This window comes from Pteronotus mesoamericanus, unplaced genomic scaffold (assembly GCF_021234165.1).
Source record: "Pteronotus mesoamericanus isolate MK-2021 breed Mesoamerican mustached bat unplaced genomic scaffold, CSHL_Meso_final contig_171, whole genome shotgun sequence".
In the NCBI taxonomy this organism is placed as follows: domain Eukaryota; kingdom Metazoa; phylum Chordata; class Mammalia; order Chiroptera; family Mormoopidae; genus Pteronotus; species Pteronotus mesoamericanus.
In genome coordinates, this window is record NW_026555070.1 from 1,892,755 (window position 1) to 2,036,933 (window position 144,179).

A 144,179-nucleotide genomic window follows, 5' to 3' on the forward strand; every position below is an offset into this window, starting at 1 on the left:
GATCTTCTGTCCTTGGAGATCAGGAGTTTGGGGGTTGGAACAGAAATAGCTGCCAAGTCTGGGCATCCCTAGGGCTGATTTCCCAGAGCTCCTCGTTAGCAGCTTGCACGTCACTGTCTGTGTTCCAGAGTCTGTAGAGACCAGTGACTCAGAGTAAGGAGAACTCACCTTGTGCTTGGACTTGTTACTTGTCACCGCCTCAAGAACATCTCATTCCCATGTCACAGTCCCAATGTGGCTGGGCCCCGGCTCTGTGCCCTGAATTGATCTAAGAAAAAATTGGGAAGCCCTTGAAGACATTGGCCTGCAGAGGTTTATCGCAGCTGTCTTCTGTGTACCCTGCTGCTGGCGCCGATTCCCATGTGTACCATGCTAAAGCTGTCAAAAACCTGAGCTGTTTCTTCTTTCAAATGCAAGGTTTAAAAAAAGAACCAAAAAAAAAAAAAAAGCAAAAGAATCAAATACAAGGTTTGATTTGTTAATTTATACAACGAAGTCAGGACTAACAGCAGAACTACATTTCTGGGTTTTAATCTCTGTAATAGTTACTGTCTCCCTGACGTAGGAAACCAGAGGCACTGCCTGGAGGTGCGGGCCTGTGGACAGGCGTAGGGAATTCTGGGTGTGGGTGTGCATGTGGTTATCTAAATACACCGTATCTGTGGGTGGGCTCCTGGGAGTTGGGTGTGTATTAATATCTACTTGTGTGTCATATTCAAAGCATAGTTTTTAGAAGATGAGTTTAAAAAACCCACATTTTAAAATCACACAAATATGAAATTGGGCAAAGATGTATTAGGTAAAGGCAGATATTAGAGAAAAATGGTAGCATTAATATTTACAGATAAAGCAGCAATTAAGCCAAATATAAGCATAAATCACAAAATGGGACTATTTTATGATAATAGAAAAATTTGTAGATCTTAACGGTTAGAAAACATTAAAAACAATGTAAAAGTAGTTTGTATAATAAGACTCATAAAAACTTTTAAAGAAGTGAAATAAATCAATATCTTAATAGTCTTTAATATACACTTTCTAGAATTTGATAAAATAGTTAATAAAAGTATATGACAGATTTTGTTTAAATCCATAACTTTAAAATATATATATATAAAATATACACTTTACATATGTAAATAGAGAATATGCATTTTTGTTTTAAGCCCAGAGAACATTTATAATTATTGTCCATATCCTTGGCTACAAAACAAAAACTTCAATAGAGTCCGCAGACATAGATTTCAGAGGACACTTTCTTTTTCAGGTGAAAACTAGAAACCACAAATCAAAAGGTAAATATAAATTTCCGATTAGTAAAATTTAAAACAATCCTCTTCATAATTCTTATATCAAAGAGAAAATAAAACCAAGTGGTTTATAAATGAGAGAAAAAGAATAGAAAATCCTGCGGGAGGAGCGGTGTCTGCGTCATGACCACGGGAGAAGGCCTCTTGGCTTCTCTCTTAAAGTTACAGCAAGTCAGGCAACCACAGTTCAACACTAACAGGTCTGAGAGATCCACACAACAGGACATGTGAAGGTGGGCATATTGGGATAAGCAGGGTAGACAAGCTGTGGGGAGGACAGGGACAGTGGCTATAGGTGCAGTCCAGCACCTGCCCTGGCCCAGGTGAAGCAATAGTGGTAGAGTTGGGCTACAGCCTCACAAGGTGGCCAGGAGAGAAGGAGGGGCAGAAGCAACGTTCCAGCCTGAGTAGCCAGGACCCACTGTAGCTAAACCTGGTGACAAGGCTGGAGACGGGCAGGGCATTGTGGCGGTTATAGACTAGCAGCTGTCATTGCTAGCAAAAAAGCAAAGCTAAAGACTCCCAAAGCCTTGCCTTGCTCCGTCTCGCCCCCTCCCTTGCCCACACACTCATGGCAGAACCTGGAAGAGGCAGAACTCAGTAGAGACATCACAGATACACGTACTTCAGGTAGCACAGTGCAGCTGCCAACCTCAAGAGCCCGTAGTTGCCAGCATGCAAGCAAGGAGAAACTAAAGTGTGTTCTAGGGAGCCGTCTAACAAAAACAAAAAACTCCACTACATGTCAACCTGATAAATTTTTAAGAGCAAAAGAGTACTTAAAAAAAAGTGTTCACTATCTCAAGTCCCCAGGCAGAGATCCAATCCATCAAGCACCATGAATAACAAAGACAACAGGGCAGCTCAGAAAGAAAAATGTCTCCAGGAACCAAACTCAAAGACATAAAAGATGGTGATTTAAGTGACAGAGAATTCAAGATGGCAGTCATGAAATAAGTTAATGAGATACAAGAAAACTCAGAAATGCAGTTCAGTGAGCTTAGGGATAAAATCAAACCAAAAAAAAGGAGTACTTCATTAAAATTATTGCAACTATAAAAAAGAACAAAACAAGTTCCGGAGCTGAAGAGCTCAGTAAATAAGGTAAAGAATGTATTAGAAAGCATTGGAAACAGAGAGAATTGGCAAGCTCAAAAATATAAATCTAGAAATTACTCAGGATGAAGAAAAGAGAGAATTGAGAATTTTTAAAAATAAAATAGATCTATTTGTTTATTTTATGGTTTGATGCACTATCTGATTCCATTAGGAAAAGCAACATAATAATAGGAGTTTTCAGTCAAGATGGCAAAATAAATGTGGTACTTGTATCCTACTACAACCACCCCAAAATTGCAACTAAACTACAGAACAATTATTGTTGAGAACTACCTGAAATCTAGATGAATAGAAGTCCTATAACTAAGGATATAAAGAAGAAACCATGGTGTGACTGGTGGAAGGAACAGAGATACAGGATGGGCTGATCCCACCCCCACATGTGGCAGTTGAAAATTGGGAGGGACATCTCAGCTGTGGAGGTCCTTCCTGAGGAGCAAGGAGTCCCAGCTCCACACTAGGACTCTCAGTCCAGGGTTCCAGTGCCAGGAAGAGAAGTCCTTATAGCTTTTGGCTGCGAAAACCAGTAGGGATTGTGGCTGAGTGAGACAGAGGGTTTCTGGAGCCCCAGGCAGTTCCTCTTAAAGAGCCAATGCACGACTAACCTGGACTCACCGGCTCTGAGCTCCAGCACTAGAACAGCAGCTTGAAAGGTAGATCAGGGACATATGGGGAGGAACTGAATTGTCCGGCTTTGGGCTAAGGGCTGAAAGGGCCAGCTCTCCCCAAGGTAGGAGTGCTGGCAGAGGCCATTGTTCCTTTGCTGAGCTCCCACACACACACGCCTGGGTCACCACACTGCACCACATCTGTCTCCATCCACCTGACTAACACTCTTTCCCCACCCTGTGATGCCCAGAGACCCCACACAACCCAACTTTTGGGGCCACCCTGGCCTATCCAATGGCTTTTCCATACAAATGGCCTATTGTGGCTCATGCTGTGAATTTTTCTGAACTCAAAAATTTACAAACCCCCAACAAGCAGCATCTGACCTCAGCATGCCTTGTACACTGGCATAGTGGCCCCAGGCTCTGCACTAGTGGTAACCAGCCTCAGTTTGCGCCTTGGCCTCTCCAGGGTACCTCCAAGCCCGGCACAAATAGAAGCAATCTGCTAATAGCTTTACAGCTTATGCTGGGTGGCCCTGGGCAAGGCACAGGTGGCAGCTGATCATGGCCTGCACCTTCTGGGAGACCCCAGAGCTATAGCACATGGTGGCCAACTTCAGGCCACACTAGAGCACCACCCAACCACCTCCACGAGTGACACACTCAAAAGGCGGACTCATTGATCATTAGAGTCGCTGAAGTGAGTCCTGCTTCATGGGGTGGGCCCCTGCACAGCAGCTCCTCTGCTGTGGCTGTAGCCAGTCCCTGCAGCCAATGGGCCTAGGGGAAAACGCCTCCCACTGATGTGCCAACAGCTTCAAGGCTCAATGACAACAGGAGGCTGCACACAGCCCACACAAGGGAAACACCTGGAATGCCGACTCAGGTGATTCAGGAGGCTGCACCATGGACACCAACTATATGAAGCCACTCTACCAAGCCTAGGAGGCATAGCAGCGCCACCGAATATGTAGAAACAAACACAGGGAGGCAGCAAAAATGAAGAGACATGTCCCAAATGAAAGAACAGAAAAAATTCCGTAAAAAGAACTAAACAAATAGGAATCTACTATATGCAGAGTTCAAAACACTGCTTATAAGGGTGCTCAATGAACTCAGGAGAAGAGTAGAGGGACTCAGTGGGAACTTCAACAAAGAGCTAGGGAACATAAAAACAGAGGTAGAAAACACAAAGAACGATCAGTCAGAAATGAAGAATATACTAACTGAAATAAAGAATACATCATATGGTCTCTTTATTCATTTGCTTGTTTGTTTCATTCATTATATTACAGATATAAGTGAAATACGGTATCTGTCTTTCTCTGACTGACTTATTTAATTTAGCATGATACCCTCTGGGTCCATCTATGTTGTCATGAAAGGTAAGATTTCCTTCTTTTTTTATGGCTGAGTAGTATTTCATTATGTAAATATACCACAGCTTTTTTATTCACTTATCTACTGAAAATTATTCAGTTAACTACTGTAATCCCAATATATTCAATTAAAAATGAAATTAAATTTTAAAAAAGAATACATTGCAGGGAATCAACGGTAGAGTAGATGAAGCAGAAAATCAAACCAGTTATTTGGAAGATAAGGAAGCAGAAAACACCCAATCAGAAAGAAAAAATAATCCAAAAAAATGAGAATAGTGTAAGAAGCCCCAGGGACAACTTCATGTGTACTAACATTCACATTACGGGGGTGCCAGAAAGAGAGGAGAGAGAGCAAAAAATTGAAAACCTACCTGAAAATATAATAATGGGAACTTCCCTAACCTGGTGAAGGAATAAACACACAGGTCCAGGAAGCAAGTCCGAGGAAGACAAATGCCAGACAATTTTACTTATATGTGGATTCTAAAACAAAACAAAATAAACAAACAAGCAGAACAGAAAGAGACTCATAGGTACAGCAAACATTTTGATGATTGCAGGTAGAAGGGTGGTTGGAGGTGGGTGAAGAAGATGAAAGGATTAAGAAGTACAAATTGGTAGCTACAGAACAGTCATGGGGATGTAAAGTACCATATATGGAATAGAGTCAGTAATATTGTAGTGACTACAGATGTTGTCTCGTTAGAACTACATTAAACAGGGTGATCAATGCAGAAGTTATATAAATGCCTGATCATGGGATTATACACCTGAAATAATATAATATTGTACATCAACTGCAACTGAAAAATAAAAAAACTATTTTTTTAAAATCCCCACTTCCCATTATGAAAGAGAAACATCATCGCAAAGTCCACTTCTTTCCTTGTGCTCACTGAGGTAGAATGGAAAGCACTGGAAGAGCAAGTAAATCAGGGAAAAAGAACGATGGGAAGTAAGGTGTTTCACTCAGCAGCACAGCCCCAGTCTTCCCGTTGGATCAAGGTATTCTTCTGTGCCCAGAAGTGAAGTTACTGTGGGAATAGGGTATACCCCTGCCTAGGATGTGTGACCCTTAGCAGAGGACGCTTAACAAAGTCCCCTGAAGGAGAGCCGATGCTACATGTCCTCTGTAGAAGACTGCACTCATGTTCCCCAACACCAATGCTATCCTCCCTATTTACTGATTGAACAGCCATTGTTAGCTACCCACCTCGCTGCTCAGAATAAAACTTATATTTCCCAGCCTCCCTTGCATCTTCACACAGCCTTAAGTTCTAGCCAATCAGATCGATGAGAAAGTATTGTGTGGGAATTCTGGGAAGCCTCCCAAAGGGGGTAAACTCAGTTTTGAGGACCCTAGTTTTAGCTCTTCTGCTTTCCTTCTCGCTCCGCCTGCAGTGTGCAAAGGATAACTGCACCTCCAGCTGGTGTTCTGAGCCACAATGTGAGGATGTGGACCTTGCACTAGGATAGTGGAATAGAAATATCTGAGCCCAGAAGTGTGATAACAGTTTAGACTCACTTTACCAGCCTTGGGATGCCTGCTTCTGAACTTATTTTATGTGTGACAGGAAAACTATCTTGTCTAAGCCACAACTTTTGCTGTCATAGACAGTAGAACCTGATCTTAACTGACACACAGCCATCGGTTTTGAGTGTCTCTAGCCCCACCCTACCACTTTCAGGCTATTTTAATAGAAATGAATAAGCAATAAATAGTTTGCAAACTGGAGCTTTGAGAAAAGCCAACAAGTCTCAGACAGTTTGAGAATGGAGTCCAGAAAAATTCCTTCATGCTATATTTAGGATGAGTAGATGGCCTAAATTCAAGTGTTTTAAAAATGAAAGTTAGCAAAAACGAAAATGAGTGGCAACTCTGGAAAGATAACACAACTCTCCTCCTGCCCAGACACACAGAACCACAGGAAGGAATGATAGTGCCAGTCCTGCAGGAAAAAAGTAACGTCCTGAGCAAGTACATTATGCTTTTGAGGATTGGAAAAAGAGTAAGAAATCAGTAAGAAAAGAAATCTAAGGCAACAGAATGTGATAATATGGAGACTACAAAGATACAGAAACAAATGGAGAACCGAAACAATACAATTGTAGAAGTATGAATACATTCACAAGATTAAGGAACTACAAGGCCAAAAACAGAAGTAGTGACTTAGAGAAAAAAGTCTAGTTAACGCCACTGAATACAATGGAAAGACAAAAGCAAAATAGAGAAAAAATAAGCTAAAAGAATCATTTTTGTCCCTGAGGTAGAGAATTCAAGAAATGGGATGGAAAATGTAACCTAATCAGAAAAACTCTTGGATAAAAGGGATAATTCAATTCAATTATTTTTAGAAATTGTGGTAAAATAACATAAAATTTGCCATCTTAACCATTTTTAAGTGTGCGGTTCAGTGGCATTAAATGCACTCACACAGCTGTGCAGCCACCGCCACCATCGTCGCCAGAACTTTTTGTTCATCTCCCCAAATCCACTCTCCCCAGGCCCTGGCAACTGCCATCTACTTTCTACCACTTGAATCTGACTGCTCTGGGAACCTTATATAAGTGGAAAATACAGTATTTATGTGTGTGTGTGTGTGTGTGTGTGTGTGTGTGTGTGTGTGTGTGACTGGCTTATTTCACTTAGCAGGCTTTCAAGGTCCATCCATATTCATTTATTTGCTGATGGACGTTTGAGCTGTTTCCACCTTGTATCTATTTGTGAAAAATGCTGCTATGAATATTGTTGTACAAAAACCTGTTCGAGTCTCTTTCAGTTTTTGCAGGTATATGAGTAGAAGTGGAATCTCTGGTTCATTGGGCAATTCTGTTTTAATTTTTTGAGGAACCATCACACTGTTCTCCACAGTGGCTGCACCACTTTACATTCCCACCAGGAACACACAGGGTTCTAGTTTCTCAATATTCTCACCAACACTTGTTATTTTATGTTTTGGAAAAAAAAAAAGACACTAGCCATCTTAACGGTTGTATGTGGTATCTCACTGTGATTTTGATTTGCATTTCTCTAATAACTAATGATGTACTTTTTGTCATGCTGTATTAGCCATTTGTATATCTTCTTTGGAGAAATGTCTATTTAAGTCCTTTGCCATTTTTTAGGTTGGTTTATTTATTTTTTTGGTTGTTGAGTTGTAGTTGTCTATATAATCTGGATATTAAATTTTTATCAGATAAATGATTTGCAAGTATTTTCTCCCATTCTGTGAGTTGTCTTTTCACTCTCTTGATATTGTCTTTCATGCACAAAAGGTTTCCATTTTGATAAAGTCCAATTTAGCTGTCTTTTTTTCCTTTTGTTGCTTGTGCTTTTGGTGTTATATCCAGGAAATGATTGCCAAATCCAATATAATGGAGCATTCCTCTTATATTTCCAGCTAGAAATTTTATAGTTTTAACACTTTTCTTAAGGGTCCAAGAGGCAAGATACGAAATGATTAGTGACGATGGAAGCACCTGCTCTGAGCCAAGCGCCAACCTGCACGTCCGACGTGCCCTGCCCGGTTGCCTCAGGGGCTTCCTGCAGCAAAGCCCCGCGAGTCAGGGCCCCAGCACAAAGGCGCCCCAGAGACCGCGGGTGAAGAGTACAGGAGGGGAGCCTGCTATCGCCTGTGGAGGGGCTGGGGGCAGCACACTGCAGGGCAATTTGAATTTCCAGACTAGGTAAGAGGGAAACAGTGTCCAAGGCAGGATCTCTGGAGCCCGGGGCAAGGGGTGGGGGACCGGAGAGGCAAAACGCAGCGGCTGGGACCCGATGGCCGGTTTCTCTCTCCCACCTCTTCCCGGCCTCCCTCCCGGAGGAGGCCCGGGCTGACCCCAGTGCAGTGAGCCCGCGAGTGGGGGCCCTCGACAAGGGCGCTCGTGCAGCAGCTTGTTTCCCTGCGGGCAGGCCCCGCGCTTCGAGAACATTCACCTCGACAACGCAGGCTGGTCTGGGAATGCGGGGTGGGGGGGGCGGTGAAGACTGGCGCCTGCCCGCTCAATTTCCATTCCGTCCTATCCTGCATGTTTGCACTTGGACTCGGATGGACACTGGGCCCTGGTTTCTGCGAGAGAACTTCTCGTGCTTCTGTGCACGAGGGAGGCCGCGGCTGCAGCTGGGGCGGGAGCTGCAGGTGGCGCGGCCAAAGGCTGCTGGCACCGTCCTGGGGGCGGGTGCGGGGCCCTGGTAGGAGCGTCTGCAGGAAGAGCAGGCACCATGCGGATGGGGCAAGTGGGTGACGGGCTGTCGGAGCGACCACCGAGACCAGGGCAGTCAGACCACTGGCGCCGTCAGGGGGGGTGGGCAAAACTGGTACTGCGAACACACTCTGTCTGGACCGGAGGCCGCACTGCGGGGGGCCAGGGCGCCGAGATATGATTTTAACTTTTAAATTTAAGCCTACAATCCATATTTGATCAGTTTTTGTGTATCATGTAAGGTAAGGATAAAACTTCATTCTTTTGCATGTTTCCCAGAACCAGTTGTTTAAAAAACTGTCCATTCCCCGTAGAATGGTCTTGGCACCATTTCTGAAAATCATTGTCTCTACACGTGAGAATTTATTTCTGGGCTCTCTACGCTGTTCAGTTGGCTTACATGCCGGTGTCACAGTTTGATTGCTGTAGCTTTCAATAAGTTTCAAAACCAGGAAGTGTGAACCCTCCATCTTCAATAATTTTGTAAAAATATATTTGTGCATCACTGGGTGTCTTTACTTGTTATCTGGTGAGTCTGATGGGGGAACGAGGATGCCTTATCTTTGCACAGATGCCACTCTTGCCCTTTCCCATTATGTTCATTTTAAGACGGTGTAGATAATATTTGCATTCCAGTATAGTGTGAGAAATCAGCAGATCAAATTTCAGGGGAAAATTATGCGGAAATAGGACTCTGGAAATAGGGTGGTTAACTATTGGACTTTAAGGAAAAAGAAGACACATGACTCCACTCCAGGAAGACCAACAACCCAATTAAAAAATAGGCAAAGAACCTGAACAGACACTTCTCCAAGGAGGACATACACAGGGCCCAGAGATATATGAAAGGATACTCAGCATCACTAGCCATCAGAGAAATGTGCATTCAAATCACAATGAGATACCCCCTCACACTGGTCAGAATGGCCATCATAAACAAATCAACAAACAACAAGTGCTGGCGAGGTTATGGAGAAAAGGGAACCCCAGTGCACTGTTGGTGGGAATGCAGACTGTTGCAGCCAATGTGTAAAACAGTTTGGAATTTCCTCAAAAAGCTAGAAATGGAAATGCCTTTTGATCTAGCAATTCCACTGCTGGGATTATACCCTAAGAATCCCAAAACACCAATTCAAATGAACTGATGCACCCCAATATTTGTAGGAGCACAATTTACAATAGCCAGGTGCTGGGAGCAACTTAAGTGCCCATCAATACATGAGGGGATCAAAAAACTCTGGTACATTTACACAATGGAATACTCCACAGCAGAAAGAAAGAGCTACTACCCTTCGCGACAGCATGGATGGAACTGGAGAGCATTATGCTAAATGAAATAATAAGCCAGGGGGTGAAAAAAGAATACCATATGATCTCACCTATAAGTAAAACTAATCAACAAAACAAACAAGGAAGAAAATTATAATCGGCAACATTTAAAGAAAAAAACTACAGTAACAAGAAGGAAGAGGGGAGGGGGGTAACGGGGAAAAGAAGGGAAAGGGTCAAATCAAGGAACACGTAAAAAGGACCCATGGATAACGCCAAAGTGGGGAAGGATTGAGGGTGGGAGGTGGGGGGTGGGTGAGGCAGGGGAAAGTGGTGGCAGGAAAATGGAGACAAATATATCTGAACAATAAAACAATAAAACAAAAAAAAATTAAAAAATTAAAAGAAAATCTTCAAGAAAAAGCCAGGTATTTATAAGGCCAAAAACCAAGGTGGCCACAAAAACATTTCAAAACAGAAGAAATATTCCTGAAGGAAAGTATGGCTCAAAGGTTATTTCCTTGAGATTTTTAAGTATAAAGGCAAAAGATAAACATGTGCTTCTTTAGTCCTTGCATCTACTAATGGACTCCGGAAACTCGGGAACAACCTGCTCTTCGAAGCCTACCCAGATACAGAGCCTTTTCTTGCACCATTAGACTCACCCTATTTGACAATAAACAAACATTTATTTAAAAAAAAATTCTTTAGCACATCGAGTCAGTGTAATGTCAATCAAAGTCCCAGCATATTTTTATGGAGTTTAGCAAGCTGGTTGTAAAATCCATATGGAAATACCAAGGGCCAAGATTAATCAAGATACTCAGGCCAAAGGAAAACAAGGTGATAAGACTGCTCTACCTGATACAAAAACTTACGAAGTTACAGTGACTAAGACAAGTGGTTCTGGTGTGAGCATAAACAGAAAGAATAATGGAACAAAATAGAGAACTCAGATCTGTGCCTAAGTCTGTAATTTATGACAAAAGTGACACTTCGGAGCAGTGAGGAAAGGAGAACATTTTCAATAAATATCACTCAGACCAATCTGTGTCACTTCAGGCCCAAGGTAAGGAGGATGTTTGACTATTTTTTTTGTAGAAGCTTTGTTAAAGGATGAGCCACCTTGACCCAGCCCATAGAGCCCCAAATGTACTCTGTGCTCTCCAACGTCAATGCTAAGTTTCCCAGTTCAAAGGCCTCAACCTAAGACTGGCTTCTGACCCCAGTCTTGAGACTGGTTCTATTTATTATCCTGAGACCAGGCCCTCATCTGGACCGGACATGTGTTGTTTTTGCCAGCCCAGAACGCCAAAGGAATGTTCTAGCATTCATTTTACAAAAGAGGAAGGTGAAGCTTAAAGTGTTTTAAAAACTTGCTCATGGTCACATGCAAGGGTTGGTTCCAGAATCTGCACTCAGACTATCAACCCACGGAGTGTTCTTCTAGGATCAGAGCATCCTTAAAGGATGGAATTTATTGGACGTTTAGTATACTTTGTATAATCAGTGTTTTCTGCAAGGTCACAGTGGACCCAGTGGCAGAAATTACGCAGCTGGGCTGTCCTGAGGAGTCAGGTGTGCTGTGTGCTGGGGGCCGAAGCAGCTGGGGATGGCTAGAGTGCCCTGGGAGTCGGAGTGTCCTGGGACATCAAGACGTCCTTCCCTCTAAGGTTGAATAGTCCTAGAAGGCAGCGTGTTCATAGGCTCGAAGTAATGTAGGGTTTACATCATACAGGGGAATTTATGAGTCCTTACAGGGACCTTATTCTCTAGGACCTCAGGGAGTCCTTGCGTAATCAGAGTACTGTCCTGTGGGTTCACCTGGTCTCAGGGTGGAAAGCACACTTGTGTGGCTTCCAAGTGTTTCGCAGGATTAAGACATTCAAAACAGAATGCCCTGAAGGGGCAGGGGGTGGTGTTCAGAGGACTCCAAGAGATCCTATAGGATCAAATGCCTGGAAGGTAAAAGCCACAGAGTGGGCAACTTGGAGAGTCTTGGGAAGGCAGAGGTTATGGAGAGACAGGACGTCGTGGGCGGGAGGGTGTTCTGGCCTCAGGATTTTTATCACGTCAGAACATTCTTGAAGTGTCCTTACAACACTGACTTTGAGGTCAGAGCGTGCTGGATGATCAAACTGCTTTCACAGAATCGGGTTGTCTTGGGGGCGGGGCTGCGGTGCTTCAGAGACTCCTGGAGAGTCTGGGTGCCCCGAGCTGGTGGAGTTTCCAGGTAGGTCAGCGCATCCTGCTGGTGTCTGCATGTGCAAATCAGCTATTCTCAGGAGATCTAAGTTATCCAGAGAACTGGGGGTCCTTGCGCGTTTGAAGAGACTTGAGTGGACCTGTCATGGAGTAGAATGTGACAGGTCCTTGTACAGTCAGAGGAACCTCGGGAATGAGAGGGTCATGGAGGAGAAGAGGATGCCAGGCAGGAGGGATGGTGTCCAGGAAGTCAAGATGTTTGGGCAGTTTGGGGAACATCGTGGCATCAGTGTTTGGCAGGGAAAGGTTTCCTTGAACATCCAGGATTTCTTGAGGATCAAAATAATCACCTTATGGATTCAGGAGGTCCTGGTAGATCAAAGCTGTTCTGGGCTGTCTGTGTTGGGGGTAAGGGGAAGTGGCAGCTTAGGGGACCTGCTGAGAAGTCCAGGGCTGAGGGAGTCAGAGGGCACTGAAAGGTTCAGGTGCCCTGGCATCAGAAGTCCTGACGTGCCAGGGCACATCGGATGGTCAGGATGCCCTGGGAGAGTAGGACATGTCTGTCCCTGGTCCGAGTGTCCTGTGGGTCAGGCTGCATGAGCAGAAGGCCTCCTGGGTGGGGCTTGGGGGATGAGTGGTTTTCAGCGTCAGCACATTCTTAGTAAGATTAGAACCAGCCACGGGTTCTGAATGGACTGAAGGGCGGGATGCTCTTGAGCACCTGGATCCTTGTAGGTCAGAGAATTCCTTGTTATAGGGTCAGGGTTTCCCAAATCTCTACGGGTCTGGATGTCCTAGGGTTGTGGAGTCATTGTGAGTTCAGGCTATCATGCTGCTTATAAGGTGGTAAAGTCAACATTTGTTGGAGGGCCCATGAGTTCTAGGGAGTGAATGTGTCCTTTGCACCCTCGGGAAGCAGACTGATCCTGAGGGCTACAGGCTCCTCAGAGCTCTGGTAACAATAATAATAGTGTAAAAGTGACATCGCTCCCGTGCTTACTACCTCAGGGTGCAATCCTGAATGCTCCCTCGCATTCTCATTCATCAGGTAGGTACAGGCGATCCTCATTATTTGTGGATGCTGTATCTGCAAATTCACCTACTCACTAAAATTTATTTGTAACCCCCAGTCAATACTCTTTTGCAATGCTCTTTGGCACATCTGCGGTTATTTGGAGCCATGTACATGCACCAAGGGGTGAAAAATTTGAGTTGCCACATTCCTAGATAAGGTCAAACAAAGCACTATTCTGCCTTCATGTCTCAGCTCTCATGCTGTATACAGCCATCTTTTTGCTTTCTATTTAGTGCTATTGTTTAGCTCTGGAGATAATTTTGCTGCTTAAAATGCATAAATGCTGAAGTGCTAGGTGGTGTTCCTAAGTACAGCAAGTCCATGACGAACCTTATGGAGAAAATACAAGAGCTTTTGCTCAGGCAGGAGTTACAGAACTGTTGGTTGGTTGCAAGCCCAATGTTGACGAGCTAACGATATATTTTAACTAAGGTGTCTCTAAACAGAAACACACATGCAACAAGGTTATGTATTGCCCAGTTAACAAAAATAGTGTGTCTAGAGACTTACAGGAACCTATTTTCCCTAGGAGCAATGGGTCAACATTCACCAATTCAGTGTTTGTAGTGACTTTATGCAGCATAACTTCAAATAAAGGGAGTCCACTGTGCTAGTCCTCCCGCCTGGCAAAGTGGCAGCACAGAGGCATGAAGTTGTGAGCTCAGGGCCACACAGCCAGAAAGGGACATTGAAGCCATGGCAGCCTGTCTCCGGAACCTCTGCTCTTCCCTCCCGCACCACTCTGCTTCTTATAGGACTAGAGTGTCCTGGGTCAGGCTCCTCGGAGGTCAGTGTTGGGGTGGGAGTTAGGATGCCCTAGAAGAACAATGCCTCTAAATACCCCAGCTGCCTGAGGGATTGTGATATTCTGGGATGTCAGGTCAAAATTATGGCATCTCAGTATCCTCAGGGAGCAGGGGCAGTGGATCGAACTGTCCTGGGAAATTAGGCCTCCTGGACAGTAAGAGTCCCCTGCAGGGTTAGGGTACCTTGAGTCATTAGGGTGTGTTGGATCCCAGTGTTTTCTTGTGGCTCCAAGTTGACTATGGATTACTGGGTCTCTGGAAGTCATGGCTGTCATGGAGCTCAGGCTGCTCTTGGAGGTCACAGGATATCTTGGGGTGGGGGAGGGGTTGGCGCCTTACATCAGTGCTTCTCAACTTTAGTTATCGAGGACTGAATGTTTGTGCTGCCCCCAAGCGGGTGAGTTGAAGCCCTAACTCTGATGGGGTGGTATTTGGGGACGGGATCCTTTGGGAGGTGAGGAGGGTTAGACGAGGTCAGGAGGGTGGGGCCCCATGATGGGATTAGTGTCCTAGTGAGAGGAGGAAGAGACACCAGAGGTAGTTCCCTGTCTGCAGTGTGCAGATGGAAGACGGCTGTCTGCAACTCTGGAGAAGGAAAAGAGGTCTCTGCAGGAACTGAGCCAGCTGACACTTGACTTTGTACTTCACAGCCTCCGGCACTGTGAGAAATAAATGTCTATTGGTTAAGGCATCCAACCTTCGGTTTTGTTTGTTTGGGTTTCTCTTCATTTTCTTTCTTTTCTCTCTCTCTCTCTCTCTCTCTCTTTCTTTTTTTTAATCAGTCTGAGTTGAGAAGACAACTGTACCTTCAGTTCTCTTGGGAATCTGGTGGCCATGCAGATTCTGACTCAGTAGCACTGCAGTGAGGCAGAGGTTCTGCATCCGAAGGAGCTGTCACATGTTTGTGACGCTTTTGGTCCATGGACCACCTTGTAAGCCTAAGATCCAAGAGGAGTATGATGGCTTTCTGCCTTAACTTGTCAGGGTGCTTTTAAACGGTGTGTGGGAAGGTTAGTGTGACCTTGGGATCAGACTGTTGTGTCAGTGCAGTGTGTTCCAAGAACGTTAGGGTGTCCTCCTTGGACCAGTATGTCCTGAGAGCTCAGAATGCCATGGTGAAGGCAGGGATACCTCCCAGTAGAGGTGGAATGTTCTGGGGGTCAGTGTGTCCTGGAGAACCCCAGAGTCCTGGGGCCTAAGGATGTGCCAGGGGTGTCAGTGTGTACTTCCTGGGTGAATGGAACCCCAATAAGCAGAACAGTGTGGGTGTCAGGGTGTCCTGACTGCTCAGGGGTTCTGGGTGTCCCTGGGTTTTCTTAAACAATCAGAGTGTCCGAATGTTGGGGGATCTCAGTCTCCTGCACAGTCCCGAGGCCCAGGGGGCTCAGCGTGCACCCGGAATTCAGATGCTTTTGAGGGTCGGGGTTTTCTGAAAGCCTGGGTGACCTTGGAAGGCCATGGAGTCCTGGGGCTCTGGGTGAATGAGGAGGTGACATTTGGAAGAGGAAAGCTAGGGTGTGCTGGACACTCATCCTACGGTTCATGTTGTCCTAAGACGGTGTCTAGTGTATTCTGAAAACCAAGGTATCTCAAAGGGGCCAGAATGCACTTGTGTCTTCTAGTTTTTTAGCTTTTTGGAAACAGGCCCGTGGGTATCCCCCACAGGCTGAGATGCCAGGCAGGCCCTGCTCCTGGCCCCCATGTGCACCCCCTCCCCCCAGGGGGGGTTCTGAGGAGGGGTCGGAGGAGGAATGCATTTTCTCCTCCTTCCTCTGCCTGCTCCCAGGAGGGGATTTAACCGGACAAAAGAACTTGGTCCTCTGGGAATACGAGCTCTTGGCCCCAGGCCCTGGACCCTCCGACAGAGCGCCTTCCCTCATCCAGCGTGTGATCCTCCCCTGACGAAGGGGCTCTGGTGGTCAGGCGGCGATTGGACGGGCCCACCAGGCGAGGCGGCGGCCACTCCTTCGACTCGGGGAGGCAGTGCGGGTGTGGGGTTGCAGGCTGGGCACTGAGGCAGCTGAGAGCAGAGGGAGAGGGCACCAGGAGAGAAGGGCCGGAGAGGAAAGCAGAGACAAAACCAGAGACACAGGGCGAGGGCGAGACAGAGAGAAAGAGGTGATGCTCCAGAGAAGGAGTGGAGAATTTGAAGAAAAAATTAGAAACAAGGAAAGACAGTGAAAAAGGCAAAGGTGTCTACCTATATCTACGGAGAGACCCAGGAGAGGTATAAACAGCAGCAGAAGCAGCGAGGGAACCGGCAGAGAGGGGAGCAGCAGGACTGAGAAAGACTGGCCCAGGGTTAGAGACCCAGGGACACAGGCTGGACTGTCCTGGGTGTCCGTTCCTGGGCATGGAAGCAGAAGGGACCGAGGAGCAGGGTAAGCCAAAGAAGGGGCGCGTTGGCAGTGGCCTCCGGCCGAGAGCTGCCGGCCGCTGGGACTGGGGCCTCCGCGGCGGGTGAGTGAATTTGGGGGCAGTCCTGAGGAGGCAGCGGGTGTGGGGGCTCCATGCCGAGGCTCCTGTGGGGCAGTGGTTTGCCACAGGAAGGGGAAGAAAAGAAATAAAAAACGGAACCTAGGAATGTTCAAACCACGGGAGCCTTAGCAAGCCTGGGGCACCTCCTTCGGTGTGTGGACGGGCCCTGGGGTGGGCCCTCAGGAGTGGGGACCCGGCACCTCTCTGAGCTGCGGACAGAGGCAGAGCTGCCACTGCCTCCTCACTCCTGGCCTCGCAGTTTGCCCCCTGCCCGGCCCTCTCCGAGGGAGGGAGCGGGAGGGGCTGGGGGTTGGGATCTGGGGCAGGCAGGGGACTGACTGGTGGCTCAGCGCATCTGGGCCCCCAAGGTGGACAGCGAGCGCTGGTGGGGCCTTGCCCCTGGGTCCCCGTGGGCAGGGGGCCCCCTCCAGACAGCTCCTGTCCTCAGTGCGTGCCTTCCAGGTGTTTCTTTTTGCTCCCTGTTCTCTCTTCCCCCACTGGCTCTCAGACTAATTAGTGTGGGGGCTTAGTGAGCCTGTGGGAAGGACAGGCAATCCTTTCCCACGAGCTCAGGTTCCTGCAGCCTAGTGGCCCAGCCAGGGCCGGAAGAGGGGAGAAGGTGAGATGTCCGGCGGGGGTGGGGGGTGTTCTATCCTCCCAGGTGAGGGGTGTAGGAGGGTGGGAGTGGTATAAAGAAGAAGGTAAATGTGAACTGTGAGAGCCGGGACCAGCGGAGGGGTCTTGGACAGAGACCCGGGTAGTTCGTTAGGGTGTCAGCGCAAGTGGAGACCCACAGGCTAGGGGGGCAGCCTGTGTGCTCAGAGAGGTGAGACGCGCATGGCGGGGCAGCGCGTTCCGTGGGGACGTATCTGAGCCGTAGGACGGGGGTGGGCCTGCCCTGGCGGGGCGAGGCCGCTGCAGCAGCAGTTCCCCGGATGTGAAGTGAGTCTGAAGAGCCGGTCCTCTGTGGCCAGGGCGGCCTGGCTCAGGAGGCGCAGGTGGCGCAGGGCCTGGGCTGAGCCGGGCTCAGCTGGCTGCGGAAGCTCAAGGGCCTCTGCATGGGCCAGGCACATATGCGCAGCACGGAGGCGCTGAACAGAACCCGGGGGGACCAGCCGACGGGGCCCGGGAATGGACGGCGGGTCCAGCGGGCAGCAACCTCTCCCTTCCCGCCCGCCCCCAGATGTGAGCGCGCAGCCCTACAGGAGCCTCTCTGATGCAGGAGCGGGGAGACCAAGGCTTTCTCCGCAAGGAGGACAGCGAGGCCACCCGCACTCCCGGCGCCGGCACCGCACCACCTTCAGTCCAGCGCAGCTGGAACAGCTGGAGTCAGCCTTTGGGAGGAACCAGTACCCTGACATTTGGGCCCGAGAGGGCCTTGCCCGGGACACTGGCCTCAGTGAGGCCCGAATCCAGGTGATGCCCCAGGAAGCGCCCCCGGCCCCCGCCCCGTCCACCCCACTTCCTCTGGGAAGAAGTGCAGTTTCGGTGTAAGGAACTACGGGGACACACCTTCTCGCGGGCATTCTAACCCTGCGCCAGCAGCCCCCACGCGCAGCCTAACCGGCAGTCCGCAGAACGCCGCCCGCACTGCGGGCGCCGCGGGGGGGGGCCCACGCGCCCACCGCCTCTGACGTGAACGTCACCCCCTGTCCCCAACCTCCACAGAAATTCAGTCTTAACTTTTCACCTACATATATTTATATATGTATATATGTATTTTTACGTATATACATATATGTATATACGTATATACATATATGTATTTTTATATGTATAAAATATGTGTATATTTAACCATGGCCGCAAAACTCAACCAGTCTGATGCTCCCTCAGTTCTTGCCATGGAGTCAATAAAATTCACGTATAAACCCTATCTTAAATCCAACCCTGTCTATAACAATTAAACTCATCCATTGTCTTAATCTCTAATAACTCTAGGGGCGATTTCCTATTCTCTGGGGAGGGAAAAATGCCATTGTGTCATATTTCTCTCTCCCCCTCTCTCTCTCTCTTTTTTTTTTTGGAAGTTGAGATTTCTTACTCATCCAAAGCAATAGTAGGGCAAATTTAGATACAAGTTGGGGATAATAGTATTTGTCTTGCTTTCTCGATAGGCCTGGCTCAGACCTGCCTCTGGAGAGCCTGACTTCCCGCGATGCTGTGGGAGGGACCCGTGCCTGGCACCTGCACCTTCTGTCCTGAGGGGAAGGGGTGCATGGGACGGTGCCAACTCTTTGAGCGAGGGGCTCTGATGCGGCTCTTCTCCCCCTTCCCCAGGTCTGGTTCCAGAACCGCAGAGCTAAGAAGAGGAAGCAAGAGCGGTCCCTGCTCCAGCCGCTGGCTCATCTGTCTCCTGCCACCTCCTCTGGTTTCTTGCCCCAGGCCCCTGCTTGCCCCTACTCCTACTCAACACCGTCTGCAGCAGGGACCTGCTTTCCTCACCCCTACAACCATGCCCTTCCCGCTCAGCCCTCTACAGGTGGTTCTTTCACTCGACCCCACCAGCCTGAAGACTGGTACCCCACCTTGCACCCGAACCCCGCTGGTCATCTGCCCTGTCCCCCACCCCCACCCGTGCTTCCCCTCAGCCTTGAGCCACCAAAGTCCTGGAACTAAGGTCAAACAAGTGCTCCGGTCTTCAGAAAACACAGAGGAAACCGGGTGGTTCCCATCCCTGCTAAGAGTAAAGTAGAAATATGGTGAGGGGCGGCTCAGAGGCTGGGAATTTACGCGTGGGTGATTGAGAGAATTTAGGGAGGTGAACCGGCTGGAAGGTATACAAAAGCCTCCGTGGAGGTGACTGGAGGAAGCTAATTTTGATGGGAGCTCCTGGTGAATGGAGGTGGGGGAGGGAGATGGAGCGTGCAGGGCTTCGTTTTTTGAGATCACGACTGAAGAGCTCCTCCCGCTGCTCCGAGCTGATTTCAAGAAGCCCTCTGATTTCGTCTGCCCACGCATTTCTTTCCTATCACCTGCCCCACCACCCAAGTCAGTCATTAACTTTCGCTCATTCTGCCCTAGAAATATCTCTTGCATTTATTCTTCTCTTCTCCATTCCAGCAGACACTGCTTTTGCTGGTTCAGTATTTTCTAATTCTCCTCATTGGTTTCCTTGGCTTCAGTCTTTTCCTATTTCCAACAGAACTTGCAGATCCAGTCATCAAAGAACAGCTCTCCAATGTCTTATAAATAATAAATAAGATCAGATTAGCTTGGCCTGTAAGAGTCTTTAACATTCTTTCAACCGAAATTGAAGTTAACTGTATTTTTTTTAGAGTTTATTTATTTGTTTTTAGAGAGAGGGAAAGGCAGGGAGGGAGGGAGAGGGGAGAGAAACATCAACGTGAGAGAGAAACATTGATTGGTTGCCTCTCACATGTGCTCCAACTGGGACTGAAACCACAACCCAAGCCTGTGCCCTGACTGGGAATCAAACCGGTGCCCTTTGGTCGGCTACACGATGCCCAACCAATGGAGCGACACAGATCAGGGCATGTTTGTTTCTTAATTGGAACAAAGGAAGAAGTTTTGTGTGTGTGTGCAGATTCCATAAAGACTCTCCAGAAATGAATATGGTCTAAGCAAAGCAGTTCCATTTACAGCACTGTTTTTTTTTTAATGCAGTTACATGATATAATTATAGCTTTTTAAATTATGAAACCCCTGAGAGATTGTACCTTCTAGCTGAAGTAAAGTATTTATAATAAATTGTGGCTTCAGATGCTATTTGCTGTTTTTTGGACCTTTAAGAAACATTCTTCATGAAATTCATAGAATTCCGAGGACAGGGTTTTTTTTTCTCATTCAGGTTTTACATTGCTTCAGCATGTATAAGAGACCTGGGTACGGCTGTGGCATTTCATATGCTTTCTTAGAGAGAAATGGAGGTTTTTTGGCCACTGACGATGTTTGTCATGTAATCAAACAACAGTTTATATAACTTGACCCTATTCTTTTTTATGTGTTTCTTTGGAGTAAAATGACTATGAGAGCCTCCGGAGAAACAGTCTTCAATCCCGTCTGGGTTAGAGCTGAACATTCCACATAGCAGCACCACTCCTTTCTCTTTTGCTAGTTTCAGTCCTTGTTCCACACACATAGGTTTTTCTTTCATATCAGTCAGTCTTGCTAAAGTCTTGGGGTCATCTCAGAGATCAATCTGAGTTCCTCTTAATGAAAAGGGTACATTTGGTGCATAGCCCTTAGGTTCTGGCACCCACTCCTCTATCATTTTGAAAGGAGGTTGTACTTACCACAGAGAAGCCCCTCAGGAAGCCATCAGTCACTGGATAAGATGAAGGCCACAGATGACCACAGTCCCCCTGTCAGGCCCTGTGACAGAATCAGTCCCAGGAGGCGCTGCTTGCTCCTTCCGGGGGCCGCCGTGACTGCTAGCGGTTGAGGAAGGCAAGCAGGTACTCCTCCCAGAGGGCGTCCCCAGCACAGCTCAGGAGTACGCATGGCCAAACTCCTAATGATGAGAATCCATAGGATTTACTCCCTTCCCAACGCCCCTCCTTACCACAGAGGGGTGTTAGCTATGGTCCTCATTTCATGTTGTACGTTACATCCCTGCCCCCCGCCCTGCGCCCTCCCACCCCCCACTCCACCACCACCTCTGATAACCACAGATCTGGTCTCTTTTTCCATGAATTTGGTTTTTCTTTGGTTTTTAATTAGATTTCACATATAAGTGAGATCATACAGTATTTGTCATCCTTTGCCTGACATCTTACTTAGCATAACATGCTTTCTAAAATCTGCTGCAAGCCACAAACACAATATTTATTAGGACACATTTAGATTGTATTTGTTGGCAAGCACCACAAACTTGAGCATCAGTGCACTTGTCCTGTGAATCACGCTGCCACCGACCGGCCTCCGGTCACGGTCCCTGCCCCACTTTGGTCAGTGCTTTTTCCAGGCATGGCCCTCTGCATGTTTTAACAGATGTGGTTTCTGATAGAGAAGTTTGATTTAGGGCAAACTTTTCCAAGAGCCAATCCCGAATCATGAGGCTCGTAAGAGGTCCCTCCCAGAAAAGAAGAAACTGCTGTGAAGCGCGTCAGTCTTCTTGGACATGGCGAGGACAGCCCCTGTGTCAGACCGGTGGGGTCAGACCGGGCTGCGGCTCAGCGGCCTCTGTGCTTGCGTTCTGGACAGGAAAGAATTCAGAGGTGAGACTCAACTGTAAGAGAAAGCTTATTCAGAAAGTCACAGAGGTAGAGAAAGTGAGTGGTAGAAGAAATGGGCTCAGGAAACAAGTTACAGAGGCAAGAGAAGGGTCCTTGGGGCTCAGGCCAGAGAAAGGTAAAGGTAAGGCACTGAGAGGAAGAGGCGGGGAGGGGAAAGACGCCAGGTGCCCCAAGGAGAGCCTGCTGGGTCCTCCGTCCTACGGGCTCTGAAGGGTGGAGCCTAGGGAAGGCCCCAGGGTGTCGGTACAGCAGTCCTTGGCTTTGCAGGTGTGTCCTTTCGGGGTCCTGGTCTGCAGACTGGTTGGTGCCGGGGCAGGGGGTCTTCAGTCAATGCAGCTGAAACACAGCTGAGGCCTGGACATATTTGATGCAGGTCAGGACCTCACTGTCCTGGGGGCTCCATGCTTAAGGGCTGTTCTCTGACCTCCTTGTTTGTTTCCCCTCTAAGGGAGTCTAACCCACATGACTAGCGACATGCCAGGGGAGGAGAGGTCACCCTGGGGGACAGGCACTTGTTTTCCCAGTGCTAGGCCCCACCTTCTGCACCTGGCCTGTCGTCCTTGTTCTGCTCATGTCGGCCTAAATGCCTGCCACAGGGCGGGCCCTCTCAATGATACCGATCGCTGGGCCAGACTTCAGGAGCAGACCGAGTGCGGGGAACAGGAGGGGTCCGCTGGAGATGGGGAGCTGCCTGAGGCAGCGGGCAGGGCTTCAGTGTCCGGGTAACCCAGCTGGTGTCTTGCAGACACTCTGCCCCTGGTGCAGAATGTCCTGCTCCTGGTGGCAGATCCTCCACCCCTGGGCAAGGTAGCAGCAGGGGGAGGTACTGGACGGAAGAAACCTGTCAGTCTAGCCTGAGGAAAAGAAGGGATTGCTTGGGGGATGGACCTTTCTGGAGTGCTTGGAAGTTTTGGCTGAGAAAGCACCTTGTCTTCCCAACATCGGAAACTAATATAAACTTGGAAAGGAATGGATGGGCTCTTTACCCACCTTGCAAACATAGAGGCTGGTACATGCGCAGGACCTTCTGATCCTGGAAGCCGCAAGGCCAATGGTGGCACTGGACCCTCATGCAGTTCTAGGAGGGAGCCTGAGACCTGACAGGGGCCAGGAGAAAAGCTGAGCTGCCTGGCTGACCACTCAGAGGCCACCTGCAGTTCCCGAACGACGTACCTTAAATGGGAGAAGGAACTCGGGATGCTGCCTTTGGTTTTGGTGTGGCTCAGGATGGCTGGGTTTGCCTCTGGGTTTCTGGAGGTGATGGGCTTTGAGAGGAAAGTCGCCATTCTCTCAGATCATGCAGCATCTGAACAGAAATGTCCTCCCTTCCTCACCATCCTCTGACTCTGGAATTTGCCTGTTGGTGACAACAGGCAGCTGAAACCCATTTTTGATTCAGTAACATGAACAGAAACATGGTGTAGCCAAGTGGATGGCACAATTTATATACCATATTGCTTATAATGTACTTATTTTACTCATAACTTATTTATATGTAGGCCTACCTTACTTACTGACTTGTTCAGAGATTTCTGAGTAAACAAGCCTCTAGGGATTGATGTTCCTGTCATTTGCAGTTGGTTATATATATTATTTTTAAAAGTCTAGAGCCAGCCCTGGCTGGTGTGGCTCAGTGGATTGAGTGCCAGCCGGCAAACCAAAGGGTCTCTGGTTCGATTCCCAGTCAGGGCACATGCCTGGGTTGCAGGCCAGGTCCCCAGTAGGGGGCAAAGTGGGGAAACCTCTGGGATTGCATAAAATGTAAAAGGAACGGACACGTACTTCTTTTGCATTGGCAGGTAAAGACTAGTTAACAGTCAGCAATTCACATGACAACAATAACAGTGAGGAGCTCTGTGGTCTTCTGCTCTTGTGGTAGATTGTGTACTGAGGGGTATGGAAAAAGAAAACGACCCTGACATCCCAAAGGTTGTTATCATAGTTGTAAAAAGACAATAGACAGGCTCCATTAGGATAAAGATTGACCTTAGACAGGGAAGATACCAGTTAGAACATGACTACCTGCCATGGCTTGCTTTTAGGTGGAAACTTTTAATTTCAGACCATCCTATCAGATCTTTTGGTGTCTGAGTTTGTAGGACCACAACACAGGTGTCCCCTGAGCTTGTCAGGTTTAGTATGTAGCCCCTTTTTGTCCACATATGTGTTACAACTATTTTTCACCGTTTGTTGTTTGTGTTTTAGCCTTTCTATGCAAGGGTTACCTGAGAGAATTAAGCCGTAATGCTTAAGTACCTATTGTATATAATGAATTAACTTCTGTTTTTAGCATCTAGAATGGTACCAGTTATATAGAATTGAGGAAAAGTCACTCAATTCATTTTCTGTGTTCTGTGGTTTGGATGAAGAACCTCAGGTGAAATATCTCCCCTTGTTTTTATGGCCTTGTGGTCATCAGCACTTACACAGGCATGAGCAAAGCAAGGACTATAGGCCAGGTACAGGAGGTCACCAAGGCAGAAAGTCTTGGGTGCCTAACAGTGGACAAAACTGGGAAAACAAGGACCTCGCCCCCAGGGTGACCTTTCCTCCCCTGGCATGTCACTGGTCATACGGTTTAGACCCCCTGACCTCTCCTCCCTAGGGATAACACCTAGGCCTCGGTGGTGTTTCAGCTCCAGGACCAGAAAAGCAGCAAAACCAGACAGCTGACATTGAGACCAGCTGCACTGACCAATGACCACCCGCCCTTCACCAGTTAGTGAAGATCATCACCCTGAAAGGACACACCTGGACAGCTGATGAATAATGTATTGAGACCCTTCCCTGGGACCTTCCCTAAGAGCCCAGCCCTTAAAAGCTGTTAGGGCAGAGAACCCAGCAGGACTCTCTTAAAGGAGCAAGAAGGACCTTTCCCCACCATCCTGCTCCCAGGCAGGTTTTCCTTGTCTTTCTCTTGTCTTCTAAGGGCCCTTCTTTTGCCTCTGTTACTTGTTTCCTGAGCCCATTTCTTCTACCACTCACTTCTACCTCTGTGACTTTCTAAATAAAATTTCTCTTATAGTTTGAGTCTTGCCTATGAATTCTTTCCTGGCCAGAACTCAAGTACCGACGTTGGTGAACCAAGGTCGGGTCTGACCCCACCAACATAATACCTGGTGCCGTTCTTGCCCCTGCCAACAGGTCTACCTGACCTACTCTGTTCTCCATTTTAGGATTTTTGATAAATTATTAAATTATTGGAATAATAAAGCCATCATCTTCAAAAAAGCAGATCATTGCACATGGAAAAGCAACTCAGAGAGGAAATTAAATGTCTCCTATGAGGTAACACAGTTTGACATAGACAAATTAATTTGTTAAAGAATGATCAGTTTGTCACGATAAGATCAATTTTCCTTTCTTTTTTCTAAGGTTCTTTCAGATGAAGATTTTCAATGACTTCCTTCCAATGCCCAAAGGACCTTTGGGAAATGTGGGTTTTGATATGTGACCTCTGCCTAAAGAAGGCAGAGACTACCTATCAGAGGCTTGAGATCTAGGATTTTAATACTGTGTCATTTCTTTTTATCCCCCCAAATTTGCCCCTCATCCATTTGTCCTATCTCAGTAAATGCCATCATTATTTGCCCAATGGTTTAAGCCAGAAACCTAGAAGTCATTCTTGAATCTTCATGGTCTATCAATTCTCACACCCACTTTTCAACAAGTTTTAACAGTTCAACTTCTTCAGTGTCCCTAGAAGACACTGGGGTTTTCCCATTCCTATGACCTCGACTGGATTATGAGCTGATCTCTGCGTCTTCATTCTTGTACACTTCCTCTAATTCATCAGGACAACTGTATTTTAAAAAAATAAAGAAACTTAGTGGGTTCTTGAGTAACCATGGTAATGCATTAGTATTTTCAACTTTGATTTAATCTCCAGACTAGTGTTTGGGACATTTAGGGGCACTGATGCTACTTCCTGATACAGGCAAAAGACCCTGGTAACTTAGGTCTGAGCCTCAGACTAAGCACAAGGAAAAGTGACAGTGAGGCCAACATTTACACAGACAGGTGATTCCATTTTTAAAGTAAATGATCTTTTCTTTTTAAGATTTTATTTCTGTGTTTTAGAAATGGGGGAAGGGAGGGAGAAAGAGAGGGAGAGAAACATCAATTGGTTGCGTATTTCATGTGCCCCCACCGGGAACCTGGCCCGCGACCCAGGCATGTGCCCTGACCAGGAAACGAACCCACAACCTTTTGGTTTATCGGATGATGCTCCAAACAACTGTGCCACACCAGTCAGGGCAACAAATGGTCTTTTAATGACAAAAAGTGATTGGAAATTGATGTTTAGAGATCTGCATCAGGGAAGGAAGGTGGATGGGATCTGGCAGATGTGGAGGTGGCAATAGGAGACACAGTCACTTCATGATTTGTACTCCACTGAATTAATTCTATACATTTCATCACATTAGTTAAGAGAAGGGGAAAAGGAGGAATTTGGGGGGAAGTTCAGGGAAAATTTGTTCATATATGACATGCCCTTTAAAATCACAAGTGTTGCATGGAAGGCAATGATTTAAAAATAAAAAGTAAAAATGAGACAGCAGAAACCAGGTACTATGGCCATACTGCTTGGGTTTAAATCTAGGATCACTGTTTTTTCAATGTGTGACCTTGGAAAAGAAACTTAGACTCTGTTCCTTTATTGTCTGATTTTAATAATTGGGAAATCAGTGGTACACACTTCATAGAGTTTTTTGTGAGGATTTATTTAATGGATATATTTAATGTGCTGGCTCATACTAATCACTATACAAATGTGAACCTTCTTTCCTTAATCAAAATTCAGTCAGAAAGTCTTTATTACTTCCTATGTGCCAGACTCTGTTTTAGTTGCTGCAGATACAGCTCTGAGCAAAAAAACCCCTGCCTTTGAGAATTAACAATGAAGATAGACAATATAAAAGCATGCGTGTGAACAAATAAGACAATTCACACAGTGATAAATGCTATAAAGGAAACAAAGCAGGACAATGTCATAGGGAATGGCATGGTTAGGGGTCACAGTGGATATGGAAAGAAAGTGACAGATTTGAGGAACTGACAGGACTGGCTGATGTATTAGAGCAGTGAAGAGAGATCAAGGGGAACTCCTGGAGAGAAATAAGTGGGCATGGTAGGAAAAGTAATGCCCCCCAAACACATCTGTGCCCTATAAGATAGATATCATACAAGTATCTACTTTGACAACAATGAGATGAAGTTAGAAATCAATAACAGAATAAAAACTGGGAAATTCACAAATTTGTGGAAAATGAAACAACATACTCAACCAACCAATGGATCAAAGAAGAAATCATAGGGACTTTAGAAAATATCTTGAAACAAATGAAAATGAAAACACAGCATCCCGAAATGGATGGGCCACAGAGAAAGTGGTGCTATGGAGGAAATTAATAGCTATAAACACATTAACAAGGAAGAAAGATCTACAATTAACAACCTAACTTAAGGAACTTATAAAACCTATCAGGAGGAAGAAAATAATAAAGATTCTAGCAGGGATAAATGAAATAAAGAATAGAAAAATAATTGAGAAAATCAACAAAACCAGAAGTTGATTCTTTGCAAAGATCAATGAAATCAACAAACCTTTAAGCTAGATGGGTTAAGGGGAAATAAAAAGAGACAACTGAAAAATCAGAAATGAACATGGGAACATTACAACTGATGCTACAGAAATAAAGAGGACTATATAAACCTATTGTGAACAACTATATGCTAACAAATTGGATATGAAATGAACAAACTCCTAGAAATATAAAACCTACCAAGACCGAATCACAAAGAAACAGGTATCCTAAATACACCTAATAAATAGTAAAGCAGACTGAATTAGTAATCAAAATATCCCAAGCAAGAAAAGCCCTGGACTTTCTGGCTTCATTTGTAAATTCTACCAAACATCTGAAGAAGAGCTAACACCAGTTCTCAAATTTCCAAAAGCACTGAAGTGGAGGAAAGACTTCCTAACTTTCCATGAGGCCTGCATTTTCCTAAGACCAAAGTCAGACAAAAACTCTACCAAAAAAACAAAAAACAAACAAAAAAAACTCCCACACACAATAAACGAAAAACTACAGACCAATTTCCTTTTTGAACATTGATGTAAAAATCCTTATCAAAATACTAGAAAATCAAGTTTAGGAGCACAAAAAGCATTCAAATCAGAAAGAAACAAGTGAAATCATCTGTGTTCACAGATTATATATCTTATATGTAGAAAAATCTAAAGATTTTTACAAAAAAAACTTACAACTAATTAATTAATAAATCCAGCAAAGTAGCAGGGTATAAAGTCAAAACATAAAAAGCAGTTGCAATGAACAGTCAGAAAATGAAATAAAAAAAGCAATTCTATTTACAATAGCATCAAAAGGAGAAAAAATATGTGGTAATTAACCAAGAGGTGAAAGACTTATACAATAAAAACTAAAAACATCGTTGAAAGAAATTGAAGAAGACATAAATGACAACACATTCCAGGTTCATAGATTGTAAGGCAATATGGTTAAGATGTTAATATTGCCAAAATAACCTAAAAATTCAACCTTATCAAATTCTCAATGGCTTTTTTTTGCAGAAATTTAAAAAAACTACCCTAAAATTCATATGGAATCTTAAATGACTCTAAATCTTGAAAAAGAGGAACAAAATTTATTTCAAAACTTACTAGAAAGCTACACTAATCAAAACAATGTGCTACAGGCATAAAAACAGACATAGACCAATGGAATAGAACACAGACCCCAGAAATAAAGCCTCACCAAATGAATTTTGAAGAAGGCACCAAGATCCTTCAGTGGAGAAAGGACAATCTTTCAGCCAGTGGTGCTACAAAAACAGAGCAACTAACTACCTACAGAAAGATGAAGTGGGACCTTTAGCTAACACTATACACAAAAATTAACTCAAAATGGATCAAAGATCTAAATGTAAGACCTAAAATTATAAAACCCTTAGAAGAAAACAGAAGGCAAAAGCTTCATGACACTAAATTTGGCCGTGATTTCTTGGATATGGCACCAAAAAGACAGATATTTAAAGAAAAGTAGATGAATTGAACTTCATGAAAATTAAAAATAATTGCATATACATAAACTTTTGTGCATCAAAAGACTCTATTAACAGAATAAGAACCCAGAGAAGGAGAGAAAATATATACATGACACTATATGATAAGGGGTTAATATCCAGGACATATACAGAACCCTTAAAACTTATCAACAAAATCAACCTACTTCAAAAATGGGAAAAGGACTAAAATATACAATTTTTACAAAGAATATATGCAAATGGCCAATGAAGACACACAAAGAGATGTTCAACATCTGTAATTATTAGAGAAACACAAATCAAAACCACACTGAGATACCACTTCACACCCACTGAAATGGCTACCACTACGATAAACCGAAAGCAGCAAGCGACGGTGAGGATGCAAAGAACCTGGGCCCCGTGCGCACTGCTGGTGCGGGGGACGACGGTGTCCGGCAGTTTCTCAAAACAATTAAAAATAGAATTGCCATATGTCTCTGCAATTCTCCTCTGGGCACATGCTCAAAGGAATGAAACGCAGGGTCTTGAAGAAAAACTTGTGCGCCCATGTGCACGGCAGCGTTATTCACCACGGCTGAAAAGGGGAGGCAACCCAAGTGTCCACAGATGAAGGGATAGATTAGCAAAACGTGATATATACAAACAATGGAGTATTATTGAGCCTTAAAAATGATGTGAATTCTGACACATGCTATGGCGTGAGTACATTTTGAGGACACCCCTCTAAGGGATCTGAGTGAGTCACAAAAAGGCAGTTATGTATGCTCCCACACACAGAAGTATGCAGAGTGGTAAAATCACAGAGACAGAAAGCACAATGGCGGTTAGCAGGGGATGGGAGGAGGGGAGAATGGGAAGGTATCACTTAATGGGCATAGAGTTTCAGTTTTGCAAGGGAAGAAGGCTTCTGGAGATGGACGGCGTGGTGGTTGCACAACAGAGTGCGTGTGCTCACTGCCAACGAACTGAATACTTGACACAGCTAAGGTGGTAAATTTTATGTGTTTTTACCACAACTGAAAAAAAAATGTTAGTGAAGGGAAAAAAGACATCCATGCCTGAATCCCTGGAACCTAGCACGCTACCTCATATGACTGGCAAACAAACACACACACTTTGCAGCTCTGATTAGGTGAAGGATCTTGAGATGGGGAGATTATCCTGGCCTGTCCAAGCGGGCCTGAAATCAACATGTTGTCTTGTAACAGGTAGGAAGAGAGAGATCTGAACACAGAGATGAGAAGACAGGGACACTAGAGAGGCAGACACGGGAATGCTGTGGTCACAAGCAAAAGAATGCTGGCAGCCACCAGGCGCTAGCAGAGGCAAAGCCCGCATGCTCCCTAGTCTCCCGAGAGAGAAAGACATTGCAGCTGCCTTGAATTTTGGTCCACTGATCAAGCTGATCATGGCCCCCAGAACTGGGAGAGAATATGTTTCCTCTTTGAAACCTATAAGTTTGTGGTAATTTTTACAGAAGTCTTAAACCAGGAATAGGGTGACATTTACCATAGTGGGGAAAACCACAGGAGAAAGAACTTTCGGCACAGAATGGAAATAAAAATGTTGATTCAAACTCATTATTTCTGAGGTGCTTTTTTCTGAGGTGCACAGGAAACACTTGACAATTTGCATCAAATAAACATGGAAAGCCATGCAGGTAGATGCAATTCCCTAGGGAGACAGAACAGCGGGGAGGAGAGCAGGGCCCTGGCCTGAGTCCCCAGTATGAAAACTTTGGGGAACCATGTAGAAGTCAAGAATCCTACAAAAGAGACCAGTAAGGGGCACCCAATGGGGTAGGGGCCTCAGGTCTTAGAAGCCAAAAGAAGAAAGTAGTTAATGAACTGAGGAAAGGTCAACAGTTTTTGATGCTGTTTATAGGTCAAATATCACATGACCATGGGGGTGTCACTACGGAGGGTGTATGCTGACCTCGATCAAGGTGGTTCCTGCAGAGAGGAGGCAGAAACAAGGCTGGGTTGGCTGAAGAGCCTGGGAAGTCAGGAATTAGAGAGCATGAAGATTCCTCTTTTGTAAAACTGGCTTGGATATTTAGTCACATTTTTCAGGTTCTTTAAAACCATAACATGATGTACAGTTTTGTAGAATTTGAGATGACTCCATTTGAAACATCTATATTCCTTTCCAGCTTGGGAAAAAAAACATATTCCCCAGAGTAAGAGCCAAATGTCTACTGTTGAATGAGTATTTTGATAATGTCTGGAGTTTGCAGAGTGACTCCAAAAACTGGGTATTCGAGTTTAATCTGAATTTTGGCACGTGGGATGATTTACTTGCACTTAAAATGCATTTTAAAACCATAAAATGTAAAAACCAATGAAATTTAAATATTAGTAATAACAAACTAATGGATAGGTCATATGACAAAGGATTTATTTTACTGTCCCCTTTCTCAAATCTTCCTACACATAGAAAGTAAACCCTAATTAGAAAAATAACTCAATCCAGGTGTAGACTGTTTTAAATATTGTAGAGTACAAACAATCACATATATTGGATTTTTTGGTCATGTACAACTGTTTCTCTATTGGGATATTACTTCTTATTTGAGAAAGAATAATGAGGACTTTTTTGTTAAGAAAAAAAGGGACATGAAAGCTTTCTTTAAAGATATTATAAATACAATGTTTAAATTTGGGGGGAACATTACGTTTTTTGTCAGACCTAATCACTTTAGGTCTGCCTACCTGTGGTGCCATGACTATAAAATATCACTTCATATGACTTAGTTTCACATTTGAATATACAAAGCAACATGTACTTTGACAATTTAGTGTTTTCTTTCATATATTTAAAAATCATTAATGGCCCTATTTAGCTGATACAATTCTTTCCACAAGCAATAATTAAAAATTTTAAATACTCTCTACATAGGTAGGCAAGAGAGCATTATTTACTATTGAAAGATTAAGGCCTTTTAGCAGGTAGAAATTTTTAAAAGAACCCCACAAGATTTCCTAATTCAAAAATAATCATTACACACACACACACACACACACACACACGCATTTACATATGCAATAAATATAGAAAGAAATGCCAAAGTGTCGATTACTTTGCTATGGTTTTCCCGAAAGAAAAATAAAACAAAGTAATTTATAAGAAACAGTTAAAAATGAACTGCATATTTGAAAACAGAAAATCAATACAAGACGTGCACAGTGGTCTAAGCCCTTGAATCCCAACGGGGTCCCTATCGTGGGACGTTTCATACACGACCAGGCTACAGGCCTCTCCTGTAAGACATTCTGATCTACTGGGTCAGAGATGGGCTTCGGCAGCAGATTTTTCAAAGTTTCCCCGGGGATTCCATGGTGCAGTCCCGGTAGAAAACCTCTAAATCAGCACCTTCCCCCTACAGCAGAGCCTATCTTTCAAAAAGCAACTGCAATAAACTCTTTCTAATCAACATCTTTCTTTCCCATGAAGGGGAAAAAGAGAATATGAACACTGTTCACTAGGAAATACTAATAACACTGAACGGGTATATCAGAATTATTGTGTGTCAAGCATTATTCTAAGAGCTTCTAACACACTGACCTTCTTATTCCTCACCATGGCTCTGGACAGTGGCACGATTTTATGCTGCTCTACAAGGGCAAAAATAGCTACAGTTGCAGAGTGCTTAACACTGCCCGATACCATTCCGATGCTGCCCTGTGCGTTGACTCACTGATCTTCACAAGAATTCTCTGAGGTAAGTACTGTCATTATGTCCATTCGATAGATGAGGGCACTAAGGCACAGAGAAAAGGAACTTGTCTAAGGCCACACAGTTAGTGAATGGCAGAGCTGGGACTTGAAGCCAGGTGGTCCAGCTCCAGGCTTAATTAAAAAACAAAATCCTAGTGCTCTGTGCTGTACAATAGCCACAAAATACATAAATATGCGGTTACGTTACTAAATACGGCTTTCTCCTTCTCCTCTTCAGAAGAGGGAAGATGCCCATTTACAAAAACTGAAGTAAGAATCATTTGATTCTCTTTCCAAGGCAGGTGTCGCTCACTGCTGGATCCAATTGGAGCTTTCATGACTTAAAATGAAAAAATTAAAGATGACAAAGGCAAGAAACCCAATTCTCTATCCGTCATGAAAGCAGGAGACTGGTTAGGAGCCAGACCCCTCCTCCCCTGAGCCCCGTGAGGACAAGCAAGGCCCCTGCGCCTTCGCCTCTGTGAGAAAGTCCTGGGTGAACAGCTGTGAGCAAAGGCAATCAGCTGGCTACATAAGACGTAAGACGGCTGCATCCTAAGGCACACTATTCTCAATGTATTTTATCACTATTTTTTATATTTCAAGTTATTTATGGATATTAAATGTCCTCATTTCATAGAAAATGTATTTCTGTATAATAGAATACTGGATTATTAAAATGTATCACTACGTCAAAATGTTGATCTTTCAATATTTTAATACATACATGCAATTTTACCTTAAATATGTGTATAAAATAAATTTAATAAGTATGTACTTTTTATATAATTTATAGATGCTTATATAATTATTAAGTTTATGAAAACGACATTTCTAATAATCAGCTCAGTAGCTAGGTAACTATATTCCTAACTTGAGACCAACATGTATTTAAAAATTTCTTTTCTTATTTTCCTGCCCTGGCTGGTGTGGCTCCATGGACTGAGTGCTGGCCTGCAAACCGAAAGGTCAGGGGTTCAATTCCCAGTCAGGGCACATGCATGGGTTGCAGGCCAGGTCCCCAGTTGGGGGCATGTGAGAGGCAACCGATCAATGTATCTCTCACACACATCCATGTTTCTCTCCCTCTCTCTCTCTCCCCTCCCATCTCTCTAAAATAAATAAATAAAATCTTTAAAAAAATTTCAATATTTTCATCGATACATCCCCCTAGTGCAAGGGATAAAAGGGAAAGAATAAACAAATGGGACTACATCGAACTAAAAAGCTTCTGCACAGCTAAAAAAAAAATCAGCAAAATGGAAAGGCAACCAACTATATGGGAAAACATATTTTCCAATGATACCTCGGACAAAAGTTTGATCTCCAAAATATATCAAGACTCACATGACTCCACTCAGGAAGACAAACAACCCAGTTGAAAAATGGGCAAAGGACCTGAACAGATAATTCTCCAAGAAGGACATATATGGGGCTCATAGACACATTAAAAATGCTCAACATCACAGGCCATTAGAGAGATGCAAATTAAAACCACAGTGGGATACCACTTCACACCAGACAGAATGACCATCATTAACAAATCAACAAACAAGAGGTACTGGTGAGGCTGTGGAGAAAAGGGAACCCTAGTGCACCGTGGGTAGGAATGCAGACTGGGGCAGCCACTGTGGAAAACAGCATGGAATTTCCTCAAAACACTAAAGACAGAACTTCTTTTCAATCCAGTGATCCTAGTGCTGGCATTACACCCTAAGAATCCTGAAACACCAGTTCAAAAGAACCTATGCACCCCAATGCTCATAGCAGCTATTTACAATACCCAAGTGCTGGAAACAGCCTAAATGCCCATCAATAAATGAATGGATCAAAAACTGTGGCACACTTACACAATGGAATACTATGCAGCAGAAACAAAGAAGGCGCTCCTACTCTTCATGACAGCATGGATGGAACTAGAGAGCATTATGCTTAGTGAAATAAACCAGGAGGTGAAAGACAAATACCATATGATTTCATCTATAAGTGGAACCTAATCAACAAAACAAAAAAAAAGGTGGGAAAACTGTAACTGAAAAACAGTAAAAAAATTTAAAAATCAGAAATAAAAAAATTTCTTATTTTCCTATACATTTTCCCCTTATTTCTTCACATTTTAACTTTATTTTATTGTACATTACTTTTATTAATATGTATATTTATTTAAACATCTCTTTTTGAGGTACTAGTACTCTATAAATAAATACTTCTACAAAAAAATAAATAAATCTGAAAGGGATTATGAAAAGTTTATATACCATTGACTAAAGAACAAGGGGTATAACTTTCAAAATTATAAATGGTAAGATTTTACAAGCTCAAAAAAATTAAGACATCCATTTCATTTATTAATTAGTCCAATAGTGCCTGCTGAATTGTTTTTAAATGTATTTTTGATTTAGTTAATTTAGAAACTTGGAACATACTTACTGTACTATAAATGCCCAACACCTTTGAGAGAAAGGGTCGCGTTAAGTGTTATGTCATGGCCCCACCTGATTTACGTGCGGTTACCTAGACAATTGTTTAGTAGGGCACTAAGTGAAGAGGACATAAGAACCTGAGAAAATGCAATCCCTCAGTATTTGTTTCCTTAGGTTGTCCTATGGTTCGTTGATGTCAAATAATGACTCCTATGACTCAGGACACTAATTTTTTTTCATTTCAATGAAGTTTATGTTTAGCTCAAATACCTAACTAAAAGTTGTACCTTTGTGCAAAAGAATATGGTATAATCAAAGTAAAATGTAGTATAGTTATATGATAAAATACATTTGTTTGAATGTTGAGCACTAATTCACTAGCTAGAAAAGAGACCGAAATAAATGTTTCTCAAAGCAGCTTTTTGGAGACCAAGACAAGGAAAGTGGAAGTGGAAAATGGACTTGGAATCTTTTCAGAAAATTAGAATCCTTACGCTCAATTAAAGAGGGAGAGTATCCAAGGTTTTTAAACTAATATGAATCTTTAAATTATCAGGGAGCTTATTCCATATTGCATAAAAGCATCATCCAGACTTAGCATTTTTCACAGGTGTTGGAAACCATTCCACACATGGTCACTACCCAGGGGACAGGCCACCAGTGAACAACGGAAATGAACCAGTAGAGACTACAATGTAGGGAAGACCATGCCATGTTCCTCCTTCAACTTGGAATGCAGTTTCACTTTGTGCAGTGAAGGAAACAGTGTGGCAGGAAAGAAATTTCATAAAAGTGATGCCTGATGGTTTCAGCTGACACGTGGAATGGGGATGGGGAAATAAGTGTGAGAAGCTCACTTCCTTTAATCAACTTAAAAACTAAATACACTGAATCAGAACCAAGAAAGGAGTTTTGAAAGACTGAATTTTAGATCAAAATTCCAGAGTGATACTTTCCCGTAGATGTTAATATATCTCTTCTGCATAAACTGTGTTCACAATAAAGTAAAATTAGCATATAGAAGAGGGAAGCACATAAGTAGGAAGATGGAGCTAAAAGGATATGCAATAGCCTCATAAGAATGGCACACGTATTTTAACTTTAATGGTTATGTTTTGAAGAACTTACATGTACTTAAATTTTTTATGATGTAACTCTCTGGTATTACAAGCCCAGGGAAACACTTCCAGGACATATCCTTTTTTTAAATAATGGATTTTTCTAGGGTGTTTATACCTTCAGGGGCCAAGATTAGACATAAGACATTTTGAACTTAACTCTTTCAGGAATCTAGTAAAAATCTGTTTAGTCATAAGAAAAGGGTTTCTTCAACCCACAGAGAAATAGTTTTTTGATCAACATAGAGTTAAGTTTCCTGTGAAACAACATTTAGTAGATGAAATAAAGATACATATTCTGTGGCTCAATTTAACTGCAAACATTAAAAAGATAAATTCATACAATTCTGAAAATGACTTAGTTGAAATGCAAAACTCCCTAATATGCTAAAAAGAATGAGTGAAGTTAAAATGGTTTTAATGCTTGAATATAAGTGATTCTCCAAAAAAAAAAACACCAAAAAAAAAACACCCAGAAATTCCAATTCTGCTAAGACACAGGCTGAAAATGAATTATATAAACATTTTTTTAATTTTTTTAATTTTTAAATCGTGTTTATTCTATTATAGTCATCTCAATTATTCCCCCTTTGCCTCCTCCACCCATCCCACCCCCACCCTCCCTGCTCCCACACTCAGTTCCCACTCTGTTGTCCATGTCCATGGGTCATTCATACATGCTCTTTGTCTAGTCTCATCCCCTTCTTTCCACCATTTTCCTCCTTCCCCATCCCCTCTGGTCACTTTCAGTCTGCTCCATGTTTTCATGCCTGTGGTTTATTTTGTTCATTAGTTTATTTTTGTTGAATAGATTCCACTTATAGGTGAGAGCATATGGTATTTGTCTTTCACCAACTGGCTTATTTCACTTAGCATAATGTTCTCCAGTTCCATCCATGGTGTCTCAAAAGGTACGAGTTCCTTCTTTCTTTTTTTAAAGGCAGATTGATTTTACTTATTTTTTTAATATCAAAATCCATTAAAAAATATTAAAAAATTTAAATCCATTATAAAGTCTCAGCAATTAAAACATGACACCAGCACAGAAATAATCAAGTAGATCAATGAAATAAAATGGGCATTCTAGAAACAAATGTATATATCTGTCTAACAATGTAAAATATATGATTAAATTGATATTTCAAATCAATGGGGAAAATAAGGCTTATTCAACAAATAAGGTGTATGGACCACTGTTACTTGAAATAAAACAAATATAGGGCCCTATTTCACACATTATTCAACAAATACTCAGGTGAGTTAAAAATCAATATGTAAAATCTAAGGAGTTTTTGGATAAAATACAAAATGTTTCTTATTCTGAAGTAAAATATTCAAACCCAGAAGCTATAAAGTCTTGACAATATGACTACATTAAACATTTAAGACTATATAGTAATATACATATAAAAAAAGTCAAAGGACAAGTAATAGAATAGGAAAGTATTTGCCACACATGTAAAAAAGAGTTACTAGGGTTTTTTTTAAGGAAAAAATTCTGCAAACCTTTAATCACAAAATGGATAAAGAATACCAAAAAGTCATTTAAAGCCTTTTAAAAATAATAGAAATAGGCAAGAAATATACAAAAACAAAAACAGGTTTAGTTTCAACAAATAATAAAGGAACAATTAAAATAGCACATCATTGTCAAAATCAGATTAGTAAGTATTAAAAATATTGGTAATATCAAGTATTGGCAACTGTGAAAGGAACTGGGTATTCATAGACTCTTCTTTTTCATCTTAAAGCAGTCCCTTTAGCATATTTTGCAGTGCTGGTTTGGTGGAAGGGTATTCTTCTAGCCTTCTTTTGTCTGGGAAACTCTCTGTTTCACCTTCCATTTTAATTGAGAGCCTTGTTTGGTAGAGCAGTCTTGGTTGTAGGTCTTTGATTTTCATTACTTGGAATATTTCTTGCCATTCCCTTGTGGCTTGCAATGTTTCTGTTGAGAAGTCAGCTGCTAGCCATATTGGGGCTCCCTTATATGTTTCTGCCTCTTTCTCTTTTGTTGCCTTCAGGATTCTCTCTATGTCTCTATTTGCCACTTTAATTATGATGTGTCTTGGAGTGGGCCTCACTGGGTTCCTCTTGAATGGTTCCTCTGTGCTTCCTGGACTTGTGTGACTTTTTCTCTCCTCAAATGAAGGAAGTTTTCCATCATTACTTTTTCAAACAGGTTCTCTATTCCTTCCTCATCCTCTTCTCCGTCTAGTATCCCTATTATATGGATATTATTACATTTCAGGTTGTCCTGCATTTCTCCAAATGCCTCTTCCTTCTTTTAGAGTCTTTTTTCGTTTTCTTGCTCTTTCTGGGAGCTTTTTTCTACCTTGTCCTCCAGCTTGCTGATTCGGTCCTCTGCTTCATCTAGCCTGCTTTTGATTCCTTGTACGATGTTCTTCAATTCAGAAACTGTATTCTTCATTTCCTCTTGTCTCTTATTGATAGTTTCTATGTCCTTTTTCATGCTGATATAGTTTGCAGTAAGTTCCTCATAATGTTCCTTTAGTTTTTTGTAATTCTCTCTGAGCTCACTGAGCTCATTGAGCTTCCTTAGAACCATTGTTTGGAACACAGTATCTGATAGTTTACTTGCCTCTATTTCATTTATTTCTCTTTGTGGGGATTCCTCCTTTCCCTTCGACTGGGGGGTGTTTCTTTGTGTTCCCATTATTTGTGAGGCTCTTTTTTTTGACTCTGCTTCTTAAATTGATCTGTTTTGATTTCCTGACTTTGTGGTGTGATCTTCTATAGGAGGAGACCACTGCTTTTTCTTTCTGGGTCTGCCTCTGATGATGTCAAATGTTGACCCTCTCTGACCATAGGCAGTCTGTTTGAGACTTTGAGGAATCCACTGTCTGTGGCTGTCTCCTTCAGCTGTTAATCTAGTCATTCTGTACTCAGCAGGCCAGCTTAGAGATACCACAGGGCAGGACAGAGTCCCTCCTGGGGCAAGGTTGTTGGGTCCTCTCATGCTGCTGCCACCCAGGGCAGTGGTCTGCTTGAGCAAGCTGGCTGCTGCCATATGGGGAAAGAGTCAGCACCGGGATCCTGCTGGCTACTCCTTCTTTTCTCTCCCCAAAGCCTCCATCTCCAGTCTTTCCTCAAGTGTCTCTAGACCACTCTACGCCCCCTTTAGACAGGGATCTACTATCTGTAGCTGCCACTCTGCACTCAGCAGTCAGGCTTTAGCACTACCAGGCCAGGGCCAGTCCCTCCTGGGGGCAGAGCTATTGGGTCCTCTGATACTGTTGTCATTCAAGGGAATGGTCTGCTAAGCAAGATGGCTGCTGCCATCTGGGGGATGAGTCAGCAGCAGGAACCTGCCAGCTACACTCTCAGTTCTCTCCCCAAAGCTTCCTTTACCAATTTCTGAAGTAAAAAATCTAGAGAATTTTGAAAATTAATTTCTGTAATTAAACAAGTGTTCATAATTTGAATGATTTAAATAATAGTTGCTGTTCTAGAATAAACAGCCTCTAGGAAACCAATCAAAATATCAAGCAGTTACTTAACATCTTCAGAACTACTTTTGTTTTCCTAGATAATTCATTTCTTTTAAAATTTTGTGAATAAATTTATTATAAGTGATATGAGTTAACTTTTCTTATGCTTTAAAAAATACATATTGTATTTCCACATGAAAATAGTCAAAGCAACTTCAGATTTAACTATTTGAAAAAAAAGATGCAATTACATACCTAACTAGAACAACCACAAACATCTAAGCATCAAATGCTAAAAGCTACAGCCCCACAGAATTAGTCCTCCTGTTAGAGACAGGAAATGGATACACAGGCCTCTAAACACCCATAAAGCAAATAACAGGGGAGAGCATCTGTCAGGGATGTGATGATCCGTTTAGGCTGATGATTAAGGTTAGGGTGAATGGTCACGCTAATGAGAAGACCTCAGACAGGCCTTAGCTCTATAACAAAGGTATGTCCCACAATCACCGCGTGTCCATAACCAGCTGTGCTCTCATTTTCAAGCAAATGCAAAGATACAGAGAAATAAGCAGAATTGCTGCCCAGACTGTAAGGTGGCATGCACCTGCCATACGCCAACATTTTCATTTAGCTCAAGTCTTCCCTCGTAAGACCAGACACACTGAGTCCCACCAAATTGTCAAACACATGTTCCTACTTCCATGTCCTCGTGCCTCGTGTCCATTTCTCGCAGGCATTCGCCAATGCGTGGCGCCATCCTCCTGAGAACCTCCCGGCCAAAGACCACGCCGGGTCCTCCCGTACAGAAGTCCTCCCTGGGCTCCAGGCCCAGCTTCCCCAGTTCCTCAACACTGCTGCTGAGACAGTGGCTTGCTGCAGGTCAGTGATCCAAGAAACTCTTCCCGCTTGTTGCCTGCAAAGACAAAGGCAACGATCACTCCTCTCCTAATTTCATCATCATTTAAAGTGCAAAGGGACAGGACTTCCTGTATGGTGTGTGAACTCCCCTTAAGTCTTAAACAACTGCAAAGAAGAAAAACTTCTTTGAATATTTCATTATTTAAAAAATACTATTTTATAGTTAATAATTAAATCATGATAAATTGTATCGATCTTGTAGCGAAGGTCACTGAAGGAACCTTAGTAAGTCTTACAACCATCAGATTTTTTCAGCTGAAATAATAATAATGAAAATAAAGAGGTTTCTTGGCATATTAGAAATGATAAAATTCACATATATTAAATATTGACATTTAGCATTGACTGACAGAGTGTTAATATCCAATAATTATTTTTCTACTGACGATTGACTTAGTTTAGTGCTTTGTCCTTAACTTGCCTTGAAATTTAATTTTGGAACTTTGGAAAGCACCCTTTAGGAAACAAACAAACAAACATTTGAACAATTTAAATAATAAAATTGGCTTCCTTACAGTCTGTGAGTTCACCAGGTAAAACAATTTAAAATTCGGGAACACCGGTCCAAAGCACCTGACGTTCTAGCAAACGCTGCGCTGGGAGAGGCAGCGCCTTCCGTGTTCCCGGTCAGCGCCCTGGCCCGCGCTGTGGAGAAGCAGACACCGCGGTCACCAGCTGCATCCCGTGCCACGCCCCTCGGATCTCAGTGAGTTTCCGCTGACTGTGACCCGGTTCTTAACCCAGAATGCCTTTCATCCTTAACAGGAATGGGAAGAAAATGGCATTTCAATGCACTAACGACAACCTTTCACAGCACTAAGAGAAGTGCTAGCTTTTCCCTTGCGCCCCGGGGAAGGGGCCACCGTCCGGGCCAGGGCACCGCGGCGAGGCTCCCGGCCCAGAGGCAGGGCCTCAGCAGGGGCTGCCCGGTTTGGGCAGGAAGCTGGGAAACGCGCTGTGCGCGGGGAGGCCGCCCTTCCGCACAGCCCGCGGCTTCCCTTGCGCCCCTCTCCATCCCGCAACAGGCCGGACGCGAAAGATTCGCTCCAGCTCTCGGGAACTGCTCCCCGCGGAGTTTACAAATCTCTGGCCAGGGCCACCCACACTCACGGTGAAGGGCCGCGCCTCCTTAAAAAGGTGACACAGTTTTCTCCCGCGGTGGCAGCGCCTGGTGCGGGGGACTTCCAGCCTCTGCTCACAGCCGCAGCCGCCAAGATGCGCCAAGGATCCAACAGGGTCGGGCCCGCACAGCCCGAGCTCCGAGGGTCTGGACGATTCGAGGACGGCGCCTGGTTCTTTCCGCCTCCAAACCTGACAAGACGCCCATCATCGCCTGGGGGGTTTCACCGAGGGGTGACGCCGGGGGCGGCGCGGCGCCGCACCGTAGGCGCTGGAAGGGGCTGCGCCGGGGGCGACCGGGATGCTCAGGACTCGCAGTGCGGGGCGGGTCGTGCGAAGGGAAGGAAACTCTCAGGGGAGGGCCCTGGGCAGGGGAGACGATTCCTCCGTCTGCCCAGTTCCGAAACCGCGCCAGATCCACCTAAAACAGAAAAGACGGGAACAAAGCCAAACCCAGACTGGGCAGCAAAGCAAGAACAGCGATTTCCAGACAGGCCCTCGCCGGCGCCCGCCGTCTTCCCGTCCTCCTCGAGGACACGCCCCTCTGGACCGACCTGGGGACCTGCCACCCCCCGGGCTTTCGGAGCAGGGCAGGGTGGGAGCAGCCCTCCGCTGTCCCGCAGGTCCGGGCCCGCACCTCTCCCGCGCCGTAGAGAGCAGCGCTAAGCGGAAACGAGAAAGCAAGCGCGAGGAAGGCGGATCACACGCGCAGGCGTGAGGAGCCCGCAGCGCAGCGAAGGGGGAGGAGCGGCGCGGACCAGGGCGGCGGGGACGCGAGGGCGGGGGCGGCGGGCTGGGCGCTGCAGGAGCCCGGAGCGCGTGCTGGCGCAGCAACACCGGGGCTGGGCCGGGGCTGGGGTTGGAGGCAGGGAAAGGAGGCGGGCAGGCGGGGCGCCAGCCGCTGGCAGGTCGCCTTTGAGGGAGACACGGTCGTCGGCGCGCATGAACCACTCAGCCTTGTCCAGGTAGTGGTCGTGCATGTACCCGATCTCGTGAAGGGCTTTTTCTGGGGAGGGTGAGAGTCGTCGGTCCCGGGCAGCTCGATGACAGGCAGGGGTGGCGAGGGCAGGCCAGGCCCGGCGTTGGGCGGCTGCTGGCTGGAGAAGAACGCCCCGCGGCCGGGGAGGAAGCGCGGCTGCGCCGGGACTTCTGCGCGGTCATCGCCCCCGCGGACAGGAAACCTCAGGGTGGGGAGCTCAGGGCAGTGGCGCCCCCGCCCCAGCTGCCGTTAGGACTACTCGGCCAACAGCCTTACACAGCCCAGCGCGCCCGGTCCTCCTTCTCAGGCTCCCTGTTCGGTACGCGCCGGGGAGCCCTGTTGCGCCTTCGGGCTCGCGTCCTCGCCGCCGCTGCTGCAGCAGAGGTGGCTGCTGCCAGGCGCTGCTCTGATAATTAGTTACCCCAGCTACTGGCTCAAGCACCGGCGGCCCCTGGAGCTCTGGGCGCGCGCGTGGACGGTGACTGCTCAGGCAGCTGACGGGACTGAGGTTGGGGTAGCGGCTGTTGCGCACCGGGGCCGTTGGCCGAGCGGCCGAAGTAGCATCAGAGGCTGGAGCTGCGTCTCTTCCTCTCTCTCAGCTCGGCCACTCTGGGGGCGATGAGCCAGGACGCGGGGGTGAAACCCAGCACCGGCCCGTGCCGCACTCACCCACGGGCGGCGGGAGCGCAGGCCGTCACGGCTCCCGGGCGCCGACGCCAACGGAGCGGCTACGGCGCTGCGCGCGAGTCGTCTGGCTCACACCCGCCCCGCCTGCACCCCCGCGCCCCAGTCCCGGCCGGTGCCGCTGCCCCGACGCCCGCGCTGGCTCGGGCTCGGAGCGATCCTGGCGCCTAGACCGCTGCGGGTCGCAGCCGCCGGCCGCGGCGCCCGCTCCGCTCTGGGCCGGGGCTTCCGAGCGAGGGTCGGCAGTGAAACTTCTCCGTGCGGCGGCGACAGCGAGATGCCCTGCAGGGGGAGGAGGTGGAGTGGCGCCAACGCGTCCGCTCCAAGGCTGCCGCCCACTCGTGGCGCGCCTGGTCCCTCCCTCCGCCAGCGTTCCCGAGACCCCGTCCTCCCCTCCCGCCTCCCGCCTCCCGCTGCCCCCGCGACGGGGCTCGGAACCGGCCCGGAGGAAGAGCCGCAAACACCGTCTCTGCCAGACGCGGGAAGCGCTGCCGCGGTCTCCCCCCGTCCTGCGCCCTCGGACGACCCCTCCGCGCCTGGGTCCGGAGCCGACCTCCCTTCTGGGAGAAAACGATCCCGGTCCGGCCGCCTCCCGCTTCCAGAGCCTACACCCCTCGTCCTTCCTCCCGCGGCCCGTGCTCTCCGTCCCTCCTGCCCCTCCGCCAGCCTCAGGACACCGCGTTCGGGACCTCCGCTGCCCACCTCCCGGCGCGCCGGCTCCGCTGACCTCATCGGCGGAGCTCGGGTCCCTGAGCCCTGGATGAGTGCCCGCGTGTCACGGGGCTCGTCTCCCTGGGTCCACTGCCCGTTAAGCAGCGGCGTGTGTCCTCCGATTCTGCCCCGCCCGCGTCCGCCCGCGCTCCTCACCGCGCTTTGGGTCCTCCTCTGCAGGTTTCCCTCTGGACCCCTTGCCTGGCTCACAGCTCAGGAAGCCAACGGTCCCACCGCAGCACCCCCTCCTGGCCTTACTGCACCCCCAGTCCCTACCTGCTTCCTTGACCACCTCTCCACAGGAGCACCGCTGTCACCCGGTGTCCTCCTAAGAAATCCCAGAGGGACAGGAAAGACCTAACCCTAAAAGGCTGGGGGTCATCATGGGGCGTGGGGGCTGCACCCCATAAAGAACAAAAAAATCCCATGGCCCCACCTGCTGAGTTAGGAAATGGGGGCCTGCCCAGCGCCCCCCTCCCCTCCTCCCCTCCTGGCGCCTTGTCAGAGGTGAGAACCATGAACTCTTTTCAGTCTTGGTCAGTAAGACTGGAGAAATGTGAACAAATTATAGGACCAATTCCGGAATATTGTTTATCCGCCCCACTCCCTTGGGTGAACTTAATAAGAGAATATAATTTTTACACTTGTCTATAAACCATTTTATTTTCGAAGACAATGACAGGAAATTTACCTCTCCAATTCGGGAGGTAAAATCTCCAGCAACACACACTCAAAGAAAAAAAAGTTAAACTATTGGCCAAAAATCATTGAAAGTGACATTATGAAGGAATTCCCGAAATGAAGACACATGACATTTTGAAGAAGGGAGCATTGAACAAGTTTCTCTCTAGATGTTGTGAATCTGACTGTAGCCTGAGGTGCATTTGGCGGCCCAAACCTTTTCCTCTTCCCCACAGGTCAGCCTTCTGTCTGTACATCAAACGCACAGGGCGGTAGGGACGGGCACTAGACGCGGGCTCCATCCCGCAAGGGGCTGGCGGGCCCCCGGAGCAGCAGGCCTGCCTGGAGCCCGGGGGAGCCGCTTTCCACACCGGCCGCGGGCTGTGCCCCCGCCTCTCACCAAGTGTCCGTCACTGGACCACGCAGCTCCTTACCCACGTCTAGGTCTTGCCCGGGAACACTCGGGGATGCTGATTATTGGACTCTTTCTCCAAGTTTAATTTTCGTTAGACTACAAAACTAATCAAGTAGATCCCCTCCGATTTAAAAATCTATCTTCCCAAGGACATTTTAAACTTCCCAGAAGAGTGCTGCTCAGTGAAACTCTTCCTTAATGGCAATTTTCCTTATCTGTGCTGCCCTATGAGGCAGTCTCTAGCCATGCCTGGTTATTGAGCACTTGGAATGTGGCTGGTGAGATTGAAGAATGGATTGTTAAATTATATTTAATTTTCATTAACTTTAAGTAACCTTGGTGGCTAGGATGTTGGACAGCCCATTGTCAGAGGAAACCCATACCATCTGGCCCCATGACCTCCGGGAAACTGTCAAGAACAACTAGTCCCCCCACCCACCAGCATCCTCTCCCCTGCAACGTCCTGCCAGGCTTTGTTCCAATGGGTGCCACTCGCGTAGTTGCTCTACAAAATCACTCGTTCTCATTGGGCACACTTAACTCACTCATCCACTGTTATAGTATTTTGGGAGGAAATTAACTTCATTCTTTTGTTCAACAGATTAGTGTTGGAGATTAAGCATTTGACAAGGTGGAAGGCTCTGGACACAGAAACGTCAACAAGATCTCCACCGTCAGCTATTGGTGACGTTCACCGTGCAGTGGAGACGTCAGGCTCCGACGGCCACCTGACCGCATGGACCGCTGTGGTGACCAAGGGGGCGAAGGGACAGTGCGGGGCAGGTTCTCTGAGGGAGTTTGCGGGAGCATCCGACTGAGTCTGGGCGTCGGGGGAGGCCCTCGGGGACAAGGAGATAAATGAAAAGCACTGAAATGCTGTCCTAGACCAGCTACGTGACCGTGGGGAAGTTATCTTATATCTGAGCTTTCGATTTTTCATCTGTAAGGATCTTTTTGTGGGGATTTATTAGGATTTACATAAGTGCTTTGCACAGTGTCTAGTTTATTGTAGGCACTCAGGAAATGTTAGTTCCTCTCATTTTCCCATCTCTTCCTTTATAATAAAATCTCTTAGATATCACCTCACTTATTTTTGTGACATTTCTTCCTTTCATTCATTTAGTATCTATCATGAGCCAGACACTATTCTAGAAAAACAGCAGTAAATGAAACACACAAGGACCTTAACTTCATGGGGGTTGTATTCTCCTAAAGAGAGATTATTCCCCTATATAGTCTGGGTTGCAAGTGCTTTTGAAAATTAATTGGTGGGTATGTACATGCCCTAGAGGCCAAGTTAAATTGATTGTTCAGAGAAGTTCTTTCTGATAATTTTAGCAGAAAACAGGAGTGAGGAAACTGTGAGGCTATCCGAGGAAAGGCTTTTAGGAAGAGAGAGTAGCAATGCCAAGGCTTGAGAGAGGCCTGTTGGACCAAGAGCAGCCAAGAGGCCAGTGCGGGTTGGACACGGGAGGGAGCTGGTGACTAGTGGTCATTCAGCCAGAGCTGCCCCACAGGCTTACAATGTGAGCCGTAAATGGAGGACAGGAAGCTTAATTTTTCCTTGTAGCTACAGTTTGTGAAGGTGAAATTAATTTTAATAATATATTTAACTTAATTCAACATATCCAAATATTATCATTCCAACAGGTAGTCAAAATGAAATCACTGGTAGAGAATTTACATTCTTTTCATTGGTACAAAGTTTTTAAAATCCAATGTGTATTTTTGCTCACAGTACAGCTCAATTCAGAGTAGCCACTTTAGAACTTTTTAAAAAGATTCTATTGATATATTTCTAGAGAGAGGGGAAGGGAGGGGAAAAGAGAGGGAGAGAAACATCGATGTGCAAGTTGGGGATCTGACCAGGTATTGAACCAGCAACCTTTCAGTCCACACGTCAGAGCTCAATCCACTGAGCCACCCCAGCTAGAGTGGGTAACCTACTTCTCAAATGTTGTGTGGACACATGGAACTAGTGTCTCCCACGTTGCACAGTGCATATTTTGAGATTTAAAGACAATTGTAAAGATTTCAGTTTTTATTCTGAGCAGCAATGAAGGTGCTGAGCACACGGATGGTAGGGCTTTTATTTGTTCTACAAGGACCACTCCAGCGCCTGCAGGGGAAAAACTGGATGGAGGCAGGAGTGGGAGCAGAAGTAGCATTTCAAACATTATTCAAGAGGCCCTTTTGGAATAGAAGAAAAAGGCCAAGATTGTTTTCACCTTCCTATACAGCGTCTTTCCTCATTTGTCGTAAATAGAGCATTGGGAAAGTTTTGTTTCAATGAGTTTAATTTTATATTTATTGAGATTCCTCTACTATTTATTTGGTATTTACAAAAGTCAGTGAAGTGATTTTCTCATATTTTAATTTTGAATACTCCATGAGTTTTAGGGTAGGTAATTTTTCTGGGAAATTTTGACCAGGCACTGTTTTTTATTAAAACAAAGACTAAAGTAATATATTCTAGGAATAATTTAAGAAACCTTTTTATGTAGAAAAGGGGTGTAAGGAGATAAATTTATACAGAAACTATTGTTGAAGAAAATGAACATACTAAATGCACATTGAAATACAGCTAGGTCTGTGTACTATGTGGGAAGGGAGAATATAGAAATGTAGGTAATTCCTGTATCACTGGCTAAAAATGTCTGATAGGATCGCTGCTCTTGTCTAAACTAGGAAGTTTCACTAGTTATACTTTTGAACCATCTGATAAAATCTCTGTGAAGCACTTCAGTAGGTTTTGAGAAAAACAATAAAACAAAAACCTCTGAAAGTTGCAATAGTCTCCAGAGAAAAGTGTATCCCTGGCTCCCTGCCCCTCCCTCCCCGGCCCCCCACCGCCGAGTCCTTGAACAGTCTCGGACGTGCCCGCGCGTGGCGCCTGCTGCACAGGGGTCGGCAGCGCCCACTCTGAGGTGGGGCTGTGAGGGCGGCGGGATCATCTGACTCAGGGGGACGCAGGGCTCTCTAGGGGCTGCGTCCTTGGCCTCGGGATGACATTAATGTCACACACCTGAAACCGAGTCTGACACGCTTAGGGCCATTGGCCGGACGGCTCTGAAGGTCCTACACTGAGTGTTGGAATGGACTGGGAAGAATTAGCAATAACTTGGAAATTACAGAAAAAGGTACAAGTTGAATTTAAAAGGAAGGATATCATGGTTGGACCAGTTATGGGAACCAATGGTAAATATTTAAATATGTGGCTCAGCACATGCTGCTGTTACAAGGTATAAGCAAGTTTAGCCTAGTACTGACACTTTGACTTAGTATTTTACTGTCATATTTAGAATGTTATTTTTTCTGGACAGATCAAGACTGTGTTGATTTCATCTGAGTGTAGCAATTGTGGCATCTAGTGGTTAATAATCATTATGTAATATGGTTTGTTTCTAAGGGATAAGTTGTGTTATAAAATATTTTAGATGTACAAGATGATAATCATAGAGACATAATAACATAACCACTTATATTTTTATTTCCTCAGAAATAAACACATGAGATGATAGAATTTAATATACTGAAATATAAACAGATAATTACTTAGAACATAAGACTATGGATGTTATAGAGTCTAATACTAATCTACCTTTATTTAATCCAAAAGAAGATGTTGAGTTAATTTTTTTATACCAACTGGATTTTGATGCTTCTAAGCAATTATTTCTTTTTGAGGTATGATAATGTTATTGTATTATGTTTTTTAAAAGTCCTATAAAGGTCATTATTATTCAGAAAAATACAGTGAAATGTTCGGAGATTAGCTGGGATGATGTTGGAATTCACGTAACATGAAATTGAGGGTGGTGGTAGGTGGATGTGATGCAGGCCAGGCCTCTGGACCGGGTACTGGTGGCCGTTGTGTTTGGGAGATTATACTTGGCAGACCTGATGTTCTCCATAATAAGAAGTTTAAAGAAAATATTGTATTTAAGATCAATGCACATTCAGTGTTTATTGCCTACAGATTTATCACTGTGAGATGGCCCACATGTTCACAGCGCCATGTGCTTCGAGAAGAAGACAATGAGACTCCCGCTGTTGCTTACAAAAGCGTCAAGAGGTGACTGTATCAGAATTAAAACTCTCAGTTCTTGCACCCCCAGGCTCCAATGACAGTCCCCCAGATACAACCAACCACCCAATCAAGTTTAGTTGTTACAGTCTATGAATAGGCTGGAAGCCGCGAAATTCAGAGAGTGCCTAATCACCCACCTGAATTTATTCTAACAAGGTTCTTTATTTTAATTTTCTCCTTTCATTACTCTCCTAAAATATTAGTAAGGTCCAATTCATTATTTTCTTTTAGAAAAGTTAAAATGCACGTGTTACCTCTCTTTCTTTTCTTTAATTTTCAACCCGTTAACTCTTTTTCTGTCTTATAGATCACTATGGTTGAAAAGAAATATAATAATCACATTTTATAATTAAAGTGTTTCTAATGGCCACATGAAAGAGAAAAAAACTGGGAATATCAATCTGAATAATGTACTTTATTTTATTTTTACACAATATACCCAGTTCTGACTGTTACCTGTAGTTCCAACTGCATGATGGTACAGAAATTTAGGGAAGCATTTAGGGCCCATGATTCCTCACAGCCTAAAATATGCGTATTCCACCCAGTAGTACAATAAAGAACCAACTCCTCCCTAGATATTGGGTAATGGCTGTACATAGCCCAGTCCATGAAAATTCTATCTAGTGAGCTCCCTCCAGGAGCAAACGCAGAACAGCCCCTTTTGGTCCAGACAAAGGGGCCTAAAACTATGACCGAACGAATGCAGGCCACCTGGGAACACGTAAGCAAAACCTGACCCACAACTCTCTCACCAGCAGGTTTCCATGTCCTATTTTCTGCCAAACAGTATTGCAAAGTGTGGTCCCCAAACCATGGCCCCCCAAACTCTGGTGATCCTCACCCAATCTGGGCCACATGGCCTTCCTTCCATTTTCTTTCACCTCCCTGCTGTTCCTAGGCAGCAGACACCTGGAGTGCAAGTGCAGAGAAACTCTTGGAGACTAGGGAACCCCGCAGTCCCACTCTTGGGGTTGACCGCCACCGGCAGCTAGGGTCCCACCAGAGTCACCATTGTTGTTACGGAACAGCAAGTGGGGTCCAGCTGCCTGCCACCAAATTCTCAGTAAAATTCCAGAGGTAGAGGTTTGGTGAGAAAGGAAAGGAGTCTTTATTCAAATGCTACACAATTTTGGAATAACAGCTTTCCGCATGCATTAGTCACTTCAGCTTATCAAGTCAGGCTACAATCTTTAACTCTTGAGTTCCCCTATCATTTCCCTGGCTAGTTTTTAATTACCTTTTTTCTATAAGATTAGTTTATGAACTAAAACAACATAAGATACACAAAGGGGATACACCCAACTGGAATGCAGTGCTACTACTCTTCAAGCGCACGTGGACACGAGGATCACCGCTCCCACTTCCTTCTTGGAAGCAAGGAAGAGCACTCTCTTACCAGCACGGAAATGAGGGTGACCACTCCCCCAGCCAGTGGGGAGGAGAGGATGGCCAGTCCCCAAACCTGCAAGTATTTAAGGACCGCCGAGCCCCCAGCCATCATGAAATAAAGGAACATTATTGCCCCAGCCAGCCTGAATTCAAGGAATCATCACACCGTACCTTGGTCCAGAGTCCAGGACCGCCACCACTTCTAAACAAGTTTGGAAGAATGGCAGGCTTCTGCCTCAGAACCTGTCCCCTCCAGAACATCCAGAGAATAACAACCCTGCCTCCTCTGCCAGGCCAGCCTGATCCTAGGATGTGCCTGCTCTTCCTTCTCCCATTTAAAATACCATCCTTTGGGAAGCACAGGTGGCTACAGCACAATCATCCAAGCATCTCCCAGGAAGAGTGAAAGAGAGGCAGCGGGGAGTCTGCCCTCCCTCTGTTTAAATCTTCTGGCCCATAATTCCATGCAACCCAGAAGCGTCCAGCTTCTCAGCCAATCCATTCCTGGACTGGCAGATCTGCACCTACCCTGTCGTATCTCTCACTGAGGGTAGAAAGATCTGCCACATGCCCTGCTAGCTTGTTTACCATTTCCTTGGGTAACCTCCTACTATGGCCCATTCCCTCTCCTCCCCAGTGATCTGATCAGATCTCTGTATCAGGAAGATAGGAATTCTAATGCAAAGAGAGAGACACGGAGCACCATACTGGCAATTACGAACTTCTGAAAACCATTGGCAAGGGATCCTTTGCTGAGGTGAGAGAGGCCCGGCACATTCAGACTAAGACAGAAGTGGCTGTGAAAGCCATTAGTCAGTGGGGTTTCTCTAAACAGTTTCAAGAAGTCCAATGTCTTAAGGGCTTACAGTACCCCGAAACAGTGCAGTGCTATTTGGGTGACTGACAGCTGGGACAAACATTTTCTCATCTGGGAGCACGTAAGCACAGGAGACTGATATGACCACCTAGAGAAGTACGGCCGCAGAACCAAGGAGGAAGCCTGAGCCATGTTTCAGCAACTGATATCAGCCATGCAGTATTGCTACCAGAAGGGGATTGTGCATCTGGACCTGAAGCCAGAGAACATACTGATATATGGTGAGCTTAATATCAAGCTAGCAGGCTTTGTCTTCAGCAGGGAATTCACCAATTACAAACTCACCACCTTCTGGGCCACCGTCCCCCATGTTGGCCCCAGAGATCTTACATCGTCAGGGTTATGACAGCCCGAACGCCGATGTCTGGAATCTGGGCTAATTTTGTACAGGACGGCGATGAGAAAAGCCCCATGCAAGGGGAACAAGGTTGATAAACTGAAGGAGAAAATACTTAGTGGAAAGTTCCACATACCACACATTGTGTCAAGAGAAGGTCAAGAAGTTTTTAAAAAATTTTATGATAGCTGACACCAGCAAAAGACCAACCATAGAAAATACAATGAAAGGCCCGCGAGTTAACACGGGCCAGGAGATGCCCTGGAGTGACATAAATCCCCAAGTGACATAAATAATGAAGAACAAGAGATTTAAGGAACGTGGGATACATGAAGCCTAAAGAAAGAAAGAAAGAAAACAATATTATGGGCACCCATCTGGTCATAAACACCACAAAAAACAAGACGGAGGGCCGCATAGTCTGCGGGGAGGGCCCTGCCAATCACCCTGCCCCAAAGCAGGGCTTCCTCGGGCCATGAGGTTTGGACATCAGAGAAGAGGACAAAAAGCCCTGGATTTAACCAGCACTAAACACAAGAGTGCTTAACTGAAAAAAGTGCAACAATATAATAGAAGGCATGTGAATTCACACCACAAAAATCAAGACAAAGGGCCACAGAGTCAGGGTAAGGCCCCGTCGCTCTTCTGCCCCAACAGCAGTGTTTCCTCAAACCAGAGGCTCAGCCCCCAGACCAGAGGACAACAGAGCCTGCTATTCTGTCACCCACAACCCCACCCAACTGGAATGCAGCGCCATTACTCCTCAAGCCCATGTGGACGTGAGGATCACTGCTCCCACTTCCTTCTTGGAAGCGAGGAAGAGCACTCTCTTACCAGCACGGAAATGAGGGTGACCACTCCCCCAGCCAGTGGGGAGGAGAGGTTGGCCAGTCCCCAAACCTGCAAGTATTTAAGGACCGCCGAGCCCCCAGCCATCACGAAATAGAGGAACATTATTGCCCCAGCCAACCTGAATTCAAGGATCATCACACCGTACTTCGGTCCAGAGTCCAGGACCGCCACCCCTAGCCTCACTCCCAGCGTTGCCCTGGGGACCCCACCCACAGCAGAAGCAGCACCAGCACTGGTAGTGGATCCCCAAAAGATCACCCATGAAAAATGCCTCCAAGCTGCACAGCCTGAGAGTGGGACCCCAGGCTCTTCCTCTGGCTCAAGCCACAGCCAGTGGGGGCTACTAAGAGGGTCCTCAGGTTTTCCTAAATTGTATGTGTTGTAGGCCGTCCACTAACAAGCACTATCAGAGGCAAACTAGTGACACCCATATAGTTTTTAAAAAATTGTGGAGGGCTGAGGCAGGGCCACAGTCAGACACTAGGGCCCAACCAGGGGCCTGGCCAGGCCTGTGCTGTGACCAGGAATCAAACTAGGGAGCCTGTGGCTTATGGGATGACACCCAACCCACTGAGCCACACCAGAAGGGCTGCACTCCCTGCATTTTCAATGCTGACCCTGAAAGTGCTGAGCTCCAGGGAAACCAGTCACTGGTGCGGGAGGTGAGCCAGAGGCGGTGCACTGACATCTGCGGGTGAGGGTGGCGCCAGAATCGCAGGCTGTGCGCGCAGGTGGCAAGGCTCGGCCCGGCGGACGAAGGGCGGATGCGAAGCACTGTGTTGTTCCCGCATGGGATTCACATCAGGAAGGTATCGGGCATCTGCGTGGCCTTCAGAATATCTTATCCAGAATCTCTGCTGATCTTGGAGGATGGCCCGGAGCCACCTGGGGGGTCAGGAAGACAGGCCGCCCTCACTGCGGGTCCACCCCCCTCAGCCCCCACCTAGGGAAACCTCAGAGGCTGGACTCCTTCCTGGGACCCTTCTTCCCTCCCCTGCTCTCCTGTGCTACCATGTTTGTGGGGGTTCTTCTTAAATTACTTGGTATTCCCAAATTTGGTAATAAACTTGATTGATGTTCCAGAAAGAGGTACTGGATGGATACTCTGCTTTTATCCTCTCTGCACAGAATCGGGGCTGGGCGTCCTGCAGTTTGAGAGGCGTGTAGTGGTGTAGCACTTGGGCTTTATCAGGGGAACCCCTCGGGGTCACAGATGTGGTTTTGCGGGGCAGAGGCCAGCACCCAGCATGCATGGCCTGTTCCAGATACCAGGGCACAGCAGGGATGACGCAGGCAGAGTCTCTATTGCCAAGCAGCCCCACAGCCTGGCTGCTCTGTGACAGCAGCAGGAACCCCCTGTCCTGACCTCTCGGCTTGGCTTGCTTCCCTCTCGGCTGCTGTCAGGCTCAGGCGGGCTCTCCCTTTGTACAGGTCAGACGTGGAAAGCTCCGGAGGGAGAGCGCTCCAGGCAGAAGGGAGAGCCGAGCTGCAGGCAGCCAGGGACCAAGCTCAGGGAGCTAGAGTGAGGGCGGCAGGAGATGGGGCTGTGGACCAAGGGCCAAGCTACCGGCCGCGGGACGGGGTGTGGCTTTTACCCTGAGAACAATGATACCCCGGGAAGGGTTTTAAGCAACCAAGTCATATGATCCGATTTAAGATTTAAAACTAGTAAATTGTGGAGAATACATTTCCGCTGCAACCATTTTTATCTAGCTCTACATCTTACAAGATTCACCAGGCAGGCCAGGTTTTCTTATAACTACTGAGGAATGAGAGTTGGAAAGTGCAACTCTCACTTCAATCCTTTTCATCTCAGTCCCTTGAACCAGCAGAAATGCAAGTTAATACATTGTTTAGAAATGAAAAGACCTACCTGCCTCTGGGGAGCTGATTCATTGTTCTTACATCACTGAGTAGCTGCTGGGCTTGCCCTTTGCACTGAGGAACCTGTCCAGGGCCACAGTTAGTGGGCAAGTGGTGGAACCAAAAATACAGCTCAGACATTGTTATTCAAGACCCATGCCCCTTCCACCTCCAGAAAATACCAAGTTGGATCAATTAAACTCAGCTTCCAAAATGCCAGTCTTTGTTATCAAGTAGGAGCGCAGCTCTATGGACATCCACAGACATGAAGCCAAAAATTCCTCCCCCTGACTTCTTCCTTTAATTAACATCTAATAACATACCCCAGGCAGCAGCATGTCCCTCAAGGGACACAAACTGTTCTCTCTACATCTGACAGATGCCAGGGGTCTCGGGCCCCAAGGAGGATCCAGTAATCTTCCTCTCACACTTGCTCAGCCAGCTCGGGGAGAGAGGGGCACCCCCCACTGCCCACCAGCGGCCCACCTCCGTCCGTCTGTCCACTGGCTGCGCAGAACAGTCCCGTCACGTTCCTGTGCGTCCAGCTGTTCCTGCCTGCTGCTGCGGCTCGTGCTTGGTACCTGCACGGTTAAGATGGGAACGGGAAGAAGAGGGCTGTTCCCCATGTGAAAACCTGCCAGGCTTTCTTGGGACCCACTTTTGTACCAGGCCCATTTGGAGACATTCCAGGCCAAGTGCAGAGCCCTCCCTGGCCGTGAGAGAAGGGCCCTGCCCTAGGCAGCTATGCACTCACCTCTGACTAAGATCAACGCTGACCTTCACAGCCAGCCCTGGTCAGATTCGAACTGTACCCACGGGGTGAACTTAGAACAGAGTGGCAGGAGTCACGGCCCCTCAGGCAGAGGTTAGGGTGCTGCTTGACTCACATCCTCTGTAGATAAGGGGGTCACAGGATTTAGCTTCCTAACAAGACAGCCTGGAGGGTAAAACAGGGCGCTGTTAACGCTCATCGCAGGATGTCAGGCACGAACGAGCACTGTCCAGGCCAGGCCAGGCGTACGTCTCCCCAACTAAGGCAACCAGCCTGCCGGTACCCCGCGGCCCTGAGCACGTCTCTGGGCTTGGGCCACCTGCCGAGAGACTCGCCCAAATGCACGTCCTCCACTGCCTTTCATTTGTGAAAGAAGTTCCCAAGCATTTTCACATCCATGTAGTAATCTCGTAAACTGTGAAAAAAAGTATCATCCCCTCTTTAGAAATGAAGACACATGCAGGGTTAGGTGAGGACACGGCCCAAGGTCCCACCGAAGAAAGTGGCAGAGATGGGACTGGAACGCAATCTCCTGACTGGTTCAATTAATAGACCAATTCCTCCTCGTTCCTCCACTGTTGGCCACGGGTGATTTACACAACTGTCAAAGGAAGAAAGGGCCCCTCTGAAAGTCATAAATGGGCTTCTACTGGGAACCAATCACTGTTCAGTAAGAAAGACTGAACTAGAGAAACCGCTCTCTCCTTGCCTCATCCAGTTTCCAGTGGGTTTAATTTGTTTCCTATGGAAAAGGGGAAAGCACAGACACTCCAAGACGCAGTCACTCCTCTGCCAAAGGCAATCGCCCCCAGGATGTGTGGCCTGCACTCCTCTGATCAGAGCAGTCTTGCGCTGTCCTGTGGGTTTGAAGGGTTTCTTCCTAGCGCTGAGAGTCAGGGCTGCATTGTCGCTGTTAAACTCCACCTCTTAACACAGGGCCTGGCGCAGCAGGTGCTCTAACTTCATAAACGAGTGGATCCTGGGCAGACAGGCTCAGGGGTGAAGGATGCATGTGTGGGTAGATGCACGCAAGGACTGAGCAAATGAGTTGGTCTCTTTTGACAGGGGATCAGCTATAGTCACAGATCCATTTAGAACTTGATAAGTAGGTCACATTAAGGTTGACGTTGGATGTCCACTTTCCCCCGACTGATAATTCAAGTGCTACCATGCAAGAAAACAGAGGGAGGAAGCGGGCTGGAGAACACCCTAACCCAAGTCCGTAAGCATGGTGAACGCAGAGCCTGAGCTTCTGGGCAGCAGCAGCTTGGAAGGCTGCCACAGGCCATGAGAAAGAGAAGGAGGCGGGCTGACTCGTGGGCCCTTGGAGGTCCTGGGGCCTGGGCAAGTCCAGGAGTGGTCAAGGCAGGACCCGCAGTTAATGGCGGGGGGGGGGCGAAACACAGGGGAACAGAAGAAAATTAGGGGCTTCGCCAGCAAAGAATTGTAATTCACTCAGTCACAAGGGAAGATGGTGAAATCCTAGATGTTTTGGAATCAAAGAGCTGGGTTCTAGTTCAGGGTCTGCCACTTTGCAGACAGGGACTCTCAGCCAAGCTCCTTGATCCCTCCAGGCCTCATTTTGCTCCCCGTGAGGCAAAGCGGACGGTGCTTCTGGCCCACGGGCTGCGGCAAGGATGGAGGGAACCTGCCACCGAGCACAGAGGGCGGTGTGCTGGCCTGGAAGGGCTCCGCAGATGGACGGCGCTTTCCTTTGTCTAGGCGGCAGATGAAGTCAGATATGCGTTGCCTGCACAGAAACGCTTCTCAAATGTTTTAAATGAAAAGTGGAAAAACAAAGTTGGATCTAGCAAACTATTATCATTTCTGGGGTCTCGCATTAGCTTCGGGTTTAACTCAAATTAACATATTCCTACACTTTGTCAAGATAGGCCTACAACTCAGACCACCATCTTTAGTCCTGAAGATCTGGACATTTGATGTGGAAGGAAATGTAAGGCTGGTAGAGTAAGAGCCAGTACAAACAACTGAGTTTCTGTCCTACACAGGCCTGGGTTGAGTTACTTGCATGTTAATAGAATTCCAGAATAGAAAAAGCTTAATCTATAAAATAGTAACAGAATTCAATTTAGGGTAACTAAGTAATCCCATTTTGCTTACTGAAAAAAAAGTTTACCCAAGTCTTCCACAGATTGCTATTAATTCTCAGATATATAAAATTACAGGATTTCAGACTCAGGACTGACAAAATGTGTACATTTAGGGCAAGAATGGAAATCTTAAAAAATGACGGATAAAGGCCTGAGGTCCTCTCTGATCATCTGTGGACCTCACAGCCCAGCCTATGAGAGCACGTGGGGGCTCATGAGCAAGCGCAGGCAGAGGTCAGAGGCCAGCTCGGACGCACCCATAATGGCCCCAGAACCGGGAGGCCAGAGCCGCTGCAGTGAAGCAGAGGGCCTTCCTGCAGCCACCCCCTCCTTGTTCCGGAGGAAGCATGAGCAAGGGGGACAAAGGAAAATGTTAGCTCTGGAACCACCCTGTTCTGGACTCAATCCAAGAAACTCAATAGTCTTGATTTTGACGTTAAACATATTTCTTCAATATCCACCCAAGCACGAGCTCTCTCATGCCACTATTCACGTGGTCACCCTCTGGCCAAGAGGGCTTGTCAGTGGAGCAAAAGGGGACAGAGAAGGAAACAAGCCAATGCAGCCATCTGTTTGAGAAACTGTTATAAAGCGGGGTTAGGTTGTTGTGGGGCCAAGTGGTGCTGTCACTGTGAAAAACGGTACGAAGGCCCCTCTGAAACTTACAAACAGAGTAACCATATGACCCAGCAACCCCTCTTTTTGGGTATCTACTGACAACATTTGAAAACATATATTCACAAAGACGTGCGTACCTCTATGTTCACTGCAGTGCTGCCCATGTGGGCCAAGACACAGAAACCATCAAAGTGTCCTTCAGTAGGTGACTGGGTAAAAAAGATGTGGTGCATAAATACAACAGAACACTACTCAGCCATAAGAAGAGGTGAAATACTACAACATGGATGGATCTTGAGACTATGGTGCTAAACGAAGTTAAGTCAGATGCACAATGTCAAGAACCATACGATTTCATTCATAGGTGGGATTTACAATTGAAAGCAGCACATGAACAAATTAGAAAAGCAAAGAGAAACCTCCAAAACTCATAGATACAGACAATAGCATGGTGGTTCCCAGAGGAAAGGGGGTGGGGAGGATAAAGGGGAAAGAGGGTCTAACATATGCTGACAGAAGAATGTTGGATTTTAGGTGGAGGGCTCAATGAAATATAGAAATGATGTATCATAGAATTATACATTGGAAACTGATATAATCTTATTAACTAATGTCACCCAAAAAAATTCAACTTAAAAAAACTCAAAAATTCCACCAGGGCAGCTCAGAGGATCAGGAAAGGGTTCAAAGAGGAGGTTGCTCCAAAACAAAGGTGTAAGAAGTGATGATGGTTGCTATGGAGCTGGGGTTGGGTGAGAGGATATGTGAATGAGGAGGCACCACGGAGCAAGGTGGCCTCTCGGGGAGAGAACGGTTGGGGGACTTCCAACAGTTGATGGGCTAAGAGCACTGAGGAGGTGGGGCCGGTAGGAGGCCGGGTGGCTAGAGGGGCTTCACTATTAACGCTTTGATGGACCACACTGGGTAGTCTGGGCTCTAGCCTATGGAAGAAGGGAGCCCCTTAGAAGGATCAGAAAGGCTGAGAGGGCCCAGAAATGAGGCCATTTCCTCATTCCTCTAATTCACACGTTGGGACAGGAGAGCTGCCAAGAAGAGATGAGACCAGAGCAAGCTGCCATCGGTGGATGCAGCCAACCTGACGCCTTCCTTCTTTGCAGCTGACTTTACACTTTATTTCAGCCCTATTCTTCAACATGGTTCAAACTAAGCAGTTGAACATTTTAGTCAGTCCTCCATTCGGCACATTCCCAATTCAATGTAAACAGTGCCAGACTGCTTTTATACTCATCTTTCACAGGTGTTTCCCTTGTGCAATTTCACTGGAAATCTTCCCCCATGCAATTTCTATTAGAGATTTAAGTTCAGAACCCACCCAAGGACTGTAGGAAACAAGCAGGATTGACTGAATTCTGAGATGTGAGGTTTTGTATGTGTGTCTAGGATGAGGCATATATTTACTTTTGGTACCTGGAATCATCACCGAGAGCAAATTGTCCTTATGCCAAAGGGTGCCAAAATAAAACACAACTTGGAACAAAGTGTTTGAACTCTATGAGCTACAGCTGCCTAATCTGTAAACTGAAACCGACCAACATTAGAAAATGCTTGTGGCCATTCAATGAAATAGTGCAGCGCCAGACGTCCTCTCACTGCAGGAGCGTCGTCAGGACCCTGAGAGGACACACGGCCTCCTCAGGCCCCAGAGCCAGCAGGCGCCACCTCTGCAGTTAGTGCCGGGTCCTCCCCACGCTGTGTCCACTTGCCATCTTGTCACACCTCCCAGTTTTACACAGGACTTAGAGAGTACCATGTGCCACATCCTGGCCATTTTCAGTCTAAATGCCAATTTAGTGTTTTTAAAAAGAAAGAATATACAAATTTCATTTAAAATTATTTAGTTCTTTACTCTCAGGATGTTGAGATAGTTCGTCTCCCACTTGCATCAGTTTGTCAGTCAGAACATGAGCCTGGAGTATAATTATTATTTGTGTTGTTCATGGAACAGTAACTTATCCTTAATTAAAAAGTAGGTGTGTTGAACATTTTAATTTTCCTACAGAAAACAGAAAAGCTATGGTTTTAAAAAATTCAAATAATGATTTCTAAACATATTCCTGTATTAGGGCAAATTTGCACCACCAGATATTTTAGTCATTTTTTAGGTTTGATCAAAATATTTTTCTAAGGGGCTCACAAGACATGCCTAACAATAACATAAAGAATCCATTGTTCAGTGGTGTCAATGAATTCCCAAATGAAGTGTGACATTACTTTGCATTTGAAATCCTCAGGGAAATTCAAGGACCACAGGGACACGACCAGCATGTTGAGGCCAAGCACCCACGGGGCCCTTGGCACTGCCTGGACCTCATGGCCGGCGCCACAGCCTGGAGCCCTCGCAGCTGAAGGGCGGCCGGTTTACCCATGTGGCACACAGCGAGGGCTCTGGAGTCAGGCCTGAATTCAAGTCCCGGCCGTGCCACTTACTAGCCCTGGGACCCTGAGCAAGTAAACAGTTAGATGTCAGCTCCTGCACTTGTAATGGGGAGGATAATTGTGGTCTTACAGGGTTTACTATGAGGATTGGATGAGATAATAAAATAAAATTTAGGGACCTGCTTAGCACATGGCAAGCACTGAAGAAATGTCCTATGTTTATTTATTTGATATCTGTTCATTTGTCTAAATAGCTGCTTAATACCAGATGGATTACATACCCTGCTGGCACGCTCGTGAACACTGATGACAGACTCCAAACATCTTGTCCTGGTGGTGAGGCCAGACGGGCTTCCTGCTGCAGGGCCCTACCAGTGTTCCCTGACCTGGCGGAGGGCCTCCTCCAGCATCTGAAAGGCACTGTGGCACCAGTGAGGTTCAGTTTCATTTTTTGCTGGTAACTTATTACCTCTAGGCCTGGGGCAAATTATTTAAACATTCTGAACTTCCGGTTTCCTTATCTGCACAATGAGGAAAGTCTCTGAGAGACGTCATGAAGATTGATCAAAAGAATATGGTAGAGAGCCCCGAACAGTGATAGTGTGATTAACCTGCCAAGCCCTCTTGCAAACTTTTGTTAGAATTGTGATGAGATGCACCTGTGTTATTGTTTCATGCTTTCAACCATTGTACAGCATGTCTGTCGTACAGAAGAGGCAATGGGAGCTCAGAAACATTAATTCTCACGTACAAGGTCTCACAGCTAACAGGCGCCAGAGCCAGAAACTAAGCCCACTCGGCCTCACTCCGAAGGCTGGTGAGCATTACCACCGCCTTATACTGCCTGCCCTGGCCCCTTTACTAATGCGGGTCACTGTTCAGTTCAGTGTCTGAACAGTAGATTCACTAGGCATTTCACTGAGTCTCTGAATTGTGTCCTCTATGAAATCTCTTCATCCTGATGCCAATATCAGTCTTTGAACCTGCGGCATGTGTGCATCAGGACTTTGCCACACTCGTCTGCTGGGGCTCTGGAAATCAGTTAAGTTTCCTCTAAAAACCTGTCAGTATTTAGGAGAAGTAACAAGTTGGAGGAAAAGGAAACGGCAAGCATTCTACAGTGGGAAAATGTTATTACATCTCACTGCTGGGGAACGGGAAGGGCTTGCAGAAAGCTGCGCCGTGTTCTCAGCTTGCTTCAGTTTGGAGCCCAGCAGCACCTGTCTGGACCAGAGCATTTCCCCCCTCCCCTCATCCTTGCTGGTAGGAAGGAGATGAAATTCTTGGAGAAATATTGTGCTGAGATTTTCTTGATACTTTAGGCTGAAATGTCTTCTTGAATTTTGCAGCTCCATGACAACTGAATTAAAGTGTGAGTACTACCTGCTTGCCACCTGATCCACCTTCCAGCAGAGGTACAACATTTTTCCTAGTCATTTCAAAAGTCTGCTCTTTTGCCTGCAATCCGATTTGGAAGCAGTGATGGCAAACAATCAGTGGGAACTGGGCCTTAGAGGCTCTGGGTCCAGCCACACAGCCACTGCTCACTCTGGCAGCTCGGCATCCATCCAGTGGAAGACTGTGGAAGGATGGCCACTAATCCGCCATGGGACTTCCTTTCCCATACATTTCTGTGCTGGCACTAATGCCTTGGTTCAGGACTGGTAGGCAGCCAGCTGGAACCAGACAGATCCCTGAAGGGCGGGCGCCCCTCATGTCCATTTGTGAAATGCCACGCCCCTAAAGGTGGAGTACAGTATTACCAAGAAGCTGTAAGTTTTAAGTAATTTCACAAATATCTGATGATTACCTACTAGCTCTACTCTGCTAACTATTAGATGGGTGAGCACTTGAGAAAGCTACCCAACTGCCCTAAGCCTCAGTTTTCCCATCTCTAAAAATGGAGACACTAATAACAGAGCCTGTCATACAGTTCTTGTGTGGCTTCAATGCAATAGTCCATGCGCATGAATTAATCTTTGTATGTGTTTAGAATAATATTTGGCACATGGCAGATGCCATATAAATGACTGTTCATTAAATAAATGCTTCGTCTAGTGCCTGGCAGATGGGAAGCACTCAATCAATACTTGATGCTATTGTTAATACCGTTGCCATTCTTCATTGCTGTGTCAGGCAGTGTGCTAGGCATGGTCATGGGAAACAGGACTGAAAACACAGAGCCCTTCCTCTGAAAGAGCTTCCCATCAGTGGGGAGGAAAACATGCTGCCTGTGGGAGTGCATCTTGCTGGTCACTGACCTTGGACTCGAACCAGAAACTCTGACAGCCCCTACCAGACCTGACAGCCCAGGAGAGAGCAGGAGTCATCTGGGATACAACAAGGACACTCCTCAGATAACCAGACCTAGAAGGCGATACACCTTTTATGTTTCATAGTGAAACAGGGGTGCAGAAAGCAACGGGTGCGTAAGGGAGAATGAGATTATGACGACGGACGTAATCAGGAGACACTCTCAGTAAGAGCTGGCATTTAAGAAGGTCCTTGAAAGATGAGAAGAGTAAAAAATATGGGTTTTTTCCCCTAGCAATGATGGAGTCATTGGCCCTGGATTTCAGTGGGCCCTCCTATTGAACCCGGATGGGTTTTAAATGGATGTTGCTACATGAAAGGAGCCAGCCTGAAAAGAATTCCAATGATGTGACATTTTGGATAAGGCAAAACTACAGATATGCTAAACATGCCAATGGTTGCAGGGGTTCGAGAGGAGGGGACAGGGTTAAACAGGTGAAGTAAGAGGGATTCCTTAGGGTGGGGAAACCCATTCTGAGTGATACTGTTATGGCAGATAAATGACATTATTCATTTGTCAGAACATTACAGTACAAAGACTGAATCTTAACATATGCAAAGTTTAAAAATAATTTAGGAAACTGGGGGATTCCCAAGATGAAATGCATGATACGAAAAAATTTAACTGTATTACAAGTCTATAGAACAACCTTGCTGAAGGGGTGGGGGTGAAAGGTACTAACCTAAGCAGTTCTGAAATGAGTGACATCTGTAAGACTAAAGGCAGAAGAAACTATACATAAATACTGTGCTCAAAGTGACAAAGTTGTTCCCCATGGGAATACAGGTCGACAGTTCTGATACCACTATTCATACACATGGAACTGAACAAGTAAGTAAATGGCTGGCGGATGGCAGGATCCGGGTTTCTTACTGTTGGAGTAGGAAATTACAGACACGTGAGGAAAAGAGGCTAGAATGACCCATGGCGCAATGAATCAGAGTTGGAGACATCACTGTGGACTCATGTTTACCTTAACACAGGTACAGACGACACGTAGAATACCCCCAGGTTAGTATCCACAGTCTATTTTCTTGCTCTGTCTGCTGAGGGGACCTAGAAACAACAGCACCCAGTGGTACAAGCACACCTGGCATCCACATCTCAGTTTTCAATGCCATTGTTTTCAATGGAAACAAGCCTATATTCTTTGGAGAAATGACTGATTCTAGGTCCGAGGTGGAAAATATACAAAATGAGCCTTAATCACCTTGTAGTATCAAAAAGTAAGCAAGTGCTTAAAAAGATACACAATGATGGGGGAGTATCAAAGGGACACAGGAGCCGAATAAAACAGGTCCCAATGCTGAAGGCTGAACAAATTTGAGCAACAAAATAAATGAAATAGTATTGGATTATAACCCAAAGCTTAAAATAAATATTCATAATCCCAAATAAATGAATGATTAACTAAATAAATGTGACAAGAGACAAGTCTTCTGAGCAGCAGAATCCCAAGCGATGCATGAGGATACTTCATTCTTCAGCAGCAGGAGCAGAGATCCCCACTCCATAACTGTGGGTTGCATGTAGTGACATCATCCCAAAGACCGCAGCATGCAAATGGGAAAGAAAGAGCCACTTTGTGAGAGAAACCTGGCACACCCTACCTCAGCCAGGCGACTTGAGTCAACATCAACGGTGATGACTATGTCAGTCATATGTGTGCTTGATAAGATGCGATGAATATAGCAATTTACCTTGTGGTCTCCCTTCCAAGAACACATACAATCTAATAATGAGGAAAACATGAGAGAAACCCTAACTGAGGAATAGTCTATAAACTCCTTGACCTATGCTGATCAAAACTACCAAAGTTGATAAAAATGAAGTAAGGCTGAGAAATGGTCACAGGTGAGGGTAGTTAAGAGACATGACTTCTAAATGTAATGTGGTATCCTGCATTGGATCCTGGGACAGGAAAAAACATTAGGTAAAACTAAGGAAATCTGAATAAAATACGCAATTTAGTTAATAACGATGAATCCATTCTTTTAATTGTAGCAAATGTACCCTACTAATGTAAGATGTTAATGATAGAGGAAACTGCATATTAGGTATATGGAAATTCTAGTCTATCTTTGCTATATCTTTTAAATGTAAATTTGTTCAAAAATGAAACATTATTAAAAATATAGTACAGCTTACAATAGCATCAAAACCATAAAATTCTTCAGAATAAACTCAACAAAAATGCTGTAAGGCCTCTAAAAACTACCACTCATTTCTGACGGAAATTGACCTATAAAATCAATATAATCCCAATCAGAGTCTTAGAAACCTTTTTAAAATAGAAACAGTCAAGCTGTTTCTAAAATTTATATGCAAATTTAAAGAACCTAGGATTAAAAAAATTCCTTTTGAAAAGGAAGAACAAAATTTACCACCAGAGTTAGACAGGTTATGAAGTTGCAATGGTCAAGAGGATGTGTTATTGCTGTGAAGACAGACAAGCAGATCAGTGCATCCAAACAGAAGGTCCAGAAAAAGACCTGCACATATATGACAAATTGCTGTTTCTTCACAGGTGACAAGGTAATTCAATAGGGAAAGGATAACCTTCTTCTAAAATGGTATGGGAACAAGACATTCATATGGGAAAAATGAACTGCAACCCCTAGCTTATGCTAGAGACAGAAACGAATTCAAAATGAGCCACTTAGCGAACTGCAGGAGCTCCTGCATGCCGAGTGCTGCTGCCACCCACAGGCCCAGCGACTCTCAGTGATTCCCAGCCCTTCGGAATCCTGCCTTTCCTTACCCCTGCAGTGAGGAATTAGACTGCCTCCTTCCATCCACCTCTGAAACTCACAGACAAGACTTCATTTCTATGGGAGGAGGGCCCTGACCATGGGGTTATAGTTACAGTACCTGCTCCATGCATCTCAGCCAAGTCCACCGGAAACAGAGTTACAGAGCTCCTGCTGGTGCCCCAGTCTTAACGCTAATTCTCACAGCAATGCTCCTCGGGAGCTGCTGTGATCCCATTTTGTTGATGTGAAAACCAAAGTTCCTGAGTGAGTGGGTGAGAGTTGCAGAAATGGGACTTGGGTGTCCCTGCTCCTGTCTTATCAGTAACTGCCCCTGCTTCAGGGGACTGGGAATATCAGAAGGGGAGTCACTGCACGATGTCCTGGAAGAAGACTCAGTGTTGGCTCTGCGGCCTTGGGCAAGCCTCACTTTCTTCATCTGGAAAACAGGAGGATAAGGTCTTTATTAACAGTTATCAATTGCTTGTAACAAACCATTCCAAAGTGTGCTGGCTTAGAACACCACCATTGGCCAGTCCATACTACCAGGTGCTGGGTTTGACTGGGTTTCCTTTCTGTCTGTGGTCAGCTGGAAGGCCAGCTCCTGTGCTAGGACTGGCCTCCCTCACATGCCTAGGGGTTGGCAGCTGCTGGCTGAGTGGTGGGGTATGGCTGGGCCACAGGGCTTCATCCTCCAGAAGGCCAACCTGGGCTTGTTCACGTGGCAGCTGGGGTCTGAGTGCAGCACAGCAGAGAAAGCTCCATGAGCGGGTGCTTTTCATACAGGTATCCTTTTCTATACGCTTCATGTTGGGTTGGCCAAACAGTTTGTTCTCTTTTAGAGTAAAAAAAAAAAAGACACATTTTTCATTTTCACCGATAACTTTACTGAACAACACAGTCACAGTTTTTGCTCCACTACCTTCTGCTTCTTTCAGGCATCTTCCCAAAACTTTTTATCTTCTTGAGCAGAGAACTGTTCCAGGTACCTTTGCAGTCTTCCAGGGAATTGAAATTTTTTCCATGAAGAGAATTTCATCAAGACTGAAATCAATGGAGAGCTGAAGGTGCAATGTCTGGGAATATGTAGGATGAATCAGAACTTCCCAGCCAGGCTGTCACAGTTTTTTCCTGGTCATCAAAAAACATGGGTCTTGCGTTATCTGGATGGAAGATTATGCATCCTCTGTTGACTAATTCTGGATGCCTTTCATTGAGTGCTGCTTTCAGTTGGGCTAATTAGGAGCAGTACTGTTGGAATTAATCATTTGGTTTTCCAGAAGGAGCTCATAATAGAGGATTCCCTTCCCATCCCACCATATATACACAACATCGCTTTCTTTGGGTGAAGACCTGCCTTTGGTGTGGTTGGTGGTGCTTTATTTCACTTGCCCCTTGGTGGTGCTTTATTTCACTTGCCCCAGGATCTCCTCTCTTCCACATTATTGTAAAGTGTCCACTTTTCATCACTCATCACAATTGGCTTTAAAAACAAAACATTTTCTTTGCATTTCAGTAGAGAATTGCATGCAGAAACATGGTTAGGAAGGTTTATTTGGCTTAACTTATATGGAATGCAAACATCAAAGCAATGGACATAACCAAGCTGGTGCAAATTTCCATATGATGGCTCTAGTAGTGCTTAGTTGTCTATAACTTCATTCAAAACAATTTTGTTAGATTGTATTGTGACAGCTGTCATATCAGCATGTATGTAAAAAAACTTATCAAAATTGGTGAATTTTTGTGTGGCCATTTTATTATTGAAGATGGAAGAAAATACGCCACATTTTCAGCATATTATGCTTTATTGTTTCAAGAAAGGTAAAAATGCAACTGAAATGCAAAATAAGATTTGTGCAGTGTGTGGAGAAGTTGCCGAGCTGATCGAACACGTCAAAAGTGGTTTGTGAAGTTTTGTGCTGGAAATTTCTCGATGGATAATGTTCCATGGTCAAGTGGACCAGTTGAAGTTGATAGTGATCAAATCGAGACATTGAGAACAACCAACATTATACCATGTGGGAGATAGCCAACATACTCAAAATATCCAAATCAATAAAGTTATTGGTGAAAATGAAAAAATGTCCTTTATTTTATGGAAAAAACAATATGCACTTTTTGGCCAACCCAGTAGTTTTCTTTTCAAGGAATGCGTATTGCTTTTCAGAATAATGGGTGGTTCCCTGGAGAGACAGAGGATGGTCAGAGGGCCCGAAGCTGAGGGTCTATGACCCCAGAAGAGGACCTTGTCAATGCTGTGAAAAGTAGGAGCAAGTTGGTAGGGGGCGAGGAGGTGAGAACTCACCAACCTCTGCCTGTCACCAGGCCAGGCTCAGGTTGGAGAGACAACATTAGAAGACTCTCATCTTCTACTCACCCAACATGTTCACTTTGAGAGGTCATCGAAGCCACTGGCCCCAATGTGGAACAATCTACTACCATGCCCTGGGCAGGAGCCAAGACAAGAACCTGGAGGATCACTAATGTGTCATGAGCATGAGAGAAATGAACTCCAGGGGGATGGGAGAGGAGTAGCAAATGGAAGAAGAGAGGATACTTGACTAAACCTCAAAGGGCCTGTGGAAGTGAGTCAGGTAAGCAGGTTCTGAAACATTCCAGAAAGAGAGGAAGCAGCATATGCAATCATGTGGTATGTGAATGGTTCATACTGCAAACTACAAGTCACTCTGTTTGGCTGCAACAGTGGGGCCTTGAGGAACGCAAGGGACAAAAGGGCCCGATGGTAGCTGGTAATCACTATGTTTAACTTTCACAAGCAAAACCCAGCAGTCCACTCTGGAGCCCTTCTGTATGAGCCTGGGCCAGTTACTTTATCTTTTTGAACTTAATTTCCTCATCTGTGCAATGGGATAATAGCAGCCCCTAGCTCCTAGACTCATGGATGAAATCGTAATAGTCACTACACTTACACTTACTCAACGACTTTATATCCCAGTAAATAACACATTCAATGTGCTTGGCCCAATGACTAGCATAGTATATACAAGTCCTGAAAATACTATAACTGTATTACCATTGTCACTATTAGTACTCTTTGGCTTTTCTCAAGAAAGAATGTTCTTACTACCAATCTGCATTTTGGGGGCACTTAAACGATAACCTGTGTAAAAGCCAATCAGATTATTCTAGCTTTCGTAACACATGGCCCAGTGTGAAGTTACTGCCTTATGGGACTACTTGGTGGTCACTAGAAAGCATACTTATTTCCCTTTAATTGATAAATTAAAGATGGCCCATGGGAAGAGACATGAACGATATAGAGAGTAAAAGTATTTATACAAAGACACAGACCCCTTTATTTAAAAGAAAATTAAATGCACTGGGAAGAACTCCCTGTGTTCCCCTGAGTTTTAAGGAAAGAGTCCGTCCAACTGATATTAATAAAAGACATAAATAAAGTATTAGCAAATTGAATCCAGCACTAAGTTTAAAGAATGAAAGCCAGTGTCAGGGCCAGATTAGTTCCCAATTAGAAAATGCAGCAATATATTTGACCACATCCATCCAGGGAGAGATGAGGAAATAACTCAATAATATGGGGGCTGTGTCCATGGAGCCGTTGAGACAGAAGCTCTGACTGCACTAGGGACAAGTGTAAATTACATGAGGAAGTGAAGACAGCAGTTGCACGAGAATCTTTCAAGGCCTGGTGTGAATGAACACAGGGAAAACAAGGATGGGGCCGGGCCTGGATACAAGGGCACAAGGGCAAAGGAGTATGTGTGTGCGTGGCGTGTCTTTTAAGGTGTCCAATATTAGATGAGTTTATAGTCTACAAAGGAAGAACTAATGTATGTGAATATGTAAATATTAGGAAAGGAAAGGAAAACAGGTTAATTATCCAACAATGAATGAGTTGCATGAGCAGTAAAGAGTTTAGACTCTGGAGCCAGACTGATGGGTCTGAATCCTGTCTCCATCATTTACTAGCTGAGTGCTGCTGTACCTCAGGAGAATTCCGGAGCTCAGGGAGCCCCTCTCTCTGCAGCTGCTCACAGTTCACACCATGTTTAGTTCAATCGCCCCTGCTCCACCCCCACCCCCAGCCCTACAAATATACACATCTGGACCGCAGGTACCAGGCAAAGAGAATGAAGCTTTCGAAGGGCTCTGTACCCTTTTTCTCAGGCAAGCTGCAGCCCAGGGCACTCAAGTGGCCCTGGGAGGTCTGCCCCAGCCCCCGCCCCGCACCCCACTTCAGAGACCCAGGCTCACAGACGTTCCCGCCCGCCAGTCCGCAGTACCACCATGGAGCCACTCACGTCTCCAAAGCGGCTCCAGTACTCGTCGCGATGGTACTGGGAGACAGTGCTCCGCAACCGCCGTTGTCCAGGATGTTGCCGTTGGGCCCGCGCCTACCGCGAGCGCTCCCAGGAGCCGGCCCTACACGTGAACGCACCGTGCTCGGGGCCGCCTCCTGCTGGGAGGGACGTTGGCGGGGGTGGCAGTTGGTGTGGCCACGAGCCCCTCGCCGCCTTGCGCGGCCTGTACGGTCTTTCAGCCCAGCTACAGCATGGCCCCTCGCACACGTGGGGCGCCTGTTGCGGATGTGAAAATAGTTTGACTGCTAAAAATCTTGAGAATTATATAATGTTAAGCAAACATTCAAATAACTGAAGTTAAGCCAGGATAAAAAGGTAGTGAGAATTTACTTCAACAAGCAATTAGTTTCCCTTAATTATCACATATTGGAGATACTACAAGCACCTAAAGCAGATAATAAAATACAAAGACCTTATGCAAACATGATTTGAATTCAAGATTGACTACCTTCTAGATGAGCGTCCTTTGGAAAATTCATTCATCCGCGTTTCAGTTTTAGTCATCTGTAAAACAAATATTTGCAGGGTTCTTGTATTGAAAATAATGTTAATAATTTCTTAGGAAACAAGTATTAGGATATTAATAATTAAGTTAATGTAAAATAATACTAATAATAGTAATCCACAAGATCGTGTCCTGAATGAGAGTCTCTATTACTACTAGAGGGAGTGGGGATGGTGCTGCTTGCAGTTTTGAGACTCTTTCCCATGTGGCCCAGATGGCGTTAATTCACACAAACACCACCTATGTCTCCATTAGCTCAGGGCCTTGGTTGCAGACCGCCTGACAAATGTGAGCCTTTGCGAGGGAGGGGGCAGGGGGGGAGTAGGGTGGGGGGCAGGGTGGGGCGGGGGCGGGTGGGGAGACCAGGCATATCGATGTAAACGCAGGCTTTCCTGTCTGTTAAGACCCCTTGGCTGCTCATCCGTTTCCCTGTCCAGCTCTCTGGGAATCAGCAGATACAAACAACTGACCAAAGAACAAAGAAAACGAATTTTAGGATGAAGTACTTCAAATGATGTTAACGTATTACGAGATAAAAAGCTTTACCTTCATTTTCTGAAACTTCCTAAAAGAATGCACAAGACAAGTTTTTCTGAAATATCAAACTTTCAGTATCTCTGACCCAAAAGACTCCTTCAAGGAGAAACTGAGTATTTCCTAGGAAAGCTATGAACAGTAATGATTCTCAAGGAAAGCTCATATTCATGGTTCACATTTCTTACATGCTATGAGCATTAAATTTTATTATTCATGCATAGAACTGAAGAATTGACAAGAGTTTTATTTTAGACATGTCTATGGCCAAAATCTATAGTTCAAGATTTTTAAAAAATTTAGTATCACTTAAAATATACCTTATTAGAGCCTGGCTGGTGTGGCTCAGTGGACTGAGTGCTGCCCTGAGAACCAAAGGGTCATCAGTTTGATTCCTGGGTTGCTGGCCAGGCCGCAAGTGGGGGCGCCCCAGAGGCAACCACACATTGATGTTTCTCTCCTTCTCTTTGTCCCTCCCTTCCCCTTGCTCTAAAAATAAATAAATAAATAAATAAAATCTTAAAAAAATATATCCCTTAGTAAAAAATTGAATTTACTTTTGGACTGCAACCTTATTTTTAATGAATCTGTGAATCACCTTATATAGTTTTCATGATAATGAAGTTATAACCAGCAAATCCTAAACCACTAAAGTAATCTAGACCTCCAACAAAAATAACAAACAAGCCAAAACATATAGAAATAAACCATCATAGACTTAGATGACATCAAAAATAAATAAATTGCAGATAGTACTTTTAAAATTTAGGATATACTCTCAAGTATTTTAAAATCATTTTTTAATCTCCTAAAAGTAAATGGGAAAAAAGCAAAACTGTGGAATGAATCCACGTGATTTCATCCACTCTCATCCGGCCCTCTTTTTGGTGCAGCCCCCAACGTGCACCTGAGTGACTGCTGACGAGGAGATGTGAGCACGCGGAAGAGAGACAGTGAGAAACACACTTAGGTTAAAAGGTGAGACAATATTGTGGAAGGCAGACTAGACCGAAGCAATGGAGAACTGCTCTAATAGCACTAAAACACTGAGTATATTCCAGAAATTTCTCTTTGAATTATCAAATAACCTAGATTTCTCATTACAACAAACATTCAGCCTTCTCGATTTCAGCTTATGATTTAGATTTCCTCTGTTTCATAAGAAACATTTACATATGACACCAAGAAATACTTTGTATTTTTATCATTCCAGAGAAATTTCAGTATTTAGGTTTTGGATATTAGCAGCTTGACTGTTTTGTGAGTTTCTTTTCTGAATAACAAGGGTGCCTTGCACCTGTTTTTCTTTTTTAGAATTTTCATCAACGTTTAGAGACTTTAGCAAAAGGTAAAACATATACACACTCAAATACTTTTTTTAAGTTATAGAACCAAAAATATTTTTCTTCAATTTTCATCCAAACATTATAGTAACAGAAACATGCACAAATTTTTCTTGAGGGCAAAATGCATTTTAACATTCTTTTTATGGATGAAAGTGAATAACTTCCACTTTCCTGTGAGTGAATAACTGTCCACATCCTCCAAACTTTTAGCCTGACATTTTTTAAATGGGGAAAATCTAGAGATCTATAAAAATTAAAAAGAAAACTACTGAAAATGACCTTACGACCATTTCAAGAAACTGTAAAATTGTCATTAGTTAATTACATTTGATGTAGGAATGTCAGGAAAGTAGCAGATGTCTTTCTTCAAAGTCGCTAATTTCAAATTTGAGATCAGGCTCTGTCTGCAAGACCAATCTGCCCTGACAAGAAGGAAAACTCGGCTCCCTGGTGAGAAGTGTTAACAGAGGCCCTGAGCCTGGAAGCTGCCAGCCTCAGGGGGACCCTGCCTTGATGGAAAATGGAGGATGTGTGAGAGTGGGGACCAGAGAAAAGAGTTTGCTCTTTGGAATCAGGAAGAACTGGTTTTGAACTCTGCCACTGTTTGACTTGATGACCTTAGAGAACTGAACTCTTCAATCCTCAGCTTTCCTAATATGCATGAAAGATAGGACAGCATGTAATGTGCAGGGCGTGGTCAGGGTGGTTCTTGTCTATTCAGGCAGATGACAGTTAGCCTAGGAACACTCTGAGAGCCTTTAAGGAAACTGTCTCACTTGCAGACATTGAACTAATGCCCTTGGATTCAGAGGTGACAGTGAAGTGCAAACCCCGCTCTGTCCTCCATACCTTACACCATTTTCAGTGCACAGTTATGTGCAGGGGGTACCCTTTCAACTCTAACCCCCACCTCTCGAAAGAAGACATTCAGTTTTGCTTAAAGAACTGTTGCTTGACATCATGAAGACAATGGGATGACAAAGGACAGAGTCAGAATCCCCATTCCAGGCATTCCTGAAACTGCACAACGCTGTAGAGAAAGGGAGGGGTGAACATCCCTGACAACATTGCTAACGCAGGGTCCACGCAACAGCCTGTGGAGGACACGGGCCGGAGGTCTGCCGACAGGGACCCGGTCCTTCCTTCCTCTGCACTAGGAGAGCTGGGCCAGAACCCCCTCTTTTGTATCCCGAGGGAGTGGACTATGAGGCCCCACAGGACTGCACACGAGTGTTCCCAGAGACTTCTATTCTATGCTAAGTCATCGTAGATTCTAACTGATGCATTTTAATGGCATAAATATTGTCATTGTTTCTTTATCTCATGATACTATAACTTTTTTCCCCAAAGTAAAATCAGGGGGGATAAACATTATTTCTCCATATTCCACCATCAAGCCCAGCATCTGGAGTCCTACATACATTCCTAGTGAGGTGTGAAATGCATTCTTCATCCAATGCTGGGAGCAAAGCCCAGTGCACAGGCACATGTCCCTACACCCCTGGAAGAAGCAAATCATAACCAACTGCTATACATACACCTGGGCGAAAAAGCAAAGAGTAAAGTTTGAGTAATTACCAAAATAATTAAGAGCCACCAGAGCATATGCTGGGGCTTGAACCAATAAGATCCCTCATCCAACTTTATGACTTACTTTGTGTGTCTTCATTTGCACAGGATTGCTGGTTACAAACAAGAAGTTTGCGTCTCTGCTCAGAGCACCAGCGGCACAATTTGGGGACAGGAAACAAGAGTTGTGTCCACATGTATAATTCTCCACCACCTGCTGCTCAGGAGGATCCCTGCCGGTTGGTCTCCAGAGTGTGGCGAGGCTCCTTTCAGGACTGTTTGATGCTGCTCCACCCTCCTGTCTCATTAGCTGCTTACTGCTGATTTCTCAGAGAACTTTAATCAGAGCTCTTTCCCTGAGCGCGCCCCCTCGGGCTGTTTCAGCCAAGGGCACCGCTTTAGAAACACAGCAAATAAGGCAAATTTGGCCATCTAATAAATTTCGTGCAAAATGATGAATAACTCAGCGAATAACAGCCTGTGTTGAACAAGAACAAAAACGTCTGCTGAGGGACAGGACACAGGAAGAGGTCCATGCTGAAGCTGACCTCTCTCCTGGGTATCCAGGTGCCTGAGCGCCGGGGCTCTGCAGACCACTGGAGGGAAAAGCTAGCTCTTGGTACTACTTGCTCTTTAAAATGACTAGAAACCAAGAGGCAACCCATGTCTCAGAAACAAGGGGTGAGTGCATGTGTTTGAATGAATGGCAGTGATGTGTGATTTGATCCACTGGGCACCTGCTGGAATCAAATCAAAGCAGATTTTAAGAACACGATTTCTAATGGTGTGCTTACTTGGTCTCGGCATCTCTTCTGCTGCCCGGGGCTGTGTGAGCAGAGGGTCTCTGTGCCCTTTGGGTGCAGTGGGGGTGGGACAGGCCCGTGAGCATGGGTGGGGCCGCGTGCTCCAGGCAGGGCATTTGGGATCCCAGTTGGGACAGGCCACAACCAGGGTCCCTGATCAGGCCGCAGAAGAGCCTAGAACCTGGGGAAGAGCTGGTGTCCAGGCTGGACCAGCGCACAGCCAAGGCTACGGTCGGCCCGTCTTCCTTATCGGGCACCCCCAGCGCCATGTGGACACTTCCCTGGAAGGACTACACGCTGACCGCCCCCCTTCCCCAGCCTCCAACGTGCAAACTTGGGATTGAAGTGTAATTAAATTGTCCGTTCCTCCCTGTCTCAGCCCTGGCAGGGCTCGTCTGACTCGTGGATGTAATAGACCAGCCTCCACAGCGTGTTGAGATAGTCACTGACTTAGGGGTTTTTTTAGGGTCACAAGCTTGATTTAACATTATAAAGTCCATTGATTAAGAGATTAAAAGGAAGAAAAGGAGCCTGTGATCACAGCAGAAGGCATTTGATAAAGCGCACTGCCATTCATAGTGAAATGCTGGAAAACCGGGAGGAGAAGAAAACGTCCTTAACATTTTAAAAAAACATCCTGTTTTCTAAAAGCCAACGTGGGACCTACCACTCTAAAATTCCCATTCATGTCAGGATCCAAACAACACCCCTCCCACCGCTCCTGGGCAGCGTTGCTCTGGAGGTTCTGACTGGGACAATAAGGTGAAACACACACAGAATGGGTAAGTAGACAAAATAAGTATAACAAATAATAGAAAGAGTCAAAACGATCATTACTAGCAGGTGGTATTGCAATTGTGCCTCCAAAAAATCCAGGAGAATCCATCGGAAAACTATCATAACTGTATGGGGATTCAGTCAGATGGAGCAGAATAAGATAAATTCATATACAGAGAAAGATTTTAATAGCTTTCAAAAGCATAAGTCACAACTAACTAGAAAATGTGATGAATACAGTTTACTATTCCCAATAATTATGATGCATGAGAAATATCTAGAAATTCAGGTCACATGGAGGGCATAGAAACTTTGCTCTAGGACAGATATAAAGGAAGATAAAATAATAGAGGCATGTGTCATGTCCCTAGAAAACTCAATGTTTTAAATGTATTAATTGATAAATTCAGTGCAATTTGAATCAAAATTCATTTGTGTATGTGTGGGATTGGCAAGATAATTCTAAGTATTAAATGAAAGAGTAAATATGGGTAAAGAAACAAAAATTGGATTGAAAGAATAATAAAGTGAGATCTACCTTTTAGGCATCAAGGTATGTGATAACACTGAAGCAATTAAGAGTATGTTGGAGCTAGTAAAAGACAGGTATATGAGTGGAACAAAAGAGAGTTCATAGTATGTGATGAAGGAAACATCTTAATTCAGAGGGTAAAGAGTAGCCTATTCATAAATCATGTTGGAGCCACTTATTATCCATACAAAAAATATGGTTGTAACCCTTTATAATGTATACTTCTCCATATTATAAAATGAATTTCAACTTGGCTCAAGATCTATGTTTCAATTTTTGCAATGTGTTTCATAAATTATTCATATACTTAACTCAAAAAAGGGCTGGTAGACAATATAGGTAAATAATTCTACAGTAAATATCTTTTTATCAAGATAAATGCTTTAAATATGTTTTTCTGTCACAAACAGATTTTAAAAATCTCAGAGAAATATACTTAAAACTATTGATAGTTGTTTTTGCTGGAGGTTATATACTGGAACATTTACTCTGCTAGGTTATGTGTTTTAATCTTATATGGGTAAATTTGTATTGCACTTGAAACTAGAAAAATGAAGATAAGAAAATGGAAAACAAAGACAGGAAGAAAAGGATAAACAGTGCTTCTTACAGAACATAAATGCCTTACAGTGACATCCTTCCACGTATCTATACCAGTGTTGCCATACATTTACTCCTACACAAGGTAGGAACTCCATAATAAATTGTTCCTATTTTTGCTTTTAAATAGTCTCGTAAATAATTTAAGAAATAAGATAACATATTTTAGATATACTTATTATATATGCTGCTAGTGTTTGTTTAGAACTAAGTTTCCATCGGATACCATTTCTCTTTAGCCTTAAGAACTTCCTTTCACATTTCCAGCAGTGTAGGTCCACTGACGATGAACTCTCTCAGATTTTAAATTTTTAAGCTGAAAATATCTTTCTCATTCTCTTTTGAAAAATCATTTCTCTGGATAGAGAATACTACAAGGTTGATTTTTTTTCCAAAGCATATTTAATATGTCATTCCATGTTTCCATGATCTCTGGCTTGCATTATTACTTTTTTAAATCTTCACCCAAGGACATGTTTATTGATTTTAGAGAGAAAGGTAGAGAGACAGGATCATTGATTGTTTGCCTTGCATAGCACCTGACCAGGGATCAAACCTGCAACCTAGGTATGTGCCCAGACTGGGATCGGACCTGCAAACTTTTGATGTGTGGGACAACGTTACAGCCAATTGAGCCACCTGACAGAGATGGCTTGCATTACGTCTGAGAGGTAAATGGTACTTCTTATCATTGTTCCTCTTAATGTAGTGTGTGTGTGTTCTTTCATTTTTAATAAGCTCTCTTTAGTTTCAAGATATTTGACTAAGATATGCCTGGGTGTGGTTTCCTTTGCATTATTCTGTTTATAATATATATAAAAATAATCCTAAGTTTCTTGGGGAGGTGAGTTAACTTTTAAAATCAAATTTACAAAATCATTTTTTAAAAATAATTGACCTCAGCCTGGGCTCGTGTGACTCAGTGGACTAAGCACCAACCTGCGAACCAAATGGTCACTGGTTCGATTCCCAGTCAGGGGATATATCTGAATTGGCAGGCCAGGTCCACAGTAGGTGGTGCACAAGAGGCAACCACACATTGTTTTCCCCCTCTCTTTCTCCCTCCCTTGCCCTCTGTCTAAAAATAAATAAATAAATACATAAACAAAATAATTTACCTCAATCTCCTTCTTCACTATCTTTCTGGGACTCAAATTTTAGGTATATTAGATTGCTTGATATTGTTTCAAGATCATTTCACTGAGGCTTTGTCATTTTTTTCCAGTTATGTTTCTTTCTGTATGTTCATTCAGATAGTTTCTATTGACTTGAGTTCAAGCTCACTGATCTTTCCTTTTGCAGTATCCAGTCTGCTCTTAAGTCCATATTTTCATTTTGTAAAATTTTCATTTTATATATTATATTTTCCAGTTCTATAATTTCCACTTATTCTTCCTTTTATAGTTTTCATTTCTCTGCCAAGATGGCTTATCTATTTATTACATCCATGTTACCATTTAAAATTCTTGCACATATTTATGATAGCTTTTCAAAGTCCTCATCTGCTAATTCCAATGCCTATAGTCTGTATCTCTGGATCTGCTTCTATTCATTATTTTTGCTTCTGACTGTGGGTCATACTTCCCTGCTTCCTAATATGTCCAGGGACATTCTATTGCATGCTGGAAAGAGTATGTTGTTGAGAGCCTAGACTGTGTTGTCTTGTGTACAGAGCGCTCAGCTTGTTTCCTTCGGTAGCATATGTACTCGGTGTTTAATTTGGTTCTGTTGAGCTTGACTGTAGGCTTTATTAGGGTAGGTGTAAAGCATCACATACTGTATGGTTGCAGTGGCTCTGTTCCTAAGATGTGGACTCAATGAGTCTGTAATGAAATGCTCTGGGTTTTCAGCAAGGTCTTCCCATGCTGGCTGGCCAGATGGGGACTCAGCACTGCATGGTCTCTGGAGTCCTACCAGTTCACAGACCCAGAGTTTTTAATCTCCCCCGGCCTTGTGTTTCCTTGACTTGCACATGGGCAACTTACACGAAGTCTCAAGGGGACCCTAAGGCAGAGTCCCGGAGCTCCTCCTCCACGCAGCTGCCTCATCAGTGATACCCTGCCCCCCAGACTCAGCCTCCTCTCTCATGTTCTCTGCCGCTGATCTCTATTTCCTCCACCCAGTGGGTCCAGTGCTCAGTTTGCATCCACTTCCCTCTGCCATAATTTGGCAAGTGCACCAGACAAAGAACTTACTGAATGTGGAATTCACCTCGTGCATTTCCTTTCTGCCAAGGAAAAAGGCTGTTTTATGTCCAATGTCTATAATGGGTTGCTATACATCTTTTATCTAGTTTTACAATTGTTCATGGTGGGGAGGTAAGTTTATGACCAATTACTCAGTCATGATTGGAATACAATAAAAGTTTCAAAGAGAAAAGGACAGGAAAGGAAAACAGGGAGCCCTGACTCAGGATGTGGATCCAGTGCTACACGTCTCTGAGAATCTCAGCTGTAGCTGAAAGTAGCTGGCCCAGTGGGGCTGTGCCTCTGCAGTTCTTTCTAACCTGCCATTAGAATTGGACTGAAAAACATCTTCTAGTTCTGGTTATGATGTTAGGTTTGTCAGACTAATCTTACTAAAAATAAATAAATAAACAAATGATAAAAATTGGACATAATATATAAAACAACTATTTGAGGGCATCAGAGAACATCTGATATAACTAAGAATTAAAAAATTATAATCCTTGAGAGAAGGGAATAATCTTCAGTGAGTTCCACATATACCCTGATTTTTTCCCTGGAGTCCTCTCCCACATTGTTTGGGGGCGGGGATGATTAAGGACCAGGAAGAAAGCGTGCATCTGACCAGACAGAGGCTGGAGGCTTGGAGTTCAGGGATGCAGAAGAGGCTGGAACTTTGGGAGGAAGGTGATTACAGAGAGAGAAAACCACAGAGAGGGAGCCCAGTGATTGCTTAAACATTCCTCTGCATTTATTGGCCTCATTATAAACAGCAGCTTGGAGACTAAAGAACTGAGCAGAGATGTTAGCAGTTACAAAGTGCATGAGAGACAAATTGCAATTCAAGTTCTGCCAAGACTCTCCAGGCCTCGGTAAACACCCAGGTTTTCAGCTGAGTCCTAGAAGAGTCACACCCTAGGAGAGAGGGCCATGCCTTGGCAATGAGTTATACACGAAGACAAAAAGAGTGAACTGCACCAGCTAAAACAGCATGAAACCAAGCCTTGGTAGGGGTGAAGAGGTCTGTCGGTCAGTGTCCTGCCTGCCAAAAGGCACCTTAATCCTCTTTTTCTGGACGAAGATGACATCCCCCAGAGCCTTTCCAATTTCCACCAAAATCTGTTTCATTCAATATAAAATTATGAGACATGCTAAAATGTAGAACCAAATGACTGACAATCAAGAAAAAAAGACAAATGATGAAAATATACTCACATGTGTTTCAGAAGTGAGGGGCTTCAAATGATTAGAATTAAAATATTTAAGAAAATAGAAGGAAAGGACTAGTAAGGTGAAAAGCTGGAGAACTAAAAAATAAAATTGCAATATATAAAAGAGAATGAAATTAACATATATGACTGAAAAATATAATGTCTGAAATGAGAACTCATAATACAGGTTTAATAGCAGAAGGGACATAGCAGAAGGTAGAATAAGTTAACTATAAACTGTCCAAATTACAACACACAGGTGAAATAAAAAGAAAAGAACAAAAATAGAAGAGAATAAGAGACATGTGAGGCATTGTCAGACATACTAATGTATGTATAATTGGCATCCCAGAAAGAGATAATTAAAAAAAAAACAACAGGGCAATATTAGGTTATGGCAAAGAATTTTCTGAAACCAATGAAAGATATCAACACAGAGATTCAAAAGCTAAAAAGAAAAAAAAAACACCTAAGTAGGATAAGTACAAAGAGAGCTACATGGAGGCACATCATGGTCAAACTTCAGAAAAACAAAGAAAAAAATCTTAAAAGTAGACAGAGGGAGGATTAACAGGCTTACTGCCTTTAATGGAGCCATTGTAAGACAGTCAACGCTTTTTTCAAAAGAAATGATGGACTTTGTGGCCAATGGAATGACATCTCTAAATTATAGAAAGAAGAAACCTACCAACATAGAATGTCTTACTCGGTAAAAATTCCCTTCAAAAAAAAAATTTCTTTCAAAGAAGGCAAAATAAAGACATTCTTGACAAACCAAGGCTGAATTTGTTACCAGTAGAGCTTCCCTATAAAATATACTAAAGGAAAATGATCCCATATAAAAACAGGGAATTACAAGAATTGAATAACATTAAAAAGGGTAAATATGTGGGTAAAAAAAATATTGACTGCATAGAATGACAATGTATCATTTGTATACATTGTAGAAATTATAACATAAGTACAATTTAAAATATACAATGACAATAGCATAAAGGGTGGAAAGGATTTAATGGAGTTCATCTGTTGTAAATTTCTTGCATTGTTCAGGCAATTATGAAAGTTCTAATTTAATCTAGAGACTAACTGAGTTTACATATTGAGATCCCTAGGGAAACTTCTAAACAAATAAAAAAGAATGCTTAAATAAAAGTTGATGGAGGAGAAAAATGTAGAACAAACACACATATATCCAGTCTCCTGATTTAAAGCAAAGGCACTACCACATTTCAGTGAGGTGAGGATGGTCTTTTCAATAAGTGGTTCTGGGTCAATGGGATATCCATTTGAACCTGGACTGCTCATTTCATCACACACAAAAGTTAGTGCGAGGTGGATGATGGGCCTAAGTATGAAAGCTAAAACAATAAAACTTCTCAAGAAACCATGGGAGAGTATTTTTATGACCTTTGGAGGAGAAAAGCTTTCCTAAATATGACATAGAAAGCACTAACCAAAAAATAACATATTGGATTTATAAAAATTTAGAACCTTTGTTCATCAAGAGACACTACTGAGACAATGAAAACTCCAGTCACAGACTGAGAGGGAAATAGACATATTTATGTTGAATATATATAAAATCTTCAACAAAAGATTTATATCCACAATCTATGTAGACTACAAGTCAGTAAGGAAAATGCAGAAAATGCCATAGAAAAATGGACAAACACTTGAGCAGACATGTCATGAGACATAGCCAATAAACATATGAAAGGCGCTCAAAATAGTCACTAGGGAAATATTATTTAAAATACAATGAGCCATTCCACTCCCATCAGAATGACTAAAATTGAAAAGGGTAATGATACCAAATATTGGCAAAGATATGGAGCAACTGGAACTCTCATACATTGCTGCTGGGATTGTGTTTTTGTGCAACCATCTAGAAAAATGGTTGGAAGTAACTACTCTAGCTAAATATATGTATCCCATAACCTGCATTTCTAAATGAATGCTTATTTCCACTAAAAGACATGCACAAACATGTGCAAAGCAGTTTAATTTAAAATAACTGGAAACTGGAGACAATTCAAATGTCCACCAACAATAAAATGGATAAATTGTGGTACAGTCACACTATGGAATTCTAACAGCGATGAAATAGAATGATGTACTATCACCAACGGTATCACAACCACAGCGTTGAGTATAAGGAGCAGACACAAAAGTATATATTGTCAGCAGGAAACAAACAAACAAACAAACGTATGCATAGAAAGCACTAACCAAAAAATAACATATTGGATTTATAAAAATTTAGAACCTTTGTTCATCAAGAGACACTAATTTCACTCCTATAAAGTCCAAAACTTGACAAAAATAACCAAAGGTGAAAGAAGAAAGAAGAGTGGTCGGCTTAGGAGGGTCTGCAGACAATGGTGGGCACAAGGGGGCCTTCTGGTGTGGATGAGCCTCACTCTAGATCTGGGTGTTGGTGACGTGAATTTGCTTGTGTTGCAGAACACACTCAGCTGTATATTGACATGCGCAGTTTACCGAATGCCAATTGCCTCTTAATAAGGAAACGTGGAGCAGAAAGTTCACGATGGAGGGCACCGGCGCTCCCGCCATCCCGCCCCTGCTGGCGGGGACTGGAAGTTCACGCGGGAGGAGGTCATGGCTTCCGCCGGCAGCGAAGCCCGGCCTCTGGCTGCCCAGGCCTCCCTGTGAAGTAGCCATTTGCGCCCCCAGGCTCTGCTCCTCCCGCCTCCCAGGCCCCTCAGGGTCCCCCTGGTCGACCCCTGCGGGAGACCCGCACCCGGCCCCCCTCACTGACCACTCAGCAAGGGGGAAGCCCTCCCGCAGCCTCCTTCCCTCAGCCCGTTTCCTCACCTGGGCCCCTGCTCCCCTTGCTCACCCCGCCCTCCAAGTGTCCCCCACGCCCGGTGGGGGCGAGTCCTGGCCGGATCCTCCCGGTCCCTGTCCCAGGCCCCCAGGCCCGAGCAGAGGCGGTGTGGCCAGGGTTCCCGGACCGACCGACTGACTGACAGGAACCCGCGAGGGCTCAGAGGCTCCCGAACCCGAGCTGAGCGACCCAGAGGGGAAGCGCCTCCAGGGCAGCGGGCCCCGCAGCCCCCAGAGTGGCTGGGCCGTCCTAGCCACCCCGAGGTCGGACAGGCCGCGCAGCCGGGCTCCCCGGGGCGCGGGCGGGCAGCGTCCCCGCGCAGGCCCCTCCCTCGGCTGACCTTTTCTCGGGGATGCCCCTCGCTCAGCCCTAACCCGAGGGTGTGGGGCAGGGGACCGTTCACGTCGGCCGTTCAGGTCCAAGGCCAAGGGGACCCGAGGGGCGAGCAGAAGCCATGCCACACCGAGGACGTCGTTTGAGGGACAGGTCCCACTCGGGACAGGGCGAGGGCTCCGCGCTCCGCTGCCGATCCCAGGAGCAGCTCCGAGCATCAGAGAGACGCCAGGAGGGCCGCGCGCTCCTCCCCCTCAGCCTCCCTCCTGAAGGGGGCGCACCTCAACAGGCACCGGGGAGCCTGTGGTACCGAGCCGGTCGGTGCCTCTCCCACCCCTGTACCTCACCTCGCTGCGTGTAGCCTGTGGCGAGCGGTCCTCCCTCAAGGCTGCAAGACACCTCGGGCTGAGTGAGGGGCCGGGACCCTCCCAGCCTCCTCGCTGCCTTCCCCATCACTGGTCCCCGCATGGCCCCATTCCCTGTTGCTCTTAAACACCGGCACCTGACTCAGTCTTACGCTTAGAAACTCCAGGCAAAGGCCTCGGCCGCACCTTGGCAGGTTGGAGAGCCGGGCACAGCATCAGCCCAGGGCCCTGCCAGCGAGACTGGGACTGCTCCTCGAAGGCGCCCCACGCTGGGCTCCGTGCGCCCTCTGCTGGCCACCCTCGTCTTTGCAGACGCTGCCTGGCAGGACCCAGGCAGCGGATGAATTCCCCCCACGGGTCAGCCTTTCGCTGGGACACACATACCTGCGGTGTCCCGGGCTGGAGTACAGAAAAACACCCCGAGTCTTGATGAGGGCAGGTCAGGCTGGCCTGGAGCTGTTGGGTGACTGATGGGGCCAGAAGGCACTTCTTACCAGCAAGGTGACTGGCGCACAGTAGAGTCTGATCACTGAGTCATTGCGGGAAAGTGGAGATGCCTTGGAGTTTAGGAGACACATGCCTGTGAAGAAAGGAGTTGGGGAGCAGAAGGGAAAGGGAATGGTGCTGGCTGCTTTCCACAGGGAGAGTGCACACTGGGTCTTTTGTCTTGAGCCTTTCACCTCTCTGTTGCAGGCCGAAATCTTAGGGGAGGTCTCAGGGAAGGGTTCAGTAGAATGCTCATCATTTCTCCAGGTGCGCCCTTTCGGGGTCCTGGTCTCCACTGATTGGTCAGCGGCAGGTCAGGGGGTCTTTAATCATTGCAGTTGATCCTGGCGTTTGCTGCTTTTCTGGCCCGGAGGCCTAGATGTTATCTCTGAGGAGGGAAAGCCAAGGGAGGTGAGGTCCCTGTTTTCGCAGTGTTACCCCCTGCCAGGCACTGGGGGCCTTCCGCCCTAGTGAACATCTGCACCAGGCTGTAAATTGCTCGGCTGCTGTGTTTAGCTCTCTGTCTCAGTTTCCCTTTTCCACTCTCCAAAGACGTTTCCTAGCTTCTCAGTATCCCGTCTCATGTGCTCACTAAGAACAGGGGACATCTGCTGACAGCGTGTGAATTCCTGGGAACTCCTGGATTGTTTTAAAAATGGAAAGTGGTGAAATTGAGCTTCAGTGAAGCAGAATTAAAGCTGGCAGGTAGTGTAGCAGCTGCTGGCAAACAGTAAACAAGATGCAAAGGGCAAGTGAACAAAGAAGGTGGAGTCAGATGTGGGAGGGCATTGGCCCTGGGTCTTCAGGGCAGGACAGCAAAACATGGGCCTCAGAGCAGAGGAAGCCTAAGCAACAGCAGCCACCTACCTGTGGCTGCAACCTGCCTGCAGGGACTTCGATTACATGAGAACGGAGGGCCTGTGAGGGCAGCGGCCTGTGCTAGGCACTGAGGGCGGGCAGTGACCACGACGCACGGGTGCTGAGCTCAGGGGGCTGGGGCTCTGGTGGGACAAGGGGACGGGGAGAGAAAATAAATAAGATTTGCTAATGGTGATAGCTGTGGGGTGGTAAACCAAGATGATGTGTGTGAGTGTGTGCACATGTGAGCTCAGGAATGGGCAGTCCGGACGCTTGTAGGAAGGTGGGAACATGGGGGGTGGTCCCCTACATCCCCCTCTGGCTGTAAAAACCTGTGGGGCTTGCGGCAGTGGGAGAAACTCCCAGCCTCACAGGACCGTTTGTTGGAGAGACCCTTGGGATCTTAGAATGTACACAAGCCCACCGACTCCCTATTTGCTTGTGGGTAATGGGGGAAGTGATTGAAAGTGGGGTGAGAGTGGCACAAGCAACATTGTTCCCTTTTGGACCCTTCCCCCACTTACAGCAGCACAATGCAGAGAAGAGGGTTTCCCTGCCCTGGGGAATGCGTAAGCCTTCACCCCTTACAATGTAACAGGTGCACTGAGACAAAGAAATATGGCCCAAATGAAAGAACAGATCAAGACTCCAAAAAATAAAAATAAAAAAAGAACTAAGCAATGAAGAGATAGCCAACCTACCAGATGCACAGTTCAAAACATTAGTAAATAGGATGCTCTCAGAAATGACTGAGTATGGATGAAAAATAGAGGAAAAAGTGAAGGCTATGCAAAATGAAATAAAGAAAATATACAGGGAACCAACAGTGAAGGGAAGGAAACTGGGAATCAAATCAACAATCTGGAACAGAAGGAAGAAATAAACATTCAACCAGAACACAATAAAGAAACAAGAATTCAAAAAAAAAAAAAATGAGGAGAGTCTTAGAACTCTCTGGGACAATGTTAAACATTCCAACATCCATATCATAGGGGTGTCAGAAGGAGAAGAGGAAGAATGAGATATTGAAAACTTACTTGGAAAAATAATGAAGGAGAACTTCCCCAATCAGGCAAAGGAAATAGACTTCCAGGAAGTCTAGAAAGCTCATAGAGTCCCAAAGAGGTTGGACCCAATGAAGCACACACCAAGACACATTGTAATTACATTACCCAAGATTAAAGATAAGGAGAGAATAGTAAAAGCAGCAAGAGAAAAGGAGAGTTACCTACAAAGGAGTTCCCATAAGACTATCAGCTGATTTCTCAGAAGAAACCTTTCAGGCAAGAAGGGGCTGGAAACAAGTATTCAAAGTCATGAAAGGCAAGGACCTACATCCAAGATTACTACATCTAGCAAAGATAGCATTTAGAATGGAAGGACAGATAAAGCGCTTCTTAGACAGGGTAAAATTAAAGGAATTCATCATCACTAAGTGCTTAGTATATGAAATGTTAGAGAGATTTATCTTTCGGGGACCACTTTGTATGGTATCAGGAATTGTAGCCCCAAGGCAGCTAGGGCCCCTGCCTGTAAGCTTTGACTGGGAAGCCAGGAATGCTGGGAGGCGCATGGTCAATACTAACACCTAGGATCCCCTGGGAAATCTGGCCTAAAAAATATAACATAGTTACTGAAGCTTGCTTTGCTCTCCACTGCCCTGATAAGGAAACAACCAGCTATTTTACTTTACCATAAGGAGATAATTTCTGAGCCACAAAATCTGTCTTAATGAGCACCTGGCGCCAACTTGCCTGACAGACCTTAATTTAGGACAAACCCCTGTATTTCTTCAATTTATTATCTATAGCCCTCTGACGTGGATTGATAGGCTTTGTGTGCATGCTGTATACCCCTTCATGCATTTTGCTCTCAATAAAAGCCACTTCAAGAGGAGGGCTTGGGGAAATTCTCCACTGGAGGGAATCGCCAACCCCCTTTCCTGACAGGCAAATTGTGTCTGGGACAGTTTATTTCCTCATCCACAGCAACCCAGAGAGGCTTTGAGGGACAGAACCTTCCCTCACTTATCTAAGAAAAAGAAGATCTAAACTATGAACAGTAAAATGTCAACAAACTTCACAACTATCAACAACTCAACCTAAAAAACAAACTAAGGAAACAACTAGAACAGGAACAGAATAAAAAAAATGGAGATCATGTGGAGGGTTATCAGCAGGGAGCGGGTGGCAGGTTAATGGGGGGAAAAGTACAGGGAATAAGAAGCGTAATTGGTAGGCACAAAATAGACAGGGGGAGGTTAAGAATAGGAGAGGAAATGGAGAAGCCAAAGAACTTGTATGTCCGACCCATGGACATGAACTAAGAGAAGGGGGACTGCTGATAGGAGGAGGATCCAGGGTGGAGGGGGAGAAAGGGGAGAAAAAATGGGACAACTGTAATAACATAATCAATAAAATATACTTAAAATATAAAATATTTTCTAAGTAAAAAAAAATGAGGAGAAGAAAGTGTAGGTAAGGGGTTTGGAATTCAGGGAAACGGTTAATCAGATCAAAGCTGCCGCATTCTTTCATCTGGGTCCTGGGCGGTGGTCTTTCTGTCCGGGGCAAGGCGGGGAAGTCTCCCCCTGGAGAACGATGGCTCAGATACCATCTCGATCGCTCGCCGTCCTCCTGAGGCACAAAGGTGCAGCTGCTTGTGATCTCCTGGAGTCGGGGTGGGTCACACCTTCAGTGCCCTGGACAATGGCTTTTTACATGCATTGATTACGAAGCTTATTAGCTGTCACCTACACTAAAATTTTCCAACTCTTCAATTCCTCATCAGTTTCCCTTTGAGGATTTGTTTTCATCTGGGGAAACAAACAAAAAAAAGTTGCTGGGGCAGGATCAGGTGAGTAAGGAGGGTGGGGCACGGGGGTCATTCCAGTTTTGGTCAAAAACTGCTGAGCAGTAAACACTGTGTGGGCAGGTGCGCTCCTAAAACACCCATCATGAAATGGGCAAATGTGTCGAAAGAGTCTCCAAAAAAATTCACTGAAGCTGAATGCAGCCTCTTGAAACACTAGCTGGTTACCCTGATACAGCTGGGTTGCTGGAACACCCAGCTAGTGGCGGAAGCCTGTACTACAAGGGGCCCATGATGACAATTCTGGGTTTTTTGGGTCCCTCCTCATATTTTGAGGAGAGGCAAGACTGATGACTTACTTGAAAGCATGTCGTGTGAAGACCTGCTGGAGCAAAGGGGGATATTTATCTTCTGGGGCATGATTATAGTCTTCATATTTAAAGGGCTAAGCCGGCAAGGCGGGTAGTGGGTCTGTTCCGTGAATCCCCAGGAACGAAAACTAGGACCAGTGAAAATGCGAGGGTGGGAGTAGGCAAGGGAGACAACAGGGAGGCCCGATTCAGCTCCACCGAGGCCAACTTTGGAGCATCATAACTGCTTCAAGAAGCAGCAGGTAACCTCCGGAAGAGGCGAGCCCCTGGCACAGAACGAGGAGGGGGCCGTGGTTAGGCTGAGCCTGGGCAGGGCTTCATCACAGGCATTTAGAGGAAGCCCGAGCGCTGCGTGGGCAGCTGCACTGCGTGCCCTTTGCAGTTCCTCCCAGCCTCCAGGGCCGGAATCTGCGCCCAGACTGGGTGTCAGGTGTTAGGTAGGCGAGGTGGCTAAGAAAGGACCCTGAGGCAGAAAAGTCCAATTGAGGGCTCTTATTTGGGGCGAAACACTGCAGTCTGGTGGGCTGGGTCCGAACAGAGGGCATCCCCAAGGGAAGGGATAGAAGGGCTTTTCGGTGTGTAGCAGACCCACGGGGGTGGGGCGGGGGTGAGTCACCCTGATGATCTGCTCCAGGAAGCTGATTCTGTAGAAAATCTGAGGGAGAGGGGAGGGGGCAGTGAAGATGCAACTGGGGTCCAGCTGGATGCCTGTGGCTATGCCTCAGTTGCTTCTGACATGGGGAACCTCGTGGTTAGGTATTTAGCCGGTGACTATACCTTCTTTGTTCCAGCCAAGGGGGTGGTTTGGGTCCATGTCCCAGTGCGTCTAACACCAGGGTGAAGAAGACAGAAGAGCTCAAACCGGCCCCTGCGCTGCCAGGCGGGCTGCCGAAGGACCGCTCACGCTGCTCGCGGTAGGAAGCAGAAACGTGGGAGGACGCAGGGCAGGAGGGGCAGGATAGTACAGTATTTTGTGCTACAGCAAAAGAAGCAAGGGTTTTAGGTCAGAAAGTTTGGGTCTTTTTACCCTTCTGTGTCTGTGTCTCAGTGGGGTGCGGGGGAGTTAGGTGACCCCGCCGGAGAACCGCTGTCCAGAACTTGGTCGGTAGAAGCCCCTGCGGAAAGGCGAGCGCCCCGGCCCCGCGCCCCGGCCCAGAGGTTCACCGGTTCTTTGACGGCACCGGCGGAAGGCCTGGGTTCCGGTCGGGCTTGCGGGGCCAGAAGCCCGACAGCCGGTTTCCTCTGTCAGAGGGACGGGCTCGTTGGATGAACGCTAGGGGCCCCGCGCGCGCCGGACGCCTGGTGCCCTGACGGGAGCCTGGACGCCTGAGCTGTCTGAGCGGGACGGCGGAGCCAGAGCAGTGGGGGTGGGCGCTGCTGGAGGCTGCGGCTCCGAGGGTCGTCCGAGATGGGGAAGGGAGCTGTGGTGCTGGGATTTATCGTAAGAAACATATACTTGATCTTCCTTCTTGTTCCTGGCACAGAGCTCCAAGTACCCTTGGCATTTCCTAGGTGGTAAGAGCAATCAGTGTGTCTTTTTGTTGTGTTAATAAAGTGAGTTTAGATCCCACCGACCCCCCCCCCACGCCCACCAAAGATAGGGGGCTGGTTGCCAGGAGAACAAACGCTGTGAAAGTTGCAACTTTCAGCCCCACCCTGACCTCCCTCTGGGGAGGAAGGACTGAAGGTTTGACTGTAACAGTGAAACACGGGGCCTCTCGGACCCCATCTTGCTCAAGCCCGCTGTGCCCTTCCGTAGACGTGCTAATCCTCAGAGGAATTCTGCTTGGGCCCTCAGATTTTTTTTGCTCGGGTTCCGCCCCCCCCCCCCGCCCCTGCCCGCTTTAAGAACAGTCCCTTTGCCAGAAGGTGTGTCTCTTGAGGAGGTGGGGAACTATGTACAAAGATAATAATTATTTATCAAAGAGTTGCGGGAGCCTCGAGACTGGACTTCGATCAGCAGGGGTCAACAGGCTGCAGACAGGGAACAAAGAGATTTAGAGATTTTGTTGCCCTTGGAAGTGGGGCTCTTTCATGGGACCGAGAGAAAAGCATTTCACGGACCCACGCACAGGAGTCTGTTGTGTGGCAAGATTTATCCTGCGTCCCGCCATGAAAATAGCCCAGTTTTGTCTCTATCCAGGGCCTTACAAAGGTCAGCGCCCAGAGTTCCTGTTTCACAGTAAAGCTTAGTCCTGTGGAGCCCAGGCAGCTGCTAAGTGGTCTCAGTCCCTCTACAGGTGGCGCAGTGCTGTTTCCAGCTGCACCGCTCTACCCAGGCTCCTGTGTGGAGCCTGCTTTTGGGGTCTGTGTGGCTGCGAGACCCGCGTGGTCGCTACGGAGAGAATTACAAATGAACAGGGCGAGTGCGTATTCCTGAGCAAGAGCGAGTGAGAATGAGAGGTTCTTTGTTAAACTGGGTTATATGATCTTGGGTTTGGGATGGACCAGGTGCTTTTTCAAAATCACCAATCAATTCCCAAGCTTTTGTGGGCTTCTGATGGGTCCACCCCCTAGGCAACTGATTTCTTTCGCAGGTTAGACTGACAGGCCTCTATGGTTAAGCACCGCCCCCTATGCGGTTTTGACTTCCACTGTGCATGTGCTCACCTCCCCCGTCTCCCCGAGCCGGTACCACAGTCCCTACTGGAGGGCGGGCTGACCCCTACATGGGGGAAGGAAGGGGTGTTGTCCCCTTGGCGGGACGATGCTGCCAGCCCCGGGGGATTGTGTGAAGGTGTCGTTCCCTAGTAAAACAAGCTTATGCTTCCCGGTTGATTATGCTTAATAATGCCTGATTCCCTTTGCTTCCTTCCTTAATGACTAGCTAACTGCCCATGGTAACAACTTCACACTCTTCCTTGGATCCCTGCTGGAGCCCAGATGTCTGTGGTGGTCAATGAACCCCCCCGCCCCTCCCAGTTTCCCTTCCTTCTGTTGTCAGTGGAAGGGGGTTCTTGCGGTGTCACAAGGTGTCAAGGAAACATTCCAGGAGACACACATCTGGGAGACTGTTGCATGGTAAGATTTATTTGTGCAAAATCAAAGGAGTGCCCCTGTTTCCCAGGGTCCTATCTCTGTCCCACCCTAGAGAAAGGCCAATTTTGTCTTCATCAGGGCCAGAAATAGGGTCAATGTTCGGAGATTCTGTGCCATATTAAAGCTTAGTTCTTTGGAACCGCATGATCTGCTGTGGGCCCCAGGCAGCTGCTAAAGCCGCATGACCACTACGAAATGTGCAAGTGCAGAGGGTGAGGACATGTTACTGTGCGGAGGGGAGAGAGAGTTCTTTCTCAGTTGGGGTTACATTATCTCAGGCTTGGGAAGGACCACCAGCCTCTTCACACTAACAAATCAACTTCGCAAGCTTTCAGGGGCCTCTGATGCATCCACTCCCTAACCGATTTATTCCCTGCATCTTTCAGGATTGTGTTTCTTATCCAATCTGATCCTTCTCACAGGCTAGACTGACAGGCCTCTACGGTCATGATTTTGGCTCCTGTGAGCATGTGCTTGCCTGTCACTTTATTGTTCCATCCTTCCCGCAGTGATCTGTGGGAAGGGACCGGTGGGTCCTGGGGAATGTGTGAAGCTGCAGTTTCCTGGCTGAGCATACTTATACTCTCTAGTTGCTTATGCTGAATCATGTACTCCCTTTGCTCCCTGCTTTTATTAATATGTAACCACGTATGCTTTGACATCAAAGATGTGTGAATTTTGGACTCTCTTAAGATGGATCTAAGGAACCCCTAAATCTCCCATCTTCTTGATTTGGTGACTTCTCACTCAAAAAGCCTTTCCTTACTCCAAACTCTCATACTGGGAATTATGAATTGTTCATTTCTGGAACTTTTTTTTTATTTTTAAAATATTTTCATTTTTAGAGGGGGGGGGAAGGAGGGAGAAAGAGAGGGAGAGATACGATGTGAGAGAGGAACATGAAATCAGCGGCTTCTCACACACCCCCAACCAGAGACCCAGCCTGCCACCCACGTATGTGCCCCAACCGGGAACTGAACCAGCAACTCTTCAGTCTGCACTTAGGTGAGCACTCAGTCCACTGAGCCATACCAGCCAGGGCCCAATGACTCTCCAAAGGCTCCACCTCCTAATACTATTCATTACCTGGGGTGTTGAGATTTCAACATACAAATTGAGGGGAGGCACAAATACCTGGGGGATGAGTCTGAAGCAGGGTCCCTGACTCCCTGTGGTTTGGGGGAGGTATACAGGGATCCAGAGAATCGGGAGGGGCTGAGGGGGTCAGGGGACCAGCGGAGGTTGGGGGTGAGGACAGATGGCTGCAAGATGCACAGCCTTTCTGCTCACAGGCAAATGTCTGGACCCAAAGACTTCAGGAGTGGCCGAAAGGTCAGAGAGCAGTCACTTGTTCACAGCCAGACCAAGCCAGATTGGCCCTCCACTGAAAAGGCCAGCCTGGACCCAGGACCTCCAGGGGGTCCCCTGGCCTTTCTCCCACCCTCACATATACCCAGGTGCTCTTTTGGAGAGGCACACAAGGATGGGACACAATGCCATTTCCACTGAATGACAGAAAATTAATCTGAAAGGTACCATTGTTCAAAAGAATGTTAAATATTCCTGATTCAAAGTTGTACATCGAAAGGAACTGTGGGAAAAAGAAAAAAGGGCCACACACTACCCCTGACAAGGTCAGGGGAGGCCTTTCTGGCAGCCCTAAAAACTCAGAGACCTAATCACATAGGACCATCTGCAGTTAAAACCCCCTAACTAAAGGCGAGTCATGGCATATAGTCATGTCCTATGCTGGTATTTTTTTTTCATTAGTTTGGATATCATTAGTTTATTTTAAAAGAGACATGCAAATTATTTACATACTGAAAGATTTCAGAACTTCAGTGGAATGGGCAGCTTCAAGTAATGCCATTTTAAAGATTTTAGTTATTTTGAGAGAGAGGGGAAGGGAGAGAAAGAGAAGGGGAGAGAAACATCAATGTGTGGTTGCCTCTTGAGCGGCCTCTACTCAGGACCTGGCCCACAACCCAGGCATGCGCCCTGACTAGGAACCAAACCAGTGACCCTGTAGTTTGCAGGCTGGCACTCTATCCATTGAGCCACACCATCCAAGGCCCATTTTAATAGTAATTTATAGCAGTCTACATACTTTCCAAGAATGTCACATCTCTAAATAAGGAATAATCCTTGTCATCTAAAAGTAGTTTCATGGCTCCATATTCTGGAAGAAGAACTTGATCTCCAACTGTCACACTAGCCAGTAGAATCTCTCCACCCTTTCCTTTGAAGCCCAACAGGTACTATAGTTGCTTGCTATAATTTTCCTTGAGATTTTTCTGGAAGCATAACACCTCCTTAGTTTACAGTTTCTGTAGCACTCCTTTAAACTAATACTTGGTCAAAGAGGGGGCGAAACTTTATTTATTTTTTAATCCTTATCCAAGGATATGTTTGGATTTTAGAGAGAGAGAGAGAAGGTGGGGGAGAGAGAAAGAAGGAAACATTGATTGGTTGCCTCCCATACACGCCCTGACTGGGGATCAAACCCACAACCTTTTGGTGTATGGGACAGTGCTCCAATCAACTGAACCACCAGCCAGGGTGGGGAAGAGACTTTTTAAAGGCCTGCCCTGCCATGACTCAGGCCGGCCTCTGCAGCTAGTATTCAGCTCTTGCGCCATGGACCCAAGGAGAGACCTCCTAGGCTGGTATCTTCCTTGAGAAAGGTTAATCTTTACCTTAACTGATCCTTTTTTTTTTTTTCACCTACATACCTTTGAAATAGCAGAGTATTATGGAGCATACCAAGACCCGTCCATGTGGAGTCTTGGTCAAAGACCCAACAATTAACACTGGTAGAAAAAGGTCTTTATTTACAACATTCCAACCTCGGGGGAGCCTAGAGCACCTCAGCTCCTTTCCCACAAGACCCAGAACTTACCATGCTCCCCAAAAGGCTGTAAGCCAGAAACCCCAAAAATAGAAGTTCCTCATTTCCTGGTCTTATGCCAGCTGCACAAATATTTCTCCAGACCCTCTGGAAGGTACCAAAGTCGCCATCTTCACGCAGCAGCTCTCTCCTTCAGGATCTGGGGTACTGGGTCATCAGCCTTCGTGTAATAGTCCAAAAGAGCATGTGTTCTCCTACTCTGGATCGTGGTGAAACTCAGGAAAGGCACAGGTCTTGAACGTGCAGGTAAAATCCAGGTGCAGGAGGACAGGATCTTGCAAGGAAGCCCTGTGCAGCTCCAGAGTCAGCCAGAGCAGGCACGATCTCAGCAGCAGCATCTCCTTTCTTACTAGTCCAGGCCACATGGCCTGCTTCCTCACTATAAACACAGCTGCTTGCTTCCTTCTCCCTTCCCACTGCTCTCTTTCAAACCGCATGATCAAAAACCCCTCGCTACGGACAACATGCTTCCTCCCTTACTAGTACTCCCCACATACCCAAGAGTGCGAATGACTGCCACACTTGGGTTTAAATCCTCAACCTGCGCCTCCTCCATAACCCCATTTCTGACTCTTCCCATAACGGGTTACATCTGCCAGTTCTCTGTACAGTTCACATTGTTCAGCTGCCATCCCCAGGCCAGGTAGGTGTCTCCCCAGGACACAGAAGGAACCGCCTCCAAGCTCTCATGCAGGTGCTGTAAGCCCCCAGCTACATCATGGGCTAAAGTCACGCCCATCTCCCCAGCAGCCAGCTTTTTAACATAACTGTTAAGCTAGCCAAGTTGCCATAGATACGCAAAATCTCTCAATCATGTGCTTTGTGTATTTCTCCATCCCCCAGGCCATGGCTGTGGAGGTTTTGGGGTTTTCTGACCCCGCTCTATACCCTGCTATAAGAGTAATACTCTTTTCTCCAGACCCCTCAGGGCACAATCTCCCACCAGAGCAAAGGACCACAGAACGCTCATTGTTAACTCGTTCCCCGCATACCACCTTCATACCACCTTCGTGTGCTGTGAACGTTAACTGTCCCATGCCCACCCACGTAGAAGAGGCACTCTCCATCCAATCCCAGAGGTTTCCTCGCTTTGCTTTTTCCCGCCTCCCTAACCTACACCAATGGAGTTCATGTAACCCCCTTACATCTTCTCCTTTGTTTCTGATGTATAAAATAAGTGGTAAAACTGCCATTTTCCAGAGCATTTTCTCAAGCCGTTGAGATTTTGCTTCCTGGCAATTGTCATCAGCTTGGCTCACATAAACTCGTGAAAATTCTCGGGTTTGGATGTTTCTTACACCGACAGAACTCAGGAGGCTCGGTTTGAACCAGAGGAGACCGAAATGCCGAGCTGAAGTCTTAGCACTCCTAGCCTGCCCTGTGATTGTGAAGAAGTTGCCCTTTACCACAGTTCTTTGCACATCGAAGTGGTGGTGTGATGTGCAAACCTCAACCATCTTCCATGCGGATCACCCCTATACTCCCTGGGGTGGGTGCTGGTGTCCTCCCTCTTTCTGAGAGGAGGAACTAGGCTTTGGGGGTCAGTTTCATGAGGACATGTGGTTATTGATGCTGGGACTTCAGTTGCCCGACATCTCAATGCGCTGGCTGCCCTCCCGAGGCTCCACCTTCTCCAGCTCGGCCCTTAGACACTGCTGAGGCCGCATGAGCCAGAAGGGCAGTTGTTGTGACATCTGGGAAACGCTGCTGCAGGTGCTCTGTGCTGATTGTGACTGTCAGAACCCAGAGAGAAGGCACCTTTGGGCAGAGAGACAGGTTTGGGCAGACCTTTGGTGCTGGTCTCAGCCTGTGGAAACCACAGCCTTGGTGGCTCCTACTGTGAGTGCAAGATGTCTTCAGCAATAACCATCAGGAAACTTTGAAACAAAAAACAAGGTTTATTACAGGTTCTGGAGGATATGCAGTCAGGGGGCGGAGGGGGCAGGAGGGAGAGAGAGCCTGAGGTTTCCAGTTTTATTGGTGTTGAGAGCCTAAGGTTTTGGGGTTCAGTCTTTATTAGTGAATGTAAAACATAAGAGTGATGTTTAAAGGCAAGGAGAGAACAAGAAGCCAAAGCAAAGGTCTCTAAAACAAAGGCACACTGGCGGTGGGGGCAGCTGGCTCTTTATCCAGCCCTGGACTGGCAATGTATTTATTCCAGGTAGCTGTCTCTGAGGCGAATGGCCAGGCATCACAAAACCAACCAACAAACCAACCAACAACCAACCAACCAACCAACAAAAAAACAACCAACCAACAAACACTGTCAGGCGTTTGCACTATGGCTGGGAGAGAGGACAGGACTTTGGGGACAGCTGGGAACAGCCCTGCCCCTTGGTGTTTGGAGAACCAGCCCACACAGGGTAGAAAACAGGGGGCAGCAACACAGTATCAGTATATGGTATTGTGAGTTCACTACCCCATTGAAGTCATTTCTTTCTTTGAAATTCTGTAAAGGCTGGCTGTGAGATATGGTTTTTGAATAGTTCTGAGTTGAAAATATTTCCTAAACTCTGCCTGAAAGTTGTTCCCAAACTGTACCTTCTTTAGCTCATCTCTCTCTTCCCGTTCTTTAGCACGGGCAGCTGAAAGGTGGTAACTGGCACTGCCTGGAAATCTTCTTAGATACACCAGTCAGTCAGGTGCATTTCCATCCAATGTTACCAGAGGGGATGGCATTGCCAAATGGTCCACCACTAGGGGACACATCGCCCCTTTTAAAGCACCTGCTAGCAATTTCCTCACCGCTAGTCCTGTCTCCCTCGAGAATCTTCTCACTGCTCTTCCAGCTTCTACCTGCTGCCTGGTCCCAAATCCAGGGTTTTAGGTTATTATTACAGCAGCACCCCACCTCCAGCACCAATAAACCTTTCTGCCTAGGGGTCAGCCAGGGAAGCAGAACCACCGGGAGCTGAGGGATGTATTTTGGAATTCGACTTTCCAAAGCTGTGAGAGGAGCTTGTGAAGTAAGGGTGGGAAATGAGCAGCTGGAGGGTCCGAGGAGCCCTGAGCCAGTCAGCTCTCTCCTCGTCGCCGCGCAGCCTTCGCGGCTTTACTATGGGAGAACGTGTGCCCACTTACTGCTGTCTGGGTTTGTCATTTTTTTAAAAATAAATTTTAAAAAGATTTTATTTATATTTATTTTTAGAGAGAAGGGAAGGGAGGGAGAGAAACATCGCAAGAGAAATGTTGCTTCTCACACACCCCCAACTGGGGACCCGGACAGCAACCCAGGCACGTGCCCTAACTGGGGACCAAATTGGTGACTTTTTGGATCTCAGGTTGGCACTGAATCGACTGAACCACAACAACCAGGCCTAGGTTTGTAACTTTTCAACTTTATATGAGTAGAACAATAAAGTATATTTTAAAATATCTGCCCTATTTCATTAACCCTGCTTGTGTGCTTCATCAATATTGTGTAAAACTATGATTGATTCATTTTTGTTTTTTATGGCATTCCATTATACAGATACACCACAATATACTTATCTTTCCTACTGTTGATGAGTATTTGGAGTGTTTTCAATTTCTTACCATTACAAAGGATGCTATTGTGAACATCCTCACACATTTTTCATGCTACATGTGGGCACACAATTGTTAAGCAAGCCAGGAGTGGGAGCTCTCGGCCATAGGGTGTGTGTGCCTCCAACTGTAAAAGGAAATGCCACCTGCATTCTAAGTGTGTGAGCCAGCTTTAGGAAACACTGAAAGAAAGTGCAAAAGAAAAGTCTTTGAAAGGTAGTTAAAGCTTCACATAGTGTCTTTCACATACCACAAAATGCTTTCCTTTTTCAAATAATAAGCATATAACACAATTCAAACATCTATGAGCCTCTATTTGGTCTCGGCTATTAAAGTCATAGCCTTCAGCATTCGCTTCATCTTGCTGTTCTTAAACTACTGGCATCAGTAAACATGAAATCGGAAAAGCCGGCATTCAGGCTGCCTGTCATGTACCAGACATAATAAGCAGAGTCAGGGATTGAATCTTTACGGACGCTTTGTTCAGGTGGCTGGAGATCTGAGGAGATGGCGAGTTTCTACCCTAACAGACCATCTGTACATTTCCTTTCAAGCCAGACTTTTTATAACAGAGAACAAAGTGTGGTGAAGGATTTGGAATTCATGGAAAATTAGATTAAAAAAAAAAAGCTACAGGATTCTTGCCCCGGGAGGTTAGCTGTGCCCTCGGTGGTCAATTAATCCTGCTGCTGTCACAGAGCGGCCAGGCTACAGGCTACATGACAATAGAGAGTCAGCCTGCCCCACCCCTGCTGTGCCCTGGTGTCTGGGAGAGGCCCAGCATGCTGGGTGCCGGCCTCCCCCCACCCCACAAAGCCACATCTGTGACCGCCGGGGGTTCCCCTGATAAAGCCCAAGTGCTACACCACTACATGCCTCTCAAACGGCAGGACACTCAGCCCCAATTCCGTGCAGAGAGAAAAACAGAGTATCCAGTACATCTTTCTGGAGCATCAAGTTTATTACAAAATTTGGAAAAACCAAGGAGTTTAAGAAGAACCCCCACAAACACAGGAGCAAAGGAGAGCAGGGAAGGTGGAAGGTGAGTAAGATAGTTCCTAGCTCCCCTGGCATCCACAATTTTTAAAAGTTACATGGGTTTTGCTCTTATCTTTCTGTGATGGTGCTCATTAGTGGATGGCCTATAACATATGCATATTCAGAAAAACCGGAGGACTCTCCTAGCCACCCCCTGCTGGCTGTGACTGGGGCCAGCGGGAGAGCCTGAGGTCCCACCATCTGGCTGTGCAGCCTGTAGGGAGGAGCTGCTCCTGCTGCTGCTGTGGGTGGTGGGGGCGTCCCCAGGGCCAAGGTGAAGGGCTGGGCTGCGGGTGGCAGTCTGGACTCTGGGCTGGGTAGGGAGGTGGTGGTCCTTGTTTCCGGGCTGGAGGTGGAAGTGGAGGAGCTGGACTGCAGGCTGGGTTGGGGGGCAGGCACGCTCTCTTCCAGGCTGCCTGGGGGACTTACGGAGCAGGGTTCCTGCTGGGTAGGGGAGCGGACATTGTCACTTCCACTCTGGCTGGGGGATCTTTCTTCGTGGCTCCCACCCTGCCTGGGGAAGTGGTGGAACTGGATTCCAGGCTGGGTACAGAGTGGTTGAGGGAACAGCAGCCTCAGCCTCTTGGCTGGAGGAAGCGCTGCTGTTGGGGTCAGGAGATGGGTCAGGGCCTCACCCTGACGGTGCCGCCCGGCATCTTGGTCGTCTTCGCTCTGAGGATCAGGTATGTTCCCATCACCCTGTCATATTTCCTTTGTGCGAAGGATGCCTGTATTTCTCGCTTCTTAAACCCCCTGTCTTTCATTCCTTTTGCCACCTGAGGGTCAATGTTACCCCAGGGTGGCTCGCTGTAGGGACTGGACTCATTTCCTTCCCCTGTCCATTGTTCACCCACAGGCCTGTCATGATGTCTTTTAGGGTCCGCCTTTGCCTGGGGTCAACAGTCAATTCTTTTAACAGGTCTTGAACTTCCACCGACATAAAATCTGGTAGATGCAGCTTTTTACTGTGTCTTTGTTTTGTCACTTCCCCAGCAGTGTACCCCACAAACAGCTCATCCTTCATCATCATCCTGTAGAGGATGATCCCCAGGCTCCAGACATCAGCCTTTAGGCCATCATACACTTGATGCTGCAAAACCTCCAAGGCTAAGTAGGACAAGGTGCCACAGAAGGCTGTAAGCTTGTAATTGGTGAATTCTCTGCTGAAGCTGAAGTCCGCCACCTTGATACTAAGCTCCTAGTCTAGAAGGATGTTCTCTGGCTTCAGGTCCTGATGCACGATGCCCTTCTGGTGACAATACTGAAGGGCTGAAATCATCTATGGGAACATGGCCCGGGCTCCCTCCTCACTTTTGTGGCCGCAGTCCTCCCGGTGACCATACAGGTCCCTGCCGTTCACAAGTTCTATGAAAAGAATGTGTTTGTTCTGGGTGGTAGTCACATCAGATAGTGTTGTGATGATGGGTGATGTAAGCTCTTGAGAGATTTCACTTCCTCAAACTGTCCAGAGAAGCCCCGCTGACTAATGGGCTTGACAGCCACCTCTGTCCTGGGGAGCCAGTGCTGGGCCAGTTTAACCTCGGCAATAGATCCCCTGCCAGTTGTTTTCAAGGGTATATAATCACCAATGTGGTACTTCTTATTGCCAAGGTGGTTGCAAAGTCATTAGACTTGGTGACTTCAAAATAAAAATAAAATAATTCAAAAAACAAAAAAAAAAATTGAGAAAAAATGAAAACCCAAAATGGGAAAAAAAAACCCCAAAAAGCAAAAAAGGAGAAAACAAGCAAACTTGTCCAAATCCACAGGTCAACACAATCAGCTTCCTGGGCTCTCATGGAAAAGGCCTCTGACCAGCTAGGAGCTTATATAGGAGTGGTTGGTGACCCATCACAGTGGCACCTTACCAGGTCAGAGCAGGAAGTGGGCCAATCCTGGCTGGTAGTAAACTACAGTGGTTTTCTCACATTTTGGTCTCATGACAGTTTTACTCTGGAAAAAATTAAAAAGAACTGAAAAACTTTTTTAGACAATGAATATTAAAGATTGATATTTACTTTATTAGAAATGACAATCTGTGAGATGCAAAAAAAATAAAATAAAATAAAGTAAAAATGAAATATCTGGCTTGTTCTCATGTTCCAGGTCTCAGTTCCAATACCACCTGCGTGGAGAGGGCTTCCATGACCTGCCCGTCCCTGCCCGCCTCGCCCAGCTCATCACGTTTGTCATCTGCACAGCACTGACCGCAGGGCACCTGCTTCTTGGTCACCGTCCGCCCATCCCGTGAAGGGAGGGTCATGGCTGCAGGGGTTCTTGTGTCTAGCACAGCGAGTGGCAACAAAGCAAATGTGAAATGAACGTTTGGCCACTGGATTACTAGAAGAGTTTAGGGGAACAAAGGAAAACGTGGCCAACAAAGGCAAAACATGGTCAAAGGGAGTCACAAAGTATCTTCAAAACTTCCTGTTCCGCCCTCACTCAGCTTTTGGGGCCGACAAGACAGGAAGGAGGGGGCCGAAACTGGGTTTCCAGGTGTGTGGGCGCTTGGCGAGCCTGAGGAAAAGCCCCCTGGTAGGGGCCTTGCTGTGAAGATTAAAGAAGATGATTCGTCCCTCCAGCGGCACTTGCCAAAGGGGACAACGAGTTTGGATCTGCAGGGAGGCTGCAAGGTGCTTTGACACTTTGAACATCCGTTCGCAGGCTCCACAAGGACCTCTCAGGGGACCTAGAGTGGCCGTTAAGGTAAATGTCTGAGCTACTGCAGTGAACCGTCTCTGGGGGGAGAAGTGATGACGAGGCTGGTGAATTCACCTGTGTAGAGACCCTTGGAAACCTCACGGTCCAAGGGCTTCTGTAGAGGTACCAGGTGCAAGGTGACGTGTTGGGTCCAATTCTACCCTCTTGTGGAGGCTTGAGGACACTTAGGAGGGGCCTCTGCTTTTATTTCTTTTTTTTCCTTTTATTAAATGTATTGGGGTGATTCCAGTTAACAAATTTATGCAGGTTTCAGGTGCACAATTCTACAATACATCATCTGTACACTGTATTGTGTGTTTACCTCTCCAGGTCAAGTCTCAGAGCATCACCATTTATTGCCCATACCCTCCACCTCCCCCACCCCCTTCCCCAAACAACTGTCAATCACACTGTTGTCGGTGATTAGTTTTCCTCTTTTCTTTCTTCTCCTCAGTCTATCCCCCCGACCCTGACAGCTGTCAGCCTGCTCTCTGAGTCTGTTACTATTTTGATTGTCAGTTCAGTTTGTTCATTAGATTTCACATATGAGTGAAATCATATGGTACTTGTTTTACTCTGACTGGCTTATATTACTTAGCATAATGCTCTCCAGGTCCATCCATGCTGACAGAAAGGCTAAGCAAACTAATCTTCTAAGAAACTCCTTACTTTTAGCATATCCAATGTTTTAATTGCATGGGTAAGTTACTATTCTAGTAAATAGTTTCCTTTAACATTGCTCTTCTGAAGTCTCATCTTTCTGTAAAGGGAATCTTTGGAGGGATTTGCCTGTGAGGTTTTCCCTCTACAACACTTCAGTTTGTTAATTTCTACCTTACATCTCTGAGTCTCAGTCCCTAAGGATGACAGTCTCTGGTGCTGACCAAATGGGGTTATTTCATCAATTCTAGACAGATGTGTACAAGTTACAGCTGGAGATTAGAATAAGCTCAAGGAGGAGAAGAGAGAAAGAATTCCAAAAAAGCTGCCAGTTTATGAGTTAATTATGTCCATTTATAAAGATGGTATTTACAGTGACTTGAGAAATAATGCCAATAAAACAAAACATTTTCTTAGCATAGTGATCTCTTTCAGCAAGGTAAATACCGACTCAAAGGTAAGACATTTAATGTAGAACTGTCAAGGCAAAAGCCAACCTTAAAAGTAAAGAAACAGGCAATCATTTTTTCAATATGTTACATCCATTACACATTTGTGACTGTGCCGCAACAGTGTACTGCTTTTTTACATTATTCACAACCTTGTAATTTGCTGACTTATGGAGGGAGATGGACAGTAAATAATTTTATTACTTGTTCTCAGGAGGTGGGTGGATTTCTTTGCTTTGATGAGCCTGGCTATTCCTGAGAGAGGACTGAGTTCCTGGACCTTTCGGTGGATCCAGATAAATCCTGGGAACAGCTCCTTCAGGTGGGGCACCCATATGAAATGCCCATTTCACAGGAAGACTGGGGACTCAAGCCCCAAAGCCTGTCACTCTGCACATTGGAAACTTATGTCACAAGTACCATCTCCAAGAAGAGTAGGGACTCATGTCACAAAGCTGGTCTCCAAGGAGAGTGGGAATTCTTGTCACTAAGGCCCATCTCTGAAGAAGCTGGGGGAATCTTGTCACAAAGCTCATTTCCCAAGAATTGTGGAACTCACGTCACAAAGGCTGTCTCCCAGGATGGTGGGGGACTCATGTCATAAAGCACTTGTCACAGAAAGATTGGGGAGTCATTTCACAAGCCCATCTCCCAGGAGGATGGGGGACTTACAGAACAAAGCCTGTTGCCCCGGAGGTAAGTAGGCTCATGTCACAAAGCCCATGTGCCAAGATGATGGAGAACTGTTGTCTAAAGCCTGACTCCTGGGAAGACTGGCAACTCATGTCACAAAGCACATCTTCCTGGGGTCCCTGGAAGTTGGGGGACTCGTGTCACAAAGCCCATATCCAAGGAAGATGGGGGATTCATGTCACATAACCCGTATCATGGGAGGACTGCAGACTTATGACACTCAGTCCATCTCCAGGGAAATGGTAACTCCAGGGACAAAGCCCATCACTCTGGAAGTTGCAGGGTCATGTCAGAAAGCCCATGTTCTGAAGATGGGGGACTCATGTCACAAACCTTATTGCCTGGTGGATGGGGACTCTTGTCACAAAGCCTGACCCCCAGGGAAGATCGGGGACTCATGCCAGAAAGCGTATCTCCCAGGAAGAAAGGGGACGTGGCACACGGCCCATTAACCATGAAGATGGGGAGACTCATGTCACAAAAGCCACTTCCAGGGAACATAGGGGACTCACATCACAAAGCTCTTCCCTTGGGATATGGGGCACTCATACCACTAAGTACGCCTCCCTGCATGTTGGGGACGACTGTTGCAAAGTCTGTCTGTCTGGAAGACGGGAGACTCATGTAACAAAACCTGTTACATGGGAAGGGGGGGACTCTTGTCACAGAAGTCCATCTCTTAGGAAATTGGGGGAATCATGTCACAAAGCCCGTTCCTGAAAATTTCTGGAACTCATGTCATAAAGTCCGTCTCCCTGAAGATTGGGGACTAATGTCACAAAGCCCATCGCTCGGTAAGAAAGGGCACTTAGTCACAAAGCCAATCTCTCAGGGAATTAGGGAGTCAGGTAACGGAGCCTATTTCCCAGGAAGTGGGGGACTCAGGTCACAGAGCCTTTCTCACAGAAAGATTGGGGACTCATGTCACAAAACCCATATCCCAGGAAATGGGATCTCATGTCACGAAGCTCATCGCTGAGGAAGATGGGTGACTCATGTCACAAAGCCCATCACCCAAAATATAATGACTCCAGTTACAGAGTCCATTTCCTTCAAATCTGGGAATCATGTCACAAGCCCATATCCCAAGGACGATGGGAAAGTCATGTCACATAACATATCCTGGGAAGACTGTGGGCTCTTATCATAGTGTCCATCTCCGTGAAGACTGGAAACTCAGGTCACAGTGCCGATCTCTTGGGGCCACGGGGAGTCATGATACAGAGCTCATCAGGAAGTTGGGGGATTAATGTCACAAAACCCATTTCCGATTAAGACGGGAAACTCATGTCACAAAGCCCATCTCCCAGGAAGATGGGGCAGTCATGTCACAAAGCCAGTCTTCCAGGGCAGTGGGGACTCTTGCCACTAAGGTCCATCTCTGAGGAAGTTGGGGGAATCATATTGCAAAGTCCATTTCCTAAGAATTGTGGAACTCATGTCACAAAGTCTGTCTCCTGGGGATTGGCAACTCATGTCATAGAGCCTATCTTTCAGAATGATTGGTGACTCATGTCACAAAAACCACCTCCCAGGAAGATATGGGACTCATATTTGAAAGTCCATCTTCCAAAATGAGATGGGACTCATGTCAAAAAGCCCCTCTACCAGAAAGACTGGAAATTCATGTCACAGTGACCCTCTCAAAGGAAGATGAGGGACTCATGTCACAAAGTCTGTCTCTTACAAAGATTGGAAATACTTGTCACAATGCCCACCTCTTGGGATGTTGGTAGACTTGCGTTTCAAAGCCCATCTTCTAGGACGTTGGGGAAGTGCTCTCACAAAGCACACCTCCTGGGAAAGTGGGGACTCTTGTCACAAAAGCACATCTCCCAGGAAGATGGGGGAATCATGGCACAAAGCCCAGTTCCTATGAAGGTGGGGGACTCATATAAAAAGCCTGTCTCATAGGAAGACTGGGGACTCAATTCACAAAGTCCATCTGTCTGGAAGATTGGGGACTCATGTCACAAAGCAGGTCCCCTAGGAGAATGGGAACTCTTTTCACTAAAGGCCATGTCTTAGGCATTTGGGGAAATCATGTCACAAAGTCAATTTCAGAAGAAGATGGGGAACTCACGTCACACTGCCTGTCTTCCAGGTGACTGGGCCTCATGTCATAAAGCCCACTTTTGGGGAAGATTGGAGACTCATGTCAGAAAGCCTGTCTCCTGGGAGTTTGGGGGTTCATGTTCCCAAGCCTCATTCCTAGGACGATGGGGGACTCAAGTCACTAAGCATTTCTCACAGAAAGTTTGGGGACTCATGTCACAAAGCCCATCTCCCAGGAAGCTGAGGGAACCATGCCACAAAGCCCATTACCTGGTAAGATGTGGGACTCATGTCACATAACCCCTATCCTGGGATGACTGGGGACTCATGACACAAAGGCCATCTCTCAGGAAATGGGGGACTTGTATCAAAAATCCCATCTCTCTGAACACTGGGGACTCACGTCACAAAGCCCATCTCCCAAGAAGTTAAGGGACTCTTATCCAAAGGCTACCTCCTGGGAAGATTGGGGACTCATGTTACAAAGCCCATCACCCAGGAAGATGGGAGACTCAAATTACAAAGCCCATCTTCTAAAAAGATGGAGCACTCAGTGATTGAAGATGGCGGAGAAGTGAGTGGAAGCTACACTATTCTCCTTGCAGGACCAATCTGGGATTACACCTAAATTGTAGAGAAATCATCCGGTATAACCAACTCTGTAATAGCTGGAGAGAGACCTAGTAACCATGGACATACAGAAGCAACTCCTTCACCACAAAGTGATGGGTACGGAGTGTGGAGGAGACCTGAGAGGGCAGGCTGGGCTCCCACAGGCAGCAGCTAAGGTGCTGGAGAGACATTTTGGCAGCTGAGGGGTTCTGCTAAGAAGTGTGGGGACTAAACCCCAAGCTTTGTCCCCCAGCCTATAGCATCAGAGCTGGAAAAGAACCCAGATGACATCCTGCTGTGAAAAGCAGTAGAGTTTATGTCTTCCAGGGAGAGGCAGCTGGAATCACAGAGAGCCTCTTAAGTGGCCAATGCACAAAATTTCATTTGCAGTCCCTTACCCTAGGCTCTGGCAAAGGTGGGGCAGGGTGGACTAGAGATGTTTGAAGAGAGTCTGGGGACAGTGGCTTTAGGAACAGAACTGAGGGAGCAGCTACCTGGATCCCTGTACTGAGTCATCCCCCATAATGCAGGAACAACCATCTTGCTCAGCCAGAGCACTACTCTCTGAGTGGCAGCAGCCTGAGGGGAAGTAATAGCCCTGCCCAAAATAATTACTCTGCCCTACCCTGTGGTGCTTAAGCCTGACTGCTGATTACAGCCTGACTGGATTGATAACTGAAGGAGTCAGCCACAGACTCTGGATTGCTGGTAGTCTCAAACAGGTTACAGAGGGCCAGAGTGGGACACCATCTAAGATTGCCAGGAGTGAATACAGAAGAAGACATTGGTAAACAAAAGAATCTACTGAGATAGATGCAAATCATCATGGTCTTCTTCATGATTTGCGATATTTTCTTTTCTGCATAGCTTTTTAACATTCATTTCTTGTCCTCCACATTTATGCCTATTAGATCACAAGTTTTTATATTATACTTTATTTATTTATTTTTCTAAAATACTTATTTATTTTTTCAAATACATTTGTCTCTACCTACCCTCCACCACTTTCCCTTGCCCCCTCCCTCCCTCCTTCCCTCAGCTCTTCCCCTTTGGTTTTGTCCATGAGTCCTTGCTATATGTTCCTTGACTTTCCCCTTCCCTTCTTTCCCCTGCTTCCCTATTTTGCTTCTCTCTTCCTCCATTTTACCTTCTTCTTTCCTCTTATTTTTGTTTTAAACTTTGTTTTCTCTCTTGCTTTGAATTATTTCCATTCTGCACTATTTCTACCCACTCCGGCCTCTCAAAACTATTCTTTTTGTCAGTCATCTCACATTCTTTTTCCTGTCCTTTAAACGCCCTATTCTCTCTCCATCATTATCAAACGTTGCTCACTGGTTGCGGATATAGTGGTGGTTGTTGCGTTTCTTCAATTTTATTTCTAGATTTCCACTATTTTTGCACTTCAGACCTCAATTTTACTGCCCCCTTCCAACTCCACTTTGCCTTCCTTGTGCCCTTTCTTTTTTTATCATTTTAAATTTCAATTTTTTCCTGTCTTAGCCTGGTTTTCATTCCTCATTCAATATTCTCTCTGTCATCTCAAAGTCAATTCTCTTTCCTTTAGACATCTCTTAAGTTTTCCTTTCTTTCTTTTTTCCCCTTTTACCCCCATCTCCCCTATATTAATATTTGCTCATTTGTTGTTGATAGGGCTGTGAAGGATCTTTTCTCCAATTTGGTTCTGATTTTTTTCTCTCTCACTATATATATTTATGTTGAATTCCTACTTAAACCTAATACTATACTTTTCTCTTACTCCATTCTGCCTTCTTCCTTCCCTCTTTTACTTATGATGTAAAATTTTACTTTCTCTCCTCTTCTTGTCCTTATTCCCTACTCTTATTATTGCTCCTCCTCTTCCCCTCTCAAAATCATTTTTCTTTCAATCATCTCATATTCATTTTTCCTTTCTTAATACAGTCTTAATCTCTTTACACCTTTAATAATGCTGGCTCATTTGCTGTTGATAGCATGATTGTGGGTGGGGTCATTTTGTGGGTGTGGGTTTGTTTCCTGGGCTGTTTGGTTTTGTTCTGGCAGCACCTGTACAACAGCATACAGCAAGTGGTGGATGGTGTGGCTCCCAAGTCAGCCAGTCAGTGCGAAGGACCCACCAAAGTGATCTAATAACAATGAACAACAAACACAGAGAGCCACCATTAATGACATAAAGAATATCCCAAGAGCACCAAATTCAGAAGGTCAAGGAGACTGCACCACTGAATCCCACAGGTCTCCTACGACAGAAGGTGATACCACGAAGACAGGGAGTCAAAGCGGATCAGTCTAACAAGAAGAAACAAACAGAAAGAGTCACCTAAAATGGGGAGACAAAGAAATGACTCCCAATTGAAAGGAAAGGAGGTATCCCTAGAAAAAGTGCTAAATGAAATAGAGACAAACAAACTATCAGACATTGAGTTCAAAATAATGGGTATAAAGATGCTTGATGTACTCAGCGAGAACTCCAAAGAAGCTACAAGGAACTTACTGAGAACTATAAAAGCATGAAAAAAGACATGAAAATATCAGTAAAATACAGGAAGAATGATGAATACAATTTTTGAAATGAAGAACATAATAGAAGGAATTAAAAGCAGGCTAGATGAAGCAGGGAATTGAATCAGCAAGCTGGAGAACAAGGTAGAAAAAAATTCCCAGACAGAGCAACAAAATGAAAAAAGACTCAAAAAGAATGAAGAGGGTTCAAGGGAGCTGCAGGACAACATGAAACATAGTAATACCCTTACCATAGGGATATCAGAAAGAGAAGAAGAGAAGCAAGGGATAGAAAACCTGTTTGAAAAAGAAATGACAGAAAACATCCCTAACTTGATGAGAGAAAAAGTCACACAAGTCCAGGAAGCACCAAAGGTCCCAATCAAGATGAATCTCAAGAGTCACACTCCAATACACATCATAATTAAAATGGCAACATTCAAAGACTTACAATGGCAACATTCAAAGACAAAGAGAATATCTTAAAAGCAGCAAGGCAGAAATAGATAGTAACATACAAGAAAGCTCTGATGAGGATATCAGCTGATTTCTCAACAGAAACACCTCAAGCGAGATTGGAATGGCAAGAAATATTCCAAGTAATGAAAAACAAAGTCCTGTAACCAAGACTACTCTACTAGGCAAGGCTTTCATTTAAAATGGAATGTTAAATAAGGAGTTTCCTAGACAAATGAAGGCGAAAAGAATACACCTCCAACCAACCAGCATTGCAAAACATGTTAAAGGGGCTGCTTTAAGATGAAGAAAAAGAGCGAGAGCGAGAGAGAGAGAGAGAGAGAGGGGAACACAGGTACAAAGGGGAAAAATGGCAATGAATTGAGTACCTATCAATAATAACCTTAAATGTAAATGGATTAAATGCTCTTGTCAAAAGACATAAAGTACCTGAATGGATAAGAAAACAGGATGCATATATATGCTGCCTACAAGGGACCAACCTCAGATCAAAAGACCTACACAGACTGAAAGTGAAAGGTTGGAAAAAGTACTCCAAGCAAATGCACAAAAAAAAAAAAAGCCAGGGTAGCAACATTTATAACAGACAAAATAGATTTCAAAACAAAGGTCATGAAAACAGATACAGAAGAACACTTCATAATACTCAAAGGAAGAATCCATCAGGAAGATGTAAACATTTTAAACATATATGCACTCACCATAGGAGCAATCAAATATATAAGGAAAATCTTGGAGGACTTCAAGAAACATATAGAAAGTAACACACTCATAGTAGGGGATTTTAAAACCACATTGTCAACATTGGACAGACCTTCCAAACAAAGAATCAACAAAGATATAGTACTGAACAACACTCTAGATGAAATGGACTTAATTGATATATACAGAAACTTTCACCCCAAAGAAAGAAAATATATATTCTTTTCAATTGCACATGGAACATTGTCAAAGATAGACTACATGCTAGGACACAAAACAAGCCTCAACAAATTCAGGAAATATGGAACTGATAATATCAAGCATCTTCTTGGATCACAATGGCTTGAAACTACAAACCAACCTCAAGGAAAAAAAATAAAAAACATTCAAACTCATGGAGACTGAATAACATCTGTTTAAATAATGAATGGGTAAACACTGAGATCAAGGAGGAAACCAAAAATTTTCTGGAAACAAGTAAAAATGAACACATAACAATGAAGGCAGTCCTAACAAGGAAATTCATAGCAATAAAGGCCTACATAAAAAATATAGAAATATTTCAAATAAATAACCTTACATCTTCGAGAAGTAGAGGAACAATAGCAAACAAAACCCAGAGTGATTAGAAAGAAGGAAATAATCAAGGTCAGAGCAGAACTAAATGACATAAGAGACCAAAAGAATAATTCAAAGGATCATTAATCCAGGAGCTGGTTCTTTGAAAAGATAAACAAAATACACAAGCCTTTAACCAGACTCATCAAGAATAAAAGAGAGAGGACACAAGTAAATATAATATGAAACAAAAGAAGAGAAATTACAACTAATACCACAGAAATGCAAAGGAATGTCAGAAATTACTACAAACAACATATGCCAAGAAATTTGACAACCCTGGTGATATGCACAAATTTCTACAAATACATAATCTTCTAAAACTGAATCAAGAAGAAGCAGAAAACCTGAATAGACCAATAACAACCAGTGAAACTGAAGCAGTAATCAAAGAACACCCAGCACACAAAAGCCCTGGGTTGGATAGCGTCAGTGGAGAATTTTGCCAAACATTTAGGGAAGAGCTAACTCCTGTCTTCTCAAAATATTCCAGAAAATTCAAGAAGGAGGAAGATTCTAAAACGTTCCAAAACCCTTTTTATGAGGCCAGCATCATCCTAATCCCAAAACCAGATAAAGACAAAACAAAGAAACGAAACTACAGACCAACATTGTTGATGAAGATAGATGCTAAAGTCATCAACAGAATATTGGCAAACCTAATCCAGCAATACATTAAACAGATCATCCACCATGATTAAGTGGGATTTATCCCAGGGATGCAAGGATGGTAAAATATCCACAAAGCAATAAACATAATATACACATAAACAAAATGAAAGACAAAAATCACAAGATCATATTAATAGATGCTGAAAAAACATTTCATTAAGTACAGCACCCATTTATGATAAAAAATACTCAGTGAACTGGGAATAGAGGAAGCTTACCTCATATAATAAGGAAGGGCCATATATGAGAAACCTACAGCCAACATCATACTCAACAGGCAAAAACTAAAAGCTTTCCCGCTAAGATCAGGAAAATCCAAGGGTGTTCTCTTTCACCACTTTTATTCAACATAGTACAGGAAATTCTAGCCACACAGTCAGAGAAGAAAAAGAAAATAAAGGCATTCAAATTGGAAAGGAGAAAGTGAAATTGTCATTGTTTGCAAATGACTTGATAGTGTACATGGAAAACCTCATAGGCTCCACCAAAAATCTACTCAACCTAGTAATTGAATTTGGAAAAATAGTGGGATACAAAGTCAATATTCATAAATCAAAGGCACTTTTGTATACAATGAAATATTAGAAACAGAAACCAGGGGGGAAATCCCATTTACTATACCAACAAGAAAAAATAAAGCCCTCAGGGATAACCTTCACCAAGGAGGTAAAAGACCTGTACCAGAAAACTACAGAACACTGAAGAAAGATATTAAGGAAGATACAAATAAGTGGAAACATATACTGTGTTCATGGATTGGAAGAATTAACATCATTAAAATATCCATACTACCCAAAACAATCTCTAGATTCAATGCAATCCCTATTAAAATATGAATGACATATTGCACAGATTTAGAACAAATATTTCAAAAATGTATGTGGAAGCAAAAATGACCCCAAATAGCTTCAGCAATCTTAAGAAAGAACAAAGTAGGAAGGATCACAATATCTAACATCAAACTATATTAGAAGATCGCTGTAGTCAAAACAGTATGGTACTGGCATAAGAAGATATACATAGATCAGTGGAACAGAATAGAGAGCCCAGAGATAAACTCATGTTTCTGTGGTCAATTAATATTGGACAAAGAGGGCAGGAGCATAGAATACAGTAAAAAATATCCTCTTCAATAAATGCTGTATGGAGATCTGGACCAGTACATGCAAAAAAAAAAAAAAAATGAAACTAGACTACCAATTTACACCATACCCCAAAATAAACACAACATGCATAAAAGACTTAAATATAAGTCATGAGACCATAAAAGTCCTAAAGAAAAACATACACAGTAAAATTTCAGATATCCCACGCAGCAATATTATCACCGATGTATCTCCTATGGCAAGGGAAATAAAGGAAACAATAAACAAATGAGACTACATCAAATTAAAAAGCTTCTGCATGGCTAAAGAAAACATCAGCAAAGTTAAAAAGGGAACCAATCAAATGGGAAAATGTATTTGCCAATGATACCTTGGACAAGGGTTTGATCTCCAAAATATATAAAGAACCCATATAACTCAAAGTCAAGAAGACAAAAATATCCAATTAAAAAATAGGCAAATGACCTGAACAGACACTTCTTCAAGGAGGACATGCAGAGGGCCCAGAGACATATGAAAAAATGTTCAACATCACTAACCATTAGAGAGATGCAAAATAAAACCACATCAAGATGCCCCTTCACACCAGACAGAATGCCCATCATTAACAAATCAACAAACAACAAATGCTGATGAGGTTGTGGAGAAGAAGGAACCTGACTGTACTATTGGTGGGAATGCAGACTGGTGGGAATGGACAATAGCCAAGATGTGGAAGCGGCCAAAGTGTCCATCAGTACATGAGTGGATAAAAAAGCTGTGGCACATTTGCACAATGAGATACGACTCAGCCGTAAAAAAGGAATACCCTTTGCAACACCATGGACGGACCTGAAGGGTATTATGCTAAGTGAAATAAGCCAGTTGGAGAAAGAAAAGCACCATATGATTTCACTTACGTGCAGAAACTAGTGAACAAAATAAACTAATAAACAAAAACAGAAACAGACTAATAGATACAGAGAACAGACTGACAGCTGTCAGAGGGGTGGGGGGCAGGGTGGAGGGCTGGCTGACAAAGGTGAAGGCATTGAGCAGGCAAACCAACCAGCCAACTCAGACACAGACAGCAGTGCGGTGGTTACCAGAGGGAAAGGAGGGCGGGGAGGTAGAAGGAGGTAAAGGGGGGTTAACTGGTGATGGAAGGAGACTTGACTTGGGGTGGTGAACAAACACTACAATATACCTATGAGGTATTAGAGAAGTGTACACCTGAAGGCTATATAATTGTATTTATCAATGTCATCCCAATAAATTCAATAAAAAGAAAAGAAAAAGGGATCTGGATTGGAAAGGGGGAAGTAAAACTGTCTACTTATACATGACAGGTACTTATATGTGGAAAATCCTAAGGAATTCTAAAAGAAACAAAAGTCTCCAACTGTTGGAGCTAATGAATACATTTAAGACAACCCAATAAATTCAGTAAGAAATAATAAAATAAAAATAAAATGCAAATCATTTGGTATTTTATAATAAAAACAAAGTTTGCAGGATATAAGATGAATAAACAGAAATCAATTGTTTTTCTATATATTAGCAATTAACAATTTGAAAATAAAATTAGGAAAACAATTCTATTTATAATAGCACCAAATAGAATAAAATATTTAGGAAAACTTTAATGAAAGTACTGCAAGATCTGTTAATCAAAAACTACAAAACATCAGTGAAAGGAACTGAATTAGACCTAAGTAAATGAAAAACCCATGTTTATGGGCAGGAGGATTTAATATTGTTAAAGTGGCAATACTTTCCCAATTATTCTCCCTTTTCAATGGAATGACCATCAAAATCCCAGCTCCTTATGCAGAAAGTAACACACTGATTGTAAAATCCAATAAATCACAGGCGTAAATCTTTTTGACCTTAGATTACTCAACAGTTTCTTAGATATGACACTGAAGGCAGAATCAACCAAGGAAAAAAAAGATAAATTGGATTTCATTAAAAGTTTTAAAAATTGCGCTTCAAAGGACACCATAAATAAAGTGTCCTTTTACCTATAGCATGAGAGAATACGTTTGCAAGTCAACTATCTGATAAGGTGACAGTACCCCAGAATCTTTTAAGAACAGTTACAGCTCAACAATAAAATGACAAATGATTCCATTTACAAATGGCAAAGGATTGAACTAGGCCTTTGTTTCCCCTACAAGAAAAGATACGGAAAGGGACCATACGTACGTGAAACGATGCTGCGCATCATTAATTCTTAGACAGACGCAAACTGAGACCACGTGACACACAACTTCACAGCTCAGCAGAAGAGCTGTCAACAAGAGAGAAACGGTAACAAGGGCGGGGGGATGCGGAGAAGCCGAAAGCCCTCGCACCGCTAAGTGAGAATGGAGACGTCTCACCCCCGCCCAGTCGGCGAAGGCATTTCCTTAACAGCACTTCGCACGGTGCGGTTCTTCTGCGATCTCTTCCACTAGGCTGAGCGCACGTGAAGACGCGGTTAGGTCCCTCTCGCTCCCGCGCGCCTCTCGGTTAGGACACCTGCCCTTCTTGGCCTCTACGACCACGGACGTGCTTACCTCTCTCCACCACTAGATTAGAACCTTCTTAAGGCAGCGACTGGCCGGAGCGCCCCCAGGGCGGCGGGCGCGGGCTGGGAGAGGCTGCGCGGCGCCCGGCGGGAAGGCAGCCGTGGGCACAGCCCTGCGGGACGCGCTGCGGCGGCCCAGGAGGCCGAGGCCCAGCCCGAGGGGCCTGAGGCGGACGACGAGGCCTAGGCCGGGAGAGGACGGTGCAGGGCCAAGGGAGGCGCCCACCCGCCCCGGAGCACGGAGGACCCCGGAACCCGACGGCAGGCGGCCTGGGCGAAGGCGAAGGCCCCTTCTCGGCACCCGCTTGGCTTCCACTTAACTGAACCCCAGGCCTTGGCTCCATCCTGACGGCCGCCCGGTCGTGGGCTTCCTGGACTTGAGGGAGCAACTGCAGGGGGACAGACCGCCCGCAAATACCCCTGGGCCGGGCGGGGCCGGGGCTGGGGGCGGGGGAGGTGCCGGATCTCCCTGGTCGAGGGCGCCGAGCTGGCTGCGACCTATTCCGGGGTTGGGGCGGGGACGGGGGGAGGTGCTGAGAGCGTTTGTACCAGCTGCGGGCGAAGGGGACCCCCTGGATCCGCTCTACGTTCGCGGACGTTGGGGCGCCGCGCGGCGCTTAACAACGAGCAGTTACTAACCCCAGCGAGCGCCTCGCGGACCGGAAGCTCTTCGCGGACGAGCGCGCCCCTAACAGCGCATGCGCGCAGCACACGGCGAGCGGCTCTGCGCCTTCCACGCGCTTCTCGCAGAGCTCGCACGTGCTCACGCCCGTGGAGACCCCGCTGCGCGTCCGCCGGCCGCGACCTCGCCCCGCTCAGGCCAAAGTCTCCGCTATGGGTCGCGCCACTTTAGTCTCAGCCTTCCCTTTGGGTCCTTTGGTGCTCACCTGTGGCTCTGGAGGTGGCACGCTCCGAGGCCCGTGGGGGCCTGGGCCCAGCCGTCTTCCCCTGGGCTGCCTCCTCTCCTGGAGCAAGTGGTCACACGCGGTCCTGCCGTTCCGAGCCTGACGCTCACTTAGACTTAATAACCAAGTGTAACGAGACTGAGGGTGGCGGCGGGACCATTTCTCCCATTTCACAGTCAGGGCCCTGTGACGTCTGCAGGTCCCTGTAACGCTGCTTCTGTCATCATTCTACACTGGAGACAGGCGGTGGTTCTGCTCAGATGCCCGTTTCACAGGGCGGGCAGTCTGCACAGCGATGGTCCACCTCCGGGGGCCCGGACCTGAACCCCCGGTTCAATGACAAACCCAGGGCCCAGCTGTGCAAGGCCCGCACCTGGGCTGCAGCCCACGCTCCACGCTGCGCCACTGGGGACGGCTGGGCAGGCTGCCCAGGTGTGGCTCGGGGCAGAACCCCTCCCTTAATGCCCCTTTGGCCAGTGTGAGTGCAGCCGGAAACCCGATTTAGACCAAATGTTTTTACTTTCTTTCTGAATTCCTGTGTTACCTTGGTTATTTATTGTTCTTGATGGAGGATTGTTTCTCTGCCTGGGTGTTTGTGGGGATGAAGTCTGTTTTTAAAAAGTATTTGATGCTTCACTGTTTAGTATGTTGACAATTAGAGGCTTCTCCTCTTGTTTTCTGGTAGGTGGCACTGAAGCACAAGGGTTATTAATTATTAATATTACTTTTTACGTGCACTTTTGGGGCTTCTGGGGACTCTGTGGGGCGGTGTCACCTTGGCGTTGGGAAACACATTCCCTGAGGAGGTGGGCTTCCCCTTTACCATCCCTCTGTCTCAGACTCGGGAGCCCTTCCCCTGGATTGGAAGTGCTGGGCTGTGGTCTTCTGGCCAGTGTGTTCCCAGCACTGCTCCCTGCAGCCAGAAGCCGCCGTCCGAGCTGTTCTGAGCTGCCCCAGTGGTCTCTGCCCGGCTGCGCCCGCTGCGGGCTGGAGGGCTGGGTCGGGGGAACAGGGCTCAGGCATCCGAGGCTCTGCTCTTCCCCATGGGTTTAGCTCTAAGGAGTACAGACAAGTTAGTATTATTTCAGCCCTTTGCCATCTGCTGAGTGAGGATTTTACAGCCCTGTGAGCCACAGGGGACGTGGCAGTTCCTGAGTCTGTGGGGTCCTCAGTCCTGTGCCAGCCTGTGGAGCACTGCGACTTTTTGCTCCGCTTCTCCGCCCCTGACCCTGGGCCCGGGAGCAGTGTGTGCCAGCCATCGGACCCACGGGGTGTCTCTGCCCTCCGATTGGCCCGGTGGTGGTAGCACTGAGACCCTTACCTGCTGTTGTGTCCCCTGGAGCCTTGGGGAGCACGCACTGTGTGTGGCTTCTTTGTCCCGTCCCCTCCGCACCCCCCTCCGCTGTTTGCCCAGATAGGCCCACCTCCAGTTCTTGCTAAGCTGGCCTTGCCTTTTTCCTCTGTGAAGGCCCATTGGCCCACTCTCACCACGTCACCCCTGCCTCTGAGTCCTGCCCCCTTTCAGGGCAGAGGTGTGGATCTCGGCCCGCAGTCACCTAGCGATGGCAGTTTCTGAGCGCGAGTGACCCATTGGCACATCTTTCAGGGGATTTAGCCTCAGGGTCCATCTCCCCAGAGTAGTCTCCAGGCTTCCAAAAGTAGAATTCAAGAAAGTGTTTTCTCCCACAGATGCCAGGATGGAGAGGATGGAATGAGGTCACGTTCCTTGGGGCCCAGCCTGGGGTGCACAGAGGCAAAGGTGTCCTCTCCACCTTCTGGCCTGGAGTCCCACAAATGTTCTTTCCATCACAAGCATTTCTTGGGCCCCTACTGTGCACCCAGCTCCGTGCTGTTTCAAAAACTTGCTGGGGCCAGAGCCTCAATTCTGCCATCAAGACTAGTACAGCCCTGACCGGTGTGGCTCTGTTGTTTGGGCATCGTCCTGCAAAGCAAAAAGTCTCCAGTTCGATTCCTGGTCAAGGGCACATGCCTGGGTTGCGTGTTCGGTCCCCGGCGGGGGCGTATAGAAGATGTGCTCAGAGATGAGGGGATAAGGGCAGTGTCATGGAATGGGTCTAGGACGAGCTGAGGTGGAACTGCCCACTTGGGGAGCAGTGAGCCAGGGGCAGGAGATCAGCTCCGGACCAGGAAGAGAGTTGCAGAGGGGATGAGAGGTGGGGAAAGCAGAGTTCAGGGCAGAGAGGATGTGCAGAGCAAGAACACTCAGCTGCAAGGCAAAGGCTGAGAGCCAGGCAGGCTGACCTTGGACGTCCTGATGTGCCTGCTGTTCTTCAACAGCCTGCGTGCCTCAAGGTTTAAAGCAGGTTTGTAGGTATCTGCAAAAGAGCTTGATGACATTTCTGTTGGGTTTGCTGTGGATCTTTATATGATTTTTAAAAATTATTTTATTTTACTTTTTGTATTGTTTAATTACAGTGGTCCCCATTTCCCCCATTATCCTCCCCTACCAAACCCACCCTCACCTCCCACATTCAGTCCTCTGCCCCACACTGTTTGTCCCTGGGTCCTTTATACATGGTCCTTGACACTTTTCCTTCTTTCCCCCATTATCCACCTTCCCCACTCTCGTCACTGTCAGTTCTTTATTTCCACATGTTCTGGTTCTGTTTTGCTCACTTGTTTGTTTTGTTTATTAGCTTCCATTTTGAGGTGAGACCATACGGTATTTGTTTTTCACCACCTGGCTTAGTTCACTTAGCATAATGTTCTCCAGTTCCATCCATCTGTTAGGGAGGGTAGGAGTTCCTTTTTTCTTTCTGCTGCATAGCATTCCACTGTGTACATGTACCAGTTTTTTGATCCACTCATTTACTCATGGGCACTTAGGCCGTTTCCAGCACTCAGTTACTGTAAGTAACACTGCTATGAACATTGGGGTGCATAGGTTCTTTGGAGTTGGTGATTCATGATTCTTAGGGTATAGTCCCAGCAGTGGGATTGCTGAGTCAAAAGGCAGTTCCATCTTTCATTTTCCGGGGACATTCCATACTGTTTTCCACAGTGGCTGCACCAGTCTGCATTTGCACCAGCAGTAGACTTGGGTTCCCTTTTCTCCACAACCTCCAGAACCTCAACAACAAGCACTTGTTTGTTGATTTGTTTATGATGGCCATTCTGACAGGTGTGAGGTGCTAGCTCATTGTGGTCACTTTGCATCTCTCTGATGCTAGTGTTGCTGAGTGTCCTTTCATATGCCTCTGGGCCCTCCGTATGTCCTCCTTGCAGACGTGTTTGCTCAGGTCCTTTGCCCGTTTTTTATTTGGATTGTTTGTCTTCCTGATGTGGAGTCATGTGAGTTCTTTGTGTACTTTGAAGATCAAATTCTTGTCCAAGATATCATGGGCAAATATGTTTTCCCATTTGGTTGGTTCCCTTTTCGTTTGCTGATGTTTTCTTTAGCCATGCGGACGCTTTTTAATTTGATGTACTCCCATTTGTTTTTTCTTTCCTTTATATCTCTTGCCTTAGGGGACCTATCAGGGAAAATATTGTTGCATGGAATATCCAAAATTTTCTTGTCTACATTTTCCTCTAGGACGTTTATGATGTTGCAACTTATATTTAAGTCTTCTGTCCATCCTGAGTTTACTTTGGTGTATGGTGTAAGTTGGTAATCCAGTTTCATTTTTTTTTTTTTTGCATGCAGCTGTCCAGACCTCCCGACCCCATTTATTGAAGGAGCTATTTTTATCCATTTTATGCTTTTGCCCCCTTTGTCAAATATTAATTGAGTATGGAGACAAGGGTTTATTTCTGGGCTCTCTATTCTGTTCCATGGATGTATGTGTCTGTTCTTATGCCAGTGCCAGACTGTTTGGATTACAGTGGCCTTATAATATAGTTGGTGTCAGGTATTGTGATCCCTCGTACTTTGTTCTTCTTTCTCAAAATTGCTGAGACTATTCAGTGTCATTTATGCTTCCATATAAATTTTTGAAATGTTTGTTCTAAATTTGTGAAATATTTCATTGGTATGTTAATAGGGATTGCGTTGAACCTGTAAAGTGCTTTGGGTGGTATGGACATTTTGATGATGTTAATTCTTCCAATCCATGAACACTGTATACAGTTCCATTTATTTGTGTCTGTCTTAATTTCTTTCTTCAGCGTTCTGTAGTTTTCTATGGTTAAGTTTATTCCTAGGTACTTTATTTTTCTTGTTGCTGTAGCAAATAGGATTTCTTCCTAATTTCTGATTCTGATACTTTGTTGTTGATGTACAAAAATTCATTTGATTTCTGAATATTGACTTCGTATCCTGCTATTTTGTCAAATTCACTTACTAGGTCGAGTAGTTTTTTTAGTGGAGTCTATACGGCTTACTATGCACACTATCATGTCATCAGCAAACAATGACAGTTTTACTTCCTTCTTTCCATTTTGGATGCCTTTTATTTCTTTTTCTTGTCTGATTGCTGTGTTGGGACTTCCAATACCGTGTTGAATAGAAGTGGTAAAAGCAGACACCCCTGTCTTGTGCCTGATCTTAGGAGGAAAGCTTTTAGTTTTTGCCCATTCAATATGATGTTGGCTGTAGGTTTCTCATACATGGCCTTTATTATGTTGAGGTATGCTGCCTCTACTCCCACTTTGCTGAGTGTTTTTATCATAAATGGGTGCTGTACTTTATCAAATGCTATTTCAGAATCTATTGATATGATCATGTGCTTTTGTTTTTCCTTTTCTTTATGTGACATATTATGTTTATTGATTTATAAAGATTGTCCCCTCCTTGCATCCCTGGGTTGAATCCCACTTGATTATGGTATATGAACTTTTTAATGTGTTGCTGGATCCGATTTGCCATTGTTTTGTTGAGGATTTTATTTTATTTATTAAATATCTGTATTATTGATTATACTGTTACAGTTGCCCCATTTTTTTCTCCCCTTTATTTCCATCTGCCCTGCACCATGCCTCCCACCAGCATCTCCTCCCTCCATTAGTTCATGTCCATGGGCCATACATATAAGTTCTTTGGTTTCTCCATTTCCTATAGTATTTTTAACCTCCCCCTATCTATTTTGTACCTACTATTTATGCTTCTTATTCCCTGTTCCTTTTTCACCATTCTCCCCCTCCCCTCTAATCTTCATTTCTGTGATTCTGTTCCTCTTCTAGTTGTTTGCTTAGTTTGTTTTTGTTTTTAGGTTCAGTTGTTGATAGTTGTGAGTTTGTTGTCATTTTTCTGCTCATAATTTTTGATCTTCTTTTTCTGAGATAAGTCTCTTTAATATTTAATATAATAAGGGCTTGTGATGATGAACTCCTTTAACTTGACCTTATCTGGGAAGCACTTTATCTGCCCTTCCATTCTAAATGATAGCTTTGCTGGATAGAATAATCTTGGATGTAGAGCCTTGCCTTTTATGACTTTGAATACTTCTTTCCAGCCTGTTCTTGCCTGGAAGCTTTGAGAAATCAGCTGATAGTCTTATGGGAACACCTTTGTAGGTAACTGTCTTCTTTTCTCTTGAAGCTTTTAAGATTCTGACCTTATCTTTAATCTTGAGTAATATAATTATGATGTTCCTTGGTGTGTGATTCCTTGGGTCCAACTTCTTTGGGACTCTCCGAGCTACCTGGATTTCTTGGAAGTCTACTTCCTTTGTCAGGTTGGGGAAGTTCTCCTTCATTATTTTTTCAAATAAGTTTTCAATTTCTTGCTCTTCTCCTTCTGGCACCCCTGTGATTCAGATGTTGGAATCTTTAAAGTTGTCCCAGAGGTTCGTTCCTTTTTGCACCCTTGTGATTCAGGTGTTGGAATGTTTAAAGTTGTCCCAGAGGTTCCTAAGCCTCTCCTCACTTTTTTGAATTGTTTCTTCGTTCTGTTCTGGTTGAATGTTTATCTCTTCTTTCTGCTTCAGATGGTTGATTTGAGTCCCACTTTCCTCCCATTTACTGTTGGTTCTCTGTGTATTTCTCTGTGTTTCACTTTGCATAGATTTCACTTTTTCCTCCACTTTTCGACATACTCAACCGTTTCTGTGAGCATCCTGATTACCAGTGTTTTGAACTCTGCATCTGATAGGTTGGCTATCTGTTCATCGCTTAGTTCTATTTTTGGAGCTTTGATCTGTTATTTCATTTGGGCCATGTTTCTTTGTCTGGTGGGCCCGTTACATTGCAAGGGGTGGAGCCTCAGGTATTCGCCAGGGCAGGGCAACTCAGGTTGCTGAGTTCTGATGCTGTATGTAGGCAAGTGGTCTGAGAGGGAACAATGCCGCTTGCTTGGCTCACGGCCAGCTTTCAGTCACTTCCCCCACTACCCACAAGCAAACTGGGCTCTTCTGGTGCTAATTCCACAGTGGGTGGGTTTGTGTACATTCTGGGACTCTGTGGGTCTCTACAATGAACTCTCTTGTGAGGCTGGGAGTTTCTCCCTTTGCTGCATCCCCCACAGGATTTTATAGCCAGAGGTTTTGAGGCTTTATTTCCCTCCTCTGGAACCTTGGGTTGTGCAGTCTACCTCAATCTCCAGCTGTTCCTCCTGGTTTATCAGCCCACAAATGTGGGACTGGCTAGTCCGCCAGCTGCCACCTTACCGCACATCCTCTCTGTTCCACCTGCCCATCTCCCCCTCCTATTGGTCTGCATGAACGTTTATTCTTTAACTCCTTGGCTGTCAGACTTCCATACAGTTCAATTTTATGGCAGTTATGGTTGCTTTTTGTTTTTTAAATTTGTTGTTGTTCCTCTTTTGGTTGTGCAAGAATGCAAAGTGTATCAACATATGCCTCCATCTTGGCTGGAAGTCCTTCGCTGAGGATTTTAGCATCTTTGTTCATCGGTGATATTGGCCTGTAGTTTTCTTTATTTATTATGTCTTTACCTGGTTTTAGGATTAGGATAATACTGACCTCATGAAAAGGGTTTGGGAGTCTTCCCTCTTCTTGGATTTTTTGGAATAGTTTGAAAGGAATATGGATTAGCTTTTCCCTGAATGTAAAATTCTCCTGTGTAGAATTTTACATTCCAGTCCAGGACTTTCGTGTACCGACAGTTCTTTGCTTACTGCTTCAATTTCTCTAGCTGTTATTGGTCTCTTCAGGCTTTCTGCTTCTTCTTCACTCGGTTTTGGGAGATTATATGTTTCTAGAAATCTGTCCATTTCACCAAGATGTTCAAATTTCTTGGCATATGGTTTTTTGTAGTAATTTCTTACAATCCTTTGTATTTCAGTGGTATCAGTTGTACTTTCTCCTCTTTCGATTTTGATTTTGAGTCCTCTCCCCCTCCCTCCCCTTGCCCTCACGAGTCTGGTTAAAGGCTTGTGAATTTTGTTTATCTTTTCAAAGAACCAGCTCCTGGATTAATGATCCTTTGAATTGTCTTTCAGCTCCTAAGTCATTTAATTCTGCTCTGATCTTGATTATTTCCTTCCTTCTGCTCACTCTGGCCTTTGTTCGCTGTCAATCCTCCAGTTCTTGTAGTTGTAGTTAGGTTGTTTATTTGAAAAGTTTCTTTTTTTAGGTAGACCTATATTGCTATGAACTTCCCTGTCAGGACTGCCTTCGCTGTGACCCATAGGTTTTGGATTGTTGTTTGTTCATTTTCATTTGTTTCCATGGACTTTTTGATGTCTTCCTTGATCTCATTATTAATCCATTCATTGCTTAATAGCATGATATGCACTCTCATGATTTGAATGTTTTTAGTTTTTTCTTGAGGTTGGTTTCTAGTTTCAAGCCATTGTGGCCTGAGAAAATACTTGATATGATTTCAATTTTCTTGAATTTATTGAAGCTGTTTTGTGTCCTATCATATGGTCTGTCTTTGAGGCTGTTCCATGTGCATTTGAAAAGAATGTGTATTTTGCATCTTTGGGATGAAAAGTTATATATATCAGTTAAGTACATATGATCTCATTTGTCATTCAGTGCCACAATATCCTTGTTGACATTTTGTTTGGAAGATCTATCCATTGTTGACAGTGGGGTGTTAAAATCCCTTACTATCAGTGTGTCGTTTTCTATGTCTTTCCTGAAGTCCTCCAAGATTTTTCTTATGTATGTGGGTGCTCCTTTGTTGGGTGCCTATGTGTGTACAATGTTTACATCTTCTTGATGGATTCTTCCTTTGAGTATTATGAAGTGTCTTTCTGTGTCTCTTTTCATGGCCTTTGTTTTGAAGTCTATTTTGTCTGGTGTAAGTATTACTACCTTGGCTTTTTTTTTTTTTCGCTGTCTGGTTGTTAGGAGTATTTTTTTTTCCAACTCTTTACTTTCAGTTTGTGTAGGTGTTTTGTTCTGAGGTGGGTCTCTTGTAGGCAGCATGTGTACTGGTCCTGTTTTCTTATCCATTCAGGTATCCTATGTCTTTTGATAAGAGCATTTAATCTATTTACATTTAAGGTTATTATTGATAGGTACTCATTCATTGCCATTTTCCTTCATGTACCTGTGTTCCTTTCTCTCTCTCTCTCTCTCACTCTTTCTCATCATCTTAAAGCAGCCTCTTCAGCATGTCTTTCAATGCTGGTTTGGTGGAGGCATATTCTTTTAGCCTTCTTTTGTCTGGGAATCTCCTATGATATTTTTTTAAAGAATTGGCTATTTAACATTTTGTCTTTTGGTGATGAACAAGGATTATATGCCAATTGATTTATTTTTTAACATGGTTTTCAGGAGTTTTTCATATATTTTTGGCCTAAGAGATGTGTAAATATTTTGTTTGAGGAGGTGAGTAGGGGAACTGGCGAAGAAGGTGAAGGGGAAAGCAGCCAGTAATAGTGTCATAAGACGGCCGTGTGATAGGCAAGTGCTAGGCTGGCTGTCGTAAACACATCGTAAGGTGTGTGTCAGATCAGTGCGCTGTGCACCTGAAACTAAGGTACAGAAGCAGGCAAAGGTAGGCTTATAGTTGTTCGTATGGAAAATAATACAGTAATTACTAAATAGTAATACAAGAATAAACTCTGCATTTCACGTACTCACAAATGTAACCTACTTTTGCCCACCCCTGTAATATGGTGTATCAACTATACTTAAAAAAAATGAATTTTCAAGTTTTTAAAAATTGAGAATAAAATCAGTAACAATAAGAAAACCAGGTTATAGCTGTCTGCGCCGCATGCTATGGCTACCAGTGGCCCACAGCCTGTGTGGCTGTCTGTAGGAGTCAGTGCCCAGGGCCCGTGCGGGCGAGAGCTCCCCCTCTGTCGGAGGTGGCGACTCCTGCAGGGCGTCAGGGCTCCTGCAGCCTCCTGCTCCCGAGGGACAGGAACCAGCCAGGTCCCTGATGGGTGGGGAGGGGCTTGGCTGCGGCTTCTCCTACATGTTCTTCTGTGTAGTGAGTTTAGAGCCTTTTATTGTTTAGAAAGTTCCCTCCTGCTTTATTCTTCACATTCCAGTATAATGTATTGATTTAATGGTATCATGCTAAAATGGGTCTCTAAGATTCCATGTATTTCAGCATTAGGATTCAATATTCGAACACACTACGCAGTAATTCCAGTTACCTCCGTTACCATGAAATTGATCCTCTTCAACCCTCTTGCCCTTCCTCCAACCCCTTCTCGTGGAATTATTTAGCAAAAATAAATGTGCAAAATGATCCATTTATGAGGGTTTTAAGCATTGAATTCATAGCCCAGTGTATAATTTAGGCTTTCAGAATTGTTTATGGGAGAAATCACAATGCACTTTCAGACAGAGGGACACATGTATGATATGGTGACGTTAAGATAAAAAATTTGGAACCTGCTCCTCTCAGGTGGAGACATATTCTAGACTGAGGCAAAGAGAAAAGATACCACCCAATTCATTCTTTGTCTCTTTTTTATAGTGACTTGTTCTACGGCTCAGAAAGAAATTGTCAACTACTTAAACATGGAAAAGTATATTAAATGTCACAACCTCATTTACTGCTAGCGAGTGCAGAACTCGGAGCTTCTGGCTCAAAGCCACCCTGAGCTTCTCAGCGTAGTCTGGGGGCCCCCACCTCCAGTCTGGTGTTTGTGGCTCCACCACTTCCTGGGCTGTAGGCGGGGGCTCCAAACATTAAAACAAACCGCGGGTACAAGAGCAGACATGTCTTTGATGGAGGAATCGGTCCGTGAGATGCCGCTCAGGGTGGGCTCCTGGTCGGCGTGTGGGCCTTGAGGGCTGGATGGCAGAGGCCGGAGGTGTGTTTGGAGAAAGAGCAAAGCTGGTCCTGCAGTGTTTCAGGAACCATGATGATGGGCAGCGAGTAAGGGCATCCACAGTGCCAGGCGTGCAGAGAACCTCACGGGCAGTGAAGAGCACTGGGCGGGGGCGCCCGCGGTGCAGACAGCCGTGCATGGCTGAGCTGCAGGGCCCCTTCGCTTGGCCGGGCACAGGCCTCGTGGCAACGCGCGGAGACCGGGGCCTCTGCAGAGGAGACAGGCATTGGGAGGTCTGCGAGCCTGGGGGGTGCAGGGTCACAACCCACCCAGTTCCCCTTCCCAAACCCTCAGGCCACAGGAGCCCCACCGCAGACCGCGAGCTGGCAGCAGGCGGCCCCTCCAGGATGCAAGCGCCGGCCTGGCCAGGGGTCCGTCAGTTTATCTGCGCTGTCCTCTCTTCTCCGCGAGCCCTGCCCCGGGCTTCAGGGGCTCCGTCTCTGGGCTCCGGCGGGTTCCAAGCCAAGTTCTGCTCACTCTCTGCTTCCTGCTCAGGACGGCTGAGCCCCCCTGAGAGACTAAGAGTCTTCTCCCTTTACATCTGGGCCCCTTCCAAACCCAAAACGGACCCTGGAGCGTCTAGACCACCTGTCCCTGCCCGGTGTTTCACAACTTAAAATCGGCATTATCAGTTTTGGAGTGTAAGCCATCTTGATAAATGGGTAAGTTATCTCTTTGGTTGTTAATTTGCTTTTCCTTATATACGATTCATTTCATTTCCCACAAATTTCCCATTTTTATCTATTGATTTTAGAGAGGCAGGGAGAGAAACATCAATTTGTAGTTCCACTTGTTTATGCATTTATTGGTTGCTTTTTGTACGTGCCCCGACCGGGACCAAAGGGCAAACTTGGTGTAGGGGGAGGAAGCTCCTGCCAACCAAGCTACCTGGCCACGGCTTTCCCACTATTGACTAATGTGTATGCATTGTTTCCCATGCACCTACATATATAAAAATATGTAACATGCATGCATATGTTCTCTGGTAAGGTGCCTATTCATATCTTGGCCTTTCACCTGTTTGGGGGGCTGTGGTTTCTTCGGTGTTTTACTATTTCTTTGAATAATTCAGATGCAAGTCTTTCTTCAGGTATGTGTTGTGCTTATGAGTTCTCCTGGTCTGATATTCTCCATTTCATTCTTTGAACATTATCATTCACAGAGTAGACATTTAACTTTTGTAATAGCCCCATCAGTGTTCTCTTTTATGGATTATTCTTTTTGTGTCATATGTGAAAACTAATTGTTACAGTATATTTCAAGTAGATTTTCTCCCAGGGTGCTATGAATTGTAAAAGATAAAAATTTTAAAGTTTTGAATTTTGTGCTCTCTAGCCATTGCTCTTCTTCGGTGTGGAGGGGAGGGTGTTCGGCGGGATAGGTGCCCTCGCACCCGAGGGGCAGCAGTGTCCCTGCAGCGCGCAGCAGCCCGCCCTCCCGCGGGGCCCCCAGAGACGCTCCGGCGGTGGGTGGTGCCGCGGCCCCGCGGGAGCGCGGGCGGATGTGCTGCGCACCTCGGCCAGGCGGGCGCCGGATGTCGGTCTCTGGCCGTTGCGCACCCAGTCCCCGGGTCGCCAGCACGCGTCCCTTCTGTTTTTCCGGACCAGCAGAGAAGATGCTTGCACAGAAGGTTCTAGGCTTCTTTTCCTCCTTCTACAGGCCACCGGGAGATCCATCGCATTTGACTCCGCCCCGGTGTGCCCCGGCCTGCGTGTTCCCCTGCGCTGGTTGCACCCCAGACCTGGGGCCACCCCCTCCCCCACACTGGCCCCTCCCTGTCATTAGCGGTGCTTTCCATTCCCTTTACTTCTGGCACCTAAGGAGTCCCCAGGCCCTTCTGAAATTATGTCCTTTCAGCATTCTTACAGTTTGTTGCAAGAAAGGGAAGAGCTGTTTCTTCAGTTGTCCCCTGGAAAGGGGGCTCTATATCCTCACCCCTTACTAATAGTGAATTATATTGCTTTTTAGCTGTCAGACACACCCGCCCCACAGAACCACTGACAGACACACACACCCATCCCATAGAAACAGTGATTGGCAAACCCACACATAGAACTAATGGGAGACAGACACACTTCTCCCAATAGAAACCATGATACACACACACACACACACACACGCACGCACATGAATGCACACTGAGAACCACTTAGCAAGCACTTCTGTACTGATTATGCGTAAGGTCTCTTGAATGGATGTTGAAGGAAAACCACTCAATATAAAACCTCCTGACTCCTTGCCGTATTCACGACTGCTTCATTGTTGTCCCTTGAGTGGAAGTTCTTAAGGCAGCGTGGATTTTTCTGGGTTTTGCCCCTGTTTGGGGCGGCCTTCCTTCTCCGTCCATCGCCTTGAGCCAGACCATACAGTTTAGAGAGACTTCTGTGCTCTGAGCGATGAGAATCCCTGAAATGTCATCCAGACCGTGGGTCCTGATGTTTTAATTTTGTCACGTGTCTGCCAGCATTTTCTCTAATTCTGTTTGGGTGATGTGTTACCTTCACCACACTCCTAAGCTGTATGTGTAGCTTGCAATGGAGAGTTCTTGGCTGACAGCCGTGGAGCGTAATCTTTCAGAGATTTTCCTCCAGAGCCCAGGCTGCCGCGTGGGAGCAGGGGGATGTGGGCGCTGGGATGCCTCCCCGCGGCGCAGGCCTTCTGTCCGCCTCCCCCGTGGGGGTTGTTTCCGTTGAGGTTGCTGGACCAGTCCCGTGGGGCCCTGCGGGGGCTGGCGCATTGGTTGTCTCCCGTTTTGATCAGTGAAACGACTTGACCTTTTTGTTTCAGCAAAGCCTGTGTCTCCCAAATCTGGAACATTGAAGAGCCCCCCTCCCCGAAGGATTCGATACGCCTGCCGTTAACAAAAGCTATTGCAATGTGGCGAGTGATTGCACGCCTTGTTTTCTGAATGTCTCTGAAACTCAGCAGAGTAGACGATAGGGGAACTACTGAAATGATAAAGATATAAATAAAAAACATTATCTGTCGCATATGTGTAACCACCATGAATGTTTTGGTATATTTCCTTCTAATCTCTCTATATTTTATAATTTTATATAGATATTTTTAAAAATATTGTGTATATGCAATTATACCTTACCCTTGTCACATAACTTGGTACTGTATTATATCCTCATATCAAGTCTTCAGAGTGAGATTTTTAAAAAGGTGTATAATTTATTTTTAAAGATTTTATATGCATCAAATGCCATTACACTTTCATGTGGAGTGGATTGTAAGTACTTTAGATCAATATAGTTTCTTTATATCTTAACATAGTTGTTCCTGAGAGGGGGTAAAAAATATCTGTGGTATTAAATCTGATAAATCTAATCCAAACCTCCTTTGTCCCTACAGAGTTGCATATTATACAGAAAATAGAAAATAATATATTTTATTTGGATGAAATTTTACATTGCTGTTATATATCTACTTGGTATGATAAACCAGCAAAGTATACTTTTTAAATATGGTTATACTTTGAATTCTATGGAAAGTGTGCCTTTATTTCCAATTTTTCATTTTCCTGACTGGGGGAATATATAAATCTGAGGCCTTGAAACCTTTGAATTTTTGAAGTGAAATACCAGCTGATTAGTGTTTCTTTGCAGCAGCCCTTTACCATGTGTTTCATTTCTGTACTTTTATAAAAAAATGGTGGGAAACTGTGACGGATTTGAATGAGGCGGTTCTGACACTGACCTGTGGCCACAGCCTTTGCTGCGAGTCTGCACATTCCGCTTTCTCCTAAGCAGGTACCTTCCCTTTGCTCCCAGACCTTACAGAACACGTTGGCCTCAGGGAAAACTCACTCTCTCAAGTGACTGTCAGGTGCCCACTCTGTGCCAGGCCCTGTTAGAGGCCTTGGGGATAGAGCAGGGGTAGGAGGGGCAGAAATGTCTCTTTGTCGGCGTGAGCTCTACTGCATGGATGCAAGTCAGCGTTTCCTCTCTCCTCCCGCGTCCACTTCATGGCCTCCTCTTCTCATGAATTCCCTTCCCCACGTCTCGCTCACTGGGCTCTGTGCACAACACCGCTGTGCGCACACCATGAGCCATCCTTGACTTCGAGTCCTTGAATCGGCCAACTCCAGATCTTCTTTTTCTGAGAAATCCTGCATTGGAGTCTCTCCTTCTGCTTCCCTGGTTTCTCTCTCCTTTTCACCAACCTTCGCCTCTGCCGCCTTTCAGGACTTGGGGTCCTCACTCACCCTGTGCCCCACCTCCCAGGGGCCGTCTTCCTGGCCTGCTTCTGCTCAGCTCTTCACATCCTCCTCAGTCCTGCGCCTGCTGGGCGTTTGTTCCTGGGATGTGATTCCACCAGCTCCTTTGCTTTATAGTATGTAATGTGTTACACATGTGGTTTGTGCATGTACCCAGAAAAGACAGGGAAGCTCTCTGTGTGGTTTTTCAGTGTTTCTTAGTAGGAAAACATAACTTAACTCATGTTAACCCTTTTCCTCTTGTGTTTTGATGTGAGACGTTGGCTTTTCTGGGGAGGGTTTTGGGTGGGGAATAATGCAATCATATTCCACAGTGATTTTCCAGAGAGGGAGCTACTTATTTTCTATTAGAGTTTAAAGTAGTTCCTTCGCTTCTGTGGTTTCACCTTCTGCAGCGGCCAGGCATGGCCAGGCCTTGGCCTCAGAGTTGGTGGAGGGCCAGCAGGTGCCAAACACCTGTACCTTCAGCTGGAGGTCCAGTGCTAGGAAGTCATGAAGAGATTGGTCAGTCATTGAGGCCCCGCCCCTTGCCCTTTGACCTCTCTTCCCACGTGCTGGTGCTGGTCCGTTGACGTTCCCATGGAGACATCAGAACTCCTGGCTCCAGTTAGCTCAGTGCGTGCTAGAGCCCCAGAGGAGTAGGAAGCGAAGGAGAAGCTCTCCCAGTTTCTACTCTGCTCTTGGTTTGTTTGGCGCACAACGGGGTCTAGATGGGCAATTTGATTTCTAAGTTACGTCTCTTATTTGGCCGACGCCCCCACCGCCACCATCCCTTGCCCGGCGTCTGGCGTCCAGCTGTTTCCCCTGTCCGCCGCGATGATGGCCCGCCCGGCCGGCCCCACCCCGCTGCTCCTGCACCTGCTGTGGGCCCTGGTCACCGGCTGTCCCACCGGGATCGAGCACCTGTAGCTCGGGGCTTTCACATCGCGCCGAGAAAGCGGTATCCCCTTCCGCAGACCACGCGCTTCCCTGTGGGGGTCCTTCCCTTGGTGAACTGGAAGGACCCTCCAAAGAATCCCGTGCTGTCGGCTAGAAATACTAGGGCGTTTGGACCCTCAAGAACAGTCCATATCCCTCCCCCAAGGCGCAGGTTTTCTCTCCTACTTTCACCAATGGAGCAGGACCCTCCAGTACCATCCCATGTCCTTGCCCAAAGGAGGTGGAGGTGAAAGTCCAAGTAGAGTCCCCAGAACGCAGGGCAAAGAACGAAAACCATCTGGTTCAGAACAATGAACAGAACGACCAGAACCGCCCTGATGAAGGGCGGGATCTGCCACTGTCACCGAGGCCCCTGGAGACCAAGGGGGTCCTCGCGTCCTGCCTGAGATCCACAGAGGAGGAGCGGGGTGAAGAGCAACCGCCCAGCTCACCAGGCTCTCTGACCCCGTGTGAGGAGACGGGGGCGGGGGAGCCGTCGAGGAGCAGCTCGCCAGCGCCCCCTGCCCGCAGGAAGCCGTGCAAAAGGAAGCGTCCCGAGCCACTCCCGCTGCCGCTGCCACCCCTGCTCTGGGACCCAGGTGAGCTGCCCCCGCCTCCCCAGCTGCCTCGCCTCGCTAGTGACCAAAACCTGGGCACCTTGCAGGGTACAAAGACCTGGGAGGCCAAAGCAGAGGGCGCAGCTGACAGCAGTGCCACTCAGCCTGCCCCTGCGGTCCCTCCTCCCGGCTCGGCGATGGCAGACACCCTGCCCCTGGCCACTCAGGCTGGGCAGGGCTCTGCCACCGTCCCGGCCAGGGGAGCTGCGGACGAGACCTCTCAGCCGACGTTGCAGGATGACGACATCATTGAAATGGACACGACCCCCCCTTGCTTTGCTGCCACAACCACACCTTCCGATGATGACAGTGACATGGACACGACCCCCCCTTGCTATGCCGCCACAGTCATACCCTCTCCAGGCGGCGACGCAAGGTTCATGCCGGTTTACCAAATCCAGTGCAGCGTGGAGCACAGGGGCGCCGCGGTGCCTTGGCCGGCCCCCCCGCACTGAGGGCCGCTGCCCCACCTCAGGCCATCCCCTTGGCCCCCAGTCCACAGCGCAGCCCGCCCTGGGGACCCTCATGGTCAGCAGAGGGGACCCTCTCTCCCCAGTGCTCCCGTGAGCACCGGGCAGCCGCTCATGGCGTTGCAGTTGTCACCGAGACGCGTAAGACTGGGCCCACGAGCCCGCTGTTTGCCAGGACACTTTCAGGTCCGCCTGTGGTTCGGGGTCCCACAGCTCCCATGGGTGGTGGGAGCTGTGGGGTCGGTGTGTCTGGCCCGGGCCCCTCATCCACAGGCGCCCAGAGCGTCCCCTCTGGCGACCGACTGAGGAAGGCACAGCACGGCCGCTAGATTTCCCTGTGGCCCTGTGACCGCGGAGCCATCGGGCCCCGCGCGGGGGCTGCAGGGGAGGAGCACGCACCGCCCAGTGCTCGGATACGCTGCCCGTCCCACCTAAATCCCATCACCTGGAGCCCCGCAGTCCGTCACCCAGGTGGTGTGGTGACAGGAGAGGACGACACATTTCCCGTGATGGGAGGTGCTAGTTCTCAGGCTCGCCATCTGCGCACCTGCAGCCACCTGGGCATGGAAAGTCTCCAGCACTTCCAGCTGCCGCCACCAAGGAATACAAAGGTACGTCGCGAGACCTGTTTCCACTCGCCAGGGGCGCTCCTGATTACATCACATCCATTATTGATGCAGGTCCAGCACCGTCCCTGTGTGTAGACACACTTGTAGCTGCCCTTTATTCCCAAGCACCTGGCACCCACCTGTGCAGAATCCAGGTGACGCTATGGGAGGGTACAGCCTTCCGCCACCACGGGAGGACCTGTTATTCCCACTTCTTGTCAGTACAACTGGAGCCCATCCGAAGCACAGATAGTGCACTCGCGCCTGTGATGAGATGCCACTGTGTCACCACGTGCCATCAGATCGCTTGTAGCCTTACTGTGCAGGCCACAGGTAGAGTGTTGGAGATAGCACCCTGCAGTGGCTGGGGTGCTTCTGGACCCCCATTCTCACAGGGACCTGCCCCGCCCCCACCAAAGCAGTAGTGCTGTGGGGGATAGCACCAGACATTTTCAGAGAGAAACGTCTACCCTCAGTCAGAACACCTGCCTCCACGCCCCAAAGTATGGTCCCCCCTGTCTCTGGGGGAAGCGGGACTGTTTTGGGAGGTTCCTACTCAGGGCAGCTGCGCCTGTGCTCTGGGCACGGCGGACGCTAGCCCTGCACTTGGGCACCTGTCCCGGGACTCGTAAGAGCCACCAACAGTTCCATCACAAATCTAAGCAAATTAGGCGCAGATCTTCCTCTGGAAATTGTTGTTGGAGCGACCTGCGCCAAGGAGTGACACAGGATCTGATGTGTGTTTTAAGAGCTTATTTTACCTACTGATTGTTCTAGCTCTGTTAACACTACATGACAAATGACTACAAGTGAAGTGACTTAAAGCAACACATGTTGATTATGTCACAGTATCCGTGGGTCCATAGTTGGAGAGGAGGGACCACTTAGCTGGGTTCTCTGTTCAGCGTGTCGTAAGTCTAGAATCAAGATGCCTTATATGTTTCTAGAAATTTGTCCTTTTCACAAACGTATTCAAATTCCTTGGCATGTGGTTGTTTGTAGTAATTTCTTACAATCTTTTGTATGCCTGTGATATTGGTTGTACTTTCTCCTCTCTTGTTGCTGATTTTACTTATTTGAGTCCTTCCCCTCTCTCTCTTTGATGAGTCTAATTAAAGGCTTGTCAATTTTGTTTATCTTTTCAAAGAAGCAGCTCCTGGCTTAATGATCCTTTGAATTGTTCTATCAGTCCCTGTCATTTAATTCTGCTCTGATCTTGGTTATTTCCTTCCTTCTACTCACTCTGGGCTTTGTCTGTTTTTGTTCCTCCAATTCTTGTAGTTGTAGAGTAAGGTCGTTTATTTGAAATGTTTATATTTTAGGTAGGCCTGTATTGCTATGAACTTCCCTTTCAGGACTACGTTCGCTGTGTCCCATTGGTTTTGGGCTGTTATGTATTCAGTTTCATTTGTTTCCACAGACTTTTTTATTTCTTCCTTGATCTCGTTGTTAACCCCATTCACTGTTTAATAACATGTTATTGAGTCTCCATGAATTTGGCTTTTTTTTTGCGTTTTTTCCTTGAGGTTGGTTTCTAGTTTTAAGCCATTACGATCCAGGGAAATTGCTTGATTCAAGTTAAATTTTCTTGAATTTGGGGAGGCTTGTTTTGTGTCCTGTCATGTGGTCTGTCCATGGAAGTTCTGTATATATCAGTTCAGTCCAACAATCTAAGGCGTCGTTCAATGCTACAATGTCCTTGCTGATTTTTTGTTTAGAAGATGTGTCCATTGTTGACAGGGGTATTAAAATCCCCTACTATGCATGTGTTACTGTCTATATCTTTCTTGAAGTCCTCCAAGATTTTCCTTATAGATTTGTCTGCTCCTGTGTTGGGTGCATATATGTTTACAATGTTTATGTCTTCATGAATTCTCCCCTTCACTATTATGAAGTGACCACCTCTGTCTCTTTCTTATGGCCTTGCTGAATTCAGTTCTCAAGTTCTAGTAGTTTCTTGTTTGGAAACTTTGGGGTTCTTTATGTATAGTGTCATGTCATCTGCCAATAAAGACAGTTTTACTGCTTTCTTTCCAGTTTGGATGCCTTTTATTTCTTCTCCTTGTCTGATTGCTGTGCCTAGGACTCCCAGTACTATGTGGAATAGGAGAGGTGAAAGCAGACATTCCTGTCTTGGTCCTGATCATAAAGGGAACGCTTGTAGTTGGTGCCCATTGAGTAGGACACTGGTAGTGGGTTGTCATATATGGCCTTGATTATGTTTAGGTATGTTCTCTCTATTCCCACTATTCCCATGAGTGCTGTGATCATAAATGGATGCTGGATTATATCAAATGCTTTTTCTACATCTATTGATTTGATCATGTGGTTTTTATCCTTTATTTTATTTATGCGGTGAATCATATTTATTGATTTGCAAATGCCATACCATCCTTCCCTTCTCATCATAAATCCCACTTGATCATAGTGTACAATCATTTTGATGCATTGCTGTATTGAGCTTCCTAATATTTTGTTGAGTTTAGCGTGCATGTTCATCAGTGGTATTGGCCTATTATTTTCTTTCTTTGTAGTGTCTTTATCTGGTTTTGGAATTAGGATAATGCTGGCCTCATAAAATGAGTTTGGGAGCCTTACCTCCTCTTGAATTTTATGAAAAAGTTTGAGAAAGAGAGGTGTTAGTTCTTCTCCGAATGTTTGGTTAAATTCAGCTGTGAAGCTATCTGCTCTGGGGATTTTGTTTGTTGGGGGCTTTTTGATTACTGCTTCAATTTCACGAGCTGTAACCTGTCTATTCAGATACTCTGATTCTTCCTGATCTTGTTTTGGAAGATTATCTGTTTCTAGGAATTTATCCATTTTGCCCACGTTGTCCAGTTTGTTGGCACATAGTTGTTCATTATATTTTCTTACAATCCTGTGTATGTCTTTGATGTCCTTTGTTATTTCTCCTATTTCATTTCTGATTTTATTTATTTGGATCCTTTCTTTCTTTTTTTTTTAAAATTTATTTACTTTTTAAATACATTTGTCTCTGCCTCCCCCCCCACCTCTTTCCCTTGCCCCCTCCCATCTTCCCTCCCTCAGCTCTTCCCCTTTGGTTTTGTCCATGAGTCCTTGCTATATGTCCCTTGACTTTCCCCTTCCCTTCCCTTTCCCTGCCCCGCCCCCCTTCTCTCTTGTCTCTGTTGATTTTTTTTCCTTTCAGTGTTGCTGGTCATATTTTCCTTGCATCTTTGCATTGTTGGTTAGGTTCCACTTATAGGTGCGATCATATGGTATTTGTCTTTCGCCCCCTGACTTATTTCGCTTAGAATGATGCTCTCCAGTTCCATCCATGCTGTTGCAAAGTTTAGTAGTTCTTTTTTTCTTTCTGCTGCGTAGTATTCCATTGTGTATATGTACCATAATTTTTTGATCCAATCATCTACTAATGGGCATTTAGGTTGCTTCCAACACTTGGCTAATGTAAATTGTGCTGCTATGAACATTGAGGTGCATAGGTTCTTTTGTATTGGCGTTTTGGTGTTCTTAGGGTATAGTCCCAGCAGTGGAATCGCTGGATCAAAAGGCAGTTCCATTTTCAGCTTTCTGAGGAAATTCCACACTGCTTTCCATAGTGGCTGCACCAGTCTGCATTCCCACCAACAGTGGACTAGGGTTCCCTTTTCTCCACAGCCTCGCCAGCACCTGTTGTTTGTGGATCTGTTTATGATGGCCATTCTGATCGGTGTGAGGTGGTACCTCATGGTGGTTTTGATCTGCATTTCTCTGATGGCTAGTGATGCTGAGCATCCTTTCAAATGCCTCTGGGCCCTCTGTATCTCCTCCTTAGAAAAGCATCTGCCCAGGTCCTTTGCCCATTTTTTGATTGGATCGTTTGTCTTCTTGGAGTAGAGTCGAGTGAGTTCTTTATATATCTTGGAGATCAAACCTCTATCTGATGTATCATTAGCAAATATATTTTCCCATATGGTTGGCTCCCTTTTCATTTTGCTGATGTTTTCTTTTGCCGTGCAGAAGCTTCTTATTTTGATGAGGTCCCACTTGTTTATTCTTTCCTTTATGTCCCTGCTTTAGGAGACATATCAGTGAAAAAATTGCTGCGTGGGATATCTGAGAGTTTCCTGCCAATGTTCTCCTCGAGGACTTTGATGGTGTTGCGACTTATATTTAAGTCTTTTATCCATCTTGAGTTTATTTTTGTGTATGGTGTCAGCTGATGATCCAATTTCAATTTTTTGCATGTAGCCGTCCAGCTCTCCCAACACCATTTGTTGAAGAGGCTGTTATTGCTCCATTTTATGCTTCTGCCCCCTTTGTCGAATATTAGATGTCCATAGAGACCTGGGCTTATTTCTGGGCTTTCTATTCTGTTCCACTGGTCTATGGGTCTGTTCTTGTGCCAGTACCAGATTGTTTTGAGTATGGTGGCTTTGTAGTAGAGCATTAGAAACTATTATGAACAATTATATGCCAAGAAATTTGAAAATCTTGATGAAATGGACAAATTTTTAGAAAAGTATAATCTTCCAACACTAAAGGAGGAAGAAACAGAAAGCTTGAACAGACCGATAACAGCTGGGGAAATTGAAGCAGTATTCAAGAAACTCCCAGCACACAAAAGCCCAGGGCCAGACGGTTTCCCAGGAGAATTTTACAAAACATTTAAGGAAGAGCTAACCCCTGTCCTTCTCAGACTATTCCAAAAAATCCAAGAGGAGGGAAGACTCCCAGACTCCTTCTATGAGGCCAGCATCACCCTGATCCCAAAACCAGATAAAGACCCTACAAAGAAAGAAAACTACAGGCCAATTTCACTGATGAACAGAGATGCTAAAATCCTCAACAAAATATTGGCAAACCGCATCCAGCAATACATTCAAAAGATTATCCACCACGATCAAGTGGGATTCATCCCAGGGATGCAGGGATGGATCCTTTCTTTCTTGATAAGTCTGTTTAAAGTTTTGTCAGTCTTGTTCATCTTTTCAAAGAAACAGCTTTTAGATTCGTTGATCTTTTGTTTTTTTTTTAGATCTATTTTGTTTATTTCTGCTCTGATCTTTGTTATCTCCTTCTTTCCACTCACTTTGGGCTTTGTTGGTTGTTCTTTTTCAAGTTCCTTTCAGTGTAAAGTTAGATTTTTTATTTGAGCTCTTCTAGGTTTTGCCAGGTAGGCCTGTAATGGCATGAATTTCCCTCTTAGGGTTGCTTTCCCTGTGTTCCACAGATTTTGGATTGTTGTGTCCTCATTTTCATGTTTTTCAAGGTAGCTTTTGATTTCTTTCTTGATCTCATTGTTGACCCATTCATCGTTTACTAGGATGCTATTCAGCTTCCATGTGTTCGCATGTTTTTCAGTTTTCTGGCTGTGGTCGATTTCTAGTTTCACAGCATTGTGGTTAGAAAAGATGCTGATGTGATTTCAGTCTTAAGTTTATTGAGACTTGTTTCGTGTCCCATCGTGTGATCTATCCTAGAAAACATTCCATGTGCCCTTGAAAAGTCTATATATTCTGCTGCATTTTAATTGAAATGCTCTGAAGATACCAATTAAATCCATTTGATCTCCTGTGTTGTTTCAGGCTACTGCCTCCTTGTTGATTTTCTGTCTGGAAGGTTTTCTGTCTGGATTTTAATAACCCTGACTATGACTGTATTTCTATCGATGTCTCCTTTTCTGTCCACCAAGATTTGCCTCACATATTTAAGTGCTCCTGTGTTGGGTGCATAGATGCTTACCAGGTTTATATCCTGGTGTTGGATTGTTCACTCTATCATTATGTAGTGTTCTTCTTTAACTCTTACTTTAACCTTGGGTTGAGTCTATGTTTTGGGACAGAAGAGCTGCTCCCCCAGCTTTTTTTTGTTTTCCGTGTGCGTAAAATATCTTTGTCCATCCCTTTATTTTTAGCCTGTGGGTATCTTTCGACTGAGATGGGTCTCTGGTAGGCAGCATACACATGGGCCTTGTTTTCTTATCCATTCTGCTGCCCTATGTCTTTTGTTTGGAGCATTTCAGTCTTTCACATTTCAGGTGATTATCGCTAGATACATATGTAGAGCCATTTTGTTATTAGACTGTTTTCCTCTGTTTTTTCTATCTTTTCTTCCTTCTTTCTTCTCCTCAAAGCAAGCCCTCTGCCATTTGTTGCAGTACTGGTTTAGTTTTAACAATCTCCTTTAGCTTTTTCTTTTCTGGGGAGCTCTTTCTCTTTCAGTTCTAACTGATAGCCTTGCTGGGTAAAGTAGCCTTGGTTGTAGCTCCTTGCTTTTCATCACCTCAGATATTTCACACCACTCCCTTCTGGCCTGAAATGTTTCTGTTGAGTCATCAGATGGCAGTCTGATTGGGGCTCCCTTGTAGGTACTGCCCTGCTTTTCTCTTGTGGCTTTTAGGGTTATCTCCTTGTCTTTAAGCCTCGTCATTTTAATTATGATGTGTCTCAGCGTACGCTTCTTTGGGTCCAACTTGTTTTGGACTCCGAGCTTTCTGGACTTGTGCATCTTTTCCCTTCACCAGATCAGGGAAGTTTTCAGTCATTATTTCTTCAGATAGGTTCTCAATCCCCTGCTCGCTCTCTTCTTCTGGTATTCCCATGATGTTGATATCGTGACACTCATGCTGTCCAAAATGTTTCTTAAGCTCTTCATTTTTTTAAAACTAGTTTTTCTTTTTGCTGCCCTGCCTGGGTGTTCTTTTCTACCTTTTCTTCCATACAGGATTCCAGAGGATCACTTATTTGATTCTCGGCTTCACTTAGCCTACTATTTATTCCTTCCAGTGTATTATTTATTTCAGATTTGCATTCTTTATCTCTGAATGGTCTTTTTTATGGTTTCTGTGTTACTCTAAACTCTATCTGATAAATTGCTTCCTTCCATTTTATCTCATTCTTCCAGAGATTTTCCCTGTTCTTTCATGTGGGGTCTGTTTCTTTGTCTTCCCATTTTGGCTGCTGCTCTATATTTTCCACCTTAGTTGTTAAGCTAATCAGCTGTTAAAAGCTGATATGTTTTTAACCTAATCAAGCTGTGATCAGCAGCCTGTCTGTAAGCACCAAAAGGTGAGGCAGAGTAATTTCTGCAGGCGGGGCTATTGCTTCCCCTCAGCTGATGCCATTCAGAGAGGAGTGTTCTCTGCCTGAGAGCCACGGCTCCTGCAAATGGGACGTGACTCAGCACAGGGATTCTGGAAGTTGTTTCTTCAGTTCTGTCCTCAGAGCCAGCAGCAACGGATCCAGATTCTCCTCACATGTCTCCAGTTCACTCTGCCCTCCTTTTGCCCAAACCCAGGATAAGTTGTTGCAAACAAAATATTGTGCACTGACCCTTCTAAAGGCTCTCTGTGTTTGCAGCCTTCTCTTACTGGCAGACACAAACCCTGCTGCTTTTCACAACTGGGTATTACCTGGGTTCCTTTCCAGCTCTGATGCTGTAGGCTGAGGAGCTCAGCTTCTGGACTCCGCACTTCTCAGGGGAACCCCTTGGCCGCTGAAATATCCATCCAGCACTTCATCTGCTGTCCGTGGGAGCCCAGCCAGCCCTCTCTCACCTTTCCCACACTTCCCATCAGTCTTGTGGTGAAGTGTTTCTTCTGTCTGTCCTTGGTTTCAAGAATTCTCTCCAGCTGGTGTTCAGTTGGTGCTTCAGGATGCTTTCTCTACAATGTAGTTGCAATTCCCAATTTGTCCTGGGAGGAGTTCACTGTAGCTTCCATTCACTCTTCTGCCATCTTGGATCTCTCCTGATATTTTAAACAGACTTGTGTGTATAACAAGAAGTTAGGTAAAAACAAATATACTCATGGAAAAGGATTAGAAAAAATATTCAAAACAAAATTATAATAGTAGCTGTGTTGAGGTGGTTTATGATTAGTGAATTTTTTTCTATTTTGCATATTTTGGTAGTATAATTATTTGAACATGACAACTTAGTTTTCAACCCATTAGGGTATTGGTTTTTCTACATCTGTGCTGATGCTTATTAAGTACTCATTAAACATGTGTGCACGGAGAAATTAAGAACATTATTACATTATATTATATATAACGTATATAACGTAACAGTATATTATACTGTTATTTAGATTCACAGTATATTGCCCCAACCTTGCCATCTCCAGCACCAGCACTGAAGGCTGTTACGCAGCAGTGGGGCACATCATCTCTGCTGTGTTCACTCAGTGCTGTGCACTCGGCACTCGGCCTGCAGAGAGGCTCACCCTTGAGATCACTGCTGGGTTTTTAAAGTTTTATTTTATCAACTTTATTTTATTGTTGACACTATAACAGATGACCTGCCCTTCCCCTCTTTGCCCACCTCCACCCACCCCACCCCTCTTTCTTCAGGCCATCACCACACAGTGTGTCTGTGAGTTAGGCATCATTGATCTTCGGCTCATCCCTTCACCTTCTTTCATCCAGTGCCCCCTTCCCCCTCCCCTCTGAGAGCTGTCCGCCTGCTCTTGGTATCCATGCCTCTGTTTCTATTTTGTTTTCTAATCAAGCATTTCCATTTTGAGAGCTTTTGGTCTAAATCTATTTTAGAGTCTCCAAAATCACCCTGTGCCCAATAAACTGATGACCCCCATGCTGATCCCCTCCATTGCTGCTGGGGACCTGGCAGGCTGGAGGCCGTGCTTGTGTGTAGACAGTGACCCTGGAACAGCAGCTGAACCCTCCAGTCCTGCTCCACACTCTCCGTGTCATGTGAGTTCTCCAACACACGTCACTTTCCCTCATCCAGGTATAAAGCCTGTCTCACTGTAGTGTGGGATGCTGGCTCATTTCCTGTGTCTCTCCCCAGGATCAAACCCATGTGTCGTCACTTCCCTCCCCGCTGCCTTTCCTTCTCTTCCCGCCTCCATCCCTGCTCTTCCTGTCATGTGGGGTGAGAGGGAGGGGGCTGTGTGGCCATACAGAGCTAGGACATTAATGGCCCCCTAGCAGAGCCCACAAACAAAAGGAGAACTGTTATATGAACCTTCATGTTGCTCAGAAGAGACACACCTCAGGTGACATCATAACTTGTGGTCCATTCTTGCTCACAGATCTGGCCCAGGAATGTCTGTGTGAACAAGCCTCACGGGTAGTGTCACTACTGTAGCTGCATCTGCAGTCTCTTGGTCCTGAGTAATGAGAGTTGTGGTCAAGTGGTTAGTGGTGCTTCCCTGGTGCTTGGTGCTGCTGTGGCCTGTATCCCCTACCTCTCAGCTTCCCCATCTTTCCTCTCCTACTACCCACCTCCTACGGAAGGGGGGCTGACGGCTAATCACCACTGTACACGTCCCAATGAGTAGTGACTGGTTGAATGAGTGATTGCTCACTAATAGAGCAGTGTTGGCTCAGGTGTGATTCTCTTGTGTTAGTAATAGCGGGGTGACTCAGATGAAACACTTGTTTCCGCAGGCCACAAAGCCCACCTTAGTGGAATTTTCTCATAAGATGGTGGTGAAATTGAAAAGCACTGTTGCTGTTGAAAGGTCTTGTGATAATCAAGACAGAAACTTAGGGCACACATGTAAATTAAAAAAGAAGCACAAATTAGGTAACGCATTTGTAGGGGAGACAAGATGAGTGCTGGTGAGGCTCAGAGGCAGGAAGAATTGGTTCCATGTTGGGGGAGGGAAGGGGATACCACAGACCTTCTTCTGGTTCTTTCTCTTGTTATTTCTCCTTTAATTTCTTTCCCTCTTACTATTCAGATCTCATTTCCATTATTTTCTGTTCCAGCCTCCAGATCCCTGGTGTCATTTTATTTCCCACCTCATTTAGCAGTGAGTCAGTTGCCGGCTCCTTCCTCAGTTAGTGTTCCCCACATCCACACTCTCACAGAACGTTGGTAGATAGATTTTAACTTCCAAGAAAAAGGAAGAATGGTAGTTTGTTGATGATTAAAAGAAAGATTACTTAATCAACATTTTTCAGATATGAAAAATCTGAAAATGGAAAATATTTGTATGCCTTTAAAGTATATTTTATTGATTATGCTATTACAGTTGTCCCAGTTTTTTTCTCTCCTTTATCCCCCTCTTCCCTGCACCCCTCCATGCTCCAGCATTCCCCCTCTTAGTTCATGTCCACGGGTTGTACATATAAGTTCTTTGACTTCTCCATTTCCTATACATTGCTTAACCTCCCCCTATCTATTTTATGCCTACCAATTATGCTTCTTATTCCCTGCACCTTTTCCTCCATTCTTCCCCTTCGCCTTCCCCATTGATAACCCTCCATGTGATTTCCATATCAGTGATTCTGTTCTGGTTGTTTGCTTAGTTTTTTGTTTATGTTTCTTAGGATTAGTTGATAGTCTTCAGTTTTTTGTCATTTCACTGTTCGTAGTTTTTGATCTTCTATTTCTTAGGTAATTCCATTTAACATTTCATATAATATGGGCTTGGTGATGATGAACTCCTTTTACTTTATCTTATCTGGGAAGCATTCTATCTGCCCTTCCATTCTAAATGATAGCTTGGCTGGATAGAGTAATTTTGGATGTAGGGTCTTGCCTTCATGACTTCCAATACTTCTTTCCCTGCAAGATTTCCCTTCTTTCCTGCAAGGTTTCCTTTGAGAAATCAGCTGACAGCCTTATGGGAACTCTTTTGCAGGTAACGGTCTCCTTTTCTCTTGCTGCTTTTAAGATTCTCTCCTTATCTTTAATCTTGGGTAATGTAATTATGATGTACCTTGGTATGTTCCTCCTTGGTCCAATTTCTTTGGGACTCTCTGGGCTTCCTGGACCTCCTGGAAGTCTATTTCCTTTTCCAGATTTGAGAAGTTTTTCTTAATTATTTGTTCAAATAGGTTTTCAATTTCTTGCTCTTCCTCTTCTCCTTCTGGCACCCCTATAATTCCATGCTGGAACATGTAAAGTTGTCCCAGAGGTTCCTAATCCTCTCCTCATTTTCTTAAATATTTTTGTTTCTTGATTCTGTTGCGGTTGGATGTTTATTTCTCCTTCTGCTCTAAGTCGTTGATTTGAGTCTCAGTTTCCTTCCCTTCACTCTTGGTTTCCTGTATATTTTCCTTTATTTCACTTTGTATAGCCTTCATTTCTTCCTTCATATTGCGACCATACTCAACCATTTCTATGAGCATGCTGATTACCAGTGTTTTGAACTCTGCATCTGATAGGTTGTCTATCTCCTAATTGCTTAGTTCTTTTTTTGGAGTTTTGATCTGTCATTTGGGCCGTATTTCTTTGTCTTGACACACCTCTTACATGTAAGGGGCAGAGCCTTATGTATTCATCAGGGCAGGGCAATCCTCTTCCCTAAGTTGTGGTGCTGTGTGTGGAGGAGGGGACAGAAAGAGAACAATGCCACTTGCTCAGCTCTCACCCCACTTTCCGTCACTTCTTTTTTTTTTTTTACCACAAGCAGATTGTGCCCTTCCAAGGTGCTGATTTGCAGGTGGGTGGGTTTCTGTATGTTCCAGGACCCCATGGGCCTTTGCTATGAACTCTCCCTTGAGGCTGGGAGTTTCTTCCACTGCCACAACCCCCACAGATTTTTACAGCCAGGGGTTGTGATTCTTTTGTTTCCCACACTGAAACCCTGGGTTGTGCAGTCTGTTTTGCTTCCCCATTGTTCCTCTTGGCTTACCGGCACTCGAATGTGAGATCGTCCCATCCCCCACCATCCACCAGCCATAGCCTTGCCACACATACTCTTTGCCCTGTCTCCACCCCTCCTACCAGTCTGGATGAATGTTTCTTTAACTTCTTGGTTGTTGGACTTCCATGTAGTTTGATTTTCTGGAAGTTCTGGTTGTCTTTTTTTTTTTAATTTGTTGTTATCCTTATTTTGGTTGTGCGAGGAAACAAAGCATCTCTGCTTATGCCTCCATCTTGGTTTGATCTCCAAATATTTGTATATTGAAAATAAATTTTGTCCTCAGTTTCAGAGAACTTGACTCTGAGTCTGAATTTTGATAATCTCATCTTGACATTGGAGGAAAGACATACTTTTAGAAGCTACTAATTAATCCATCAAACCAAACAGGGCTAGAATTTTTTAATGGGTTTAAACTAGATTTATGTAGTATATTTGCAACACTATAAATTTCATCAAATATATTTTTATTTCTAATAGTCTTAAATTCAGACAGGAAGCAGTTATCCATAACTTTATTAACAACATCCTTCCTTCAAAAGTTTCTGTATTGCAGAAAAATTAACATTCAATAATTTTACTTTT

At 45.5% G+C, this 144,179-nt stretch overlaps 1 protein-coding gene and 1 pseudogene across 1 annotated transcript; one reads left to right on the forward strand and one right to left on the reverse strand.

Annotated features, from left to right (window-relative positions):
* The first annotated feature begins 16,333 nt into the window (after positions 1-16,333).
* On the forward strand, positions 16,334-19,077 carry LOC129064974 (homeobox protein prophet of Pit-1-like). Its single transcript, XM_054566243.1, is given in 4 exon segments — positions 16,334-16,401; positions 16,403-16,440; positions 17,642-17,874; positions 18,739-19,077. Coding segments are annotated over 4 exon segments (678 nt in total).
* A 20,675-nt stretch (positions 19,078-39,752) lies between these two features.
* Positions 39,753-74,692, reverse strand: LOC129064985 (chondroitin sulfate synthase 3-like; annotated as a pseudogene).
* Positions 74,693-144,179: the final 69,487 nt, after the last annotated feature.